We start from the raw sequence: 141699 nt of genomic DNA on the forward strand, positions 1-141699 counted from the left end.
AATTGAAAGAACCTGGCCTGGCCCAGTGGCTCATACCTGTAATCCCAGCACTTGGGATGCTGAGGTAGATGGATCACTGGAACCCAGGAGTTGAAGACCAGCCTGGCCAACATGGTGAAATCCCATCTCTACTAAAAATACAAAAAATATTAGCCCGATGTGGTGGCACATGCCTGTAATCCCAGCTACTCTGGAGGCTGAGGCATGAGAATCACTTGAACTCAGGAGGCAGAGGTTGCAGTGAGCTTAGCTCACACCACTGCCCTCCAGCCTGGAGGACAGAGTGAGACTCTGTCTAAAAAAAAAAAATTGAAAGAACATAAATGATTGCAAATAGACGATTGGTTGAATAACTCAACCCATATCCAATCCAGTGGAAAACTACACAGCCATGAATAATGAACAGTGATAGTGCAAAGCCGTGCTTCTCCCATTGGAGTCCAGGACCTGAGGCAGAATGTGGGAAGTGCTTCAGGGGAGCTAAAGCCAGAAGATCCACTTTGTATATATTTCAGAGGCACCATTTACACTCTAATACTGGGGCAGGCCAATTAACTAACATCGGTGGTAACGAATGCGTTATTTTCCTATTAAAACTAACATGTAGGTGTTTTGCTGTAGGCTGCAAATATTCATACGCGTTTTCAGGGCACAAAAGAAGACTTCAGAGATATTTTATAAAACCAGTAGACATTCAGAGGTAAGCATATTCACCTTACTCTAACAGAACTTGGGTTTAACGTTTGAAAAGCCAAAACCAAAAATGTAATGATGTAATTCTGCTACAATAAAAGAGATTCATATGTGCATGCGTATGCCAGCTATAACATACCCAAACTGAAAAGACACGTAGAAAACAGCTGGTTGTATCTCTGGGTGGTTTTAAAAAATGGTATTCATGGCCGGGCGCGGTGGCTCAAGCCTGTAATCCCAGCACTGTGGGAGGCCGAGACGGGCGGATCACAAGGTCAGGAGATCGAGACCATCCTGGCTAACACGGCGAAACCCCGTCTCTACTAAAAACACAAAAAATTAGCCGGGCGAGGTGGCGGCGCCTGTGGTCCCAGCTACTCGGGAGGCTGAGGCAGGAGAATGGCGGGAACCCGGAAGGCGGAGCTTGCAGTGAGCTGAGATCTGGCCACTGCACTCCAGCCTGGGCGACAGAGCGAGACTCCATCTCAAAAAAAAAAAAAAAAAAGGTATTCATTAAATGACAATAAATAATTTTATATTTATTTTACATACTTCTATAGTTGTACATATAAAATGTATGTATAAATATGTAAATGTTAAATAATAATATTACATAAATATGTAAGTATGTAAATCAAAACATTTTATAACAAATTCAAATTCACTCCTTTTGTAATTTAAAAAGTAGGGTGTGTTATCAAAATGAAAGACGAACACATTCCCAAGTATGGTTAGAAAGACCTCGTCAGTTGGACATTTCTGAGTTGCTCTCTCTCTCTCTCTCTGTGTGTCTTCCCTCTGTATCTCACTCTGCCTGCATCTTTTTTTTTATGTCCCTGTCTGTCTCCCCGTCTGTCAGGTTTCAAGGCGCCCACACCTCATGACTTCTGCACACAACTCCCCTGTCTTGGATCCGTGTCTACAAGGAGCACACATACACCCTTCGCTCCTAACTCACAGCATTTTTCCGAACGGTGAATTTGAGAAACAGCCTGAGCCTCCGACAACGAAGTGTCAACCTAAATAACAGAGACAAGCTCTCTAAAAGAAAATGATATGTATTCGGGAACGGGGCATTGCAATGGGAATCTGGGTGCTATAGTAAAGTACGTGCCTGTTCGAGGAGATAAAAGAACACAAAGGTTTTTCGATGGAAAAATGAGAAGGACCCCATAAATGTTTTGAGATAATTATCCTGGGCTACAAGGATCCTTAACAAGGGTGACGTCAGTCCAAGTTTGGACAGGAGGTTGCTGTCCAAATGCTTGTCACAGAAATATTTTTTTTGTGGAAGGTTGTGATGGCTTTTGTGCAAGACTATGGTTTCTGCAGCGTCTTCTGTGAAAGTTTGTTGTCAGAGAACCCTCGCTTCACAGCCTTCCCCACTGTATTTCTCAGGGCTTTTTTGGCTTGTGAGAACTTTCACAAAGGGACCTGGTGATACGCACACTTGTTCAGGTCTAGAAGAGCATGCCCGGCAGCCATTCACAATGGTCATGGGAGGAATATTTAGTGATGCAGAGAGAGAGCACTTTGGGAGGCCGAGGCAGGTGGATCACGAGGTCAGGAGATCAAGACGATCCTGGCCAGCATGATGAAACCCTGTTTCTACTAAAAATATAGCTGGGCGTGGTAGCACAAGCCTGTAGTCCCAGCTACTCAGGAGGCTGAGGCAGGAGAATCACTTGGACCCGGGAGGCAGAGGTTGTGGTGAGCGAAGATCACGCCATTGTACTCCAGCCTGGCAACAGAGCAAGACTCCATCAACAACAACAACAACAACAACAACGACGACGACACCTAGGTCCTGCACGGGAAAACCAAACCAAATGGAAACAGGACATACAATTGAGGAGTTTGATGTCCTATCTTTGAGGTGCTTGACTGTATTTTCTGGTTTTCCTGGTTTTCCCAACAGTGAGCCTGTGTTTTTCTGTTTTTTCATGACCAGAGAAAAAAATGTAAATTAATATAAAAATAAGTAAATAAATAATGAACTAAAGGCAGCATAGAGCCATAAAGATAAGGTCGGGCTCTCAAGAGCCGTCTTCCCCAGGCCCCACCCCTGCTGGTCAGAGTCCACGCTGGGGAGGAAAGGCTGCCCTGAGGGCTGGGAGATGAGACCGGCAGCCTCTGTGCCAGGAGACACAGGTCTGTGAGGGAGCAGAAGAGGTGGTTCTGTCTCTGGAGGGACCCCTCCTCCTGGAGGACCCTAGGCAGCTCATGGACCTTTCCAGACCCAGACGGAGCCTGTGGAGGAGGCTCTTCCTCATGGGTAAGAGACGCTGGATGCTTGACAAGCTTCCCAGGACTGAGGGAAGGGCAGCTAGGAGCAAAGTGGCGGGAAGGGGGCTGGGGACATCCCCATCCAGGGGCACAGCAAGAAACGCCCAGAGCAGGGGTTGGGGAGAGAGGAAGGGACAGGACCCTCAGCAGGACTTTCATGAGCTCACACACATGGGAACACCTTGCCCCTAGACACACCCCTGCACAGACCCACAGATGTGGTGTTACACACACACACACACACACACACACACACAGAGAGAGAGAGAGAGAGACCCTGTATTTCTATCCATGCCCAGGAACCAAGAGCTTGGACCTTCACCCTCACCTCCCTGCACTCACCTCCCACTGGGCGCCCCAATCTGCCCCATCCCCTCCACCACCTCTCAGGCCAGATTGCTTCCCAGCCCCTCACCTTTGCCTAGGACCCTCTGTGCCCCCAACAAGCATGACTGTCCTGCTGCACCACATGTACGTCGTTGAAAAGGTCCAGTGTCCACACATGAGGCCTGGAGCTGGGGTCTCAGGCATCTCTGCCTCCTCCAAATAGCCCAGGCTTGGGGTTCACAGGGCAGTGGACACCTGCCCATGTCATATGTGGTAACAGGCTCCAACTCCCGCCTCCATTCACGCCCACTCCAGTGAATTTAGATGCAAAATCAAAGACCTGTGCACATCCTCGGGGGAGCATTTCTCACCCAGACAATCATTACTGAGCTCCCCCTGTGTCCAGCCTGTGCTGGGGGGTGTGGGGACTCAGTGGTGACTGAGACAGGGCAGCCCTGCCCTCCTTGAGCCCACAGCCCAAGGCGAGATATAGGTATGTGGCCAGACTCTGAGGATTCCCGGAGCTCAGGGCTAGGATGAGGGGAGCCCAGGAGGAGCTGGGGAAGCCCAGAAGGGACACCTGACCCAGGCTGGGGTGGAGGAGACATCCAAGCTGATACCTGAGTGATGAATAGAAGCGAGTCAGCAAGGAGGATGCAGATGGAGAGGCGGGAGAAGGAGTCCCTGCCAGGAATGGGGAACAGTGTGTGCGAAGCCTGAAGTCAGGGAGAAGGTGTGGTGCACCAAGAGAGCTGTATAGGCCTGGGGCATAGAGCATGGCAGTCATGTCTTCTGATAAATAACTACATGAATAAATGAGTAAAAGGTGCATAGTGGGAACAGAATGGGGTAGGTGTGCTCCACAAGGAGGCTAGATGAGTCACAAACACCAACTCTGGCTGAGAGTGTTTCATATGCCCACCTGAGAGTTTGGACTTTATCCTAAGAGCACTGGGGAGCCATAGAAAGTGTTTGAGCAGAGGAGAACAGGGTCACAACTTAGGCTTATTAACATTTACCTAACTGTCACATGAGGATGGATTGGAGGCTGTGTGGCTAGCCAGGAGGGCCTGGGAGAAGATACGGGTAAAATGGACCAGGGCAGGAGCTGAGGGGAGGCACAGGAAGGGACAGGCTGGGACTCTACCAGGAAAGAGAAACTCTTGCCTGATTCACCAGTGTTTCTGGGAATCATTCCCTGGATGGTGTCGATCTCTCTGTGTCTTTTTTCCTTGTCTTCCTCAGCCAGTCTGCTGGCCTGTGGGATCTGCCAGGCCTCTGGCCAAATCTTCATCACCCAAACCCTGGGGATCAAGGGATATCGGACTCTCCTGGCCCTGGATAACGTCCCTGAGGATGTTCAGGAATACAACTGGTACCGGGGTGCAAACGACAGCGTGGGAAACATGATTATCAGCTACAAACCGCCCAATGCTGAGCAGCCTGGGCCCATGTACACTGGCAGGGAAAGAGTGAACAGAGAAGGCAGCCTGTTGATCAGGCCCACTGCATTAAATGACACAGGAAACTACACTGTTCGGGTGGTTGCAGGCAATGAGACCCAAAGAGCAACTGGCTGGCTGGAGGTTCTAGGTGGGTTAGCAGGTGCTCTGTTTCCCGACCCCCAAGGAGAGCTAGAAGTGACAGCACTGGAAGTGTGAATGCTTAGAGGTCATACTGTCCCCCTCCCTCACCCACCTCTAAATGACAATAGGAGCCTCAGCAGGTGGCTGACCAGCTTCTCCCAAGGTGATGGGACACTCGCTACCTTCAAAGGATTCAAATTTATTGTCAGTGTATTTATAAGCTTTCTACTGTTCCATAACAAACAACCACAATCATAGCAGCTTAAAACAGCACCCATTCATGATTGCACAGTTTCCAGGGGGCCCAAAGCCCAGGTACGGCTGAATCAAAAGTCCAGGTATGACTGAGCTGAGGCTTCTGTTCTGAGTCTTACAAGGCTTTGGCTAGGGCTGTGGTCTCATCTGGAGGCTTGACCGGGGAAGAGTCAGCTTCCAGGCTCGCTCAGGATGCTGGCTTAATTTATTTCCCTGTGGCTGTGGGACTCAGGGCCCGGGGGCTGCCTACTGTTTGCTGGATGGAGGCCCTTGGGCCCTAGAGGCTGCTGAAGTTCCCTGCCATGTGGCTGTGTCCACAGTCTTTTCGCATCATGGCTGTTTGTGTCTTCAAGGCCAGCTGAAGTGTCTGGTAGGACAGAGTCTTATGTAACAGCAGGTAATGATGGGAATGACATTCATTGGCCTTTGTCATATTCCACAGGTTAGAAGCAGCTCCTGGGTCCCACTCACATTCGAGAGAAGGATGGCATACAGAGCATGACACCAGGAGTGGGAATCATGGAGCCGCCCTGGAATCATGTGTACCATGGACAGCTCCTGGGGGACTCTGAGGGCTAGAGGAGGAGAGGGTGGAGTTGGAAGACAAGCAGTCCTGCATTTGACAGTGGCTGCAAATACATACCACATGACCTTGGCCCATTTGTGTTCCCTCTGTGTTCCTCAGTTTCCTTATCTGTAGAGTGGGGAGGAACCCACCATTGTGGCTTGTTGTAGCATTGGAGGGAGTATTCGTAAACTGAATGGGACTCAAATAATGGGGCAGTATTGTGTAGCCAAATGCCACCTCTCACTCAGAACCTCTCATGGCTCCTGGTTTGGGGGTTCAGAAACAATGATTAGGTCACATGTTTATGCCAATAGCTCACCATTATGACAGCAGACAGCATGGCAATGGCTCAGGCAAGGCCCACACCTCAGCAAACTCATTGCCCTGTGCCTACTCCTCTGCCCTTCTCAGCTCCCTTGCCAGGATGCCAGAACTTATTTTAAAGCTCTTGGCTTCTCTCCAACATGCCCAGAAGTCCCCTGGAGAGGAGCAGAGCTTGGGGAAGCAGACCCCACTTGTAATTGTTTTCTCCTTCCTGCTTCACCCAGAGTTGGGAAGCAATCCGGGCATCTCCGTCAATGCCAGTTCCCTGGTGGAGAATATGGATTCCGTGGTCGCCAACTGCCACACCAATGTCACCAACATCACGTGGTATGTGAATGATGTACCGACCTCTAGCAGTGACCGGATGGCAATTTTCCCGGACCGCAAGACCCTCGTCATCCGCAGGGTCAGCCGCTATGACAGAACACTTCAGTGCGTGATAGAGAGTTTCCCAGAGATCTTTCAGAAAAGTGAACGCATCTCTCTGACTGTGGCCTGTGAGTGGTCTGGGCTCCTGGGACTGAAGCCAGGGTTGGGCTCAGGGCTTTCTAGGGATAGGCATAGGTTAGGACAGGCTGAGCTGGAGAGAGGGGTCATCCTGGGCCAGCCTGCAGCCATCTCGATTTGGGTTGGAATCAGCTCAGGCTCTTGAGCCCTGTGACCTTGGGAGCTGCCCCTGCTACTCAGAACCATGGTACACTCGAGTTTGCAATGGAGACTCCAGTCCCCACTTCTCAGATTAGAAATGGTCAGTGTGCCTTTGTTGAGGTCTGCTTTTTGTGTAAAGAGGGAACAACTTAAAACCATTGTTTCTTTTTTTTTTTTTTTCTTCTTTTTTTTTTGAGATGGAGTCTTGCTCAGTCTCCCAGGCTGGAGTGCAGTGGCACGATCTCGGCTCATTGCAAGCTCTGCCTCCCGGGTTCACGCCATTCTCCTGCCTCAGCCTCCCAAGTAGCTGGGACTACAGGCGCCCGCCACTACGCCCGGCTATTTTTTTTTTTTGTATTTTTAGTAGAGACGGGGTTTCACCTTGTTAGCCAGGATGGTCTTGATCTCCTGACCTCATGATCCACCCATCTTGGCCTCCCAAAGTGCTGGGATTATAGGCGTGAGCCACCGCGCCCGGCCAAAACCATTGTTTCTTAAATTGATGTTCAATTATTAAGTTTTCAAGCCCCTTGAGCCTTCAAATTCTGCTCATTAATTTCTTTCTTCTTTTCTGCTAAATTTAGTGTAGTCACTGTCACTCTCTTTCACTGAAATTGAACAGACTATGCTACCTTAAACAGAGAGCTTTATTTAAAGACTCAGTTATGCATTCCATACATTCTTTTTTCTTTATAGCCCTTTAGCTGCCTACCAGGGCAAGTTCACCACCCAGCAAAATCCCTACAAATTCTCAGACAGCTCTTGTAAATCTAATACGCTGAACTGATAAGTACATTAACACTTAAATTCCCCCCCAATATTCCAGGACTGCTCACAGAGTTTAATAAACTCTTCTACATCTTTCAACTGAAAAACATAATCACAAATCTAAAATCACTTTCACATCTCCTGGAACCACTCCGGCGGTCTGTCAGATTTCCTAAAGCACAGGCTATGGCACCCGTCCCGTGGAAGCTGGGGTGGAGGGGTGAACAATTTCTGACCTCCATACAGCTGTTTACAGGTCAGAGGCTTGGAACCAAGACCCAGGATCCAGAGGCTGCAGCTGCTCAGGGCGGTTGCTCCCGGGCCCTGAGACTGGCTGAATCCTTCTGTGTCAGTTGGAGTCATAAAGTCCTAATCCTCTCCTCTGAGCCTCATTGTTTTCCACCTATAAAATGGATCAATAGTGGAACCAGTCACATGGGTTGTTCTGGGAATTCAACAAATGTGGGGACAGGCACAGAGCTTAGAATCGTGCCTGGCACACAGTAAGCCTCATGTGTTGGCTTTTACTCCACCCATTTTATTATGATGTAAACAGCACCATGGGGCTGGCCTCTAGTAGTTCCTTAATCATAGATTAATGGTTATTGCTGTTGACATAGCTGCCTTGCTGGGAGCAGGTCTAGGGGTTAGCCTGAGGTGCACAGTGGGGAACCTCCTGGCTGGGGGAGGACTTCATGAGACGGGACACCCAGGGGTCAGAAACACAGCCCCGGGCCTCCTGCCCTGTATCTACAGATGGACCCGACTATGTGCTGCTGAGGAGCAATCCTTATGATTTCGACGGCATTGTGATGGCTGAGATCGGCTCCCAAGTGGAAATGGAGTGTATCTGCTATTCTTTCCCGGATCTCAAGTACCACTGGATCCACAATGGCTCCCTCCTGAACTTCTCAGACGCAAAGATGAACCTCTCGAGTCTTGCCTGGGAGCAGACAGGCCGTTACCGATGCATCGTGGAGAACCCCATGACACAGCTGACTATGTACAGGGACGTCAGGATCCAGGCCCCCCGTGAGTGCAGCAGCTCCCCGTCCAGGCTCACACTCTGCACATCTCCTGCCTCCATGCCCTGCTAGGCAGTGCCCACCCTCAGGAACGCCACCTCCACCCTGCCATGACATGCTCACAACCTCTGGGTGAAATCTCCCAGTCCTCTGAGGTGTGGGTCCAAAGCTATCTCCTCTGTGAATCCTCTGAAGTCCTCAGATCAGAGTCAGGGTGACTCCCAGGTGGATAAGAGTAGCAGACATTGGCTGAGCACTTACTATGTGCCCGCCTTTGTTCTAACCTGTGTGACCCTCACCATTTCTCTATGCAGTAAGTGAATGTGATTAGCATCACCTCCATTTTACAGGTGAGAAAACTGAGCCCCATGGAGTTTGAGTGCTTATTCAAGGCTCTATTGCTCCATAACCCATGGGAGAGGTGGAATTCAAGCCCAGGCAGGCACAGCCTATGCCCTCAACTGCTCTCCTCAGCTGCTCCAAGATGAGGAATTAGAAAGACGTGGGGATGGGATGGATGGAGGAGGGATGGATGGAGGAGGGATGGAGGAGGGATGGATGGAGGAGGGATGGATGGAGGAGTAGAGATTGGGCATGGCCGTGGCGTCAGAAACTTGGCTTGGGAGTGAATTTGTAAATGGGGAAAGCATCTTCTCAGCAACCATGTGTCCAGTCTTCTGCATCAAGGAGAGAGACTGACGTGCTCAGGGAGAGATCAGAGGAGTGTGGCAGGTAAACTCAGGGGCTCTGCAGCCCAAGGTTCTGGGGTCCAAATCCCCACTCTGCTGCTACCCATCTCCATGAACCCGGGACTCAGTTTCCTCAACTGTAATGAAAGGATAAGAATCCCTGCAGGAAAAGGGTGCTGTGAGAATAAAATGAAACTGTGCAAGAAAGTACAGGAGACATTACAGGATGTGGTCTGCAGACTTTACTTCAGCCACACTACTTCCTAAGCACCTACTATGCACCAGACACGATGTGTGCATGCAGCCCTCTGAGCCATCGATTCATGTTTTTCTCTTGCCCTGGACTACAAACACCAGGAGGGCAGAAGCTTCAAAGACAGAGTCTCACTCTGTCATCCAGGCTGGAGTGCAGTGGTGCAATCTCGGCTCACTGCAACCTCCACCTCCCGGGCTCAGGAGATTCTGCTGTCTCAGCTTCTTGAGTAGCTGGGATTACAGGCACATGCCACTACGCCCAGTTAATTTTGTATTTTTACAAAATAGAGTCGATAGAGTAGAGATGGGGTTTCACCATTTTGCCCAGGCTGGTCTTGAACTCTTGACCTTAGGTGATCTACCCTGGGCGAGCTTCCTGTTTTCCATTTATCCTCAGTGCTTGGCACAGTGTGTAGCACATAGTTGGTGCTCAGTGAACATTTATGCAATGAGTTAATGACCCTGCATCACACACCCCTCTTCCGGTCACTGTCTCTCCCCTTATGGATGAGTTAATGACCCTGTGTCACACACCCACCTTCTGGTCACTGTCTCTACCCTTATGAGGGTTTATTCTTCTCTATTCACTTATGGTTGATTGCAGTGTGAGACATCTCTTTGCCTAATTGTCCACTGTCCACTTCCCAGCTAGAACGTCAGGCCCATGGGTGCAGGAGTTTGTTTTGTTGGCTGCTGAATCCCTCGTACCTGGAACAGTGCTTTGCGGATAATAGATGTTGACAAATCTTTGAAGAACGGATATGTGGGTGGATGAAGAGATGAGTGAATGCATGAATGGATCAGTCGTGGTCCTGACCCCCAGGTGTCCTATCCCTCCAGGGATCTTACCTGTTGTCCACCGAGATTTCTCCATCTCAGGATCCATGGTGGTGTTCCTCATCGTGCTGACGGTGCTGGGTGGCGTCCAACTTTGTGGAGGCCTGATCTATGCTCTGACCAACCACTACTCAATCAGGTGCCCTCACTGCTCTGGGTCAAAGGTGGGATGTTGGCTGGGTGCTGGGACTCAGGAGCCAGCCCTCCCTCCAGAGGGGAAGCAGAACCAGAGGGGAAGCAGAACCAGAGGGGAAGGGATAAGCCAGGAACTGAGTTGTCAGGGATCATGTGGGGCAGAGAGATCAGCCCCCAGGACCTGAAGCTGATGGAAGCAAGAGAGGGTTTAGAGCCAGTCATGCTTCTAAATAGCTGTAGGATTTTGTCCAGCAACTTCCCTTCTCTTTATGTTTAAAAGTGATATTAAGATTTACCTAGAGGGACAGGTAAAAAAATGAGAGGTGTGCATGTCAATTCCTGGTACATAGTCATCCTTTGCTACCAAGTGAAGTTGGGGAAACAGATATCAGTGGTCAACCATGCAGGGAGAAGAGATTGGGTGGTGGGATGGTTAAGGTCTGGGTTCAAACCCCAGCTCTGCTACCTGTAGGCTAGGTTACCTTGGGTAGGTCACTTCTCCTCATAGCTCATCCTCAGCCCAGCTGAAGAATGCAAGGAGCAACTCCTGCCTGAAGGGTGATGTGGGGATTAGAGACACATCTTGGAGGAAAAGGGGACTTGCAGCATTCTCAGCATAGAGTAGACCAGAGTTTCTCAACCTCAGCACTATCAACATTGGGACCATAACTCTCTGATGGGGAAGAGGAGGTAGTAAGGCTGTCCTATGCATTGTGGAACATTTAGCAGCATTCCTGGCCTTTTCCCGTTAGATGTTAGTAGTAACAACCACCACCTCCCCAGTTCAGAAAACAAAAAATGTCTCTAGACACTACAAAGATCACATGGGAGGCAAGTTTGCCCTGGTTGAGAGTCAGTGGAGTAGATATTAGAAAGTGCAGTGAAGCTTGGGAGGATGGTGACGTTAATGATGGAGATGATGGTACCAATGGTGATGGTGGTGATTATGGTGGAAATGGCAATGATGATAGAGATTGACAGTGGAAATGGCATTATTGTGATAGTGATGATGGTGATGATAGTAATGGTGGTGATGGTGGCGATGATGATGATGATGACAAAGATGATGCTAGTGTTGCTAGTGATGGTGGTGACATTGGTAGTGATGGTGATGATGACAATGGTGATGATGATGGCCATAATGGTGGCAATAGTATTATGGTGGTGATGATGGTGATGGTGGTGCTAATGATGGCGGTAACAAACGCAATGCTGATGGTGATGATTATGATGAAGCACAATGCCTACAATTTTCTGTGAGCTCTGGGGTGACAGGCAGGCCTCTGAGCCTTAAAAACAATCTTAGCCCAAGGGTGCAGCTGGGTCAGCAGGTTGCATCATTGTGCCCAGGAGGAAGGTGGCCGTTTCTTATGCCATTTTTCCAGAGTCAGAGACCGCATCTCCTTCCTACTAAGACTAAAGTGGGAGCAGCAGATGGAACTACTTGAGCCCCCTGGTCTAGGAAGGAGAGCCCTCATCTCTTGGGGCCAATTTCCTTCACCTGAGATCAGCTCAGTCCTCAAGGACCCTCACATATGTCTAGGTGTCCTGCAGATTAAAACTTTTGTTTATTGAGTTAATTTGCTTTTTTCTTTCTCTCCCTCTTTTTTTTTTAGACAGAGTCTTGCTCTGTTGCCCAGGCTGGAGTGCAGTGGCACGATCTCAGCTCACTGCAAGCTCTGCCTCCCGGGTTCATGCTATTCTCCTGCCTCAACCTCCGGAGTAGCACGGACTATAGGCACCCGCCAATACACCCGGCTAATTTTTTTGTATTTTTTTTTTTTTTTTAGTAGAGACAGGGTTTCACCGTGTTAGCCAGGATGGTCTCGATCTCCTGACCTTGTGATCCGCCCGTCTCGGCCTCCCAAAGTGCTGGGATTACAGGTGTGAGCTACCGTGCCAGGCCTTATTGAGCTAATTTTCATCTAAAATTTTAAACTAAATGAAAATGTAATTGAAATACAAACTGTGAGATCAAAATTATATTGAAAGTTCATCTAATTGCAAGATTAAACATTAAGTGAGATTTAGTGCCTGTTTCATTTAACATTAAATTGAATTTAAACTGTGAAGAAATGGCCAGGCATGGTGGCTCATGCCTGTAATCCCAACACTTTGGGAGGCTGAGGCAAGCAGATTACCTGAGCCCAGGAGTTTGAGACCAGCCTGGGCAACATGGTGAAACCTCGCTGCTACAAAAAATAGAAAAGTTAGCCTGGAGTGGTGGAGTGCTTCTAGAGTTACAGCTACTCAGGAGGCTGAGGTGGGAGGATCTCTTGAGCCCGAGAGGTAGAGGCTCAGTGAGCTGAGATCGTGCCACTGCACTCCAGCCTGGACAATAGACACCCTGTATGAAAAATAAATAAATAGGCCTGGCACGGTGGCTCACGCCCGTAATCCCAGCACATTGGGATCACCAGGTCAGGAGTTTGAGACCAGCCTGGCCAACATAGTGAAATCCCATCTCTACTAAAAATACAAAAAATTAGCCAAGCGTAGTGGCGGTCACCTGTAATTCCAGTTACTTGGGAGGCTGAGGCAGGAGAATCACTTGAACCTGGAAGGTGGAGGTTGCAGTGAGTTGAGATCACGCCACTGCACTCCAGTCTGGGAGACAGTGCGAGACTCCATCTCAAAAATAAGTAAGTAAATAAACTGTAAAGAAAAGGCCTGTAACATGAATTAACCAATATGGTAGCCACTAGCCATATGTGACTAAGTTTAAAATGAATTAAAATTAAATAAGTAAAAAATCCAACTCCTCAGTCACACCAGCTTGTGGCTATGAGATTGGATGGTGCCAATATAGACCATTTCGTCATTGCCAAAAGTTCTATTGGACAGCACTGCTGTAAACCAATTATGTAGAATGCTCTTAAAGAGTAAAAACCAAACCAAACCAAACCAGAAAAAGTAGAAAGAGACAACAATTAGTTCCTCCTCTGTCCCTCACTCCAACCCCAGGAACTATGCTGCATGGGAATAGAAGAGAGCTCGAGGTGGAAACAGAATTCTTATATTCAGGGAAGAGCACAGAAAAGGGGATTGCAAAAGCTGACGGAGAGAGTGGCCATGACATAGTGGGGAGGGTCTCAGGTCAAGGGCAGAAACGGAAACCATGATGGTATTAATAATAATCTCTGATATTTTTTGACATGCTTACTGTGTACCAACCCTTGTTCCAAGGTATTTACTAGTAAGAGCTTACTTTATCCTAATAGGAGATATCCCTGTGAGGTTGGGACCAGTATTAGTTCCATTTTACACATGGCAAGTAAAACACAGACAGGCTGACTTCCTGCTATCTCACTGTATGGTCAATGTTGTAGGCTCCTTTGCTAAGGGACCATGTAATAATCATAAATAGGCTCAATATCTAAATACTAGACCTCGCCTGGGAGGTCAGCAAGGTCTTGGAAATGCAGGGCTGTTGGCTAGTCTTCAAGAGTGGTCTCAAGACACAGGTCTCAGAGAATTCAGCTGAGAAGGGGTGGGCCCCGGCCTTAGGGTGGGCTCCTCCCTGGGAGCAGGCCCCTCCTGGACCTGGAGCCACATTCTTCAGAAGGGCTGTAGAAGGTGCCAGAGTTTGGAGTGGGGCAGGGAACTCGTGTGAACAGGACTCCAGGCTCCCTCCTCATTCCCCTAAGAGCAGGGCCATTTCTGTTTTACAGAATGGATTCCATCCAGGGATGCATTTTGCTTTTGTGGGCCCTCCTCTAGAAAAATATTAAAAATTGTATTTTACAACTCTGTTAATATAAACATGTATAAAATATGGGGTGGATTGTGTTCAGTTTTTTTTTTTCTTCTGATTTTAGAAGAAGTTGAAACATTTTTGTGAGTCCTAAAAGTATAACAGGCCTTAGTGCCTCTGTCCATAATGATCCTGCTTCCACTCAAATTTCTTCAGATGAAAAGTTTCCAGGGGTTTCTATCCCTGTGTTCAAAGCCACTGATGGAGACTGAATGAGGGACAAATGAATGAGTCACTGAGGTTGACTTAATGGAGACATCCAAAGTGAAACTTTGGATGATGAGGTTGACATTAAGTCAACCTCAGTGACTCATTCATTTGTCCCTCATTCAATTTCTCGGTACCCCCACATTTCACCAAGCGCCTGGCTTTATTCTTGGGCCTCTGATGAACAAAAGATGAACAAACTGCCCTCCCTGTCCCCAGTAATGTTACAGCTACCATGATCCAGCCCCCTCCTTTCAGCTCCCCTTCTCCCTCCCCCAGAGATCACCCTGGAGTTACTCATATTTTAATCATGATTGGATCTGGATACCACCCAAAAGTCATAGGAGTGGCATTTCCTAGAATAAATGGTGAGGCAAGAGGGAGCTGAGGAGACATACAGCCTACGTGTATGGGTTTTCACTACGCTATCTAAAGACTTTAGAAGATGCATCTTAAATTATCTTAGTATTTAGATACTGAGCCTAGTTATGATTATTATATGGTCCCTTCACCAAGGAGCCTACAACGTCGGTCACACAATGAGATAGCAGGCAATCAGCCTGTCTGTGCTTTACTTGCCATATGTAAAATAGGACTAACATTGGTCCAAATCTCACAGGGATATCTCCTATGGGGATAACGTAAGCTCTTACTAGTAAATACCTTGGAACAATAACAAGCTCTTACTAGTAAATACCTTACTGTGTTGGTACACAGTAAGCACTTCATAAAATCTCAGATATTATTATTAAGGCCATCATATTATCAATGTGCAATTCTAAACTGATTGTGATAAACTCAAGAAAGCTCAAGGGTATTTCAAAGAGTGTATCTGAATCACCTCATCTTCCACCCCCTGGCAGAACCACCCCCACGCCACTGTCCCGTTCCTTTCAAAGGCGCCATGGTGTCTATGTTCTGAGGCCTCCTGTCTGAGATGAGAGCAGGGGTCTGGGAATCAGAGAAGCCAGGTTGGGAATACTGGCCTCTGTTATGTTCTGGCTGCGTGACCTGGGGCAAGTAACATCACCTCTCTGGACCCTCATTTTTTCATCTGCAAATGGGTTAAAGTATCTGTCTTGCTTGGCTGTTGGGAGGGTTAAAGATAACCCTGTCATAAGCTATAGTGCCTGGTATATAATCGGTGTGAAGTAAATTACTATTATTGCTTCCATCATTGTTGTGATCCCTCGTAATTAGGCCAGCAGTGCCAACTCCTTCCTCAGCTTCACCCGGCCTCTTTCCCCCACACAATGGCATCTTCCTCCAGTGCCCTCCGAAATCTTTAAAAGTATGGAGATGTTGAGGACTCTTGGTGCAGAGGTGAAGCCCTCAGACCATCTCCTCCACAGGGTCCCATGTGAGGAGGAATTGGGCTTGGACTTGGTGGGAAGTTGGGCACCTTCACCTCTCTCTACCCAGGACTCTCCCATGTTTCTTAGGGACCTGAGATGTGACTTCTTCCTTGATTTCTTCCCACAGGGCAAATCAGGCTCCATGAGTATCCACCTCAGACCTGAGGACAAGACCGGAAGGGCAAGCAGGTGAGGAGAGGAGAGGGTGATGGAGAAGGGCTGGGGGTCCCCATAGGGCCAGTGAGTCTGGAAAGGGCCCAGGGTCTCTTTGGAGGGGACCGGCAAGAGAGGGACCCAGCCCAGTCACACAGAAGCCTGGAGATGGAGGCTCCAGCAGGAGGTCTGCAGACCCCACCCAGGACCTGAAGATGATGTTATGGGTAGCGTGGCCATTGGGCACTTCATCTGCCAATCAGAGCTGGCCAATGGGGTGCAGGCCGGGGCGGGCCATGCGCAAAGCTGGGCTTTAATTCCAAGCGCCCACTCCCGCAGCTCCTGCACTTCCAGCTTCTCAGATTTCTTCACCCATGAAATCAACAGCGATGCTGCAAACTTACGGCCAAGGGGTGCCCAATCAGTGGTTGCTTCACTAAGTGCCTGATGAGAGAAGAGACCTCAGAATCAGGCAGGGATTAAATTCCATCCCTGCCCTGAGTACCTGAGCGACCTGAACGCAGTCCCAGTGAGGCTCCCTCACCCGGATGCACCATGGAACCATCAAGTCAGCATGATTAGCACATGCGTCAGCTCAAATATTTAATTTTTTTTGGTGACAACATTTAAACTCCTCTCTTTTAGCTATTTTGTAATACTCAATACATTATTCTGTTATTTGGAACAACACGGATGAACCTAGAGGACATTATGTTGAGTGAAGTAAGTCAGGCACAGAGAGACAAACACTCTACGATCTCACTGTATTTGGAACCTAAAATAGTCAACCTCAGAGAACTAGAGAAGAGAATGATGGGTACCAGAGACCGGGGCGGGGAATGTGGACTGATTGGATGGAGAAAGGGAGAGTTTGGTCATCAGGCACGCATTTTCAGTTAGACAGGAGGAATAAGCTCTGATGTCCTGTTGCACAGCATGGAGGGCTGTTAATTCTACAGGAATCAGCCTGGGGCATCTTTGCTGGAGGGGTTGTAAACACTCAAACAGGCCCGAGTCTCTGCAGTTTCTCACTTGGGCATCTTGATCTCGGAGTACTCACAGCCGGTGGCCTCCTCTTCCTGTGGGTCCTGAGGCCTCACTTTGTGGAAACTGAGGAATGCATAGTGGATCTCTTCTTCCTCTGGGGATGGGGCAGCCAGGGCGGGGGGAGCATGGTATGGGTGGCTCTCATCTGCCGGGGATTCAATCAGGAGTCCCTGAATGGAGAGAGAGAAGGGAGTCAGAGCAGAGCAGTGGGGCCAGCATGAACCAGAGAGCGTCCAGGAAGGAGGCTCAGGAGTTCCTTCCTTCATCCATCCCATGTGCACTTTGTTGAAATCTCTTTAATACATTTCTCTAATATTTAATACTCAATTATCACCTTATTTGGTGTTTACTAATCTCATTAACTTCCGACAACAACTCTATGATAAGATATTATTATTGTGTCCATTTTATAAATTTGAAAACTGAGGTAGAAATGGTTAAGTACCCTGTGCAAACTCCCTCTTACACCAGGACCCAATCCAGTCAGTTCCTTCTGACCCCCAAAGTCTGAAGTCCTGCTGAGGCCTCCTGTGTGTGAGTTCCTGAGCCGGGTGCTGGATGGACCATGGTGGACGTGGTGGGCGTGGGCTCTGACCTCCTGCATCTCACTCTTTAACTGAAGGAGGTGGCAATAAATGACTACCAAACAAATGAATATCTATATGTGAATTAAGATGGGCTGGAAGAGGGCAAGCGAGAGAGAATTACAGGGCCTTGATTCAGACGTGGCACCTGCCCTTGAGAAGCTCACAGTTTAGTGGTATGGGGAAGACAAGTCAGTAAAATAAATTACATCCTTCTTATAGGAAGATTAATAGCTCCTCCAAAATGTCCATGCCCTAATCCCCTGAAACCTGTGGATCTGCTACCTTACATGGCGAAAGGGGCTTTACAGATGGAATTAGGTTAAGGATATTGAGATGGGGAGATTATCCTGGATTACCTGGGTGGGCCCAATGGAATCACAGGGGTCCTTACAAGTAGTGAAAGGAGGAGGGCATAGATAGATTGGAAGATGCTGGGCTGCTTGCCTTGCAGACAGAGGGAGGGTCTTGAGCCAGGGAATGCAGGTGCCTCTAGAAGCTGGAAAAGTGAGAAAGTGCATCCTCCCTTGGATCCTCTAGAAGGAACTGGCTCTGCCTGCCAATGCCTTGATTTTAGTCCAGCGACACCCATTTTGGCCTTGTGACCTTCAGAACTTTAAGTTAATCCATGTATGCTGTTTGAAGCCAGGAAATGTGTGGCAATTTGTCACAGCAGCCACAGGAAACTAATAACAGACTCACATGGTGGAGAGTGGCAGAGGCTGCCTGGGAGGCTCCTCCTTCATCTCCAAGCTTCCCTGCTACTCCCCTGCACAGCAGATGCTCCATGAAACTATTTGTGATTTCATTCCTTCCCCCATTCTCTCTTGATTACTCAAATTAAAATTCACAGACATAGACCACATCTGAGCACTGCTATTATCAAGGTCACCGTGACCACCACTTGGCTAAGCCTAAATGTCTATCTTGCAGTCTTCTCCTTCCTGGACTTTGCAGCAGCAGAGGACCCAGCTGCTCACCTTCCCTACACAGAAACCCTTCTTGACTTAACTACAGGACATCGTGCTTTCTGGGTCCATCTCACCTTCTTGGCAGCCATTTTGCCAGATGCTCCACATCTCCCTGACCCTAAATATCAGAGCAGCCCTGAGCTCTTCTTTACTTTTGCTTTGAGATCTCATACACTATGTTGTCTTCATGCCGTCGATAAGCTGACGACTTCCAAATTTACACCCAGCTCACTCCCCTCTGCTGACTATAGTCCTTGATCAAATAGTATACTTCAAACCCACACATTCTTGTCCAAAGGCACACAAAATGCAACATGTTCTATCTGAACTCCTTTTCCCCACCCAATCTCTTTTTTTGGCACAATCTTTTTGGCCTCAATGACTGACACCTCCATTCTACCCATGGCTCAGGGCCAAAATCTGGAAGCCTTCTTGCTGCCTCTCGGTCATTCACATTGTACACCCAACCTATTGGCAATTCCCATAAGTCTAACTTCAGAATTTACCCAGAAGACAGCCATGTCCACCACCGCTGCCATCCTGGTTCCAGCCAGCACCACTTCCTGCTTGGATGTTCACCAGCCTCCTCTCTATCTTCTCTGCTCTGTCCTTCCTCTACCACACACGGTCTCTTCTGCACACAGCAGCCAGAGGGATCCCATGAAAATGAAAGGTGATCGTGGTCTTTTGCACAAAACTATCCAAATGCTCACGGTGCCCTGTGCAGCCCGACACGATTCACACACAGGCTCAACTTCTCCGAAGCCATTTCCTGTTCTCCGCCCTGCTTGCCTCCGTCTAATCACACAGACATCCTCGTGGATCCTCTCACTGGTCTCTCCTGTGCCTGGGCCTCACCCTGCTCTTCCCTTTGTCTGGAAGGCTCTTCAGTCTCACAGTCAGTGTCAGATCTGAGCCTCCTTCATTCCTGTGCTCAAACATCACTAACAGAAACACAAGTCACCCTACAGAATGGTAGAAAATATTTTCAAGCCATACATCGGAAAAAGGTTTAATATCCAGAATATATATATTTAAAAAAACTCTTAGAACTCAATAACAGAGAAACAAGAAACGCAATTTTAAAAACAGGCTTAAACTCTGATAGACTTTCTCTAAAGGTGATATACAAATCAAAAGAAGCATATGAAAACATCACTACTTACTAGAAAATATAAATCAAAGCCATAATGAGATATCACCTTGCACCTATTAGGATGGCTACTGTCAAAAACAAACAAAAACCAAAAAGTAACAGGCCTTGGTGAGGATGTGGAGAAATGGGAACCCTTGTGTGACATTTGTGGGAATGTAAAATAGTGTAACCACTGTGGAAAACAGTATGGCAGCTCCTTAAGATATTAAAAGATAGAATAATCATGGAGTCCAGAAACCCTACTTATGGACATACACCCAAAAGAATTAAAAGCAGGATATTAAAAAGATATTTGCACGCCCATGCTCACGGCAGCATTATTCACAATAACCAAGAGGTGGAAGCAACCCAAATGTGCATCAACAGATACATGGATAAACAAAATGCGGTAAATAGACACACAACGCAGTATTAATTACCCTTTAAAAAGAAGGAAATCTTGTCATACCTTACAATGTGGGTGAACCTTGAGGGTGTATGTTAAGTAAATTGTCCAGTCACAAGATGAGAGATACTGCATGATTTCACTTACTTGAGGTATCTAGAGTAGTCAAATTCATAGGAAAAGAAAGTAAAATTGGTGGTTTCCAGCAGCTGCAAGAGGATGAGGAGGATGGGAGGGGGAGGGCAGAGTTGTGGTTCAACGAATGTGGAGTTTCAGTTTTGCAAGATAAAAGAGTTCTAGAGATCTAGCACAACCATAAACTTAATAAAGTTTAAGGTGGTATATTATGTGTTATTTTCCACCACAGATGGTTGGATGGATGGATGGATGGATGGATGGACAGATGGATCGTTGGGTGGATGGATGGATGGATGGATGGATTGATGGATGGATGGATGGATGGACAGATGGATCGTTGGGTGGATGGACGGACGAACAGATGGGTGGGTGGGTGGATGGATGGACGGATGGATGGATGGGTGGACAGATGGATGGATGGATGGATGGATGAATAAACAAAAATAAACCCACAAGCCATCTCCTTGGCACTTCCTATTTCTTCTACCTTGCATTTTCCCTAAAGTATGTATCTATCTTTATATTTTATTCATTTGTTGTTTTATTAGTTTTGATTGGTTGATTGGTTTGGCTATATCCCTCTGTATAGAATTAAACTTCAATGAGCCCAAGACTTTTAAATGTTTTCCACAGATGGGTCACTGGCACCTACAGTACTCTTCTCTTAGGAGGTGCTCTCTAAGTTTTCCTGAATAAATTAAGGAATGAAGGGATGGATGTTACTCTGCTACTCGAAACTTTCCACAGGCTTCCAGTCACATTCGATACAATCAATAAATGATGAGTGTAATATTTATATCAGGGCATGAAGGATGAATAGGAATCAGGGAGTGGGGAGAAAAAAAAGCATCTGAGGAGGAGGAACAGCCCATGAGAAGACGCAGAGGCGCAAATAACCTTGTTGGTGATGACACTGGAGTCCAGCATGGATGGAGCATGGAGCAGAGGCAGGAGTGACTGGAGGCGGGGCTGGGATTGGGGCAAAGCCAGGGAGGCCCTTACCCAGAGCACAAAATTAAAAGGGTGCCCCAAATCTCAGCAATGAAGATGAACACAATTTTAACACAATATTTAAAAAATCAAAATTAATATTAAAAAATCCATGGAAAGGCCGGGTGCAGTGGCTTACACCTGTAGTCCCAGCACTTTGGGAGGCTGAGGTGGGCGGATCATCTGAGGTCGGGAGTTTGAGACCAGCCTGACCAACCTGGAGAAACTCCATCTCTACTAAAAATACAAAATTAGCCAGGCATGGTGGCACATGTCTGTAATCCCAGCTACTCGAGAGGCTGAGGCAGAATTACTTGAACCCGGGAGGCAGAGGTGGTGGTGAGCCGAGATTGAACCATTGCACTTCAGCCTGGACAACAAGATCGAAACTCCGTCTCAAAAAATAAGAATAAAAATAAAAATAAAAAATTCATGGAGAACAAAAATTTAAACAAACCCAGATTAGTGACAGTGCTCTGCTGAGCCAAGTGGAGCTTGAGGCAAAAGTTATTCAACATGCAGAGGAACCAGACAGTGATGGCTGAGGAATGGTCCCTCCAGGCAGGGAAGGGGAGGTGAGAGGCAGGGAGGTGAGGAGATCCCAGACAGAAATCCAGAGGCTTCAGCAGTGAGAGGGGTCAGAATGGGATGGGGAGGGCCATGAAAGCTGTTCTTACGAGGAAAAATGGACAGAACATGATTTTTCAGCTGTAGGGGAAGAAAGGAAGGACAAAGAGGAGGTAATCCCCTTCCATGCCTGGCCTGGGAGAAAGCAGGGGGAGAAGGGCTGTTGTTCAATGCTCACTCACCTGAGAGGCCAAGCCCCTGATGGCGTTTGCATCCTCCATGCCTGTATCCCCCACGCCCGCTGCTGGCCTTGCTGATTTCTTCCTGCAGGACCTCACTCTGAGTGAAGAGACCAGAGAGCCTTTCAGTGTGGTCAGATCGGGGTGCAGTGCGCAGACCAACCCCTGCTCTGTATTTCCTACTGGGGAGTTGGAGGGGTAACTGAGGTGGGAGGGGGTGGTCCCATTCCAGAGACCCCAATGTCGAAAACAGAGTCTCTTTTCTCCTGGGGTCTGAGGTTTGCCACAGACGTGGAGCCCCACAAACAAGGGTGCTGGTGAAATTCTCACCGTACACGCATGACCTCATTCTGGCTCTTGCTTCAAGCTCTTGACCCATCCAGGTCCTTCCAGCTCTGGTTTCAGGGATTCTGTTCCTAGCCTGCCCACCCCCAAGGCTCTTCCTCCCTCCCCAGGGTCAATGCTCACACAACAAAGATGACGAAGAAGGACAGGAAGACCAGGACTGTGACTCCAGCTCCTCCGACCGCCTCCAACGTCACTCCTGATACAGGCCTCATTTTGCCTGAGGATGGATTGGAGTTGTTTTGGTGTTTACCCTCCAAGAACTGGACCTCTTCTCCTCCCACTGCCTGTGGGGCCCCAGACTTGGGTATGCCAGTCCCGCTTCACCGACACGAAGAACAAAGACGGGAGGGGACTTCTCCTGAGGTCACTGAGGCATGACAGTGCTGGGTGCAGTCTGCCTTTATTTAAAATTTTGGCTGGGCGCGGTGGCTCAAGCCTGTAATCCCAGCACTTTGGGAGGCCGAGACGGGCGGATCACGAGGTCAGGAGATCGAGACCATCCTGGCTAACACAGTGAAACCCCCATCTCTACTAAAAAATACAAAAAAACTAGCCGGGCGAGGTGGCGGGCGCCTGTAGTCCCAGCTACTCGGGAGGCTGAGGCAGGAGAATGGCGTAAACCCGGGAGGCGGAGCTTGCAGTGAGCTGAGATCCGGCCACTGCACTCCAGCCTGGGCGACAGAGCAAGACTCCGTCTCAAAAATAAATAAATAAATAAAATAAAATAAAATAAAATTTTGATTAGTGTTCACCATGGAACTGTTTTGTAATAATTTTTAATTTTCAAAAAGATAATCATATAGCAGTATTATTTCTCTCGCTTGCTGAGTTGTTTTATTTTTGGTTCTTAAATTGTGTGCCCTAAATGAGTGCCTCACTTGCCTCACACTAGTCCAGGCACTGGAAAGCAAGGCCCTTGTCTCCCCAGGCACATCTGTCCAGGCCCCAGCTCCTCGCCTCCAAGATCCACTCCTCCCCTCTCCCCACCCTGCACTCATTGCTCGGCAGGAAGAAGACAGTGATGCTGTGGGTGGCAGGGAAATTCCACGTCTCCCAGCTGGACCCTGAGGGTGGGGCAGGTGTGTCCTCCTCCTCCAGCCCCTCCCCTACCCACCTGTGTACTCATTTTGCAGGGAGAGGCTCAGGGAAATGTGCTGGGAGCCCAGAGGGTTCTGAGCTCGGCAGGTGAATTCCCCTTCATCCCTCACATGCACTCGAGGCAGCTCCAGCACTCCAGGATTCAAGGGCTGTGAGGGGCACAGGGTCAGGCTCCCTCGGGTCCAGCTCAGCCTGGCAGGCGGATTGCTGTCGACAGCACAGACGAGGTGCAGACACTGGCCCTCCAGGACTGAAAGGGCTGAGCCATTCCTCAAAGTTGTGGATGCTGTAGAGAAAGAGGCAGAGGGTCAGAGACACAAAGTGATCGAGACAGGGAGGAAGGATACAGAAAGAGACTGGTGAATGGAACAGACACTGATACGGGCTGAACTGTAGGGACATACGCACGTTCACCGCTCACTGTTGGGGATGTAAACTTGTCCGCCTTTAATTAGAACAATTTCACTATATCTTTAAAAATCAGAAAGAGCATATGACTCTGCTATATTTTGCTTTTAGGAATTTATCCCGTACACTTAGATATTCCTTGTGGGAGTAGATACAACATTATTCATTGCAGTGTTCGTGCTGTAGGATAAAATTAGTGCCATGATCTTCCATTAGAAGATGCCACAAAATCAGAGACTATTCAGACAGTGGAATCACACACAGCCCTAGAGGAGGGTGTGAACAGTCTCACTACTGACGTCAGACCACCTCTGAGATCCTCCAGGTGCACAAACCAAGGCTCAGACCAGCCTGGACAGACCCTGGTCAATTCTGGGGACAGACTCTGCTGTGCATTATACATTTTTGTCCATGTGACTATAGTATGTGTCCAAAAGAATGTAGCTCAGAACTATTGGTGAAAATAAAAGGACGAGGTAGGATGCATACTCAGGAACTGGAAGATAAGGGACCTCAAAGCCTTGTGCTGCTGTGTGAATGTCCCTCTGCCCTTGCCACGAGACCAAAATAGGGGTGTGTGGAGTTCAAGGGGAGTGAGGGGGTGACGAGAAGGTACTCAGGTGGCCACGGGGCTGAGGATCGGGGATGGGGCACCGGGGCTCACACACAAGGGCGTCTTAGGTCACCAGGGTGAGTTCAGGATGAGGAGGGACCTGGCTCTCCCCTGAGCTGAAGGCTCTGCTCCTCCAGCCCCAGGGAGGGAGCTCTGTCCCACCTGTGCCATCTCCTTGGAAGACAGTCACGGTCAAGTTCTGAGGAGGGTCTGGAACAGAAAGACACAGAGACCCCATCACTTTGAGGGCTGGGGACACCGGCCGTGTCTCTCCAGGAACCCCATAAATGGGGAAGGTGGAGCCAGCATCCTCCTGACCCCCAATTCCCAGCCCAGATTCCAGGACCCAGATCCTTGTGTCTGGGTCCCACATCCAACTGGCCTCAGGGAATCCCAGTCAGGGACCCGGGCGTCCTGGCCCAGAACTCACAGGATACGTTGAGTTGGACAGTCCTGGTTGTGGTCATGCCGGCCCCAGGCAAGGTCACGTGACAGGTAAGGCTGGTGCCGTGGTCCTCAGGCTTTGGGATGAGACTGAGCATCGAGGAGCGGGTGATAGTGGGGTCCAGGGAGAACACAGAGGCCCCCATCCAGGTGATCGTGGGGGCCGTCCCCAGCTCACAGGCCCAGGGCACAGAGCAGGTCAGGTTCCTGGGCTGGCCAGCTTCCAGGGTCCCCGGGATGGAGAAGGCAGGCATGTGAGTCAGGGCTGGTAATGAAAGGGAGACAGGCAAAATAAGGGTGTTGGGGTCTGAAGTGTGGCACTGAGGAGGCTCAGGCTCTGGTCTTACCTCTCCCCTGAGCCAGACATGCTTCACCCCCAACTCCTTCCCAGGATGGGGATCCCATCTCAGCCCTACTCTGTGGCCCCTAGACCTTCCACTCTGGCTGGTCCTGGAGCCTGAGACTTTCGTGTCACACGGACAAATATATAGTTGTCATATATATAGTTCCATTTCCTGCTTCCTCTCTCCAGCCGGAAGTAGTAGTTCCCTGAATCCCCCTTCCTGTCATCTCTGATGCTCAGGGAGCAGTTGTTGGTCTGTGGGTCCCCAAGGAGGAGGAATCGGCCCTGGGTTTCCTCCTGCACTTTTCCACTTGGGATGTTTGTGGCCACCGGAATATCACATAGTATATGGGCCCCTTTCTTGAACCAGTATCCATAAACAGGGCTAGAGTCAGTCCAGTTGTAATGGGGGTAAAGGACACTGCAGGGCACAGAGACACACAGGCCCTCCTGCACGGTCACCGACTCTGGCACCTCCAGCCTGTATCTTGACAGTAGGGCCTGGGACGCTGTGGAGAAAGGAGGGTCAGCTCAGCCCAGTCCCCACTGTCCCTCTCTTCATTTGCCCATAGCAGCGGCAGCAGCATCTCTGAGGCAGAGGCTTCCTGGGCTCCCTGTATGAGCAGAGAAGGGGGAGGGAGAGGAGGGGCAGGGCTATGAGATCCATCAGGAGCTGGAAAGGAGCAGGAGACCTCAGCCCTGCATGGAAGAGAAACTTCAGACCCACACGCTATAGGACCTGGTTCCTTCTGCACAGAGTGAAGGAAACCCTAAAGCTCAGAGACCCTAGAGACCCACCCAGGGAGGAGCAGAGACTGTGTCCCACCTCCCACCTCTGGGCTTCCCTGGAGCACTAGGGCCTGCACCAGACATGTGGGCCCTGCCCTCCTGGCCTCTGGACCATCGTGGAGGTCCCCCCCTGTCTTTTGAGTGTCTAAATGTGGATCTCCGAGGACCTCAGGGTATGAGAGATGGAGAGGTCATGAGCTGAGTCCCCTTGCCCAGGCTCAGGTGCCTCTGCTGCCCTTGGTTTGCACCAGGAAATTGTCCCTCCCTGGCCTGGCCTGAGAGAGTCACAGGGTTGTGTAGACCTAAGGCTCTCAACTGGGGAGGACTTAATCCCCCAGGAGGTTTGACAATGTGTGGAGATACTTGTTATTGTCCCACTGCATGGGTGGGGCAGGTGCTTCTGGCATCTGGTGGGGAGAGGCCTGGGATGCTGCTAAACCCCTGTCATGCCCAGGACAGGCCCTGAAACTAGGAGTCATATGGCCCCACATGCCACAATGCCAGTGTCAGAGCAGGATGAGGATGTCAGGACTGTGGGTCAGGGATGGTGAGGGGAGGGCTTGCAGGATCAGGAGGGGCATCCGAGGTGCGGTCCTGGAGAAGCTCAGGCTCTGGTCCAGCCCCTCCCCTGAGTTTATCACCCCCGGCTCCCTCCCAGGACATGTGTCCCATCCCAGCCATGCCCGAAAGTCCCCATCACATTTGCCTTTGGCCTCTCATGGAGCCCGTGCCTTACCTGTCACATGCACAGAGAGCGGGACATAATTATAATTCCATTTTGTCTTTCCTGTCTCCACACGAAAGAAGTACTTCCCTGCATCACTGCTTCTGGCATCTCTGATGCTCAGGGTGCAATTCTTGGTCTGTGGGTCCCCAAGGAGGTGGAATCGGTCCCGAGTCTCCTCCCGCACTGACCGAGCTGGGTTGTTTGTGGCCACTGGAGCATCCCGGTCTGTATGGGACCCTGCCCAGAACCAGTAGCCATGAACTGGATCGGAATCATTCCAGCCATTTTGGGGGTAGGAAAAGGAGCAAAGCACAGAGACACACAGGCCCTCCTGCACCGTCACGGACTTCTGCATCTTCAGCTGGTAATCCTCCTGTTTGTTAGCTGCCACTCTCCCACAGAGCAGGGGTGGCAGCAGTAGCAGCAGCAGTAGCATGTGTTGGGTTGGAGGTGCCAGGATCTCCGAGGTAAATCCGTTCCTCAGGGTTCTTCTCTCATGAACTGAGAGCTCAAGATTTAGAGGAGGCCCCACAGGAAGTTGGGAGTGAGGTCAGAACAGTGACCTCAGAGGAGGAACTTCACACACAGACACTATCAGGGCCGGGTCAGCCCTGGGAGATCCACCGTCCACTACCCCGTCCACTTCTGGGGACGCTGAGGCCAGAGAGGGTGAAAGATTCACCCAGATTTCCACCCCATGCAGGACCCACGGCACCCACTGCCTCCCTCTCAATGCACTTCCCTTTAGGTGATATTTTTGACAAGGTGAAAATGAGTACCCTCTGACCAGATCTCTTACTCAGTCTGTGGATGTCTGTGTAGGTCGGAGGTGAGACTATAGGATATGAGAGATGGAGGTGCAGGTGGGATAAGCAGGCAGCCTCTCCTCACTCCCTCAGCAGCCACGAGGTGGAGGGGGGCACCCCGTCTCTGTACAGTGAGTTCAACACAGCAGAGCTAGACGCTGTCCCCAAAGAGTTACTGTGTAGTGGGGAGACACTGACGTTCCTGGTGTCTGAGCCGTCCATGGCAGGAGCTTCAGTGGGGATACCAGGCAGGGTGTGGTCGCACTCTCCTAGGTCAGGGAAACAGTCTCAGGAGGACTGAGCAGAGAGACACGGGGTTGCGGAGGTGAGGATTCCGTGTGTTGATACACGTCAAGGACACAGACAAGAGGCTAGTTTGCAGGAGGCCTGGGAAACTGAGACTGTGACTGTGGTACAGTGGGGTCTGGAAGGGAGGAACGTCGGAAAGGAAGGGTCAGATTTCTAAAGGAGCAGATGTTCCTTTCTCCGTCATGATTCTCTGGGCAACAGATGGATTCCTTCACCACTGCTGTCTCACAAGTCCTCGTTACTCCAGAGCACGAGGGGTCTGCCAGCTCCCGGGGCTTTGTTCCTGCAGGCTCTGCTCCCAAGGGTTCATGTTTACAGGAGACGTGAGGGAGCACACCAGCCCCGGCGCGTCCACTCTTAGTGATGGGCAGGATTTCATGGGAGAAGAAATGGACCTGAATTCAACAGAAGATTACTTGAAACTGTATGGTATGTGCTGGGAGGAAGGTGGAGAAAATCCTGCAAGGTGCTCCCTCCTTAGAACCATGTCAGCTTTTCTGAAACGTTTTTTGGGGGAAATGTAATACAAATAAATAAAAGTACCACCTAAAAAATGACTCAGTGATTTTCACGAAATGAACACTGTTCAAGAAACACAACTTCACAAGGTAATTGTCAAGTCTCTCCCATGAGATGAAGAAAGAAATTGCATTCATTTATTCAGCCCTGTGTTTCCCCTTCCCATGGGCCACACCCACTCCCTCTTGAAGGAGCCCCAGACTCACTTTGATGCTAATGGTCTCCTTGCTTTTCTACGTATTTTATCATCTGAGTGCACTGCCTTGAATACTACGGCTTTGCATAGGTTTTTCTAAAGACTTTTTTTTTTTTTTTTCACAGAAAATCACAATCTGTTTTACTTTACTTAGCTTCATGGATCTTCTCAACCCCATGTTGTCCCCTAATTGCCCATAACCTAGAGTAGATTTAGTCTGCTGTGATAATTGAAAAGGAAATGTGCAGGATTGGGGCATGCATAGCTGCTCCTCTCCCTGACACCACTAATTCCTGCATTCACAGCTGGTATCTCATCCTGCACACCAATCTGCTCCTGGGCCCCCATCCTTGCCCCTGTCACTTTCTTCCTATGAGAGCAGTTGCAGCATCTCAGTGACAGGAAGGGCTGGACCATGACTCATCTCTTTCCCACGGTCCCCAATTGGCAAAGAAAAGCAGAATATGGGAAGGAAGGACATGAGGAAGCCACAGAGAATCTGTGCAAAGGAAGAACATATGAACCACACATGACACAGAGGAGTTGATGGGTCCTCTAGTCCCTTTTCCACAATTTGGAGAGGAAGATATGAAGGTCTAGAGTGACAAGTTCTACGGCTGTATGTGTCTCCTCAAAATTTGTTTGTTGACGCTGGAACCTCCATGTGATGGTATTAGAAGGCATGGTGTTTGGGTAGGTGATTAGGATTCGTCTAATAGGATTAGAGCCTGATATGGTTTGGATCTGTGTCCCAACCAAATCTCATGTGGAATTGTAGCCCTTGATATTGAAGGTGGGGCATGATGGGAGGTGGTTGGATCATGGGGCTGGATTTCTCATGAATGGCTTAGCACCATCTTCTTGTTACAGTTCTTGTGATAGTGGGTGAGTTCTCACAAGATCTGGTTGTTGACCGTGTGCATCATCTCCCCATTTGTTCTATCCTGCCTGTCTGGTCATGTGACAAGCTGGTTCCCCCTTTGTTTATTGCCATGACTGTAAGTTTCTTGAGGACTCCCCAGAAGCCAAGCAGATGCCAATATCATGCTTGCTGTATGGCCTGTAGAACCATGAACCAATTAATCCTCTTTTCTTTATAAGTTACCCAGTTGCAGGTATTTCTTTATAGCAATAGGAGAATGAACTAATACAGAAAATTGGCACAGAGGAGTGGGGCTTTGCTTTAAAGACACCTGAAAATTTGAAAGCAACTTTGGAACTGGGTGACAGGCAAAAGTTGGAAGAGTGTGGAGGGCTCAGAAAAAGACAGGAAGATGAAGGAAAGTTTGAAACTTCCTAGAGACTGGTTGAATGGTTATGAGTGAAATGTTGATAGTGATACAGACAGTGAAGGCCAAGCTGAAGAGGTCTCAGATGGCAATGAGGAACTTATTAGAACCAGAGTAATTGTCCCTTTTGCTATGCCTTAGCAAAGAAAGGCTGCACTGTGCTCCTCCCCTAGGAATCTGTGGAGCTTTGAGCATAAGAGTGATGATTTGGAGTATCTTGTGGAAGAAATGTCTAAGGAGCAAAGCATTGAAGTCATGGCCTGGCTGCTTCTAACAGCATATGCTCATGTGTGAGCAAAGAAAGAAATCACCAAAAGCTGGCCCTTATATTGAAAAGGGAATAGAATGTAACAGTTTGGAAATTTTGCAGCCTGGACATGTGGCATTAAATAAAAGCCCATTTTCAGGGGAGGAATTCAAACAGCCTGCAGAAATTTGCATAAGTAAAAAAGAGCCAAGTGTTAATAGCTAAGACAATGGGGGAAAAGTCCTTGAAGCCATTTCAGAGACCTTCATGGTAATCCTTCCCATCACAGGTCTGGAGGCCTAGGAGGACAGAATGGTTTTGTGGATCAGGTCCATGGCTCTGCTGCCATGTACAGCCCCAGGAAACTGCTTCCTGCATCCAACTGCGGCTCAAAGAAGCCCAGGTACAGCTTGGGCTGCTGCTTCGGAGGGTGCAAGACATAATAAGCCTTGGTGGCTTCTATGTGATGTTAAGCCTGTGGGTGCACAGAATGCAACAATTGAGGCCTGGGAACCTCTACCTAGATTACAGAGGATGTATGGAAAAACCTCGATATCCAGGCAGAAGCCTGCTGCAGTAAGGGACCCCTCATGGAAAACCTCTGCTAGGGCAATGAAGAGGGGAAATGTGGGATTCGAGCTTCCACAGAATTCTCACTGGGATACTGCCTAGTGGAGCTGTGAGGAGAGGGCTACCATCTTCCAGACTTCAGAATGATAAATCCACCATCAGCTTGCACCTGGAACCTGAAAAGCTATGGGCACTCAGTGCCTGCTCTTGAGAGCAGCTGTAGGGGCTGAACACCACAGGGGTGGAGCTGCCCAAGTCCTTGGGATCCCATTCTTTACATCGGTGTGCTCGGGTGTGGGTCATGGAGTCAAAGAAGATTGTTTTGGATCTTTAAGATGTAATGACTGTCCTGCTGGATTTCAGACTTGCATGGAGCCTGTCACCCCTTTCTTTTGTTCAACTTCTCCCTTTCGGAATAGGAGTATTTACCTAATGCCTATACCCCCATTGTAACTTGGAAGTTACTAACTTGTGTTTGATTTTTACAGGCTGATAGGTGGAAGAGATGAACCTTTTCTGGGGTAAAATTTTGGACTTTGGACTTTTGAATTAATGCTGGAATGAGTGAAGACATTGGGAGACTGTTGAGAAGGGATGATTGTATTTTGCAGTGTGAGAAGGACGTGAGATTTAGAAGCTGGGGGAGAGGGAATGATATGGTTTGAATCTGAATACTCGAAAAATATCATGTTATAATGTGTGGTACAAATGTACAAATGTATCATGTAATAAAGGTTAAGATGGTAAATTTTATGTAATGTGTTATTTTCCACCATAGATTGTTGGATGGATAGATGGATAGATGAATAAACAAAAATAAACCCCGAACCATCTTCTCAACATTTCCTCTGTCTTCTACCTTGCATTTTCTCAAAAGTATGTGTCTATCTTTTATATTGTATTCGTTTGTTGTTTTATTAGTTTTTTGATTGGTTGATTTGTGTGGCTATATCCCTTTGTATAGAATTAAACTTCATTGAGCCCAGCACCTTTTTTGTTTGTTTTGTTCTGAGATGAAGTTTTGCTTTTGTTGCCCAGGGTGGAGTGCAATGGCACAATTTTGGCTCACTGTAACCTCTGCTTCCCAGGTTCAAGTGATTCTCCTGCCTCAGCCTCCCAAGTAGCTGGGATTACAGGCACATGCCACCATGCCTGGCTAATTTTGTATTTTTAGTAGAGATGGGGTTTCACCATGTTGGTCAGTTTGACCTTGAACTCCTGACATCAAGTGATCCACCATTCTCAGCCTCTCAAAATGCTGGGATTACAGGCATCAGCCACCACATCTGGACTGAGCCCAAGACTTTTAAATGTTTTCCATAGATGGGTCCCTCATTCTTGGGAGGTATTCCATAACTTTTCCTGAATGAATTAATGAATGAAAAGACTGATGTTACTCTGCTGTTCAAAACCTTCCTCAGGCTGCCAGTCTAATTCAATACAGTCAATAAATGATGAGTGTGATATATCAGGGAATGAAGGATGAACAGGAATGAGGAATTGGGGAGGGAAAAGCATTTGGGGAGGAGGAACAACCCATGCAAAGATTCAGAGGCACAAATAACCTTGTTGGTGATGACAGTGGAGTCCAGCATGGATGAAGCATGGAGCAGAGGCAGAAGTGGCTGAAGGCAGGGTTGGGACTGGGGTGAAGCCAGGGGGGCCTCACCCAGAGCACAAAATTAAAAAGGTGCCAAAAATCTCAGTAATGAAGATGAATAAGATTTTAACACAATATTAAAAAGATCAAAATTCATATAAAAATCCATGGAGAACAAAAATTTAAATAAACCCAGATTAGTGACAGTGCTCTGCTGAGCCAAAGGGAGCTTCAGGAAAAAGCTATTCAACATGAAGAGGAACCAGACAGTGATGGCTGAGGAATGGTCCCTCCAGGCAGGCAAGTGGAGGCAAGAGGCAGGGAGGTGAGGAGATCCCAGACAGAGATCCAGAGGCTTCAGCAGTGAGAGGGGTCAGGATGGGATGGAGAGGGCAATGAACGCTGTTCTTAGGAGGAAAAATGGACAGGACATGATTTTTCGGCTGTAGGGGAAGAAAGGAAGGACAGAGAGGAGGTAATCCCCCTCCAAGCCTGGCCCGTGAGAAAGCAGGGGGAGAAGGGCTGTGATCCAGTGCTCACTCACTTGAGAGGTTGAGCCCCTGACGGAGTTTGCATCTTCCATCCCCCTAACCCCCATACCCGCTGCTGGCCTTGCCAATTTCTTCCTGAAGGATCTCAATGTAAGTGAGGAGACCGGAGAGCCTTTCATTGTGGTCAGATCGGGGTGCAGTGGGCAAACCAACCTCTGCCCTGTATTTCCTATTGGGGGAATGGAGGGGTAACTAAGGTGGGAGGGGGATGGACCAGTCCCAGAGACCCCAACATTGAAAATAGAGGCTCTTTTTTTCCTGGACAGTAGGGCCCGAGGTTTGTCACAGATGTGGGGCCTCACAAAAAAAGGGCACTTGTGAAATTCTCACCACGCACCTGTGCTCATTCTTTTCCTTGCTTCACACTCTTGACCCATCCAGGTCCCTCCAGCGCTGGCTTCAGGGATTCTGCTCCCAGCCCACCCTCCCCCAGGGCTCTCCCTCCCTCTGCAGGGTCAATGCTCACATGATGAAGATGACGCAAAAGGACAGGAAGACCAGGGCTGGGGCTCCAGCTCCCCCGACCGCCTGCAGCATCACTCCTGAAGGGTTCTGAGCTCGGCACGTGAATTCCCCTTCATCTTTCAGTTGCACTCAAGGCAGCTCCAGCAGCCCAGGATTTAAGGGCTGTGAGAGGCTCAGGGTCAGACTTCCTCAGGTCCAGCTCAACCTGGCAAGGGGATCGCTGTCGAAGCACAGACCAGGTGCAGGGACTGGCCCTCCAGGACTGAAAGGACTGAGCCATTCCCCAAGGTCGTAGATGCTGTAGAGAAAGAGACAGAGGGTCAGAGAGACAGTGATTGAGACAAGGAGGAACGATACAGAAAGAGACTGGTGAATGCAACAGATGCTGATACAGGCTGAAGTGCAGGGATATACGCAACTTCTCCACTCACTGTTGGGATTGTAAACTTGCTCAGTTTTAACTGAGAAAAACTTCACTGTATCTATTAACATTAGAAAGAACATATGACACTGCTATATTTTGCTTTTTGGAACCTATCCCATCCTCTTAGATATTCCTTGTGGGAGTAGATTCATGATTATTCATTGCAGTGTTTCTGCCATCGGATAAAATTAGTGCCATGATCTCCCATTGGGAGATGCTACAAAACCAGAGTCCATCCATGGAGTGGAATCACACACAGCCCTAGAGGAGGGTGTGGACAGTTTCACTACTGGCACTGAACCACCTCTGAGATCCTCCAGGTGAGCAAACCAAGGCTCAGGGCAGCCTAGATGGACACTGGGTGATTCTGGGGACAGACTCTGCTGTGCATTTTGAATTTTTGCCTATGTGACCGTAGCATTTATCCAAAAGAATGTAGCTCAACACTATTAGGGAAAAGGAAAGATGAGGTAGGAGGCCCATTCAGGAGATGGAAGATAAGAGGCCTCAAAGCCGTTCTAAATTACTTTAGTCTCAGATATTCCTTCACAGCAATGCAAAGTGGACTAACACAATACTTAAAGTCATCCTGCTTTGTGAATGTCCCCCTGCCTTTGCTGTGGGGCTGAGGTGTATGTGTGTGGAAGAGTCTTAGGGGAGTGGTAGGGAAGTGTAGAGTCATTAGCAGCTTGCAACCTCAACATGGAAAAGCTACAGGCACTCAGCTCCAACCCATGAGAGCAGCCACATGAGCTACATCTGTCAAAGCCACAGGCAGAACTGCCCATGGCCTTGGAAGCTCACCCCTCACACCAATGTGCCCAGGATGTGGGACACAAAGTCAAAGATTATTATTCAGACCTAAGGTTTAATGTCTGCCTGCAGGAATTCGGACTTGCATGGAGCCTGTTGTCACTTTCTTTGGGGCAATTTCTCCTTTTTGGAATGGGAATGTTTTCCCCACTGCCTGAACCACCAATGTATCTTGGAATTAAATAACTTGTTTCCTATTTCACAGGCTCATAGGTGGGAAGAACTTGCCTGGAGTCTCAGATGAGACTTTCATTTGATGCTGGAAGGAGTTAAGATGTTGGGGGATTATTGGGAAGAGATTATTGCTTTTCTATTTTTAAGAGTCTTCATTTACCAACTTGGGGACCCTGGAGCTCAGATGCCATGTAAGATTTACCTCCATCTACCCCCTTTAACTCAGCATCTGGTTGGTACTCGCAGTGCATGGAGGTTGAGGGATCAGCTCCTTGTCTCTCTGTGACCAAAACAGAGTCATTTCAGGAAGTGCCAAGTGAGGGGACAATATCTTGCAGAGTTTACTCCACTCACCCCACATACCCCATGCCCTTCATGTTGCCTGAAACTCCCACCATCAGTGTTACCTTTGAGTACAAGCATTCAGATCTCAAAATGTGTTGCAAGCATTGCCCGGTTGAATGACAGTGGAGGAAGGGAGACTTGGAAGTGGACTAATGCCTAGTAGGGTGGGAGGGTGCTTCTGGGTGACCAAAGGTCAGTGAGCTCACCAGGAAGCATGAAGGGGTTTGGCTGACACCAGCCTAAGGTGGCCAGATTTATCAAAATAAAACCAAAAACAATGCAACGTATGTGGTTGAATTTGAATTTCAGATAAAAACTTTTTTTTTTTTTTTTTTTAGTGTAAGCATACCCCACGCAATATTTGGAACATACTTACACTAAAAATATATATTATTTATTCTCTATCTGAAAGTCCATTTCAACCAGGCATCCTGCATTTTATCTGAGAAGACCAGTCCCTCCAGCAGCTGTCCCTCCCCTGCATCCATCACCACTCTTGCTGGTAGCCCAGATAAGGGGAGCTCCCTGTGGACTTTCACTCTGTTTCCTCAAAGATGTCTAAATTGAGGACCAGAGGGAGAGCCCTCAAACCTCTCTGCATGCATAGCCATGGCCCCAGGACAGACATAGGTCTCCCTATTCTCTTCCCTAGAGGGGGCTCTGAAAGGACCACCTCAACAAACCTAAGGCCAGGCAGCCCCCTGGAGACCCAGAGGACAAGTGGGCAAGGTGGGCTGGGGAGTGAGGAGGAAGGGAAAGCAGTCCTTCCACCTTTGGTGGTGTCCATGTTCCCTGCTTCTTCTGCTACTCCCAAGACGGCTGGACTGACTCTGACCCACTTCACAGCTACTGGTTCGGGGAAGTGGCCCTTCCAGTCTCGGATGCTCTAGTGGCCACAAACAACCCAGATAGAAAAGTGCAGAAGGAGACCCAGGGCCGGTTGCAACTCCCCAGGGACCCACAGACCAATGACTGCTCCCTGAGGGGTCATACTTCTTTCGTGTGGAGAGAGGAAATATGAAATGGAGTTACAAAATTAACCAGCTGTCCGTGCATGTGATGCGTAAGGCATGGGCTCCAGGAGAGGCCATAAGCAAAGGTGCTGGGGGCAGCAGGGCAGGGCTGGGACTGGATCTCCATTCTGGGATGGCATTGGGTTGATGGGCTCAGGGGAGGAACTGGACCAGAGCCTGAGCTTCCCCCGGGGTGGCACCTTGGATCCCTGTCCAAATCCTGCTTGCCCCCCTCTGCTCACCAGCCCTGACCCACAGGCCCAACCCACAGGCCCAATATCGTCATCCCAACAACCCTAGAGTCCATCTGCCCCAGCAATCTAACCTGCTCTGTGCTCTAGGCCTGTGAGCAGGGGCCCCGACGATCAACTGGATGGGGTCCTCCATGTCCCCACTGGGCCCCACCTCGGTGCTCTCTTCAGTGCTCACCCTCATCCCACATCCAGGACCACAGCGTCAGCCTCACCTGTCAGGTGACTTTACCTGGGGCTGGTGTGACCACAAACAGGACCATCCAGCCCAATATGTTCTGTGAATGTTGGGCCAGGATGCCCAGGCCCCCGACTGGGATTCCCTGAGGACAGCAGGATGTGGATCAGGGTTGGACACAGGGATCTGGGTCCTGGAATCTGGGCTGGGAGTTGGGGGTCTGGAGGATGCTGGCTCCACCTTTTCCATTTGTATGGCTCCTGGGGAGAGAGGACCAGTGGCCCTCAGCCCTCACAGTCACACACCACCACGTCCAGCTAATTTTTATATTTTTAGTAGAGATAGAGTTTTACCATTTGGCCAGGCTGGTCTCAAACTCCTGAGCTCAAGGGCTCCTCCAGCCTCAGCCTCCCAAAATGCTGGGATTACAGGCATGAGCCACTGCACCCAGCCTCAACATGAGATATGGGGACAAACATTCAAACTGCATCAAATATAGAAGAAGATGTGTTTATGTTATATTCAAATATTCTTTCATTTTCTATCAGAGACTTGAACATCATGGGTTTTGATATCCAAAGGGGGGTTCGATTTCCCCACTAATACCAAGAGACAAACGTATCTCTTTAAAGATGTGTCTCCAAATGCAGTTACATTCTTAGGTACTGGACATTGGACTTCAACAGATAAATTTGGTTGCAGGGAGGAACACAGTTCAGACCCTAATATTTACCTTCCCCTTTTCTCTGATCTCTGGTTCCCCACGGGCCAATCTGGGCATTCTCAAAAAATGCTCATTTTGGCAAACATCACACCCTCCCCTCCCTCCACAGAGCTCAGAAAAGGGGCCTCTCACAGGAAGGTGTAAACAGAGGAGGGTGTGGGTGTGGCTCCCTCAGACCTCAGAGCTGACCCCTGAGCATTAGCTTTGGGTTTTTCATAAATGCCTTTTATCACGTTGAGGAAGGTCTTTTCTATTCCTTGTGTGCTAATCGTTTTAACACGGAAGGGTGTTGGATTTTGTCAAATATTTTTCCTGCATCAATTGAAAATGATTCTATGTTTTTTTCTTCATTCAATTAACGTACTGTGTTACATCAATAGGTTTTCATATGTACGCCACCCTCGTATTCCTGGGATAAATCCCACTCAGTATGCTGTATAGTCTTTAATACACTGCTGGATTCAGTTTGCTGGCATTTTCTTTAGGACTTTTTGCATCTATATTCTTAAGCGATATTGGGCTGTAGTTGCATTTTCTTGTGATGTCTTTCGTATTACCAGGTAATACTGTGTTCATAGAATGGGTTAGGGCATATTCTCTCCTTTTTTATTTTTAAGAAAAGTTTGAGAAGGGTTAGAGTTAATCATAAAAATGTGTAATCCCAGCACTCTGGGAGGTCAAGGTGGGTGGATCACTTGAGGTCAGGAGTTTGAGACCAGCCTGGCCAACATGATGAAACCTCATGTCTGCTAAAAATACACAAATTAGCCAGGCATGGTGACACACACACCTGTAATCCCAGCTACTCAGGAGGCTGAGGCAGGAGAATCACTTGAACCAAGGAGGCAGAGGTTGCAGTAAGCCAAGATTGCGCCACTGCACTCCAACGTGGGGGACAGACTAAGACTCCACCTCTAATAAAAATAAATTACAAGCAGTCAGAGAAAACCACAAGCTATAAACAAGGCATAATGATAAAAATTACAGCAGAATTCCCATCAGAAATTACACAAGCCAAAACAATTTAAGTTACCGGAGAGAAAAATGTTAACCTGGAATTTCATTAAAATTTCCATGAAAATATTTTTTAAATGAATGTATATGCAATGTTTCCAGACAAACCACAACTAAGGGAATTAATCACCATCTTTACACGTTAAGAAATATAGGAGTTCTTCAGGCAAAAGGAAAATGATACCATAGAGAAAATCGGTCGTATACAAAGTAATGAAGAATAATTGAAGTGGTAAATATGTGGATAAACATAAAATAGTTTATTTTCCTAATAAAAAATCTACAAAAAATTAACTGTTTAAAATAAACATATTATGGGATTTGTAAAACTACGTTACGGGAATGAATTTGGGGCTTATGAAGCCCACATTAAAGTAAGCACACAGAAACAAGGCATTACAGGAAGAATAATTGAAATTGTAGTCAAGCATATCAGTCTATTTCCTCACCTGTCCTGACAACCGCTCCTGTAGGGCCATAAGGAAGAGTCATGAGGAACACAGGTGAGGGGTGGAGAGAAGTTATTCTACATGGGAGGCAGGGCCGGAGCACCCAGAGCTCTTTGCTCCAGCCCTGTGCAGGGTGAGTCTCAGGACACAAGGTCTGAAGGTCCCTCCCCTCTGTCAGGCTCTGGAGCCCAGACCTCAGCCCTGCTGTGAGGAGTGAGCTCCCATCACCCAGAGCAGCACTGCCCCTCGGAAGCCCCTGAACCAGGGGGGTAAACACAGTTCTGAGAGGAGAGACCAGCGCTGTGGAAGGTTCTTCTGGGGAGAAGAAGATGGGTGAGATCAGCCAAAATGTGGGGGCTCAAATTCCAGGACACCTTGAGAACAGCTTCTCCCCTGGTGCAGTAGATCCAGGTGAGGTTACAGGTTAAAAGGAAGCCATCCCCCGCCCCAACTTTGGACCTCCTTTAGCAGGGTGAGGGTCAGAGGTCAGGAGCCTCACTGCTCTTCAGAGATTTGGGGTCAGTATTAGGTGGTACCAGGCATAGGAAAAGCTGGAGAGGGCAAGAGGTGGGAGTTTCCTGAGTCCACACTTCCCCTGCCTGTGGCCCCCTAGAAGCAGGTGTTCAGCTAACACTCGCCCTGCACAGCCAGGCTCCGGGAGATGGGGCGGGAGCCCAGCAAGAGATGAGCCCGGGAGGTGCTGGGACCAGCTCAGCCTGGCAGGGGGGCTGCTGTCAGCATTCACAGACCAGGCTTAGGGACTGCCCTGCTGCATCCACCAGGAGTGGGCATTGCCCAGGACCTGTGGGAGGAGGAAGACCGAGAGAGCCAGAGGGGCAGGGTGGAGAGGCCCTTCTCTCCCTGTGTCCTCCCCCAGACTCAGGAGAGGAAACAGCGTTTCTGTGACAAGCATTGCAAGCAAGGGCAAGTAGGGGCAAAGACCCCCAGCATACAGGGGTGGGGAGGCGCCTTAATGATCCCGGGACAGGGGTATGGAAACATGGGGTGGACTTGGCCCTATCAGGACATGGAGAGAGTGTCCCGGGATGACCAGCCTTGATGTGCATAACTGTGGAGGGCGCTAACCCTCGTGGTTCTGGCCACTTGGAAGAACCAAAACAGGTGACACACTTGGGCTTTCTCCTGGGGCCACAGGAGCCAAGGGAGGAACTGAGTAGGGAAGGGACAGGGAAAGATCTGGTCAGAGAGAGACCCCTCTTTGGGGTCTGAATTGCGGTGGGCTGGAGGGAGCAAGACCAGAGGCTGCTAGGCCAGGAGGGAGGTTGCTGCAGGTCCAGGCATCACCCGAGTCCAGGTGAGCGAGGCCAGAGGTGGGGATGGAGGAAAAGAGTGAGTTGAGACATTTTCCAGAAGTCAAGTTTGCAAAACTCACCAACTACTGGAAAGTACTGGGGAAATACAGGGATGTGCAAAGGGACTTCGGGGACATTGACTCCGGCTGCTCAGACAGGAGGGGCCTCCCAAGGGGGAGTGGGACGTGTTCGGCACCAGCTGACCCAGCAGAGATTTATGGGAGTCTTCAGGGCAGAGGTAGGACTGGGACCACCAGGGTGGAGGGGCTTCCTGGAAGAGTCATGCAGAGAGTGGCTGGAGGCCGGGGCCCCACTGCGGGAACTGCTGGATTTGAGGTTCCTGTGGGAGGCGGGGATGGCACAGCCAGAGAAGTGGCAGGGAACCGGGAGGAGGCTGTCCCGGGAGATCGAGGGGAGAGGGAAGGATGGGGGAGAGGAAGCACTGGCTGTTACGGGCCCCACAACCCTGTATTGGACTGAACAAAGGAGGACAAATGTGGGAATAAAGACAAAAGACAAAAGAATATGTTTGGAAGAAGGGGTCAGGGGGCACCTTGCCTCTAGTAGACAAGGGCCCTGATCTTCCACAGCCCTTTGTATTTTTCGGTAAAGGAGATAGCAAGAAAGTGGGGGTGATTGCCGGTCTGTTGCTTGATCCAGAGTAGGCTTGCAAGACTGCATTCCTCAAACAAAAGGCTCTAGATGTCCCAGTAGATAACGTCAAGGAGCCCGGCACCAGGAAGTGATTTGCCTCAGCAAACCTTCTGGCAGCAGGCGCAGTGTGAGTTTGCCCACATCCTGCATTCATGATAAACAGTTTGCTGTTTGATCATATAGCCTCCAGTGGAATGTTGGGTTGGTCACAATCCCTTTGACCTTTTTGGCTCCCAACAACCGGCAGTGACAGTGGGTTGTCAGCTGGGAAGTCACAGTGACCCTAGAGAGCCCCGGCCTGGAGAGGGGGCAGAAGCGAGACTGGACGGGTTGAGAGTGAGGGGTTGTGTTGGTCACACTCAATGACCTTCCCCTATTGGACCCCTAAGACCTCAATTCTCCCCAGGGCTGGCAGAGACCCACCCCATTCAGAAAGCTGAGGGCCTCTCCCACCTGTGCTGCTGTCCCCAAGACATGGATGCCCAGGTTCTGTGGAGCATCTGGAGTAGAAATCACTAACTGACCACCTGCCGAGTGATGGGCGGTCCTGAGCAAGGGGGTGGGGTCTGAGTGTTCCCTCCACCTTGACCCCAGCCAGGCCCCTAAGAACAGTCCCCCAAGAAGAATTCCCCAGAATCACAGGCCCTGCTCCACTTCCCTGACATCCCCTGCCCTCAGGGACACCAGCATATTGACCCAGCACTGTCAGGGCACGTTGTGTTGGGGGGTTCTCCACAGTCACACCAGCTCTGGGGAAGGGCTCTCCGCGGGTGAGGTTGGTGCTGTGGTCTTGCAGCCCCAGGCTGAGTGTGAGCACCAAGGTGTGGGGAGTCTTGGGGTTCAGAGAGGTGGAGGTCACCCCAGATCCAGGAGAAGGTGGGGGTACTCCCTCTTACAGGCCTATGGGACTATGGGGTTATGCTCCTGGAGTGTCCAGAGATTCTAGGGTTTCCTGAATGTGCATGTAGTGTCTGAGTCAGAGCTGGGGAGGAGACAGAGACCCAGGCTCTGCAGGTAGGGACCCCAAGTGTGTCCCTAAGACCATCCTCTGCCTAAGGCAACTGTCTTCCCCCAGCCAGACCCAGCGCCCAGTCCCCTCAGGTCCCTCCCAGGATGAGATGCAGGGGGCCCAGCCTGGCCATGCTCTGGGGGCCCTCAGGATCCCTCTGTGTGTCATTGTGTGATGCCATTTCTCACCCATCATACGCACAGAGCGCTGATTTCTGTAAATACAGTTCACGTAATACAGTTTCCACCCTAAGGAAGTGTGTGCCCAGCCAGGCACGGTGGCTCACAAGTACTCCCAGCACTTTGGGAGGCCAAGGCGGGCGGATCATGAAGTCAGGAGTTCAAGACCAGCCTGGCCTATGTGGTGAAACCCCATCTCTGCTAAAAATACAAAAATTAGCTGGGCACGGTGGCGCATGCCTGTAGTCCCAGCTACTGGGGAGGCTGAGTTAGGAGAATCACTTGAACCCAGGAGGTGGAGGTTTCAGTGAGCTGAGATCATGCCACTGCACTCCAGCTTGGGCAACAGAGTAAGACTTCACCTCACCACAAACAAACAAACAAACAAACAACGTGTGTGCCCATGTCTCCTCTCTGTGCTTCTCTGATGTTCAGGGAACAGGTGTTGGCCCAGGGGTCTTCCATGAGGTTAAATCAGCTCTGGGTCTCCCTCTGCACGTAATGATCTGGGTTGCTTGTGGACACTGGAGTGCCGTCGTGTATATGGGCCCCACCCTGGAACCAGTAGCCATCGTTGGGGTAGCATCATTGCAGCGATTTTTTGGGTAGAAGATGGAGCAGTGCAAGAAAATGCACAGGTTCTCTGGCACCAAGTTGGGCACTTCCAGCCAGAATCTGGCATCCTGAACCAGGGCCCCCGGGGTAGACACAAGGGTCAGCTTGGTCCAGCCCCACAGCTCCTCTGCCCAGGGCCACTCACCTGCCCACAGCAGGGGCAGCAGCAGCCGAAACATCTCTGAGGCAGAGGCTCCCTGAGCTCCCTGTGTGAGCAGAGAAGGGGAAGGGAGTGGACAGGAAGGGCTGCAGGACCCATGGGGAGCTGGGGAGGAGCTGGGGACCTCAGCCCTGCACAGAAGAGGAACCTCAGACCCACACACAGTCAGAGCTCATCGTTCCACAGAGAGTAACGGCAACACCCAGGCCTGCAGACCGCAGGGACCTTGATTCCTTTTCTCCTGCTCATCTGCCTCTTGTCCATTTATTTCCTAGGCTTAATTACCCAACCCTCAGAGGGTGTGGAGAAAGTCTTCCTCCCTCTACCATGCAGTGTAGATTTCTTAATATCAAGCAGCACAATGGGCATTTAAATATATGAATACGAAGGGTTTTTTAACATCTAGTTTCTGGATATAAGAAATTTCAATAACGTCTTCAAAGTAGTTGCCATGCAGCATGTTACTTACGGAAAGCAAAAGGAGAACACAGACGTTCTATGAGCCGGTGGAGAAGGAGTTTCTCTTCCCTAAATACTGTCATTCAGTACAAGGTGGTCAGGAGAGATGCCCTCAGTTTGTGCCATTCTGATATGGGTGGGGTGGTGTCTCCTTCTGGTTTCATTTTTGGTTCCCCAGTGAGAAGTGAGGCTGGGCATAATTTCATGTGCTAACGACCATTGTTTCTCCTCTTTGTGAAGAATATAATCAATTCTTTAGCTTATTATATTTCAATTGGATTTTGTTGGCTTATTGTTTTCTTGCGAGAGTCCTCTATATAACATTTTCCATATATAAGCCTTTAGTTAAATAGGTGCATTTCAGATATTTTCTCCCAGTCTAACTTTTCTTTTCACTTTCTAAACTTTTATTTATAGAATCTTAAGAACCTTGTTCCCAAAAAGATGAGTTACCCATTAACTGATCCCCTATTGTGGATCAATTGCAGCCAGGGTGCCAGAAGGGGGCTCTCTGGGGGCTGCAGAAAGTCCCCTGGGCAGGGGCTTAGGGAGCCCCTCTGGGAGAGAGCACAGAGATGGACCTGAGAAGAGTCCTCCTGCACCTGCTCTCCGCAGCCCGCTGCTGCTGCACTGACCCAGGAACGGAGGGACAACCGCCCACAGCCCACTGCTGCCGCAGTGACCCAGGAACAGAGGGACAGCCACCCACAGCCTGCTGCTGCCGCAGTGACCCCGGAGCAGAGGGACAGCCGCCCACAGCCTGCTGCTGCCGCAGTGACCCAGGAACAGAGGGACAGCCACCCACAGCCTGCTGCTGCACTGACCCAGGAACGGAGGGACAACCGCCCACAGCCCACTGCTGCCGCAGTGACCCAGGAACAGAGGGACAGCCACCCACAGCCTGCTGCTGCCGCAGTGACCCCGGAGCAGAGGGACAGCCGCCCACAGCCTGCAGCTACCACAGTGACCCCGGAGCAGAGGGAAAGCTGCCCACAGCCCACTGCTGCCACTGCCCACAGCCCACTGCTGCCACAGTGACCCGGGAACAGAGGGATGGCTTCCTGCTCCTAACAGCATCCCATGGCTGGGACTCTTCCCACGTCACCCTGACAGTCCAGATCACGTTCAATTGACTGCCTCGTTTAGGAGCCTCCCAGCCAGCCCAGGAGCACCCAGCCCATCCCTCAGCCTGGGCTCCACCTGGGGCTGGTCTGTCTCAGCCTTGAAGCTGCATTCAGCACCTGTGGGGAGACCCCGGCTCGTGGACAGGACCCTGCTGATGAGCCCTGATGGAGGAGAGGGAAGGATCCCACCAGGTAAGAGCTGCATGAGGGGCCGGGAATAGGATCATTGTCAACTGATCCATTCATTAATTCCATATTTCCTGGGCTCCACTTATTTCTTTATCATTTCTGTAAATATTTATTAATAATAATGCCTAGCTCTGATTGGATGATGTGGTCAGCAGATGTCCACCTGCTAATCCCTGGAAGCTGTGAATATGTTGCTATACAAGACAAAGAGGCTTTGCAGGTGTGATGAAGTTTAAGATCTTGAGACGGGCTATTCAGATGGGCCCAGTGTCGTCCCTCGTAAAAGGCGAAGGGGAAGGATTAGAGTCAGAGAGAGATGTGAAAATGAACAGAGGTCAGAGAGGAGAGAAGATGCCACAAAACTGGCCTTGACATTGAGGAAGGGATGATGAACCAAGAAATGCAGGTGGCTGCTGAACTCTGGAAAAGGTGAGGAAACAGGTTCTCCCCTGGAGCCTCCGGAAGGAACCAGTGTTGATTTTATAGCCCAGGGAGTCCCATTCCATCCTTCTGAACTCCAGAACTGTAGAAGGAAAGTGTTGCTGTTTTAAACCACAGACACTGGGGTGATTTGTTACAGCAGCGGCAGGAAAATAGCACAGGCAAGGACTAATCACATTGCTTCCTCCTAAATTCCTGCGATAAGCTCAGGGCTATCTTTTCCATTCCACATAAAAGGAAATTGAGGCAGAGGGACCACAGATAAGCTGCCTGAGTTGGCGCACGTGGTGGTGATGGATCAAGTATTCAAATGAGGAGTCAAAAAATTACAGGTTCCGAGGGAGGGCCCCTGAGGCCAGGGCAGGGCAGGTGTGGCTGCAGAAGGAGTCCCAGGAAGATGCCCACCTGGCCCTGCTCCAGGTTACTCTCCGGGGCAGGGAGCAGACAATAAACGATGAACATCATTATCCAGCTGTGAGTTATTGCCTGATGGATGGGAGCCGGTGCAGCGAGACAGAGTAACAAGGTCCCAGTGCCATGCAGCCTCTGGGGTCCAGGAGGCCCAGTGTTCTAGGGGTGTGGGGAAATGGGGTCTGGATCCCACGGTAAAGGGTTGTCCATAGGAATAAGAGGGGATGCCGAGGCACCTGAGTTCTCAGGTGCATCTTCCTCATTGGATTCTCCTGGGTCTCTGTCCTGTGAACTTCTCTTCTCTACGTGCAATCACCTCTTCCCCTTTCAAGAAACTTTTAAGTTCAGTAGATATATATATGTGTATATATACACACACACACACACATACACACACATATACACACATATATATGCATATATATATAATGTAAACATCACCATTGTAATTATTTTTAAGTGCACATTTCAGTTCTGTGAAGTATATTCACTGTTGTGCAACCAACTTTCAGAACTCTTTCATATTGCAAAACTGACTCTTTAGCCAGAGGAACTTTCCATTCCCCCTCTCCTCAGCCCCTGGCAAATGCCTTTGCACTCACTGTCTCTGTGAACAGAACTCCTCTGGGAACCTCATGTAGGCGGAACTCTACCGTATTTGACTTTTCGAGGCTGGTGTATTTCTCTTGGGATAATGTCCTCAAGGTCCGTCCATGTGGTAGCAGGTGTCCATTTTATTTTTTCCTTTTTAAGCCTGACATATTCAAATATATGTTTATATCACTTTGTTCATTCGTCTGTCCAGAAATACTGAGGTTGTCTCCACCCCTCAGCTCCAGTGAATGATACGAGTATGAACCTGGGAGTGTAAATATCCATTTAAGTTCCTACTTTCAATTACTTTGGGCGGAGAGCCAGAAGGGAAATCGATTCATACGTGAAGTCGGTTTTTAATTATTGGAGGAGTTGTCATATTCCTGACCTCTTGTCATCATTTTCCACTATAAAGATTTACTCTGGAGTAGTCCCCCTGATCCACAGTGGATATATTCGAAGACCCCCCGTGGATGCCGGAAATCACAGACAGAGGAAACCCTGTATGTGTTATGTTTTTTCTAGAAATACACACTTCTGATAAATTTTAAGAATGAGCACAGTAAAAGATGAACAATAACAAATAATACGATATAACTATTATAACAATCTGCTGTAATAAAAGTTGTGTGAATGTGGTCTCTTTCTGTTGTAATCCCTCAGTGTACTGTCCCACAGGTAACTGCAAAACTGCAAAAAATCCAAATCAGAGACAAAGGGGATGACTGCATAAAGATGACCACCTGTTGGAATCGTTGTGACCTCAACACCTCCAGCCTGGACCACTCTCCTGAGCTCCAGCATTTGCATCCAGCTGTGTCCCTGACTTCCCCTCTTCCATGTCCAGTGACCCCTCATCATCAAAATCACCCCTAAGAGCCTCTGCTCTGCAGTCCTCCATGGACACATCTCCTTCCTTCCCAGTGCTCAGGGGAACATTCTGGCCCCATCCTTGCTCTTCCCTTCCCCTCTCTGACCACATCCATTAGAAAACTCTGTGACCTTGACCTTCCATACACATCTAAACACGTGTCCTCACCCCACCCTGCCTCCCTGGCTCAGCCCCATCCCTCCTCCTGGAGGGCCCAGCAGCACCTTCCCAGTCTCTCTGTGGCTGCTGTGACCCATGCGGGCCTGCTCAGACCAGAGCAGCCAAGGGTCCTGTTAGAGTGAGAATCCAGTTGAGCCTCTGCTCTCCCCAAAGGCTCCAGGTTCCTGCGTGGCCTCAGGGCCCCACACAGGCTGCCCCATCCTCCCTGCTGCTCCCTCCTCCACCCTGCTCTGCTCTCAGACATGGGACTCTGGCTCATAATATTCAAGATATTCAAAACACAATGCAAAACGCTTGTATCTGTCTGTTCTTGTAGCTGTTACATTTGTGACGCTTTTCTTCCTTTCTTTTTTTTTTTTTTTTCTTTTTTCTTTCTTTCTTTTTTTTTTTTTTTTTTTTTTTTTTGAGACTGAGTCTTGCTCTATTGCCCAGGCTGGAGTGCAGTGGTGTGATCTCAGCTTACTGCAACCTCTGCCTCCTGGGTTCAAGTGATTCTCCTGCCTCAGCCTCCCCAGTAGCTGGGATTGCAGGTGGCCACCAGCATCCCCAGCTAATTTTTGTATTTTTAGTAGAGACCAGTTTTCACCATGTTGGCCAGGCTGGTCTCAAACTCCTGACCTCAAATGATCCGCCCACCTCAGCCTTCCAAAGTGCTGGGATTACAGGTGTGAGCCACCGCACCTGGCCTCGTATTGCCTCTCTGAAATCCAAACCATGATATGTGGGTGGTAAGCAATTAACTACTTAGTTGTATCTATTAATATCATCATATCAAGCATTTATATATTTAAGTATGCCAGGTTTTTTTTTTTTTTTAACTTTTAGCAGCTCTCTGAATGGGTGTGAAGTAGCATTTCCTTTGCAGTTAGGTTTTGTGATTGTCAAGTGACTAATGATGCTGAGCACCTTCTCATGTGCTTTTGGCCATTTGCGCACTGTCTGGGGCAGAGTCCAGCAGGGGACAGATCGTGCACGGCCTTCAATCCAGGCTGTTGCATTTGTACCTCATTCTCCAGCAATGGAGAGGAAGCACGGCCGCTCAGACTGTGGAGGGACTGGACTTGGACGCATCTGGAAGCACAGCCTGGAGTCTGTGTCAGGAGAGATGGAGGCAGGAGGTGAGAAGGGTTCAGTTACTAGGGAAAAGGTGAGGTCCTAGGAATAACCAGGGCCAGGATGGAGAAAAGGGCTCCAAGATGAACCCTTCTTAGTGCCAGGCCTCTGAGCCCAAGTTAAGTCATCATATCCCCAGTGACCTGCACGTATACATCCAGATGGCCTGAAGCAATTGAAGATCCACGGAAGTGAAAATAGCCTTAACTGATGACATTCCACCATTGTGATTTATTTCTGCCCCACCCTAACTGATCAATGTACTTTGTAACCTCCCCTACCCTTAAGAAGGTTCCTTGTAATTCTCCCCACCCTTGAGAATGTACTTTGTGAGATCCACCCCCTGCCCCCAAAACATTGCTCCTACCTCCACCGCCTATCCCAAAACCTACAAGAACTAATGATAATCCACCACCCTTTGCTGACTCCTTTTTCGGACTCAGCCTGCTTGCACCCAGGTGAAATAAACAGCCATGTTGCTCACACAAAGTCTGTTTGGTGATCGCTTCACATGGACATGTGAAACACTTAGGAGAAGGAGGAACAAGAGCTAGTAATTTATGGGATCTGGAGAAGGGAAGGAGGTCAAAGTGGAGACCCACATCCTGGTTCTGGTTTTAAGAGATGCAGCCTCTGTGTCATTAGGGGGATCCCAGGAGGAGAAGTGGGTTTGAAGAGGAAGATGGGTGGCTCAGGTTTGGCCATGCTGAGCAGAGCAGCCCTGGAGGCCACTTTTGGGGGTGTGTCCAGTGGGATGTTAGAGGGTGAGACTCCAAGGACACTCACCGGCGAGATGAACTTTGGACGGTGTCTGCAGCCTCCACGCCTGCTGCTGTTGCCGCCTTCCTCCTGTGGGACCTGACACTGAGTCAAGAGACCACGGCCCATCAGTGTGGCTGGATCCCAGTGCAGAGGGCAGCAGACTCACGTCCCTGTGCCCTGCTAAGGGACTGAGATGGAGAGAGCAGGCTTAGCCCACCTCCACAATGATAGCAGGAACCTCTCACCCTGGACTTTTGACCAGCATCAGGCATGGATAACCATTGGCCCCTGTGGAATTTTCACCACAACTCAGCCTCTGCTGACCCCAGGCCCTCTTGACTTATTCAGGTCCCCCCAGCACAGGGATCCAGAATTCAGTGTCGTGGCCCCTGCTCTTCCCACACCTCCCCTTAGTCTCTGGGACAGCTCTCACCTGAGGAGGATGAGGTAGAGGCAGAGAATCAGGATGTTTGCAGCTGCCTCACCGACGGCCACCAGAACCACCACCGCCACGGGCCCTGATTTCCCGGCAGAAAAGTGGGATGAGACGGATTCACCTGCTAAACCAAGCTCCCTTGTCTTCCCATGGCAGAAGGAATTGGACATTGGTTCTCCAGGTCCTTCCTGTATCACTGGATGTGGGGACACATGAGCCCAGGGCTCATCACACCACTTTCTAAGACTGTCCAACCATAAGCAGGGGCTCTTGGCCCCAGGACATTTCTGGCTCACTGCTGAGCTGAGGACACTCCTAATCCTCCCAGTTTGGAGTTGTTCTCTGTTCAAGGAAAGGATCTGCAGCAGGTCCAGGCTGTAGTATAAGAAGCTTTACAACTTGGGGTTTATAACTCAAGATGCAATTGTACTTGAAGTGTGTGGAACAATTAAGAATGTCGGTGCATCCCAGGATGAAGACCCCTATGACTTTTGTTGCAAAGTCATGCTCTGTTTTTCAGAACATGGCGGATCTCTTGAGAAAGAGCTTCCGACTTGTTACCAGGCCTTGGTAGATGCTGATACCCTGACTATGGGATATGAAATGAATACACGATACAAACTGCTCATCATGAAGTAGGTGCTCTGTGACCCACCAAGCTAAAAAGTTGGGCATGTGAAGAAGTAATTCATTAAAAAGTGAATTTGGAAATAAAAGACTTCAAGATGGGCTTCAAGAGGTCGAGAAATCACAACCAAGTGATATAAGCAGGTGGCCCAGATTCCTACAACTCCTCCTGTGTATAATGTCTTATTTTTTCATGAAATCACACCTATGGCCTCATGGGCAGTTCTTTATGTCCCTTGCTTGAGGAGGAAACCATTTCATCTTGGTTTTCAAGTGGTTCTGCTCAATCAGCGGACACAGCAAGGAGTAGACTTCGCATCATGCATGACAAACTCAGCTACAGTGAACCTGAAAGCTGGGCTGAAGGAACTCCCCCTAGTGGCAGAATTTCATAAATACATCTGGCTTTTCATTTATTTGAGACTGAGAGGTCGAAGGACAGATAGCAACTGAACCATGCCTTTTCATCTTGGCGCGGATTGGAGCTATTTACATTTTGCAAATCTGTTCTTCCAGTCAGTTATTTGTCACTAACTTTTATAATGTTTTTCACCATGCAGAACATTTTAAACCCGCCTGGTTGCTGAGTTCCATGTCATTCTTCTGTCTTTCTTCATTCTATGGTTGTAAAAATGTCTAATATGTGCTTTGACAAATTAAAAAAAAAAAAAAGAAACTGAACCATGACTGTAGGATTGGGTAACACATTTTTTCCTAGAAATTTGTCCATTTTATATAAATATTCAAAGCTTTTCATTCAGCTTACTACTTTCTGCTTAATTTGTATTAGATTAACGTTTTCTCCCTTATATTCCTGCATACCAGTTATTTTTGCCTTCTATATTTCTGGATTAATTGCAACTGAGGTTTGCCCATTTTATTATTTGTATCAAAGAACTAGCAGTTCGCTATGTGCTCTTATCATTTGATATTTCCTTCCCTCCAATTCCTTTTGGTTTTGTTGTTCTTTTTCTTTTTTTCTTTTTTTCTTTTTTTTTTTTTTTGAGACGGAGTCTTGCTCTGTCGCCCAGGCTGGAGTGCAGTGGCTGGATCTCAGCTCACTGCAAGCTCTGCCTCCCGGGTTTACGCCATTCTCCTGCCTCAGCCTCCGGAGTAGCTGGGACTACAGGCGCCCGCCACCTCGCCCGGCTAGTTTTTTGTATTTTTTAGTAGAGACGGGGTTTCACCATGTTAGCCAGGATGGTCTTGATCTCCTGACCTCATGATCCGCCCGTCTCGGCCTCCCAAAGTGCTGGGATTACAGGCTTGAGCCACCGCGCCCGGCTTGTTGTTCTTTTTCTAAATTCTTGAAATTAAAGCTTAGTTTATTAAATTTTAGCTTTTCCCATCTCTAGCATATAAGGTTATATATATTTCCTCTAATAAATGCTTTATTTTTACTCTAAAAGTTTCATAGTATTTTCAGTATCCAGTTTTAAATAATTTCTTATTTGTGTTATGATGATAATGATGATGTTTTTTTTTTTTAAGATGGAGTCTCATTCTGTTGCCTAGGCTGGAGTGCAGTGGCTCGCAGATTCAAGCAATTTTCCTGCTTCAGCCTGCTGAAGTACCTGGGATTACAAGCAAGCACCACCACACCGAGGTAACTTTTGTATTTTAGTAGAGATGGGGTTTCACCATGTTGGCCAGACTGGTCTCGAACTCCTGACCTCCAGTGATCCACCCCCCCTCAGCCTCCCAAAGTGCTGGGATTACAGGTGTGAGCCACCGCTAACTGTGGTCTTCTAAGTGTAATCTGTCTTTTTATTTTTCGTGGCTACTCTTAATAATTTTCCTTAATAGTTGGTCTTCATTAGTTTTCTTCAATTTCACTGAAAGAGTGGAGACTGGGATTTGTAAGAGGAAGTTGCTGAAATGGACATGGGGTATTGGTGACTGGTGAGGAATTGAGTTGGGGAAATCTGGATGGGGAAGGTCATGTAGACAGCCTTGAGCAGAAAGATGATGGATGGAAACTTTATTTTGGGGAGTCATGAAGACTTCTGAACAGGGAGTGATACAGACACCTGGTGCTGTGGCCGCTGGGCCTGCTCCTTTTTAGCCTTAGGAGAAATTGCCAGCAGAAACCGTTTATTAAAACCGCTAACCAGGCCAGGCATGGTTGTTCACGCCTGTAATCCCAGCACTTTGGGAGGCCGAGGCGGGCGGATCATGAGGTCAGGAGATGGAGACAATCCTGGCTAACACGGTGAAACCCTGTCTCTACTAAAAATTCAAAAAATTAGCCAGGCGTGGCGGCGGGCGCCTGTAGTCCCAGCTACTTGGGAGGCTGAGGCAGGAGAATGGCGTGAACCCAGGGGGCGAAGCTTTCAGTGAGCTGAGATCGCGCCACTGCACTCCAGCCTGGGTGACACAGCAAGACTCCATCTCAAACAAACAAACAAACAACAACAACAAAAAACAGCTAACCAAAGTCAGATACAAGGCATTTATTTACAATAATATACAGACTTTATGAAAAACTTTGTGTCAGGGCCTTCGTTAGCTGTTTTACGGCTGACAAAGCTGTATGTTAGCTGTATGCTTTCTTTGACCTTTCACAATAATCTGGTTAGATGGAAATTATTTCCCTGCCTTACAGAGCAGGCAGAAAAAGTGACTTGCTCAGTAACTGGCATAGATAGAGTTGAACTCAGTTCTCTTGGACAGAAGTCCTGTGATCTGCCATATATACTAAGGAATTTATATAGTCCATTGACAACAAAAATATTAATTTTTAAAAAAATTGGACACAGTGCTATGGGCTAAGTTGTTCGCTTCTAAAATTCATATGTTGAAAGTCTTAAATCTCAATATCTCAGAAGGTTACTGTATTTGGAGGGTCTTTAAATAGTTAATTTATTTAAATTAGGTCATAGAGAAGCCCTAATCCCATATGACTAGTGTCTTTATAAGAAGAGAAGATTAGGACATAAACACACTCAGAGGTAAGACCATGTGAAGACACAAGAGAGGCCTTAGAAGGAACCAACCCTGATAACACCTTGTTCTCAGACCTCTAACATCTAAAACTGTAAGAAAATAAAGTTCTGTGTTTACATCACTCAGTCTGTGGTACGTTGCTGCGGCAGCCCTAGTAACCAATACACTGAGAGGTACCATGTTGTCTCCAATCAAGGTTATGGCTTTGGACAATTCCTCACTTGCGTATCTTGATTTCTGAGTATTCAGTGTTGGTGACCTCTGGTTCCTGAAGCTGCACCTTGTGGAAGCGTAAGAAAGCATAGTGGAGCTCCTGCTCATCTCCTGAGACGGGGTCAGCCTCAGCAGGGTGGTCTGAAACTATGCGTCTCTGGAACTGGTGCTGATGACCCTGAATGGAAGAAAAGAAAAGATTCAGGGCTGGACAATAGGTTCTCAAAGACAGCAGCCAAGGATCAGAAAAGGAGTAGAACTGATGCAACTTTATTATTTATCCATTCATGTATTATTTTATTTTATTTTATTTTTGAGACGGGGTTTCGCTCTGTTGTCCAGGCTGGAGTGCAGTGGCACGATCACGGCTCAGGCAGCCTCGAACACCTGGGTTCGAATGATCCTCCTGCTTCAGCCTCCCGTGTAGCTGGGACTACAGGCATGCACCACACCTGGCTAATCTTTGTAGAGATGGAGTTTCACCATGTTGCCCAGGCTGGTCTTGAACCCCTGGGCTCAGGGAATTCACCCACCTTGGCTTCCCAAAGTGCTGGGATTACAAGCATGAGTCACCACGTCCACTGCATTCATTTATTTTTAAATATTTAATGATTAAGATTGGCCAGCCCTTAGTGAGTGTTTACATTAATCAGTCATATTCTATTCTCAAAAAAATGCTTTGGAGTGGATTCCATGATGACATTCATCTTACAAACAGGAACACTGAGGCTAAGAGAGGCTCCACATATTGCCTAAAGACACACATCTACACACATGCACCACTGAGCAGGACTCAGAACCAGCTGATTGTGTGGGTCATGTGACATGTGCTATACGTTAAGCCATGAAGAAAGCAGACACGGTCCCAGATAGTAGGCAGTGTGGTTTCCTATGAGATGAAGTTAGTTAAAAACAGAAACAAAATAACATTTTTAATTCATGATAGCAGATATTTTGAAATATAAAACAGGGGCAGGAGTGGCATATCTGGTTCCTAGACAGGTACTGGAGGACAGAGCAGAGACCGGGTCCTGCAGAACAGGCCACCGGACACCCTCTCCTATACCTTCTCTTTCCAACACCTCTGAAAACTTGAAAGTAAAGCATGGTAAAGAAATTATGTAATGATTCCCAACAAGGTGGGGATTTAACACACACTAGCTGTGTTGTCCCTCCAAATAAACCAAGAGGCAATACAAGAAATTATGGAATGAGCAAATAAGAAAAAGTGGGAAATCTCTGGGGAAACAAAATATTTTATACTAGGGTGTGTGTGTGTGTGTGTGTGTGTGTTCAGGGAGGCATTGGTGACAGTGGGTGAATGGTTACAGAAATGAGATTTATATTCTGCTCATGTCTTTCCTCTATCATTGGGATAATATTTTCCTGCCTGCATTCTTGCTACACAAACCAGTGGCAAAGTCCGAAACTAAAGGTGTGAATTTCTGTAGGAGAAATGGCAGATCAGCACAAAAGTCCTACTGAATGAAGAAAAGAATAGGTGGAAATTGCCTCTCCCTGGCCTTCCCCTTGCCACCTTCCCCCATCCACACATCCCAGATTTTTGGAAGACAGTCTAGGTATTACCTCCCCTAGCACCAGTTTTTCCTGAGGATCTGAACAACAGGAATTATGACTTGAATTATTCTTGGTCAGTTCTCATTCAGGCTATGGTAGAGTAACTGGCACCCTCCCAGCATAATTAGAAAACTATACATAGTATGTGACATAAGTGTTTTACAAGGCAAACAGGCAGCCCAGGACTGTAACATCTGAAAGAAAGGAAACCAATGAGGTGAGTCCCATGATCAAATGACAATTTCCAAACTGCAGTATATGGAGGATAAATCCAAGAGGAACCCAAGAATCAGGAAACTGTGGAGGCAGCAACTGCAGTTCAAGTGGGAATGGTGTGGGTGGAATTTGTAGAGCAGAGTACAGAGAGAAACAACTACACAGGGAAAGAACTCCAGAAAGTATGCATAGAGGTCCCCTTGAATCTTTGGCTGAATACTAAGCTGTGTGCACACAGTGAAAGGCTGAAAGCCTGGGTACATGCTGCTGGAGAAGGAACAGCTATGAGAAAGCTGGAGTGAAGGCAAATAGAAAGTCACCCTACCAAAGCTTTTATAAAAATCTTTGACTGGGCCTAGACGATCCACTAATAAATTAACTGCATTTGAGAACAAAGCTCCACAATTTTTAAAGGAAGATTATAATATCCAGATAATCAACAATATAACACAATGTCTAGTATGCCACCAAAATCGCTACCTATGCGAAGAAGCTGTGGAATGTAAGCAATGAAAAGTATATCGGTAAATAGAAACATATCAGCCGGGCACGGTGGCTCAAGCCTGTAATCCCAGCACTTTGGGAGGCTGAGACGGGTGGATCACAAGGTCAGGAGATCAAGACCGTCCTGGCTAACACGGTGAAACCCCGTCTCTACTAAAAAATACAAAAAACTAGCCGGGCGAGGTGGTGGGCGCCTGTAGTCCCAGCTACTCCAGAGGCTGAGGCAGGAGAATGGCGTAAACCCGGGAGGCAGAGCTTGCAGTGAGCTGAGATCCCGCCACTGCACTACAGCCTGGGCGACAGAGCCAGACTCTGTCTCAAAAAAAAAAAAAAAAAAAAAAAAAAAGGTAGTAATATTTTAAAACTACCAAAAAGGCAAAAAAGGGTGATAAATATAAAAGGACAAATATAAATGTAAAGCAAAGAGCAATCTGGTAGAATTAAACTGAGCCAAATAAATAATCACATTAAATATAAATGGTCTAAACACTCCAGTTAAAAGGAAGATATTGGCAGACTTGATAAAATAGGTAGAATAAAATAAATCTGTAAGACAGACACAATACATATGACGGCACAAATGTGTTAAAAGTAAGAGGAGAGAAAACACATAACAAATAAGCACTAATATTAAGAACACTAGAGTGGCAATATTAAATCAGACAGTGTATTTTAGGAAAAGAAATATTACCAGAAATAAAGACATTTCATAATGATAAACAAGCCAATTCATTAAAAGATATAAAAATCCTAAGTGCATATGCAACCAATCACAGAGCATGATTTAACAAATAAATTGTAAAAGTAAGCAGACAGAAAATCACTAAGGATATAGAAAGCTTGAACACTAGTGTAAAATAACTTGACCTAATTGACATTTGTAGACTACTACATCCAGTATCCTCAGAAAACACATTCTTTGCAATTGCACATGTAACATTCACCATGGTAGACTGATATTTCATGTACTTGTACTACCAGTGACTGAGATAAGAGTTTTTTAAAAATTGACTATAGAGTGTGCACCACTCTAATGGAGAGGAGATAGAATAGCAAGTAGACATTAGCTCTCCAACTAGACTGTCCAGAAGGACACGTTGAGATTCATCAAGGAAGCAACATGACCCAGAGTGCAGAGAAGAATGAGACAAGGTAGCTCTGTACCCAAGATTGGCATGGGGTCAAAGGAGGCTCCCCGCCGCGGGGAAACAGTGAATGAGTGACAGCCCGCAAGGACCCACACTTCTGCCATGGACCTTTGTAATCCTGGGCATGAGAGCTCCCCCTGAGGCCTCCAGACTGACATGGAGAGCTGTGTGGAGACTGGGCAGAGCCACTGCTCAGGCCCATGTGGAGTCCCAAGGGCCTTGGACCTATGAGCACCTGGGCACCAGTATCATAGCTCCACCACCAAGAGAGGCCAGGTTCTCTCACATGCCCTCAGGGTAGTGACCACATTTATGGGGCTGAGGAGCAAATGGTTTGCAGACCTCACCTCTGCTACAACTCGCTAGACAAAGTTCACTGGCCTGGGATCCCAGCACAGCCACCCCACTGCTGCCTGAGCACTCGGGCCAGTAGCAGCTCTCCATTTCTCTGGGACAGGGCTCCCAGAGGTAACAGACAAGCCTGCTGTTTTTTTTTTTTTTTTTGCCTCCACAGGTCCCACTCCTACTCCCCTGAGGCTGGAGAAGGAGAAGAGAGCATAAGAGCTATCACTGGCCCTGCTTTATGGAACACACTGGAACTGCTTTATGGAAAAGCAGCCAGACTGTTTCAGCGTGGGTCCCTGCCCTGTTATTCCTCACTGAGAAGGACCTCCTGACCTGGGCCCCTAGCACAGCTGCCCTGCCCCCACCTGAGTTGGTGGCAGTTATGTGTTTCTCTGGGGAGGATATCCCAGGTTCAACCCACAGCCTCTTTGCCATTGCCACTGCAGTGGTACTGCCCTTGATGCCTTCAGGCTGGGAAAATAATAAAGACCTTGATCACTTTGCTGGCACCTCCAACACACTGCAACCGCCATACAGAAAGGAGCCCAGACTCGCTTCCCTGTGGGCCCCCTACTCCCCACTCTTCACCAGGCAGGGCCTCTGGCTGGGGCCTGCAGCACAGTGGCCCCACCCCTAGATGAAAGTTCCTATTGGCCGTGGCTCTGTGTCTTTCTGGGGTGGAGCTCTCAGAGCAGCTGGCAGCCTCTCTGCCATTGCTGCTGCAGCCATACTGCTCTTGCTGCTCTCAGGCTGGGGAAGGAACAAAGAGCCTGATTTATTTGGTGGAACCTCCAGCATGCCACAGCACTACAGAGAGGAGCCCAGTCTCTCTTCCCTGTGAGCCTCCAACCGTTACTCTTCACCGGGTAAGTCCACCTGCTTGGGCTCACAGCACAGTTGCCTCAACCAGGGGTGATTATTCCAATTGGCAGCAGCTCTGCATTCCTCTAGGATGAAGCCCCAAGAAACAAGGAAAAAGCCCTCTATCATTGGCACTTCCAAAGTCTCTGGCCCTGCTGCTCCAAGCTGGGGAGGAAACAAAATGCCTGGGCTCACTAAAGGGCTGTAGTGTGCAGCCCAAGAGTGCCAAGTCAAGATCTGTAGCCAGCACTTGAGTGAGAGAGGAGCCCATACTCTCAGGGCACTGAGAGGGAGCATGGCTGCAAATGTGAGGAAATACAGAGGATTCATGTGGCTGAACAAGAGCCTACCTGCCAGCCATTATGCTTAAGCACCATCTGTTGGATCACATCCAAACTTCAACATCAAAAATACTTTGCTAATATACCCCACTGTGAAACTAAGGACAAGAATTTAGCAACAAATAAAGACCCTGCACAAAGCTTTGGCCTTCTGAAAACATCCAGAAACAAAGCCAACTGACTCAAATTATAGCACAATTAAGGGAACATGAGCCCACATAAATGAGAAAGAACAAGTGCAAGAACTCTGGCAAATCTAAAACCCAGAGTGTCTTCTTACCTCATAATGACCACACTAGTTCCCCAGCAAAAGTTCTTAACCAGGATGAAGTGGCTAAAATAACAGACAAAAAATTCAGAATCTGGATGACAATCAAGATTATTGAGATTCAGGAGAAAGTAGAAACCCATTCCAGGGAATCAAAGGAATCAGTAAAACAACTGAAGAGATAAAAGATGAAATAGCCATCTTAAGAAAGAACCAAACTGAGCTGATAGAGTTGAATAACTCACTATAAAAATTTCATAACACAATCAGAAGTATTAACAGCAGAATAAACCAAGCTGAGGAAAGAATATCAGAGCTCAAAGACTGGTTCTTCAAATTAACTCAGGCAGACAAAAATAAAGAACAAAGAATTTTAAAAATGAACAAAACCTCCAAAAAATGTGGGATTATGTAAAGAGACCAAATCTACAACTCATTGGCATCCCTGAAAGAGGAGAGAGAGCAAGCAACTTGAACAACACATTGGAGGATATTGTCCACAAAAATTTCCCCAGCCTCTCTAGAGAGGTCAGCATGCACATTCAGGAAATTCAGAGAACCTCGTTAAGATAATATATAAGACAATCATCCCCAAGACACACAGTCATCAGGTTCTCCAAGATCAATGCCAAAGAAAAAATATTACAGGCAGCTAGAGAGGAAAGACGAGTCACGTACAAAGATTATCCCATCAGGCTAATAAAGGACCTTTTAGCAGAAAGATTGCAAGCCAGAAGAGATTGGGGGGCCTATATTCAGGATCCTTAAATAAAAGAAATTCCTATCAAGAATTTCATACCCAACCAAACTAAGTTTCATAAGAGAAGGGAAATAAAATCCTTTTCGTCCCAAGCAAATGCGAAGGGAATTAATTACCACCATATGTGCTTTACAAGAGGTCCTTAAGATAGCGCCAAACATGAACACAAAAACATTTACCTACCACCACAAAAACACACTTAAGTACATAGATCATTGACACTATAGAGCAAATACAAAAATCAAGTCTGCATAACAACAAGCTAACAACATGATGTCAGGACCTAATCCTCACATATCAATATTAACCCTGAACATAAGTGAGCTAAATACCCAAATTAAAAGGCATAGAGTGGCAAGTTGGATAAAGAAGCAAGACCCAACTGTATTTTATCTTCAACAGACCCATCTCACATGCAATTACACCTATAGTTTCAAAGCAGAGAGATGGAGACAGATCTATCAAGCAAATGGAAAGCAAGGGTTGCTATTCTTATTTCATACAAAACATATTTTAAAACAACAATGATCAAAAAGGACAAAGAAGGGAATTACATAATGATAGAGGGTTCAATTCAAGAAGAAGACTCAACTCTCATAAGTATATATGTATCAACACTGGAGCACCCAGATTCATAAAGCAAGTTCTTAGAAACTTACAAAGAAATTCAGATAACCACACAATAACAGTGGGAAACTTCAACACACCCCTGATGTATTGAACAGATCATGCAGGCATAATACTAACAAAGATATTCAGGACTTAAACTTGACACTTGAGCAAATGGATCTAACAGACATCTGCACAACCCTCCACTAAACAAAGTCAGAATACACATTCTCCTCATCAGCACATGGCACATACTATAAAATTGACCACATGCTTGACCGTAAAGCAAGTCTCAACAAATTTAAAAAAAAGAAGAAAACAAATCATAGCAACTACACTCTCAGCCCACAGCACAATAAAAATGGAAATCAATACCAAGAAGATCTCTCAAAACCATATGACTAAATGGAAATGAAATAATCTGCCACTGAATGACTTTTGAGTAAACAATGAAATTAAGTCAGAAATGAAGAAATTGTTTGAAATAAATGAAAACAAAGATACAACATATCAGAATCTTTGGAACACAACTAAAGCAGTGTTAAGAGGAAAGTTTTCAGCACTAAATGCCCAAGTGAAATGGTTACATATATCTAACCAATTAGCAACCTAACATCACATCTAGAGGAACTTGAAAAACAAGAGCAAACCAACCCCAAAGCTAGCAGAAGTAAAGAAGTAACCAAAATTAGAGCTGAACTGAACAAAATGGAGGTGAGAAAAAACATACAAAAGACTTTTTCAAAACCAAAAGTTGGTTTTCTGAAAGAATAAATAAGACTGATAGACCACTATCTGGATAATAAAAAAGGAAGAATAACCAAATATACACAATCAGAAATAATGAAGGGGACATTACCACCAATCTCACAAAAATACAAAAGAAGAAAAAACCCTCAGAAACTATTATGAACTCCTCTATGCCCACAAACTAGAAAACCTAGAAGAAATGAACAAATTCCTGGAAACATATTATAAAACCTCCCAAGATTAAACCGGGAAGAAATTGAAACCCCAAACAGTTAAGTAATGAGTACTGAAATTGAATCAGTGGTAGGAAAACCCACCAATCAGAAGAAGTCCTGAACCAGATGGATTCACGGCTGAATACTACCAGATGTATAAAGAAGAGCTGGTACCAGTCCTACTAAAACTATTTCAAAAAATCAGGAAGGAAAGACTCCTCCCTAACTAATTTTATGAGGCCAGCATCATTCTGATACTAAAAATCTGGCAGAGACACAATGAAAAAAGAAAACTTCAGGACAATAGCCCTAATGAACATACATGCAAAAATCCTCAACAAAATACTAGCAAACCAATTCCAGCAGCACATCAAAAAGCTAATCCACCACAATCAAGTATGTTTTATTCCTGGGATTAAAGATTGGTTCAACATTTGCAAATCAATAAATATGATGTATCACATAAACAGAACTAAAATAAAAACCACATGATCATCTCAATAGATGCAGAGAAGGCTCTTGATAGAATTCAATATCCCTCCATGTTAAAAACCTTGAACAAGCTAAGCATCAAAGGTACATACCTCAAAATGATAAGAGCCATCTATGACAAAACCACAGCCAACATCATACTAAATGGGCAAAAGCTGGAAGAACTAGAACAATACAAGATGCCCTCTCTCACCATTCCTCTTGAACACAGTACTGGAAGTCCTAGCCAGAGCAATAATGTGAGAGAAAGAAAAGACATCCAAATGGGAAGAGAGGAAGTCAAACTATCTCTGCAGAAGATGTGATTCTATATCTAGAAAATTCCATAGTCTTTGCTCAAAGGTTCCTAGATCTGATAAACAACTTCAGAAAAGTTTCAGGATACAAAATCAATGTACAAAACCCAGCAGCATTTCTATACACCAGTAACATCAAAGATGAGAACCACATCAAGAATGCAATCCCATCACAATAGCTACAAAAGAATAAAATGCCTGAAATAGAGCTAACCAACCACAGAGGTGAAAGATCTCTAAAAAGAGAATTACAAAACACTGCTGAAAGAAGTCAGAGACAACACAAATGGAAAAACATTCCATGCTCATGGATAGGAAGAATTGATATTATTAAAATGACCATACTGTCCAAAGCAATTTACAGATTCAATGCTATTCCTATTGAACTATCAATGACATTTTTCACAGAACTAATAAAAACCACTCTAAAATTCATTTGGAATAAAAAAAGAACATGAATAGCCAAAGCAACCCCAAACAAAAAAAACAAACCGGGAAGCATCATATTACCTGATTTCAAACAATGCTACAAGGCTATATAGCATCAAACAATGCTACAAGGCTACAATGCTACAAGGCTATAGTATATCAAACAGCAAGATACTTGTACAGAAAGACACATAGAACAATGGAACAGTTTAGAGAACCCAGAAATAATGCCGCAAACTTACAACTATCTGATCTTTGACAAAGCTGACAATAACAAGCAGTGAGGAAAGGACTTCCTATTCAATAAATGGTGCGGGATAATTAGCTGGTCATATGCAGAAGATCAAAACTGTACTTCCAGCTTTCACCATGTAAAAAAAAAAAAAAAACACCCAAGATGAATTAAAACCTTAGATGTAACATGTAAAATATTAAAAACTCTAGAAGAAAATCAAGGAAACACCATTCTGGACATTGGCCCTAGGAAAGATTTCATGGCCAAGACTCCAAAAGCAGTTTCCACAAAAACAAAAATTGACAAATGGGACCTAATTAAACTAAAGATCAGGGTTAAGAGGAAAGCTTCTTCCATACAGCAAAAGAAATTATCAGCAGAGTAAAAAGACAACCTACAGAATGGGAGAAAATATTTACAAACTACAAACATCTAACAAACTTCTAATATCTGGAGTCTATAAGGAGTTTAAACAAATTAACGAGCAAAAAACAAACAACTCCTTTAAAAAGTGGCAAAGGATATGAACAGACACTTCTCAAAAGAAGACTTCTGTATGGCCAACAAGTAAAAAAAGAAATGTTCAATATCACTAATCATTAGGGAAATGCAAATCAAAACCACAGTGAAATACCACCTCACGCAAGTCAGAATGGCTATTACTAAAAAAAGTGAAAAAATAACAGATGTTGGCAAGGTTGTAGAGAAAAAGGAACACTTATACACTGCTAGTGGGAATGTAAGTTAATTGAGCCACTGTGGAAAACAGTCTGGAGATTTCTCAAAGACCTTAAAGTAGAATTACCCTTCAACCCAGCAATCCCATTATTGGGTATATACCCAAAGGAATATAAATTATTCTATCTTAAAAACACATGCATGCATTTGTTCATTGCAGCACTATTCACAATAGCAAAGACATAGAATCAACCTAGATACCCATCGATGGTGGGCTGGATAAAGAAAATGTGGTACATAGACACCATGGAATACTATGCAGCCATAAAAAAGAATGAGATCATGTCCTTTCCAGCAACATGGATGGAGCTGGAGACCATTATCCTAAGCAAATTAACACAGGAACAGAAAACTAAATACTGTATGTTCTCATTTAAATGCGGGAGTTAAACATTGAGCACACATAGATACAAAGAAGGAAACAATAGACACTAGGACCTACTTGAGGGTGGAGAGTGGGAGGAGGGTGAGAATTGAAAAACAACCTATTGGGTGTTATGCTGATTACCTGGGTGACAAAATTATCTGTACAGCAAACTCCCATAACATGCAAATCAACTATAACCGTGGATGTATCTATTTCCCCTTGCAGCTCTGTTGGTTTTTGTTCGTTTATTTTGATAAATAATGCTCTGTTATTGAGTGCATATACATTTAATATATTTATATATTTAATGAAGTGATAGAAGCCAGTTACATAGAGTAAGTATTGTGTGATTCCATTTTCATGAAGTTCCAGAATGGACAAAACTAATAGATAGTGATAGGGGTCATAAAAGTGATTGCTGGAAATGAGACATTGACTGGGAAAGAAAATGAGACAACTTGGAGGGATGATGAAAAGATTCCCTATCTTAAGTGGGGACATGGTTACAGTGTGTGTACATTTGCCCAAACTAATTTAACTGGATGCTTAAAATGTGTGCTTTCTATTATTTGTAAAGTATGCCTCCTCCATAATATCATAAAGTTGACATTAAGTAAACACTGTAGTTGATGTGAAAAATGCAATGTAATGGTGATGAGCAGTAATGACTTTGGGTTGATTTGGACTGTCTACTATAGGGCTTGTATCTACCACATTCCTTGTACTTAATGCACCTGGCACAGACTAAGTTTTGTTCATTTCTTTTTCTCAATAATCAATGCCATAAGAAAAGGCTAATATTCCAGGAAATATGATAATCTGATATATGAGGAGCATAAATACCTCCAACAAATTAACTGGAGTACATATTTCATCAGAACTATTAGATTCAGTTCCACATGTGACTATTTTAAATTATTGACATCAATACTTTTTAAATTATTACTGAATCAAAACTTTAAAATAGTCACATGTGGAACTGCATGGAATGTCAGGTGTTAATGAAGAAATGCCTCAGGGTCCTTACGTAGGGCAGCATTCAAAAGGGATAATGCTGAGTGGAAATTAAGGTCTCTGTCACTCACCCTGGAGCCTGAGACCATGACGGGGTTCGTATCATCCATGTTTTGCACTGGCTGGGCTGCTTTCTTCCTTCTGGTCTTCACTCTGAGGGAACAGCACCAAGCCTTTCAGTCTGGTTATTTGGAGCCTCTTTCCCCAAAAAAGAACCATCTCCCCACTCCCTATGGAGAGTACAGAAGTAATGAAGAGGTCCAGGTGATCCCACAAGCCCAAGAGTTGAACCATGGTTTCAAAGAGACCTCATGCTTGGCTCAGCTGGTCAACGGGGTAATTCACACCACCACTACCCTCCCTTTCCTCAGTCTCGACTTTCCCAAGCACCCCATTTTCCTTCACTTGGGTTTTCTGAGATTCTGCCACCTGTGTGTCCTTCCCACATCACATCTTTCTGTGCCTCCCTGGAGCCCAGTCTCACCTGAAGATGAAGCCAACACAGAGGAAAACCAGGGCTGTGGTGCCAGCTCCCCAGACTGCTCCCAGGACACCACCAACCCCGCCTTCTGGTTTCCCTATAATTGGATTTTTGAGTGAACTCCAGTTCCAATTCCAGTACATCCTCCCAACAGCCATTCCTCTCCACCTTCCACTAATGTGACCACCCCCAATCCAGGACTCAGTCACTCACCATTTCACTGCCCTGTGAACCCGGAACCAGCCTCTTCTCTCTCCATGACTCCCCCTTCCCCCAACTGCAAGACTGAGGACGTTGTGTCCCCAGCCACTCTGGTCTGGGCCTTGGAAACGTCTTCTCCAAGCTTCATTTCTCTGGAGCAGTTAGGGTTAAATTATGTCTCCCCACAATTCCTATTCTAACCCCCAGCACCTGAAAGCGTGACCTGACTTGGAGAAGGGTCATAACTGATGTAATTAGTTATAATGAGGTCATCCTGGATCAGGGTGAGCCCTAATCCAATATGACTACTGTCCTTATAAAAAGGGGAAAATGTGGGTTGGGTGCAGTGATTCACACCTGTAATTCCATCACTTTGGAAGACCAAGGCAGGCAGATCATGAGGTCAGGAGATTGAGACCATCCTGGCCAACATGGTGAAACCTGTCTCTACTCAAAATATAAAAATTAGCTGGGCATGGTGGTGAGCACCTGTAGTCCCAGCTACTCAAGAGGCTGAGGCAGGAGAATCGCTTGAACCTGGGAGGTGGAGGTTGCATATGTCAGATTATCACGTTGCAGTGAGCCAAGATCGCACTATTGCATTCCAGCCTAGCAACAGAGTGAGACTTCCTCTCAAAAAAAAAAAAAAAAAAAAAGGAAAATGTGCACACAGACGCACATGTGGACGCAGACACCACCATGTGAAGATTAAGTCAGAGGTCAAGGCAATGCTCCTTCAAACCAAGGAACGCCAAAGACTCCCAGGAAACCACCAGAAGCCAGGGAAGGAGCATGGAAGAGATTCTCCCTCACAGCCTCAAAAGGAACCAACTCTAACACCGTGCATGATCTTGGACTTCTGACCTTGAGAACCGTGAGACAATACATCCCTATTGTTTAAGTCATGCACTTTGAAGTACTTTATTATGGCAGCCCTAGCAAACTCATACAAGAACCCAGGCTTCTCCTCCCCCAGCTGTCACCTCTTAGCACACTTCTGACCTGGCAGCAGCTGGGACAGAGCTGCTCTGGGATGTTCTGGGCCTCGAAGCTGAGCCTGATACTTGAGCTGAATCCCTGGCAGAGGCTCAGGGAGCTGTTGGCCAAGGGACCGGCTGGCTAGGGATGACTGTGAAAGAGCCATGGCTGCTGTTCCCATTCCTCCAGCATCCCCTCCCCAAGCTTCCAGTGCAGGGAGGAGCTGCTGCAGTGTGGACTCTAAGCCTCCCAGAGGCAGGAGGGTCCCAGCAGTTGTGAGGGGTCTGGGGAGGGAGGAAAGGACTTAGCAGGGGCCTCTTCTCTGAATACTATGGAGTTCTCGCCCAGCTGCCCACACTCTCGCGCACCTCCCCACACTCACATTGCACAAAGAGACTCAGAGAGATTTGCAGGGAGCCCAGAGGGTGCTGAGCGTGGCAGGTAAAACCTCCTTCTTCTGCAGACCCTACTTGCGACAGCTCCAGGACCCCGGTATTGGAGATGGGTGTGGCGTTCAGGGCAGGGAAGCCCTGGAACCAGCTCAGGTGCGCAGGGGGGTTGCCGTCAGCATCACAGAGCAGCCGCAGAGCCTGGCCCTCCAGGACGGGGAGGGACGAGGTGTTTTGCAGGATTTTGAGGGCTTTGGGGAGAGAGGTGCAGAGAGTGAGAGATGGGGTGTAGGGGCAAGGCACTGGTGTCCCTCTCCTCCTGTGGGGTCCCCACTAGCTCTGAGGAGGAGACTAGTAAAGTGGGGGCCTCAGGTCTTCAGAAGAGCCCAGACCATTTCCCTGGAGCAGCCCAGGTTGCCCTGCAGAGAGTGGAGCAGGGGCTGGGGACAGCGTCGTGGCAAACAAGTGCCATTCCTGGACCACGGAGATGCCTGCGGCAGTAGGAAAACAAGCAGCGTCAGAGAGAAGGGGGAGTGCGAGGGGTGCGGCAGCTCCTGTGGATGAGGTGACAAAGGCTGGGGGTGAGCAAAGATTCAGTTCAGGGCTTTGAAGGCTATGGAGGCCTTGGTCCTGGCTTCTCATATTGATCCTTGTTAGTCCCCACTCTGCTTCCATCCAGCCCTGGAGGGAACAGGACAGGCTGGTTCCTACCTGTGCTGTTTCCTTGGAAGATGCTGACGGTCACTTTCTGTGGAGCATCTGGGGTGGAAAGAGGTGGCAGCCTCAACATCCCTGAAGAGGAACGGTAGGCATGGGGCCTTCCCCTCAGGAGCCATGAAAACAGGGAAGGGAGCTGTCCTCTTTGGCGACCAGGTCCCCAACTTTAAGCTCTGGCTCAGCCCTGCCCTGTCCCCCCACACCCTCAGGGACCCGGGGGTCCTGGCCCAGCACTCACAGGAGACATTGAGCTGGATGGTTCTCTCCATGGTCACACCGACTCCAGGGTACATCACCTGACAGGTGAGGTTGGTGCTGTGGTCCTGGGGCCGTGGGGTGATCGTGAGCACCGAGGACTGGGTGGTCCTGGGGCCCAGGGAGGTGGGGGCAGCTGACATCCAGGAGAAGATGGGGGGCGTCCCCTGCTCACAGGCCCAGGGCACAGAGCAGGTCAGGGTCCTGGAACAGCCAGACTCCAGGGTCCCTGGGATGGAGATGCTGGGCCTGTGGGTCAGGGCTGGTGAGGAGATGGGGACACAGGATCAGGATGGGGGTATGAGATTTCACCCAGAGGGAAGCCCAGTCTCTGGTCCAGCTCCTCCCCTGAGCCCAACACACTTAATTCTACCCACCTCCCAGGAAGGGAGTCCAGTCCCAGCCCTGCCCTACAGCCCCCATGATCTTCCCCTGATGGCCAGTACTGGAGCTGGTTCCTTACCCATCACACGCACAGAGAGCTTGGAAGATACATAAGATATATAACCAGATGTCCCTTTCCGCTTCAACTGAAAGAAGTATACAGCATTGTCCCTCCTCCGGGCATCTCTGATGCTCAGGGAGCAGTTCTTACGGCTGAAATCCCAGAGGAGGTGGAATCGGCCCCGGGTCTCCTCTTGCACTTCTTCATGTGGGTCATTTGTGGCCACTGGAACATCAGCCCCTTCCAAGTACCAGTAGCCATAATAATTGTACCAGGATGGATAGGTATTGGGCAATCTGCAGGGTAGAAGGACGCACAGACCCTCCTGCACCGTCAACGACTCTGGTCCCTCCAGCCGGAATCTCTGCTCCCGAGCCAGGGCCCCTGTGGAGACATGATGGTCAGCTCGGCCCAGCCCCACGGCCCCTCTCCCCCGGCCCACTCACCTGCCCACAGCAGGAGCAGCAGCAGCGGTAGCATCTCTGAGGCGAGGCTTCCTGGGCTCCCTGCGTGAGCAGAGAATGGGAAGGGAGTGGAGGGAAAGGACTGCCGGGAGGAACGGGTGGCTGGGGAGGAGCGCGTGATCTTGGCGATTCACAGAAGAGGAAGCCACAGAAGCCACAGGCCGTCGGAGCTCCACTCCCTCTGCACAGAGCAGACAGAAACCTTGCGACCCAGAGACCACAGAGACCTGCTCAAATGAGAGCAGAGGAGCAGAGACTGTGTCCCGCCTCCCACCTCGGGGCTTCCTGCAAGCACCAGAGCCTGGACCAGGGCCTCCGGGGGCATCTGAGGAATGGGGCACCCGTGTCTAAGGCCCTCCTACTCTGAGGTGCTTTTCTGTGCCCCACTGTTTACACCTGGGAGCTGGTCACTGCTGGCCTCAGAGAGTCACAGCCTCATCACAAGCCATGAGAAAGTCAGTCCTGCAGGATATAGGATTCTGTAGGGTCTGTGGGAGTGTTTGGGGCAGTGAAAGGAAGAAGGGTCCCAGGTGCAGTGTGGGTGGTAGCCACTCATTCATTCACTCATTCATTCATTCATTCACAGAGTGAACATCTGTATGTAGACGGGGCTGGAGAAGAGATGCCAGGGACCTGGTCTCTACCCTTGAGATGATCCCCATGCATAGCCTCCCATCCTCAGCACACACACACACACGTCGTCTGGCTTTAGAGCTGTGGACACTGGTGAGTTTGCCGTGTGTCACAGTAGAATGCTGGATATTTTTAAAAACGTGAGTATGGAGGTTTTTCCTTGACAGCTAGTATGCTTACAAAATTTCAATGACATCTCCAAAATAAGAACCATGCAGCACTTCATGTAAACCAAAAGGGAGGACACATATTTTGTGAATTGCAGTGCAGAAGAAACTTCTTTGGAATTAATGTTGCCACTCAGTGCATTGTGGACTGGAGAAGTTGTTTTTTTAGGTCCTCATCATAGAGATTAGCAATTTCTTTCCTGTAAAAAATCTGCTTCTCACAGTTAAAGGTGGCACAAAAGACATATTTCTGGACAACATGAGTGGTATATCCAGAGAAAATTAAAATTTTAGATCTAGTTCACACGGTTTTCCATTTTCCTCTGTGCAGTATGCATCTGGCAAATCTTTAATACCTATGAGGTATTAGAATTTGCCACCATATATTTGTAATGTTTTTTATTTCTACAAACTTAAGGAGTAAATGTAAAATTTTGTTGCATGTATATAATGCATAGTGATTATGTCAGGATATTTAGAGTGTCCGTCACCTGAGTGTAATACATTCTTGTTAACTAAAATCACACTATTCTGCTTCCTAACACTGAATTTATTCCTTCTAACTCTATGTTTGTACCACTTCACTCACTTCTCTTCATCTTCCCTCCTCCCCTTATCTGACCCTTTCCAGTCTCTGTTGTCTGTCTTTCTACTGTCTACCTCCATGTGATAATATTTTTCTAGCTCCCACATGTAAGTGAGAACACGCAATATTTATCTTTTTGTGTCTGGCTTATTTCAATTTAGATAATGAATTCCAGTTCCATCCATGCTGCCGCAAATGACACGATTTCATTCTTTTTTATGGCCATATAGTATATATACCATATTTTCTGTATCCATTCATCTGTTAATTGACACTTAGGTTGATTCCATATCTTTGATATTGTGAATAGTGCAGAAAAAAACATGTGAATGCAGGGGTCTCTTTGATGTATTTATTTCTTTCCCTTCGGGTAGATACCCATTAGTGGGATTGCTTGTGTGATCGAACAGTAATTCTGTTTTTAGTTCCTGAGAAATGTCCGTAGTGTTTTCCAAAGTGGCTGTACTAGTTTAAACTCCCACCAACAGTACAGAAGAGTTTTCTCCTCATCCTTGCCAACATCTGTTATTTATTTATTTATTTTAGTAATAGTCATTCTGACTGGGTAAGATGGTATCTCATTGTGGTTTCGATGTGCACTTCTCTGATAATTAGTGACGCTGACCATTTTTTCGTATTGGCTGTTCTTATGTCTTCTTTGAGAACTGTCTGTTCCTGTCCTTTGCCCACTTTTTACTTGGATTATTTGCTTTTTCCTGTTGAGTTGTTTGAGTTCCTTATATAGTCTGGATATTAGTTGCCTGTCAGAAGAATAGTTTGTGAATATTTTCTGCAATTCAACAGGTTGTTTCTTCACTCTGATATTTTGCTGACAGAAGCTTTTTGTTTATTAAGTCCCATGTGTTTATTTTTGTTTTTGTTGCCTGTGCTTTTCAGAACTTAGTCATAATTTCTGACTCTTCTGGTCAATGTTCAGAAGAGTTTTCCCTTGGTTTTCTTCTAGCTTTTTTAAAATATAGTTTTGGGTCTTATATTTAAGTGTATGGTTCATTTTGAGGTTTTTTTTTATATGATGAGAGAGAAGAATCCAGTTTCATTCTTTTGTGTGGGGGTATATGATTTTCCCAGCACCATTTGTTGAAGAAGGTGTCCTTTCCTCAATATAAGTTCTTGTCAGTTTTGTTGACAATTCATTGGCTGTATACATGTTGCTTTATTTCTGGGTTATATTCCATTGGTCTATGCATGTATTTTTATGCCATATCATGCTGTTTTGGTTATTATAGCCTTGTAATATAGTTTGAAGTCAGGTAATGTGATGCCACTAGTTTTGTTCTTTTTCCTTAGGATAGCTTTGGGTATTCAGGCTCTTTTTGGATCCATATGACTTTTAGAATTGTTTTTTACTATTCTGTGAAGACTGACATTGGTATTTTGACATGGATTGCATTGAATCTTTATATTGCTATAGACCAATGTGGTCTTCTTAATGATCTTAATTCTTCCAGTTCATGAGCATGGGATGTTTTTCCATTTGTTTGTGTCATCTTCAATTTCTTTCATCAGTGTTTTTTAGTTTTTCCTGTACAGATTTTCACCTGGTAGGTCATTAAGAGGATATTGTTTAATTTCCATGCATTTGTCTTGTTTCCAGAGTTCCTCTTGGTGCTGACTTGTTGTTTTGTTCCATTGTGGTCTGAGTATATTTTTAGTATAATATTGATTTTTTTTAATTTATAGAGACTTATTTTGTGGTCGAATATATGGTGTATCCTGGAGAATGTTTCACATACTGATGAAAAGAATATGTATTCTGCAGTTGTTGGGTAGAAGTTCTGTAAAAGTCTGTTAGTTCCATTTGGTCTATAGTGTAGTTTAAATGTGATGTTTGTTTGTAGATTTTCTGTCTAGATGTTCTGTCTAATACTGAGAATAGGGTGGTGAAGCTTCTTACCTTATTGTATTGCATTCTCTCTCTCTCTTTAGATCTAGCAATATTTTCTTTATAGATATGGCTGCTCCAGTGCTGGGTGCATATATATTCAGAATTGTTAGATCCTCTTGCTGGGTTGATCCCTTCATCATTATATAATGACCTTCTTTGTCTTTTTCTACTGCTCTTGACCTGAGGTCTGTTTTATCTAAGTATAGTTACTGCTGCTTACTATTGGTTTCCATTTGTGTGGAGTATCTTCCTCCATCCTTTGACTTTTGGTCTATATGTGTCTTTTCTTAAGGTGTGTTTCTTTAAGCTGCATATGGTTGAGTCATTTTTAAAATCCATTCAGCCCTTCTATATCTCTTAAGAGGATACTTTAATCTATTTACATAGACGGCTATTATTGATTTGTGAGGCTTCCTTTCTGTCAGGTTATTAACCATTTTCTTGTTTTAAATACTCCTTGTTTCTTTCCTTTTATCTTATTGTTTGTCCTTGTGATTTGGTGGATTTCTGTAGTGGTACCATTTGAGTCCTTTCTAGTTCTCATTTGTATGATTGCTTTACCAGTGAATTTTTTACTTTCATGTGTTTTCATGATGATAAAATCATCCTTTTGCTTCCAGGTTTAGGACTCCTTTGAGTATTTTTTGCAGGGCTGGTCTAGTGGTAATAAATTCCATCAGCATTTGTTTATCTTGGGATTACTTTATTTCTCTTTTATTTATGAAGAATAGTTTCTTTGAATATTCTGTGGTGGCAGTTATTTTTTCTTTTAGTACTTAGAATATATCAGTTCCTTCTTTTCTTGCCTGTAAGGTTTCTGCTGAGAGATCTGCTCTTAGTCAAATGGTATTTCCTTTAGAGGTAGCTAGATGCTTTTCTCTTGCTGTTTGTAGAATTTGCTCTTTAACTTTGACTTCACACAATCTGACTATAATGTGCCAAGGAGAAGACATTTTGCACTGGACATCTGCCTGGGGATCATTGGGTCTTCTGTATCTCTATGTTTAAATCTTTTGTTAGACTTGGGATGTTTTCATGTATTATTTTGTTGAGTAGGTTTTCCAATATTTCTTTGTTTTTTTCACCCTTATAGATACCAATAATTTATAAATTCCATTGCTTTATATTGTCCTAAATGTTATGAAGGCTGTGCTCATTCTTTTTTGTACTTTTCCCTTTATTTTTGTCTGACTAGATTATTTCAAAAAACCTGTCTTGAAGTTCTGAGATTCTTCTGCCAGATTTAGTCTATTGTTGAACTTTTCAGATGTGTTTTGTATTTCCTTCAATTAATTATTCAGTTCCAGAATTTATATTTGATTACTTTTAAAAATATACATCTCTTTGATAAATTTCTCATTTATGCCCTGAATTGTTTTTCTGGTTTCCATAGTATTGATTCTCAGAATTCTGTTGTATCTCACTGAACTTCTTTAACATCAATATTTTGAATTCTTTGCCTGGAGTTTCAAAAATTTCTTTTTGATTAAGATCTATTTCTGCAGAATTCTTGTGTTCCTTTCCTTGTTCTTTCATGTTTCCTGTGTCCTTATGTTAAAAACTGTGCATCTGGTATAACGGCGGCTTCCTCCTATTTTTTAATTTACTCTCAAAGAAGACATTTTCTTGAAAATGTATCTATGTTGCTTGTTTGGTGGGGTGCTTTGGCTTTGATTATGGTTACGTGCAGTAGTAGTATACTTTCTGTGTATTTCTTTGACTGTAAATAGTATTAGTGATATGTGTGATTTCTTTGGCCAGTTGGACATGGTTATTAGTGGAGCATATGGTAAAGTTGTGCTAGGGACAGGGATGCTCAGTGGGAGAGTCTTCAGGTCCCCAGCATTGGCATCAGTGGGCTGAGCATCTATCTTTGTGCCCCAGGGTGGTATATACTGGCTTCTCTGTTGGCAGTTACCAGTGGGTTGATTCTTGGGCCTTCAGGTTGCTCAGTTGGACGCCCATAGTAGCATCAATGGATCAAACAATCGTGTGGGTTCTTAGGCCCTGGGCAGCTAGCATGGCATTGGCAATAGCAATAGCATGGGCGAGATGATTCTATGAGTCCCAAGTGATGTGCATTAATGTTGGTGGTGGCTGCAATGGGCTGGACAAGATAGTCTTTGGACCCACAGGTGGCACTTGCAGGTAGGTGCCAGGCAAGGTGGTAGCAGCCAGAAGTTTAGGTCCAACCTCAAACCCTCAGGAGAAGTGCTCAGTTGCCCAAATGAATTGGGTCGAGCCATCCACAGGACCCTGAGCTATATGCTCTGTCTCAGAGCAGGAGAGGTGAGGCGAAGCTGAGCTACATGGGCTTATGCTCAGGTCCTCAATGGTGAGAGCAGGCACTAGCTATTGTGGGCAGGGTCAGGACAATCACTGGGTCCCAGGCAGAGTATTTGGGTGAGGGGCAGTGGCAGCCTCACTGAGGCCCTGCTACTGAAGAGGGTAGGGCCATCTAGAGTGGTCACAGCCTGGGTCAGTTGAAGGTGGCAGAAGAACATACATCCCTTTCACACTCCAGTCCTGGTGGGGCTCAACCCCCACCCTGGTTGCTGGAGCCCCCATCTGGCTTGCAAACAAGTTCCAGTGGCAACTTGTACCCCTCTTGCATCCTTGTCTCAGATCCTGGCAGTGCTCGCTTCACAGCCACTGCTGCCCAAACCTTGCTCACTTTCTAGCCCCAGCTGCAGGAGCACTCCTGGCTTCAATCCCCTGTCCCAGCAGCAACAGCTTAAGTTTCTGTAATGCCCCAGTTTCAGTGTCTCTGGGTCCTGAACAGCATATGGTTTCCAGAGGATAAGCTTGAAAATGCTTAAGTGTCAGAAAGGTGTGGAACCCAGCAGGAGCTCCCTTCCTGGAGTAGTTCTGTCCAATGGTGTCCTGACTCTCTATGTTAAGTTTCAGGTGTTGGGTGTTGGAAGGGTTGAGGGCTTCTCTCTTGACCAGGATTGCTGAATTCTGCCACGGAGATGTGGGTGACTGGAAGTCTCTAACTCAGTCCTTTGTGCATTGGGAAGTCACTCCCTGCTCCAGGCCAATCCCAATCAGGGAGGCTGCCTCTTTTCTTTCTCCTTCCCTGTTTTTGGTGCCCCCGGTCACTTCTCTGGTGGATTCCAGGATTTTCCCTTGGATAATGTAATTCAAGTGTGACTGTGTATACACTACTCTGGTTCTTCTAAGTGGAGGAGGCAGGCATGAAATGCTTCTAGTTAGTTGTCTTGAGCTACTCTTATTTAAACAATTTTTAAACACAATAGTATCTAGATAAATGTTCATTCATCCTTACTAAAATAAGAGAGCTAGTTTTGCCTTTATTTGATATATAAGTAATTGAGCCACCAATAAGTATAATACTTGTTCTAGATTATTTTTTAGGTAAAAATGTGGCACATAATAGAAAATTCAATGAAATTTGTCTTAACAGTAAATAAAGTTATATCATGTTCATAGACTGGAAGGTTAAATATGAAGTTGTGATTTCTCATTATGTTTCTTTAATGAACTTTATTAGGTATAATTTTTATAGTCAAATTTGGAATTTATTTTGCCTAAAACAGTTCCAATGAGAGAAAAATTTTGACATAACAGTGAAAACAAAATCCTCATACCTTACAATTAAAATTTTTGGATATTTGTATCATAAGCATATCTGGCCTATAAGAAGCGTCATTTCTACTAGAGATTTCTCATCAAGAATAAATGAGGTCCTTTTCATGAGGAAAACAAACAAAACTCTTAGTCATAACTTTGATCCGTGTTCAACCTCCTCAACAAAGTTTTGCATGCATTATTTTTATACTAGAGATGTGAATTTTTAAAATTAGCAACACATATTTTTAATATACCTGAAGATATTTCCTTCCTTCCAATAATTATCAATAAAAGGAAAGGCAGGTATATGTACTACTATTATTAGATCTATCAGCCTAATTTTAATTTCTAATTAATATCTTTATTTAAATTGTTCAGTTTAATAAAAATAATTTAATGGGTTAAGACACTGCCTTCAATTAGGTTTTAATTTAGAGCAGAAGACAGATCCTACAAGAAGACAGTCCTACATGAATATTTAATGTTGCATCTGGGCACTTTTCCTGACCTATGCTAGTTTGCCAACCAGTGTTTGTCCAACATACGAAGGTAGGCTGCATATACTCAGAAACCAAATTATTGAGATTTCAACAATATACAAAAGTCATTTCATATGCTCATACTTTCTGTTTATTCTCTTATTTAAGGAAAAATTCACATTGTTAATGGAAAAACAGGTTCTTGTGCCAGCCGGCTAGTAAATCTCATAATTTCATTAAAAACACTGTGGATAACTTTGTACGCTATTAATGGGAATGTACATTAGTACACCCATTATGGAAAGCAGAATGTTGGTCCTCCCAAAATTAAAAATAGAACTACCATATGACCCAGAAATCCCATTTATGAGTATCTATTGAAAGAAAACAAAATTCGTATATTGAAGAGACATCTGTACTCCCATATTTTCCAAAGTACTATCCGCAACAGTCAAGATACGGAATCAACCTAAGTGCCCATCAATGGATGAACAGATAAAGAAAATGTGGTATGTATATGCAAAAGAATATTATTCAGCTTTAAAAAGAAAGAAAATTTTGTCACTTGCAACAACATGGATGAACCCGGAGGAAAATATGCCAAGTGAAATAAGCTAGGCACAGAAAGGCAAATACTTCATGATTCTGCTTATATGAGGAATCTGTATAAGTCAATTTTATAAAAGCAGAGGCTAGAACCCTGGTGATCAGGAGTGGGGGTTGGAGACAATAAAGAGATGTTAGTCAGAGGGTACAAAGTTTCAGGTAGACAAGAGGAATCTGGAAATCTCCTGTACTGCATGGTGACTATAGCTAATAATACTGTATCATATATTTCAATACTGCCAAGACAGTACATTTCCAATGTTCTTATCACAAAACAAAACAAATATTGCTGGATACAAAGCAATCCTTTTGATGAGTATAAGGTGTTACTTTAAAGTGCAAAGGGGTTGATAAGTGTGAGATGTAATGCATATATTAGTTTGCTTATTTCTTCATTATACAAGGCACTCATATTTTAAAACATTAGGTTGCATATCATAAATATACACAATTTTATTTGTCTATTAAAATAGAACAATGAAAATTCAAAGGAAATGTCCACAAAACATCACATTATATGCTGTAAATAAATACAATATTTATCTTTCAATTCCACCTCAATAAGGCTGGAAATATTGTGTTGAAAAATCCACAACTCAGCCTACTGCCTGGCCCTCTTGAGCCTTCAGGTCCCTCCAGCACTGAGACTTGGGATTCAGCGTTGTGTCCCCTGTACTCCCACATCTCTTCTTGGTCCCTGGGGCAGCGCTTACCTGAGGAAGAGGAGGCAGAGGCAGATAGCCAGGATCTTCACAGCTGCTTCCCCAACAGCCACCAGGACCACCTCTACCACAGGTCCTGATTTCGAAAAGTTTTTCCCCAGATGGGAGCAGTGGCCTATAATCCCAGCACTTTGGGAGGCTGAGGTGGGCGTTCTTGAGGTCAGGAGTTCAAGACCAGCTTGGCCAACATAGCAAAACCCTGTCTGTACTAAAAATACAAAAGAAATTACCTGGGTGTGGTGGCACATGCCTGTCATCCCAGCTGGTAGGGAGACTGAGGCATGAGAATTGCTTGAACCTGGGAGGCAAAGGTTGCAGTGAGCCAAGATCACACTACTGTACTCCAGCCTGGGCAACAGAGCGAGACTCTGTCTCAAAAAATTAAAAAAAAAAAAAGTCGGCCGGGCGCGGTGGCTCAAGCCTGTAATCCCAGCACTTTGGGAGGCCGAGGCAGGCGGATCACAAGGTCAGGAGATCGAGACCACAGTGAAACCCCGTCTCTACTAAAAATACAAAAAAAAATTAGCCGGGCGCGGTGGCGGGCGCCTGTAGTCCCAGCTACTCAGGAGGCTGAGGCAGGAAAATGGCGGGAACCCGGGAGGCGGAGCTTGCAGTGAGCCGAGATCGCGCCACTGCACTCCAGCCTGGGCAACAGAGCGAGACTCTGTCTCAAAAAATTTAAAAAAAAAAAGTTTTGCCCCACACTGGGTGGGTGAATACACACACTTTTACCCCTCCCTGTTGGGCATGTAACCTTGTTCACCTTCATGGAGAGCCACTTAGCCATATTTTTCAAAATTAGAAAGAACATATGATCCAACTGTTTTGCATTTAAGAACTGATTTCACGGGCATAGATGTACACTTGTGGCAGCAGATACAAGATTATTTATTGCAGTGTTACTGTTGGCAGGATAAAATTAGTGCCATGATATTCCATGAGGCACAAAATCAGAGTCCACATTTTTGATGCCATAAAAGTGGAGTCCATCCACACAGTGGAATCACACACAGTACTGGAGGAGAGTAATATCACTCTGACGTCACTACTGATGTTAAACCATCACTGAGCTCCTTCGGGCAAGCAAATCAAGGTGCAGTGCAGACAGGACAGACACTGGTGGATTCTGGGGAAGGGCATGGGTGACTGAGGGCAGATTCTACTGTGCATTCTGAATTGTCACGCATGTGACTGTATCGTCTGTCCAGAAGAACTTGGATCAGGACTATTGGGGAGAATAAGAAGATGAGGGAGGAGGAGTATTCAGGAGGTGGGGACTCAAAGCCTGGATCTGCTATGTGAATGGCACCCTGTCCTTGTTACGGGGCCCATGGGAGTTGTATGTGGAAGAGGCCAAGGGTAGTGAGGGGAGGGTGGGGACAGGTGCTCAGGTGGCTTCGGAGACTAAGGATGGGGAAGACCCTGTTTCACTTACAAGGGGGTCTCAGTTTACCAAGGTGAGTCCAGGAAGAAACAGTAGCCCAGCCCTGCCCAGAGCTGCAGGCCCTATTCCCTCAGCCCCAGGGAGGGGGCTCTGTCCTATCTGTGCCATCTCCTAGAGAGACACCGATCCTTGGGTTCCTTAGAGCATCTGGAACAGGAAGAGAGAATTTCCTTTTCGTTGGGGTTGAGATGAGGTAAAAGTAGGCACTCCTTCCCTACCCCAGAAGCCACAGGAATGTCAAAAGGCAGAGCTTCTGTCCTTCTAGTTCCCCTGCTCAGCCAGGCCTCCAGGACATAGTCACAAAATGTCCCCTGCCCTGATCCTCCTCTGCCCCCTACACCCTCAGGAACCCAGGCATCTTGGCCCCAGCACTCACAGGAGACACTGAGCTGGATGGTTCTCTCTGTGGTCACACCAGCTCCGGGGAACTTCACCAGCCAGGTGAGCTTGGTGCCGTGGTCCTGGGGCTGTGGGGTGATCATGAGCACCGAGGAGCCGAAGGTCCTGGAGCCCAGATGCAACAGGGAGACCCCCATTCGGAAGAATGTGGAGGGGGGTCCTCCCATTCACAGGCTCAGAACACGTAGCAGGTAAGGTTCCTGGTGTGACTGGTACCCGAGGATCTCCGGGATGAAAATGTTGGGCTTGTGTGTCAGGGCTGAAGAGGAGAGAGAGGAGCTTGGGGACCATCTGAATGTTGTCAGCCCACCCCAGTGTCCTTTCACGGCTGTCCTCATGCCACCACCTGTAGAAGGAGCAGAACCTTCATTGCATTATTTCTGATGTCTGGGCTCTTAACATACTTGTCATATTCCAAGAGAGCATCCTACAAGATATGAATGTTTCCTGAAGGGTTTCTCCTTTCTGAAGAGTCCCCATGGGCTGGGCGCCATGTCTTACGCCTGCAATCTCAGCACTTTGGGAGGCCGAGGCGGGCAGATCATAAGGTCAAGAGATCGAGACTATCCTGGCCAACATGGTGAAACCCCGTCTGTACTAAAAATACAAAAATTAGCTGGGCATGGTGGCAGGCACCTGTAATTCCAGCTACTCAGGAGGCTGAGGCAGGAGAATCTCTTGAACCCGGGAGACTGAGGTTGCAGTGATCCGAGATTGTGCCACTACACTCCAGCCTGGTGACAAAGCGAGAATCCATCTCAAAAACAAAGGAAGGAAAAAAAAAAAGTCCCCGTGTGCACCTCTGATGCTCAGGGAGAAGTTGTTGGTCTCGAGGTCCCTGGGCAGTAGGAATTGGCCCTGGGTCCTGCCATGAAGCGTTTGTCCTGGTCACTGGAGGATTGTGGTCTACATCCACCCCTTTCTGGAACCAGCATAGGTGAAGGGTTCCATAGCAAGTCCAGGGGTAGGGAAATTTGCACAGCCTGAGAACACACAGGCCCTCCTGCACCATCACGGGTTCCTGGAGCTGCAGCTGGAATCCCAGAACCTAAGCCAGGGGCTCAGGAGAGAGGAAGAGACTAAGCCGTGGGCTCTGGAGCCTCCTAAGTGGGGACTGCTGTCTCTGCAGCCTATGCAGGGTCAGCAGCAGTGGCATCTCTGCCTCATACCCAGGGGCAGACCTCTGAAAGGGAAGGGAAAGCTACAGATGTGGGAAAGCAGAGGAAGTTTGTGGTGAGAACAACAGGTGACCAGCCCAGAAAAGGGAACTTCAGACACACAGAGTCCCTTGCAAGTAACTCTTTAAGAAAACTGAGTTCCATTTTTGCATGTTGCTCAGACAAGGCAAGAGGCTTGTCCTAAGTAAGGCAGCAATGAAGGACCAGGGTCCCCAAGTCCTGCCTCCTGGACTTGTGCACAAGTGACTGGAGAAACAGGTGCCACCTGGCCAGTTCCCCGTGAATCACAGGCGTGGGACCCCCATGGAGGTCAGTCTCCTAGGGATGAGTGCCAGAGGCGTGAAAGGGTCCAGGTGAGGTAAGAGCAGCAACACTTCATTCATTCCACATGTGCATTCATTCTCAAACAGAAGTAAAAGAGACAGAGTTGCATCATTCCTGACCCTCAACTAGCTCAAGTAGTCCTGGAAGACAGACGCAATCATGGGCTTGAGTTTTCTCCAAGGACAATAGGGAGTCATGGAAGGTTCTCGTGCAGGAAAGTGTCAGCGTAATATATACATGTCAGAGAGATCCCTCCAATGCCAGACTGGAGGCTAAGGGCCCAGAGAGAAAGCCGTTGTGATTGTTCGGTAAGGAAGAACCATGCTTTCAAGGAGAGAGTCATGTAGTGAATTCTTAGAATTGCATGTGACCTCAGTGTCCTTTTTAAATACCAGAAGCAGGGCTCAGTCACCCTTAACAATTTCCAGTTCTAAACCACATTCAAACGGCTCAAGACAGTGGCCAGAGATAAGAACTTAGATGGGCACAGTGACTCATGCCTTCAACCAACCCCAGCACTTTGGGAGGCTGAGTGGGGTGGATCTCTTGAGCGGAGTTCAAGACACCCTGGGCAATATAGAGGGAACTCATCTCTACAAAAAAACAATAGATAAACAAAAGAAGCAGCTTCATCTCTCCTGCAAAAGCAGATTGGCCTTCCTGCTTTTTCTGGTGCTACCTTTAAGGGAACCATTCAGATATTTGCCCATTAACTTAAAGTAACCACACCTGATTCCCTGAGAGGTACTGCCCGATGCCATGTGCTTTTCTTTCTCTCTCTGCCTGACTCTTCATTCCTGCCTCGGGTGACCCAGGGATGGACTGGGTCCCCCCACTCATTACTGCCCCCCCCCACTCATTACTGCCCCCCCCCACTCATTACACTCTCATCGCCTGGAGTTTATAAGTAAAAATCCTTAAACATATTTCCCAGCTTGGTGGTGCATTGAACTTGCACCCTCCAGCTGAAGAACTGGGGCTACCCTAGGCTGGGTTTTCCCCCAGGACACCTGGGAGGTTACAAGGGTGGACTTCCAGTGCCAGGGCAATGGTCAGGCAGACATAAAGTGAACATGGGTCAGAAAAGAACCACAAGGGCATCTGTAGCTTACACAAGTTGCCCATGTGAGGCACCCATGGTCATGGGCCAGACAACCAGGCATTAGATCATCTTCCACGTAAGAGAAAGATCCTGTGAAAGGTAAGCTGTAGACACCACATCCAGCTCTCCTTCATTTCCCGTTAGGGCAGGGTCATCAGCCACTCTGGCACTGGAGCCCCAGTTTAGCTGAGGACTCTCAAAACAAGTCACCTTGGTAACTGAAGAAAGAAGCAATTTGAGACATTTTCAGAAAGTGGACTTTGCAGAGTTGGCAGTGGTGCACGACAGAGCAGGAGCACAGCCATCTCAGACAAACACCGCCACTTTAAGTTCCGGCTCCCTTTCTAGCCTCATGCATTTCAAGGAAATCCCTTCTCTTCTAACAGCAAGCAGCCAGAAAGAGCAGAAAGTAAAACACAGATAAGACAGCTCAGGCACAGAGGGATGTCAGGGGGCAAAGTCTCTTGGGTAACCACCAAACTTCACACTCATACAAGGGCCCCAGTAAAACAGTAGGCCTTAACAAACACATTCCTTTCCCTTTAGGTACATTAAGATAGGGAAGTTAAAAGCAGATTCAGGGGGTATGCCTGCAGCTTCAGAAAGATGTGTGAGAACAGACACACAACTCTCCCTCCCAGAAAAGCAAGACAGAGAGACAGAAACATTCTGAGCCTGTGATAAGCTCTCCCACCCTGAACCCTTAAAAACTCTTAGTCTGTAAAAGAGAGTGCCTCTGACCTAACTCAGCCAGAAGCCCCTCTCAGGTTTCATCTCCAAAATAAGCCTGTCTTTAACTGTTAAGCCACTTTTTGTGTTTCTTTCCTTTTTCTTTAATTTTTATAGTGCCTGAGGGAGGGGAGCATCTGCAGTGGCTCCCAGAGCCCAGACTCAAGCAGCAGGGGCCTAGGGGTGTCATGGCAGAGAGCTGGTGCGATGAGCAGTCAGGGCTTGGGGGCAGGTCTGGTCTGGAGAGGGAGGAGTAGGGAGCTTCACAAATCCTATGGGAGTTGGACTCAGGGGAGGTGGACGTGTTCACCAAGGGGGAAACGGAAGGCCCTGGGGGGAGGGGTGGGGAACCCACAGTCTTAAGCTTAACTGTGGGTTGGGGAATGACTGAGATGGCCTGGCCAGGGAGGTAGGAGGAGAAGGAGCTGTGCATTGGTGACATCAGTGGTGAGAATTTTATCAGGGATGTGTGGGAGGGGCAGACTGCAGGGGGCAGCGGGGTGAGGGGGGATGGGACTCATTGGGATGTCTTCAGCCCTCTCCCATCAGAGCTCTGGGCCTCCACTTCTGTCCTGAGCAAGCAGGAAGCCCACCTTCATCACCACCCCAGAGGAGGGGTTTTTTCCTACCTGTACTATTTCTTCCGGTAGGGCCAATAGCCAGGTTCTGTGGAGCATCTGGCATCTGGAATGGAGAAAGGCACCATTTTCTACTACCATGGGGAGGAATATGGCTGCTCTGCCTCTTTGGCTGAATCCACGGAAAGCTGCTGAGGTGAGGACTGGGTGATTTCTTCTCCCTTCCCCAGCAGAGCTCCTGACCAGGTGTCGAATCTCTCAGGTCCTGAACCCTCCCTGTCCATCCTGGCAGCCCTCAGCCACCCAGGTGTCCTGGCCCACATCCAAGGGGGATGCTGAGCCTGGTGGTGCGAGGAGCTCAGCTGGGCTGTGAGAGAGAGCTGAGCTGCAAGGTGGCAAGGTCACCGATTAAAGCAATGATAGACCAAACTGAAAGGATAAATCAAGCATTTAATCACAGATGGCAGTGATAGAGGCAAGAGTCTAAACCAGAGAATGCACCAACTCTTCTTGTTTCATTTCCTGCCTCCTCTCTGAACTGGGTCCCCCCACTCATTACTGCCCCCCCCATTACACTCTCATCGCCTGGAGTTTATAAGTAAAAATCCTTAAACATATTTCCCAGCTTGGTCAGGTGGCTCATGGATCAACACAGACATAGGGGTCAGGGTCCTCTCACTGAGGAGGGAGCCCTGAACAAAAGGCTCAGACAGTTCCACAGACCCTGGGAGGGGTGGGGGCATGAGAAGGGCTAGGAGTGGAAAATAACTGAGTACTGAGTCAGAGTGGGGAAACATGTCTTCAAGGTTCCTCCTGCCCCCAGCAAGGTGGTCTCAGCAGAGACATCTGTGGAAGACCTCTGTCCAAGGCCTCAGACAAAGAGGCCTAGAAATAAATATAACTGGGATAGAAATGCAAATATGCACGGTGGATGACTGGCCAGAGAGGTGCAGTCCTTGACCACAACCCAGTGTGAAGAGGGTGGAGTCCCCCAGTGAGGCCTTCCAGGAAAAGGCTTTGTAACTGCCTGTAGTCAAACCTGAAAAGCCACAGCTATGTTTTTAACCAGGTGCTGGACTCCTCAGAGAGTTCTATCCATGGATCGACCGCTTCCTAGGAAGGTCACCTGGCATGGGGGCCTGATGCCATGTTCTTGGACCCTAGGATACAGAGGTATGCTGAGGACTTGGGGGGGCTTCAGAACCCCAGGAAGAGAGGTGCATCCTCCTTCACAAGCCCCTAGCATGGTGCTGTTTAGACTCCAAGATGGCTAGACTTAAGCTTAAAGGGATATAAATTATGGGTATCTGATACAAGATAGAGAGGAGAAGAAAACTCAGAGAGGAGACCCCAGAGTGTCAACCTAGGAGTGGCCTCCCCTGCCCTCAGCCCTGGGATTCTGCACCTCTCCCTTACCCTCCAGATAAGAAACAGGTATGTTCCTGCCTCTGGGGCTCTCCCCTGAGGACCCTTCTCTGCTGGTCACAGTCAGAGGCAGTGTCATTCATTGGGAGCTATATTTCATGTGATATCTCTGACCTAGAGATGTTTTCCTACTTTCCTGCATCTTGAACATCTGATGCTTAGAGAGCAACCGTGGGCCTTTGGGTCTCTAAGGAGGTTGGCTTTGCCCCAGGTCTTCTGTCTTCTGTTCCAGGTTTTTCTTTTCTTTTCTTTCTTTCTTTCTTTTTTCTTTTTTTTTTTTTTTTTTTTTGAGATGGAGTCTTGCTCTGTTGCCCAGGCTGGAGTGGAGTGGCACAATCTCAGCTCACTGCAACATCTGCCTCCCAGGTTCAAGCTATTCTCCTGCCTCGGCCTCCTGAGTAGCTAGGATTATAGGCACCTGCCACCACACCTGCCTACTTTTGGTATTTTTAGTAGAGATGGAGTTTCACCATGTTGGCGAGGCTGGTCTCGAACTGCTGACCTCAGGTGATCCACCCACCTCAGCCTCCCAAAGTTCTAGGATTACAGGCATGAGCCACTGTGCCTGGCCTTCTTCCAGGTTTTGACAGGGCTTGTTTGTGGCCACAAGGGGATTATGGTGTCTGTGGGCCCCCTCTGAGATCCAAAGGTGGGTGTGAACTGGGTTAAAGTCAGTCCAAAAAACCCACAGATTGCACTGGAGAATGAGGCTGGGCACAGGATGCAAAGGTTCCCCCTTCACCATCACTGACTGAAAGGTGAGAGCGCAGCCGGTTGATTCTCATGGAACTGCTGCCAGGAAGCAAGCTGTGGCTGCAGCCTGACTGAGCAACCTCTTCCTCAGGCTTCTGCTGCCCCCACAGCGGGGGCAATGGCAGCAGCAGAAAAGGATGTTCTACATTCCGCTGACACCATCTGATTTTTTTGGGAGCCGAAAAGGCCAAAGGGATCGTGACCAACTCAGCATTCCACTGGATCAAACAGCAAACTGTTTATCATGAATGAAGGATGTGAGCAAACTCACGACTGTGCCTGCCACCAGAAGGTTTGCTGAGGACCATCACTCCCTGGCCCCGGCTCCTTGAGGTTATCTTCTGGGACATCTAGAGCCTACTGTTCAAGGAGTACAGTCTTGCAAGCCTACTCTGGACCAAGCAGCTGACCTCTTCTTCCTCAACCCCCTCACCCCACCTTCTCGCTATCTCTTTTGCCTAATAAAGATGGAGGGCTGTGTGAAACTCAGGGCCCTTGTCCACTAGAGGCAAGGTGCCCCCGACCCCTTCTTCCAAACATATTCTTTTGTTCTCTTGTCTTTATTCCCGCTTTCGTCCCCCTTTGTTCAGTCCACCAAGGTCCATGCAAGTTACAAGTGGCACCGCGAACAGCGACAGGATCGGGCCCTCCACAAGTGGCGCCCCAAACAGTGAGAGAACCGGACTCTCCACACTGATTAGCCTCTCCTACGTGGAAGTGGGCACAACCATAGAGTGATAGATTCTCTTCCTGGACTGAACGCCATAGTTCCTCTCCCAAATTTCTGCCTTCAGCAGGAACACTACCTTTGCCCTCAGAACACTGCAGGGGAAATGAAAGTTGAGCTCTCCTCTCCCCTGACCACAGCAGGGTGGGACCTTCCTTCCGCCTCTTCCTCACCACCTGAAGACCAACCCCCACTTCCCTCAAGAGAGATGTGAAGTTTGTGGGTCTATTTTCCCCAGGTGCTTTTCTTGGAGCCCCTTGCATAGGGTCGTAGGAGGGCGAGACTGAGACTCTCCTAAAATGGAACCCTCTCTGTCCTCAGTTCCAGCCCTGGCTCCAGCTCCAGCTCCAGACTTAGGTGAGCTCTTTGGGTTCAGGGTGAGGCAGACAGAACTCGCCCTGGGTCTCTGTTCCTCCTCCCACTTCCTGTGGGCCCTGCCTCCACATGTACGTACACAGTCTCTTCCCTTTGACTTTTCCACAGTTTTCCAGCCTCTACAACTCCTCCCCTCTGTGGGGTGACCACCAAATTGGCCTCTCCTGGCCTCTCTCTCTCGAAGTGAATAGCCTGCTAGGTCTCCCGTGGAGAGCTCCCCATCTCTAAGCTCACAGGACTCTTTTTTCAATCTAAGATCCCTTGTGTGCCTAAACACTTTGAATGTCTTCCCTTCCATCACTTCCAAAGACCATGCTTCCATCAGCCTCCTGATATTCTGTTCTTCCATTTAGCCTACAGATCCTGAAGTATATATACATAATATATATTTTATATATGATATGTGACATATATAATATATGTATATATTATATATGATATGTGACATATAATATATGTATATATTATATATGATGTATGACATATATTATATATATTATATATGATGTATGACATATATCATATATGTATATGTGTGTGTGTGTATATATGTAAAATCTTTCAGGATTGGGCACAGAGCTAAAGACTGTAAAGGACCATGAGTCTTGTTCTTTGTCCTTCAGAGCTCCATTTGGGTACCAGTACCAGTCGAAGACGGAGGTGAGAGGAGTAGGGAAGGAGAGGGGGAGGGGAAGAGAAACAGATTGAGACAGAGAGAGAAGGAGGGAGAGAGAAAAAGAGAGAAGAGGAAGAGAGGGAGAGGGGAAGAGAGAGAGAGAGAGAGAAAGTTTTCCTTCAACAGGAACACTCCCTTTGCCCTCAGACAAGGCAAAGGGGGAAAGAAAGGGAATAGAAACAGGTTGAGACATAAAGAGAGGGAGAGGCAGGAAAGAGGGAGAGGGGGAGAGAGAGACAGAAGAAGGGAAAGGGGAAGAAGGTGAAAAGAGACATATACTGAGATAGAGAGGAAGAAGCAGGGAAGAGGGAGAGAAAGGGGCAGGAGAGAGAGAGAGAAAGAAGGATAAGGAGGAGGAAGAGGAGGAGGAGGAAGAAAAGGAGGAGAAGGAAGGAGGGGAGGCGATGGGAGTTTATCACAATTAGACAGGGATTCCTGAAGGCCCTGGGGGTGGAGTCTGTCCTGAGAGACAAGAAACCAAGGATACGCGCAGAGTCCCTTTCTGAGTGATCCAAAGCCCCATCTCCTGGGCATGACCGAGAGCCCGAGAAGGGCAGACCCAGACAGGGAGGTTTTCCTATCCTGCCGCGTCTTCTCCCAAGTCTCCCATCAGGGCCTGCCTAAAGAGGCAGGCGGCTTTCGCTGCACATCCAGACACATTTTGGTCCTGGCGAGCCCCAGGCATCGGAGGTGGCGCTGTCCCTGGTGCTGAAGCAGGGCTGTGTCCCTTGTTTAGGAATGACTGGGCTGTGCAGAGGAGTCTGACTAGATAGGATCCCGATCTGGGATCTCTACTAAAAATACAGAAATTATCCAGGTGTAGTCACGGGTGCCTGTAATTCCAGCTGCTCGGGAGGCTGAGGCAGGAGAATCACTTGAACCTGGGAGGCGGAGGTTGCAGTGAGCCGAGATAGTGCCATTGCACTCCAGCCTGGGTGTCACAGTGAGACTCCATCTCAAAAAAAAAATAAATAAATAAAATTTAAAAAATTTAAAAAAAGGGTGCAGCACAGTGTATCAAGGATGTTTTGTGTGTAAAAAAGCATGCTCACATGAAATTTTTATACTTACTTCTAGATGAAGATACACATGCATAAGGCATCTCTGGATGAATGTATCCAAAACAGTTTACAATGGAGGCCTCAGAGGAAGCAGACTAGGAATCTGGAGGGCAGAGGTGAGACAGGTACATTCTATACATGCCCACTTATGTCTTTTCTTTGTGAGATCATGTGACTATATTGCCTGGGAAAAAATTCTTAAATTAAAATTGTTGAAAAGTAGAGAGGAGAGGCTGAATGAAGAGGCAGGAAGGCAACATCTGATTTTCAGATTTGGTTCTATTAGTGTTGGTGAAAGAGCTGAGAAGTTCCAGAAAGCTGCCAGGCCGGACATAGTGGCTCATGCTTGTAATCCCATCACTTTGGGAGGCTGAGGCCAGCAGATCGCTTTGAGCTCAGGAGTTTGAGACCAACCTGGGCAACATGGTGGTTCCTCATCTCTACAAAAAAATGCAAAAGTTAGCCAGGTGTTGGTGGCTTGCACCAGTAGTGCCAGCTACTTGGGAGGCTTAGGCAGGAGAATTGCTTGAACCCAGGAGGCGAAGGTTGCAGCGAGCCAAGTTTGCACCACTGTACTCCAGCCTGGTGACGGAGCAGGACTCCATCTAAAAAAAAAAAAAAAAAAAAGATTTGACGATAAGAAAGTCCTCGTCATCGTGGTGAGATGAGGGAGTGTTCCCTGGGGCTGAAACAGGGGACAGAGGATTTAGATTTAGGAAGTCTTCTGGCACCTGGCTGGAATTCCTGATCTCAGCCCTCCTGTCGAGCAAGCTCTGAGACTTAGACTCTATCCTGAGGTGTTGGAGGTGCCCTCCCACCCTAATCACAGTCTTAGAAAGGACAGTTTGTCTCCTACCTGTGTTATTTCCATGGAAGACACATGGTGAAGTTCTGTGGAGCATCTGAATTCAAAAGATGACACATCCCTCTTCAGTTTTGAGGTTAGGGGAGCGTCCTTTTGGTCCCTTCCCCTGCTCAGAATCCAGGACCCCACTCCAAGTATCCCATACCCTGACTCTCTTCCCACGGCCACTGCCCAAAATAACTCAGACTCACAGGAGACTTTGAGTTGGATGGTCATCTCTGCAGTCACATTAAACCTTGGGAAAGTCACTTGGCAGGTGATATTGGGGCCGTGGCTCCAGGGATGTGGGATGATGGTGATCTCTGAGAAGTGAGGTGTCCCAGGGCCCAAGGAAATGACGGTTCCCCATGTCCAGGAAAAGGTGAGAGGCTTCCTGCTTTTACAGGCTGCTGACACGTAGCAGGTCAGGTTCACAGGATGGCCAGATTCCAGAGTTGCTGGGACTTGGATGTTAGGTGTCTGGGTGAGGGCTGGGAGGGAGAGAGGCAGAGACCTGGACACAGAGGGGACTTCCAGGGTGCGACCTCAGAAGCGGCCTCTGTCCTGGCTCCAGGGATAGCTCTGAGCCTTAGGCTCCTGGACACAGGCACCCCTACCTGTCACGTTCAAAGACAGTGTCTTTTGCTTGAAGCTGAATTTCACGACAGGACCCCTCTCCAACCAAAAGAAGTACACTCTGCCATCTTTCCTCCTGGTGTCTCTGATGCTCAGGGAACAGTTGTTGGTCTGGGGGTCCCCGAGGAAATGGAAATGGTCCTGGCTTATCTCTTGCAGCTTCTGGCCGGGTTTGTTTGTGGCCACGGGAGGATCCCAGTGTTCATTGTCCCCTTTCTGGAACCAGAAGATGTAGAGTGGGTCTGAGTGACTCCATCTGTCACTGGGGTAGGAGAAGGAGCAGGGCACCAGGACACACAGGCCCTCCTACACCGTCACCAGCTCTGGAATCTGCAGCTCATACCCCATGTGGTCCTCCAGGGAACCTGTGGAGAGCCCAGCATTTAGGCTTGTAACATAGACTCCAGCCAACCCTCCCGACTCTGCCCAGCCTCCTCACCTCCCCACAGCAGTGACAGCAGTAGCAGCAGGGATGGCGTCTCTGAGACTGGAGCGGCTGTTTAGAGCCCCCTTCAGACCACCTGAGGAACCCTTCCCAGCACACACCTGGTATCTATTTTGAGTTTTCGCCTCAAACCCTTCCCTCCAACAGAAACACCCAAACCACGTTTGGGGAAGTGAAGGCTGAGCCTATTCACCGCAGGGCCAAGCACACACTAGCAGGGAACTTTCTTCCTTTTGCTTCCCCATTCAGACCTCAGATTATGTCCCCTGAAGCCAATTCTTCACCTTCCCTCAGGAGAGCTGTGGATTTGGGGACATTCTCCCACCGTGCAGGGAAGGAGATGCTGGAAGCAGGGTTCCACCTGGGACTGATTCCTCCTATTCCATGCTCATCCTCAGATCTGGGCATGCTGGGAGCCTTAGGAAGCCCTGGCTGAGCTCTCGAAGTTCTCTGAGCAGGAAAACCCATGGTGCTAGGGTTGAAGTTTGGGGCCCATGAATGGAGTCCCTGACTTAGGTGGGATATTTGCTGCTTTCTGATGCTTGTTTGGGTTCAGGGAGGAGCCTGGGCTTGCCTCACAGACCTTTCTTGGGTTTCCGTGTGAGCTCTGCCTTTGCTGTGGGGCGTTTTTTCTTCCAGAAAGAACCCAGAAAGCATTGCCATTTACTGCTGTCACTGCCCTGAGCCCCTGCTCTCCTATCCCTTGGATTTCTTCTTTCTCTTTGCAGGCTGTTGCAGCAGCTCCTGACACCCCTCCTTTGTGCTTTACCCAGTCCCCACTCCACTAAGACCGCAACATCTCCCTTCCTCATCCTGCCTCCTCCCAGTAGACATCTGGCCTGTGGGCTGCCTTCCAGAAAACTATCTGGCTTGTGGTTACATGAAGCCAGAGTCCACTTCTGGTTATGAGCACATGATCTTCCTGAGCCAGATAATGTGTGTTTAGCTTGATCCTAAATGAGTTTCAACCTAACACCCTCATCTGCCCTCTCCTACCTGAGTCTGGATGTCAGCTACCCATCCATTTGACACGTATTGAGCACCTATGACCTGTCTCAGAAATGGCATCACATTGACCTGTTTCAGAAATGGCATCAAGGGTAAAGAAAAATGACCACATCAAGACCCCTCCTACCCAAGAAGACATGGGATGACAGAGAACCAATCCTGCTAGTGACAGTGAAGCTATGGTTTCTAGGACGAGAGTAGATGAAGAGGTTTGCTGGCTGCTATAACAGGATCCAGTAAAGGGGCTGGCCCTAATGGGTGAATGTACAAATTCCTCCCTCAACCCCTGAGGAGTCTGACTGGCACTTCTGATATTTGGGGCTCAGGACGTTAAAAACTATAGAAAATATTAATTCCCCACTCATAATGTAATTTGCATGTACTATTCCCATATGTGCAAATTAACTCTTCACTGTGGACATAGGCAACTTGGCATTCCACACTCAACCGGCTTAAGGGCAGACTAGCAGTCCCACGGAGTTGATGTTCCTAAGAGCACCCCTCAGCCTATGCTGGTGGATAACACCTGGTGTGGGGGTGAGTGAGAAAGATCCCAGTAGAATAGCCTTTCTCCTCCCCACTCCTTCTTCCTCCACCCATGAAGGCTACTCTTTATTCAAGAGAGACATGAAATTGGGGCAGAAGTGTGCTAAGAAATATTTAACAACTGGATTTCCAAAAAATACATATTCATGATAAATTTTACTGATATAAAGTATGTGTAGCACACTGTTGAGCACCCAAATCTGTCGCTATTCGGGTTGCCACTACGTAACCCTCATGGACCTAGGGGGACTGAACAAAGTGGGGCCAACGTGGGAATAAAAGACAAGAGACAAAAGAGTATATTTGGAAGAAGGGGTTGGGGGCACCTTGCCTCTAGTGGACAAGGACCCTGAGCTTTACACAACCCTCCGTATTTATTAGGCAAAAGAGATAGCGAGAAGTGGGGTGGAAGAAGAGGTCAGCTGCTTGTTCCAGAGTAGGCTTGCAAGACTGCATTCTCTAGATGTCCCAGTAGATAACTTCAAGGAGCTCGGCGCCAGGAAGCGATTGCCCTCAGCAAACCTTCTGGCAGCAGGAGTAGTCGTGAGTTTGCCCACATCCTGCATTCATGATAAACAGTTTGCTGTTTGATCATATAGCCTCCAGTGGAATGCTGAGTTGGTCACATCCCATGGGCCTTCGTCTCCCTGCAGCACATAACTTTTAAAGAATAATAAAATGTACTATACTTTTTATTGTAAATTCCACATAGTCAACTGATTCTTACAGAATGCTTTCAGTGATTTTTCTGAACTTTTGCAACTTTAGCTAACTTATAATGGCAATTGATGAACAGTACACTGTGTAGTTATGAATGTTGGTTGATATTTTCATTTACTTTAAGGAGTAAGATGAAACAGAAATAATGAGATGTATGGTGGGATTTTATTATTCTGTCAATGACAGGAGTAAACTCTTTGCTGAATCAGATAAGAGGTTTGGAATATCTACATTAGAAGAATATTTCCTGAATTTTTGTGCTATTTACAATGTAACGACTGCAGATATTAACATTCTCTAAGTTGCATTATTAACATTTTATCCATCACTATATCAAGTGTAGACAATCAATAAAATGATAAATGAAGACTTGATGGATGGTATTTGCCAATTTCTGCAGTGTAAACACTTCTATCATGACTGACTTCAAGCTACAAATGTGAGTTGTGTAAAATATAATTTCTGATTATTTCCTTAGAAGATATTTTTAGCAGAAACTGGATCACCTTTTCAAGGGAAAGTAATATGTTTGCAAGACAATGATGAGTATTTACAAACTGCTTTCAAAAATGGCTGTAACAGGCCATGCACAGTGGCTCACACCTGTAATCCTAGCACTTTGGGAGGCCGAGATGGAAGGATTGCTTGAGGCCAGGAGTTTGAGAAAATGGCTGAAACAGTGTCAATTTCCCCAGTCTTGAATGAGAGTAACCATTGCCTCTCTAGCTTCAGGAATTATTAATTTTTCCAGTTTTGTTAATCGGCAGTTTGGATAGTCATTCCAGACACCAGAATAAAGGAGATCACATCCCTGATTAAAACCTGTCAGCGACCTTCATTCCTCCAGGCAAAGCCCTCAACCATTTTCCCACATAAACCCTAAACAGACTAAGAATCTCACTTTCATAGACTTGCCCAAAGTTTGTCTTCAGGCCACATGCAATTTCCAAGGGCTCCTCTTCCTCTGCTTCTGAGGAAGGTGCAATATCAGAATATGAATGAATGAGAATGATATTCTTAGAAACTTAATATTGGATCCATTTGAACAGATCAATAATTGAACTTTGGGAAAACTTCAGCACATTTCCTTAGCATCCAATTTCTTGTGATGCAAATCACAACTGTTAATTTGCAGTTTGTTTTCTAATCCTATATCTCAGAATGATGAAGCCTTTTTTTTTTTACCAGACATCTTAGAATAGGTTTGCTTAAAATGAGATATATGAAAGAAAAGGGTCATTTTAGTCAGTGGGTGAGCATTTATCCTTAGCTATAAATGAAGGTGATAAACAGTTTCATTTCTGTATATAGAATGTTCTGTTCAACACTGTATTTTGGGGGTGAAGTTTCTTTTAATGTTCTTGGTTGTTTACTTTCTTTGATTTCCAGGAAAAAAAAAAACAGGCACAATTGGTATCAGAGATTTTGAGTGCAGGCATCTTGTTGAGATCATTATTTAACAAGGCGTTGAGTCATGCAGGCAGTAGATTGGTTTGAAGTTGGTCAGGATGAGAGTTCTTGGTATAGTCTAAAGTGAAGTATTTGAAATTCTGAAGTCCTCATAAGTTGCAATCAGTTGTCTTTATTTTTTGAAGCACTTTAATTTTGAAGCACTTTAAGTTTCAAGAACCAGAATTGTTTTTCTTTTCCTTTTTTGACTTTCATCTACACAAGATTTTTTGTCTTTATTTTTTGAAGCATTTTAATTTTGAAGCACTTTATTTAAGTTTCAAGAGACAGAATTCTTTCTTTTTCGACTTTTATCTACACAACATATATGAAGATTCATAGAAAGTTTTGTCTGTCTTCTTGAGGAATAGCCAACTCCAATCTTTAAAAACTGTTCTAGAATGTCCTAATCAAATTTTTTAACTTCTAAAGATTAGATGAAATAAAAAAGCAACCATAGACTGGAAGAAAAATGTTTGTGATATGCATATCTCTCAAAGACTTATTTTTAGAATATATAAAAAATTCTCACAACACGATAATTTTAAAACACAATGAAAAATGGGTGGAAGATTTGAGGAGGTGCTTCAGCAAAGAGGACAAATGAGTGGACATTCAGCACTTGAAAAAATGCTTGATCTGAGAAATGCAAATTAAAATTACTGAAAGATACCACTATGAGATACTCACTAAAACATATGAAATTAAAAAGACTAATAATACTAAGTATTGATAAGGCAGTGGAGCAACTAGAATGATCATGCATATGATAAAAGATATATATTAAAACCTATACCAACTTACACCATAAATAAGGAAAATTGAGGAGCATTCTCATTTGAATCAGCAACAAGAAAAGGATGCCCACCGTCACCATTATTACTTGACATTATTAAAGAGGTTATAGCCAACAAGGTAAAACCAGAAAAATAAGCAAGAAATGTAAAAATTAGAAACTGAGAAATATTTCCGGTATTTGTAGATGATGTTCAAGTTCCCATAGATTTTAACATCATAATCTAATAATAGAGATGAGACCCATAACTTTTGCCATATTCTGTTGGTAAGAAGCAAATCTTATGTTCTGTTTGCACTCAAAGGGATGGATTTATACAAGGTGTGACTCAGTAGGGGTCACCTTAGGGTATGCCTGCCCCACTAAGAGTATTAGGAGCAGTTACCCTTCTTCCTACAGACATACAGATGTCCCAGTAGAGGGACTCCTTCACTTGCCCTGAATATATACATGCTGGGCTATTGTATTTAAAGTTTCCTACTTCTATCTCAATTTTCACTCTCTGCATTTTCCTTTTTTAAAAATAAAATGTACCAAAGCCTTAGGGTAAAACCTATGACACAGTAAAGAATAGTCTCAGATTTGTAAGTGGAGAAAATTCAAAAGTTCTAAATCCGGGGAATTTTTTAGTAACTTAAGTATAATGTCACACTTTCTCACACAGTAAAGAGAAGGGTTTTTATTGCTTTTACACTATTTGCTTACAGTAAATATATAATTGATTTTTAAAAATAAAAGCAGGTTTCATGCTTCATGTAACAAAGTCAGGTTCAGATACTAACTGTGAAAACTGAACTATTCCTGGGGAACCATGTTCAAAAACATGCTTCATTGGCTAAACAGTCTTATTTTATTATTCCAATTGACAAAAAATGAGGTATAAAGTAATTAAATGCAATATGGTGGCTTTAAGTGTAGAGAAGGGGTGGCAGAAGCTGTGGACACAGAATGTAAAATCGGTAACTACAAAATGGCAGAAACAGCTAAAGCAATATATTTAAATTATTATCTTTTTAAAAAGAAGGATCATTTCAGATCTTCACCTTCAGATCCTCACTCAGCCCTCCCTCCTATTTCCTACTAATCAGGCTTTTTTTTTTTTTTTTTAATTTTATGATTGCTATCTCCCACCTTCTAGAATATATTTTTGTTTATTTGATTGAACAGCCTCTTCCTGAAAATTCTGCCCAGTTGGACTGGCTGACATTGTTCTCAGTAATTGTGTTTTTTTCCTTTAACTTGATTGCATTTTTTTCATTCTCCTCTCTTTAAATGAAGTGTCCCAAGAGCCCTAAATTCTCTCTTCAGGTGGTCTCTTGGTAGGTAACTTCATCAATAGGTTCATCCAGGTATAGAGAGCAGTGGTGTAAGGATAACAAAGATACAATTTCTCAGAAAGATAACATTTTCAAAAGTGCTATTAAAGACAGTGAGTTGTTTAGCAATTCAGGAAAAAAAAAAATCAGAGGCGAAAATATAGAGTAAAAGTATTTTTCAGAATACAGAATGTCAGTTTCTTCTAGAAATATATATACATAGTATTGAATAGGTCCCCCGCCAATGTGGGACCCAGGGCTTTTACTCTGTGACATTCCATTTGCCCTTCTTGGCTGTACGGAATAAAAGCCCTTTGACGATGGCGGCCTCCAATATATCATAATCCGTATGGGTGCGGCCATGCCGTCCTCCCGACGAAGTTTCTGAAGTTGAATGAACCGCGGAATAAAGGTACGCCGTTTTACGCCATGATGACTGTTGGCAGAGCGTAGCTTCAAAAGTGTTAGTGGGCATGCGCGCGGTTCAGTTCGCCCGCAGAAATCCTAACGGGAATGTAACCCAAACCGGAAGTGGCCTAGAGCGGCCATTTCGCTTCTGTTGTTAAGTGGATCTAAGCCTGTGCGGCTTACGGGATGCTGAAGTGATTGGGAATATTAGCAGTGGGGGTTCTGTAGGGTCAGGGAGGGGAAGCCAGCTTTGGGTGAGTGATGAGGGGCTTGTTGCGAGGGGACGGTGCGTGATAAAGGGATTTCTCGGCTGAAGACCAGGCTGTGAGGTAAGTGACAGGCCTGTTTTGGCTGAGCGATGGGGGGTTTCTGGGGTGGGTGAGGGGTGTTGTGGGGTAAGTGGTTTTTGCTAATTTTAGTTGGATAATTAGCTGGTTAATTTTCCCGCTTTTCTTGCTTATTTTCTGCTTGTAATAAGTATTTTTGTGACTTAAATTACAAGTGTATTTTAATACCGGATTTTATATTGGTCCACGAAACTTGCTAACTTGAGGACAGCGAACGTGCGTCTTAAGAGCGCCTTTGCAGATGGTGCTGGAGGACGTTCAGGGAAGGGATTCACTCTCCGTGGGACTCGAGAAGTCAGTGATTGATTGGCAGCCAAGAGCTTCAGAGGTTGGAGGCCTTTGAGGATCACATTGTAACACTCTCAGGGGACCAGTGATGGGCGACCTATAGTAATCAGTAGAGTGGGGTTGCCAGTAGTAGCCTATGGCAGCCAGTTGACTGGAGGCATAGGGGGTTAATGATGGGGATTTGTGAGGGTGACTGCATTGCTTTCTAGGCAGTGAGTGTTGGGGTCCTTCAGGGATTGGTGGGTGGGGCAGTGTTGGCCTCTTCTTGGGTTCCTTCGATATGGTAAGGATCGGTAATTGACGGTTGAGCAGATCGACGATGGTCTCCTATTGGAGCATTTCATTTGGACCCCTATGTTGGAGATTATTTGTCGTTTTATGGAAACCAGAAAATTGTACTCACTGGGAAACATTTCTTGGCTATCAGGGCAGTAATGATTTCAGAAGCCTGGACCATGTCAGTGACTGGGAGGCATTATGGAACTTTCTGGCAGCCCTGTAGTCCACTCATTGGGGATTTCTGAAAATCAGTGCTGTCAGTGATTGCATTCACGTGCGGTGGGGGCAACTTATTGTGGACAGGCAAGAAATGGTAACTGGAGGCCCTGATGCATGTCTGCAAATGTTCTGCATCAAGGTGGGGATTGGGACAGTGATGTTAAGTTTTAGCTCTAGTCAGAAGAGGCTGGTCTGTGTGGTGTGTTACGGATGGGGACTGAAAAGTCCAGAAGCTCAGAATAGGTACACCAGACAAAGCCACCTCCCAGCCTGAGCTCTATGAAGGCAACAGGAAGAGGAAATGGTGTTTCCGGAAGCTGGCCATGTAAGGGTGCATGAGATAGTGGGGACAGTGTACAGTTTAGAACAAGGCAGATGTGGGCTGATTCCGTTTTTCCATTTACAGACTGAGTAATCTTCAGGCAAATTATGTAACAGCCTCATTATCCTCATCCCCAAAATGGGTGTAATAATGCCCATGATATTTAGCTGACAATTAAATTGACAAATTTCTCTTTTTTATTCATATTTATCACTTGCCAGGCAGGCACTGAGGACTCGACAAGCTTCATCTTGCTTGAGTTTCCCAACACCTGTGATAAATACCTGCATTTTCATTTTGGAAACTATAACTAAAGTAATATTTTCACATTCTCTCAGTGAAAAGTTGGCAAAGCTACAATGAATTCATCATTTAGTCCAGACTCAGTCTTTATTTTTAACCCTGACTAATAACTAGAGTTGGGCTTTCTGAACTTTGCCTAGTCCAGGGTCTGACACAGTGACTTCACCTCAGTGCCCTCAGGAAATATTTGTGGAGTGAATGTTGAATGAGTGACCATGTACTCATTGCTTTTCTGAGGCTTCTGCAGAATCCCCGGGTCAGGCCACCTCATTGAGGCTGCAGGATCTCTCTTCATAGCCCAGCACGCCTCTCCACAGTGTCCCTGGTTGGAGAATCCAAACACCTATCCAGCTTCTGGCTCCTGGGAAAAGTGGAGTTGTCAGCAAGAGAGACCGAGAGTAGAAGTCCAGAGCAGAGATGCCTGCTGACGTGAATTTATCCCAGAAGCCTCAGGTCCTGGGTCCAGAGGAGCAGGATGGATCTTGCGAGGTAAGCAGGGGCAGCCCTGGGGACAGTTCTCCAGAACGTGAGGGCAGACACAGGATGCAGCAGGCTCTGGGCTCCCTGCTCCTGAGTCAGTCTTGAGCCTCCTGTCAAGCGAGGACCACAAAGGCTGATGTTTCCACATTCATAGGCTATCTGTGTTCTAGAGGAAACCATGAATTGGCTAATAAAAGAGGATAGTAGAGGGTTGGCCTTGGGTCAAGAAAGAAGAAACTGTAGTCCCTGGTCTGATCAGAAGCCCCAGTCATAGGATGGAAAAGCTGACGCTTTCCCTCTAAGCACTTGTTCCGCTCCTTCATCCACCATTGGGTCTTTGAAGAATTTCAAGTGGTCCCCACCCAAATTCCTTGCTTGGTCCATGGGGATTGGCCCGTTTTTCCTCTGTTCTCATAAGGTGCAGAAAAATCTTCCTTTGTAGTTTAAATAGTCACAGGGAGGTAGAGCGAGAACAGGCTTTTAAGGACCATGTTGATTTTCCTGTTTAAAAAGGTGAATAAAAAATGCTGGAAAATAGTGTCTCGAGATTGCCCACAGATAGTCAGGATTTAGTAACAAGAAATAGTCAGGATTTAGTAACAAGAAATCAGAATTCTTGGTATAGTCAAGATTTCCTGAAATCCTAAATTATTCTGTGTATCTCTTGATGCTTTATTTACAAGTCTTTAAATAGCATATGACTATAGTAGTAAATAGTGCACCATTGTTCTGTGATAGGTTTATACCCAAATTTACAGAGATGTTGTTTTTTAAAAAAGTATAATAAATATGTGTGTTATTATCCTGAACCAGTGTATCGTGAGAAGATTATATATTTCAGTAACCTGTTAAAATCATCTCAACCTGCTAGAAACATTTGATAATAGAAAGTATTAAAAGAAGGGAACATTAACACAAAACAAATTGCACATATAAATCATTTTCTAAATTGTAAATACCCCAAATATTTAAAAGTCATTCTTAAAAGAAAAATTGAAACATGCAAGTTTAGGTGGGGTACGGTGGCTCACACCTGTAATCCCAGCACTTTGGGAGGCCAAGGCGGGCAGATCACTTGAGCCCAGGAGTTGGAGACCAGCCTGGGCAACACGGTGAGACTCTACAAAAATGCAAAAATTAGCCAGGTGTGGTGGCATGCACCTGTAGTCCCAGCTACTCAGAAAGCTGACGTGGGAGGATCACCTGAGCTTGGGGAGGTCCAGGTTGCAGTGAGCTGCAATCATGACACTACACTCCAGCCCGGACAGCAGAGTGAGACCCTGTCTCAAAACAAAACCAAAAAAACCCGTTTAAAACATGAAATTGTCTAAGTCTTTGTGACAGCAGTACAAATGCACAAACGTTTCTCTCATTTGCATTGATGTTGGTCAACCTGTATGTTCAGAACCTCTTCAAGTTTAGTGTTTTAGGACACATGTTCAATATAAGCTTTTTTCCTTTTTTAACAATGAATTTTTTTTTCCTGCTTGACCTGATTTCTAGTTTGTCATGTAAATCAATACTGCTGTCGCTAATTCAGATTTTCCATCAGTGTCTGAATTCATGTCAGAATATATCCCAGTACCATTCATGTTGTCTTCTCTTTGTGGTGTGTATTTCCCTCTGCTCTGGACAGTACTATTTTTATGTTGTTGTTTTTATCTTTTCTAATTTGATGGAAATGAAGATACTATAGTGTTTTAATTTGCATTACTTTGTTTACAAACAGCATTTTTTTTCATAATTTTATTGGTCAGTTGTCTTTAGTGAGTTACTTTTTCTCACCTTTTGATTTATATTTTGGTTTGGATTTTTGGAGAGTTCTCTTTTTTTTTTTTTTTTTTTTTTTGAGATGGAATCTTGCTCTGAAGCCCAGGCTGGAGTGCAGTGGCACAATCTCTGCTCACTGCAGGTTCCACCTCCTGGGTTCATGCCATTCTCCTGCCTCAGCCTCCCGAGTAGCTGGGACTACAGGTGCCCACCACCACCCCCGGCTAATTTTTTTGTATTTTTAATAGAGACGAGGTTTCCTCGTGTTAGCCAAGATGGTCTTGATCTCCTGACCTTGTGATCTGCCCGCCTCAGCGTCCCAAGAGAGTTCTTACATAGTAATAACCTAGGGTCCTTTTTGCATGTTTGTAAATACTTTTTGTTACTTTTTCCTTTGAAAGTAGGTTTTAGTTTTATTTGAACATAGAAAAGAGGATCAGATGGTTTTGTGAAGCCTGTAATCTTTTAAAAGAGCTGTCACTTGCTGTATTTTTACCCAAGTTCCAGCTCCTCCCAGGCAATCACATTTTACCTTTTTAGCTAATTATTTCGGCATTTACCTCCTAATCTTTTAGTGACATGCCTATATTGCTGCCTCTTGGATTGTTAATTAACATGTTAATTAATTAAGAAACATGTCATTAAAAGGTTTGCTTTTACCCACTTCCTCATACTTTCATCCCCAACACCTGCTTTCCTTGCCCATCCTCCTCTAAGAACTGGTTCAGATTCTGATCAGGTCAATATTCCTTGTTTATTATTATGACTGTGTGAATCTATATTCAGAGCTGCCTGTACAGACTGTGATAACTCGTTGCCTGCATAACTTAAGGTTTTTCCCTGGAGCACACAATTTTATGGATTATTTACTTGCCTATATACATGTTAATGTATTATACAATTTTCTCCAAGTGTGTACACACTCTCTTCATAAATTGAATTTGTTACTAGGTAATGGCAGCAGACACTCGCTATTTCAGGGACAGTTTTGTGTGTGTGTGTGTGTGTGTGTGTATGTTTTTTTTGAGACAGAGTTTCGCTCTTGTCTCCCAGGCTGGAGTGCAATGGCGTGATCTCAGCTCACTGCAACCTCCACCTCCCGGGTTCAAGCGATTCTCCTGCCTCACTCTCCCGAGTAGCTGTTACATCATATTAGGTGCACTTTAGTATCTGGTTATCTCTCTCCTTGTGATAAAATTGATGATTGGGTTCAGATATTGTCAGCCCACTCCTCCATTATAAAGACCCCATCAGTCTTTCATATGGTTTTAGCAGTCATTGGTGATCAGTAAAAGTGATATTTTTGTTTTGTCCTTCAGGCTGCATTTATCATCTGTGATACTTCTGTAATGAAGATCTTTCCATCATCAGTCCTTTCATGAACCTAATATTGGTTCTTATGGGAAAGATCATCTTGTTGAAATATTATATGATCATATATCTTCACTGCACTTAAAATCCTGAAATGGCAATCCATTCATTACAATAAATAATCCGTACCCATTATATATTCAGACAACAGCCCAGCTCCTTGGAGCTTGGATGGTAACCACTTTCCAAACATGACACAGTCGCCTCTTACCTCACACAGAGGTGTCTGCTTCTCCCTGAATTCACAGTATTTTCCTACCTCTCTACTTTTATTCATGCTCTTTTCTGGAAAATGATTTCCTTCGCACATCCTGCATCAAAGTTCTTACTTCCAGTGTAAGCTGCGCCAACTCTAAGTAGCATTACCTTCTACTGCTAGGTAGAATTTGCCTTTCCCTAATTTGCCCCTCCCCAACGGTGTCCTCTCATATATTTCTACCATGTTCCCTTTTTAACCCCATAGTTGAGCTTTTGTATTCACACGTCTTCCAAGTCTCTGAATTACTGCAAGAGTAGAAGCTTATGTAATTCTATGTTGAGCACCAGGACCCAGCTTAAGTACAGCTTCACATGTAGTTGCTTCATCAACATCATGCTGGTTATTCCTGAATTAGCTAGAGGACTTAGAGGGAACCCATTTCTGGCCTCATTTTTGGAAAAAAAAAAAAAAAAAAAGAATCAATGTAGGTGTACAGTGGATGGAGGATATTTCTCTAATTTTTTTAACTCCCTAAAAATGTGAAATAGGTGTTTGGTGGGAAGCCTCTGTGATGGATCATGGTGGAAATCATTAAAAGCATGTTCCTCCTATGTGTGCCATCCCCACTCACCAATGATGACCTAATTCACAGTGAGCTGGGGTACACTGTTACAGGCATCACTGTCGTTTGAGGACGTGACCGTGGACTTCAGCAGGGAGGAGTGGCAGCAACTGGACCCTGCCCAGAGACGCCTGTACCAGGATGTGACGTTGGAGCTCTATAGCCACCTCTTCTCAGTGGGTGAGCACAACTGACCTGGGAATCTTGGCTGGATCCTGTTGAGGAGATTTCCTTCCTCCTCGTTGCAGGACGCAGTGGGATATCAAAGTATGTCATGACTCTTTCCTTGGTTTGCCCTGGATTGTTTGTTTCTTTTGGGCATCTTTTAGTATTACTTTGTGCCCATGTTGACTTTTCTAATGAGCCAGTGTAAAGCTTCACTGAATGGCCTCTAAAACTGAAGAAGCTACACCCAAATCCAGTATCCTTTCTAATTAACAGGGTATCACATTCCCAACCCAGACGTCATCTTCAGAATGCTAAAAGAAAAGGAGCCATGTGTGGAGGAGGCTGAACTCTCACATCAGAGGTGTCAAGGTGAGTAAATTGTACCCAGGCAAATGTAGATATCTTTGCAGGGAACCACTACCAGTCTACCATACTACTCCATTCCCTCCATTCCCCCAGTGATGGCCCGTAGGTTGCCTCCTACTCCCAGTTTCTACATCAAACACTGTAAATATTCTATAAATTCTGAATGTCCTATAGGGGCTGCCTTAAGAATTTCCCAGTGGTGAATACTCAGGAATGGGATTGCCTGGTCCTGGAGATAAGTATACTTGACTAAGTCAACCATATTGCTCTTCTGATGGGCTGATGGGCTGCACCAGTTCACGCTCCCATGTGCAGTGCACAAGGATTTGCATTTGCACATCTTGCTTGCTAACACTTGGCATTAACAAAATTGGTGAATTTATAGCCCTACTGATGGGTGAAAGGGCTGTTTTATTGGTTTTTGGTTTTGGTTTTGGTTTTTTTGAGACAGAGTCTCGCTCTGTCACCTAGGCTGGAGTGCAGTGGCGTGATCTTGGCTCACTGCAACCTCTGCCTCCTGGGTTCAAGCGATTCTCCTGCCTCAGCCTCCTGAGTAGCTGGGACTACAGGCGTCTGCCACCACACTCAGCTAATTTTTTGTATTTTTAGTAGAGACAGGGTTTCACCGTGTTAGCCAGGATGGTCTCGATCTCCTGACCTCATGATCCGCCTCCCAAAGTGCTGGAATTACAGGCGTGAGCCACCACGCCCAGCCTGTTTCATTGTTGAAGTGTTCTTTTTCTAATAACTGAATGAGAGCCTCTCATCTGTTATCTGATTGGCGTTTTCATTTGTTCATTGCATTTTCTTACCATTTATCTATTTGTGTCCATGGAGTTTTCTGCCTTTTTTTTTTTTTTTCTATTTTTTTGCCCCTAATTTTATTGATTTTCCATCAGAAAATCAATACTGGTCTTCTTTTCCTCCCAATTGTGACACCTCTAGCTTGCAGCCCTGTTCTTCCATATGGGCCCCTCCCCTCCCCTCCCCCCTCCCTTCCCCTCCCCCCTCCCCCCTCCCTTTCCCTCCCCTCCCCTCCCCTCCCCTCCCCTCCCCTCGACAGAGTTTCACTCTTGTTGCCCAGGCTGGAGTGCAATGGCACAGTCTTGGCTCACCGCAACCTCCACCTCCTGGGTTTGAGTGATTCTCCTGCCTCAGCTTGCTGAGTAGCTGGGATTACAGGCATGCACCACTATGCCTGACTAATTTTGTATTTCTAGTAGAGACGAGGTTTCTGCTTATTGGTCAGGCTGGTCTCGAACTCCCGACCTCAGGTGTTCCACCTGCCTTGGCCTCCCGAAGTGCTGGGATTCCAGGCGTGAGCCACCGTGCCTGGCTATGGGCATCTTTTCATACAGGAATTGACTTAAAGGACCTATCCATTCTGAACTCTCAGTCCTCATATTTTTATTCTAATGATTTCTATGTCAGTACCTCTAGTCTCTGTGCTTAAACTGTGTTCTGCTACTTATTTAGCTCCATGGAGGACAGTTCCCATGAGAGGACTCACTTTCTTAATTTTGGGAGATCAGAAATTGGAATCATCATCATCCAAGTAAGAAATTCTTACCTGACAAATTTTGTCAGATTTTTCTGTGTTTCTGGGCTCAGAAACACAGTCCTCTAATTTATTTGGAATTCTTACCAGTTTTTTTTTTCTTTTTATTAAGAAGAAGGTGACCCTTTTTCTTAAGCCCAGTGGTATTACAACAAACTAGATCCCCACTTTCTCATATTTAGACAATGTTGTTCCTAATGATTTCAGTTTTTTGAGTTCAGTCAAGATACTGACAGATTTTATTACCCCCAAACATGGCTATTTTCTTTTTTCCTCAGTAGATATGATAAAAACATGCAGTTATTTCCTACTGTGTAGGATTAACAAACTCTTTTCAGTGACATTGTCCTCATGGCCACGTATTTCCAATGTAAAAAATACACCTGAAGAGTTTTCATCACTCATGCTCTGCTCCATTGTTTTTGTATGTTGTTTAATGTTTTCTCCATAGACTGTATCACTTTGCATACAGTCTGCTGATTACTTTGTACTTTGTTTACTTAATCTTCATTATGTCAGTGTTCCGCATGAAGAAACCATTGTATTTGATACAGGATTAGGATTTTTGTATTTAGGATACAGAAATCATTGATTTTCCAAAAATGGTCAGGAAAGAATATTTCACACTATTTTAAAAGGATGCTTTAAATATTTGCTGAGATAAATTCAAAAGAACAGATTGTGTTTGGATGGAGAAGACAATGGCATTAAATGTTAAAAGCATTAGCCTTTGTGCATCAATCATGTCTATTTCATGAAAGGTTACTCAAAAAGTAAGTGTATCAACACGGGAAGCATGGATAGTAAATGCTTGTGAAGTTCAGAAAAAGTGTTGTCAGCCTAGAGGTGGAGTGACATTGGGAATTAATTTTAAGGACACAGTACCTGTAACTGGTCCACAAAGCCATTTTGAATTGAAACAAAGAAGCAGATGAAGCAGGCTAAATGGGAACAGAGGACATGAGAGTGTGCTTGGATTTGAGAATAAATTGGACTTCTTTTTTGCAATCAGCATTGTTAGGCTGCATTGGAGAGTTGTGGAAGAGCTTTTCCGTACAGTTCTGATAGTTTACATTGAACATTTTGGGCAGTAATTTAAGTGTTACCAGGTTCAGCAAGATTTTTATGACCTGAATAAAGTGAGAAGTTAAAAAGGTTTCAAATCTCTGCCTGGGGACACAGAGGAAGACTGCCAGAATAAATGACCACCCATATATGGGTAAAATTGCTATTTAAGAGTAAAAAATGAAATAGAAAACAAATAACCTGTTTTAATAAGTGGGAAAAGGAGGTGAATAGACATTTCTTCAAAGATGATATACAAGTGGCCAATAACAGGAAAAAATGTTCAACCTCACTAATTATGTGGGAAATGCAAATGAAAACCACTGTGTGATATCCCTTTACATCCATTAGAATGGCTACTAGTAAAAAAACAGAATAACAAGTGTTGGCAAGGATATAGAGAAACTGGAATCTTGTGTATTGCTAGTGGGAATGTAACACGGTGTAGTCCTGTGGAAAACAGGATGGTGATTTCTCAAAAATTAAACATAAAATTACTATATGATCCAGCAACTCCACTTCTGGGTAGATACCCAAAAGAATTGAAAGCAAGAACCCAAAGAGCTGTTTGTACACTCTTGTTCATCGCAGCACTATTCACAATATCCAAAAAGTGGAATTGTCCATTGGCCAATGAATTGGTAAACAAAATGTGGTCTATACATACGATGAAATAATATTCAACCTTAAAAAGGAAGAGGAATTATGAAACATGTTGCAGTGTGAATGAATCTTATCATGATGCTGAGTGAAATAAGCCAGACACAAAAAATCCAAATGTATCATTCTACCTATATGAGGTACCTTGAGTTCTCAATTCATAGAGACAGAATAAGATTGTGGCTGCCAGAGCATGAGGGACAGGGGGAAAAGGGAAATTGTTTAATGGGTACAGCATTTCAGTTTTGCAAGATGTAAAAGTTTTGGAGATCCATTGCACAACAGGGTGAATACAGGTAGCACTACTGAACTGTATAATACAAAATGGGTAAGATGGCAAATTTAATATTATGCACTTCTGCTACAATAAGAAAAAGTTAACAATAAAGATTAAGTGTCCTTTTTTTAAAAAAAAAAGAATGAAAGATGATTGAGTTTTTTTGACAGGACAAGAGTCTGGGATAGTTTGAGTGACTGAAAGCGAAAAGAAACTACATGTGATGGTCATACTCAGTATTACAATCTGGTAGAAAAAGTAATAGTCAAATTTAGTAACTATTATTTTTATTGAGAACCTGCTGTGTTTTGTGCACTATACTAGTAAAGTGCACAAGATGATCAGGGACTCTTATTCTTGGCAAAAAACAAAACAAAAAACTAAACTAAAAAAAGGCGTATTTGATAGCATAAAGTCAAAAATTCTAACAGAGAAGAATTAATTTCAATGGAACAAGGGTGAAACAAATTCTGGGGAACAGCTTGCTTACCCAGTCTTTTAGAATATCTTTCTGGGGATATGGGTATATTCCTAAGTTCAAGAAGAAGAAAAAAATGTAGCTTCATGGAGAGTTGGGGCATAGTCATTTTTTCACTGGTTGGCCATGTCAAGATAGGTGAAGCTTTAATAGTTTTCAGAAGGATGTACAGGGACGATGTACTTGGCATTGTTTCTAACAAGTAAGATAAAGCAGGCAGATTGGTGAGGATTCATCTCTGAAAGTTAACGAAGACCTACACACTGAGTCCCCTCCTTCAAGCCTTGGCTGTCCACAGATGTTGCCCTACAACGCTCTTGTCTGTTTTATCCCCTACTTATCCTACTAGATCTGGGTGTCCAGACCACTTGCATAAGTGGCCTCAGGTTGTTGAAATCGAATCCCCACAGATTAGCAAAGTGATCTTAGCCAATTACATAACCATTATGTGCTTCCTTTTCTTTGTAAAACAGGAACATGCATCATGGCTACCTCCCGAGGTTATTATGCAGATTAAATGAGTATGTAGGCCATTGCCTGGCACATGCTAAGTGCTATGTAGATAAGTGCTCATCATATAATAAGGGCTCTGTGTTTCTACTCATTGTCCGCATCATTAGCATCATTATTACATGACTCAGCAATTTCCTTGTGTTCATTGTCAAGCAGCTTCATACAGTTTCTCCTCTTTCCTGTTCATTGTGTCTATTTCATCTTCTCTTTCTCCTTTTAGAAGGGGAGTTTGGGCTTGAAATCCCACAAAAGGAGATTTCTAAGAAAGCTTCATTTCAAAAGGATATGGTAGGTGAGTTCACAAGAGATGGTTCATGGTGTTCCATTTTAGAAGAACTGAGGCTGGATACAGACCGTACAAAGAAAGATAAGCAAAATCAAATTCAGCCCATGAGTCACAGTGCTTTCTTCAACAAGAAAACATTGAACACAGAAAGCAATTGTGAATATAAGGACCCTGGGAAAATGATTCACACGAGGCCCCACCTTGCTTCTTCACAGGAACAACCTCAGAAATGTTGCTTATTTACAAAAAGTTTGAAGCTGAACCTAGAAGTGAGTGGTCAGACTGAAAACAATGACACAAAACAGCTTGATGACGTTGTTGGGTCTGGTCAGCTATTCAACCATAGCTCTTCCCACGCTTGTAGCAAGAATATCCATACAGGAGAGACATTTTGCAAAGGTAATCAGTGTAGAAAAGTCTGTGGCCATAAACAGTCACTCACGCAACATCAAATTCATACTCAGAAGAAACCAGATGGATGTTCTGAATGTGGGAGGGACTTCACCCCAAAATCACACCTCTTTGCCCAACAGAGAATTCATAGTGTAGGAAACCTCCATGAATGTGGCAGATGTGGAAAAGCCTTCACGCCACAACTAAAACTCAGTGTATATCTGACAGATCATACAGGTGATATACCCTATATATGCAAGGAATGTGGGAAGGTCTTTATTCAGAGATCAGAATTGGTTACACACCAGAAAACACACACTAGAAAGAAGCCCTATGAATGCCATGACTGTGGAAAAGCCTTTTTCCAGATGTTATCTCTCTTCAGACATCAGAGAACTCACAGTAGAGAAAAACTCTATGAATGCAGTGAATGTGGCAAAGGCTTCTCCCAAAACTCAACCCTCATTATACATCAGAAAATTCATACTGGTGAGAGACAGTATGCATGCAGCGAATGTGGGAAAGCCTTTACCCAGAAGTCAACACTCAGCTTGCACCAGAGAATCCACTCAGGGCAGAAGTCCTATGTGTGTATCGAATGCGGGCAGGCCTTCATCCAGAAGGCACACCTGATTGTCCATCAAAGAAGCCACACGGGAGAAAAACCTTATCAGTGCCACAACTGTGGGAAATCCTTCATTTCCAAGTCACAGCTTGATATACATCATCGAATTCATACAGGGGAGAAACCTTATGAATGCAGTGACTGTGGAAAAACCTTCACCCAAAAGTCACACCTGAATATACACCAGAAAATTCATACTGGAGAAAGACACCATGTATGCGGTGAATGTGGGAAAGCCTTCAACCAGAAGTCAATACTCAGCATGCATCAGAGAATCCACACCGGAGAGAAGCCTTACAAATGCAGTGAATGTGGGAAAGCCTTCACTTCGAAGTCTCAATTCAAAGAGCATCAGCGAATTCACACGGGTGAGAAACCCTATGTGTGCACTGAATGTGGGAAGGCCTTCAACGGCAGGTCGAATTTCCATAAACATCAGGTAACACACACTAGAGAGAGGCCTTTTGTCTGTTCCAAATGTGGGAAGGCTTTTGTCCAGAAATCAGAGTTGATTACCCATCAAAGAACTCACATGGGAGAGAAACCTTATGAATGCCTCGACTGTGGGAAATCGTTCAGTAAGAAACCACAACTCAAGGTGCATCAGCGAATTCACACGGGAGAAAGACCTTATGTGTGTTCTGAATGTGGAAAGGCCTTCAACAACAGGTCAAACTTCAATAAACACCAAACAACTCATACCAGAGACAAATCTTACAAATGCAGTTATTCTGTGAAAGGCTTTACCAAGCAATGAAATCCTAGTGCATCAGCATATTCATAAATGAAATATACTCCCTGAGTTTCTTGAAGAAGGGAAAATCTCAGAATCAGGTCTAATTGTATGTTATTGAATTCATGCTTCATTAAACTCTAGGGATGCACTGCATGAAGGGGGCCGGCCCCTCCACACCTGTGGGTATTTCTCATCAGATGGGATGAGAGACTGAGAAAAGAAATAAGATACAGAGACAAAGTATAGAGAAAGAAAAATGGGCCCAGGGGACCGGCGCTCAGCATACGGAGGACCCGCGCCGGCACTGGTCTCTGAGTTCCCTCAGTATTTATTGATCACTACCTCTACCATCTCAGAGATGGGGACGTGGCAGAACTATAGGGTAATGGTGGGGAGAGGGTCAGCAGGAAAACATGTGAGCAAAGATCTCTGTGTTATAAATAAATTTAAGGAAAGGTGCTATGCCTTGATGTGCACGTAGGCCAGATTTATATTTGACTTGACACAAACATCTCAGTGCACTGAAGAGCAGTATTGCCGCCAGGATGTCTCACCTCCAGCCATAAGGCAGTTTTCTCCTATCTCAGTAAATAGAACGTATGATCAGGTTTTACACCGAGACATTCCATTCCCAGGGACAGATGCCTTCCTCTTTTACTAATTCTCCTCAGCACAGACCCTTTACGGGTGTCGTGCTGGGGGACGGGCAGGTCCTTCCCTTCCCACGAGGCCATATCTCAGGCTATCACATGGGGAGAAACCTTGGACAATACCTGACTTTCCTGGGCAGAGGTCCCTGCTGCCTTCCACAGTGCATTGTGTCCCTGGGTACTCAAGGTTAGAGAATGGCGATGAGTTTTACCAAGCATACTGCATTCAAACACACTTTTAACAAAGCTCATCCTGCACAGCCCTAAATCCATTAAACCTTGAGTCAACACAGCACATGTCTCTGCAAGCACAGGGTTGGGGCTAGGATTACAGATTAACAGCATCTCCAGGCAGAAGAATTTCTCTTAGTATAGAACAAAATGGAGTTTCTTATGTCTACTTCTTTCTACATAGACACAGTAACAGTCTGATCTCTCTTTTCCCCACATTGCATGTGTGAACACATGGCAAAGTCATGCTTTATTTTATGTGAGGGCAATTACTGAGAAAAGAGTAAGCAGAAATGTCCTTTTCTGAGTACTGGCCTCATTAAGGATTATAAATTTTCACCCTGGGAAGAAACCCTGACTAATGCATTGAGAAAAGCCTTTCTGTAAAGAATGGTACAAGACAGGTTGTTACCCGATTATTTATAGTAAAGTTTGTGGGAAATTATATCCATGATAACCCTGTTTGTTTTGGGATATATTTCTAAAGTGCCAATACAGTAATGATAGGACAATATTATGTGTATGTGTGTGTGCCTTATGAATATAAGCATATATATTATATGCAGGTTGAATATCCCCCAAAGTGCCTGGGATCAGAAGCATTTTGGATTTCAGATACTTAACAGATTTTGGAATATTTGCATTATATTTATTGGTTGAGCATCCCTAATCTGAAAATCCAAGATGAAATGCTCCAATTAGCATTTCCTTTGAGCGTCATGTTAGAGTTCAAAAAGTTTCCGATTTTGGGTTTTCAGACTAGGGATACCCAACCTGTATGTACATATATTTAGGTGTGTATATATATGCATATGCAGACATATGTATATGGTCTGGTAGGCATATGTGTATGTATGCGTATGTAGGTATGTATGCCCTCAGTGCAGTGGGGTTTGCTGCAGAATTCACTGCACAGCAGGAGGTGTAGGTAGATTACAGTTATTTTTTAAGAGAATCTAATGTAATTGTTTTTATAAAAATTATTCCCTGTTGAATATGTCATGAGGTTGTATCAACAATTATTAACTCCTTTATTATACATACACATGAATGTACATTTTTAGTAAATGCATAAATGAGATTCTATAGTGTTTACTGATCTTTATATTATAGCTTTTCTGTTTTTAGGATTAGCTCAGCTTGCCCCTCCCTTTCCATCTCCACCATCTATAGTGAGCCTCTCCATAATCAGTGCCAACCATTAGTCTGGTTCAAGTCTCTGCACAGATAATCAGTGCCATCCATTAGTCTCGTTCATATATTTACACAGGCCCCTAAACATACACACCAGGAGTCAACAAACTGTGGCTATTGGCCAAATATGGCCTCCCAGCTGTTTTTTTAAAATAAAGTTTTATTAGAACACAGCCATGTTCATTTGGACATGTATTGTCTGGGCTTCTTTCATGCTCCACTGGCAGAGTTGAGTAGTTTTGGCAGAGAGCAAATGGCCCCCAAGCTGGAAACTGAAAATATTTACTCTCTGGCTCTTTACAGAAAATGTTTGCCAACACATGACATACACACAAACACACACACATTACTATGCTCATAATCATATACCTGTGTAAGGACCCTTTCGTTGATTTATAAAACTCAGATCTCTTACACGTGTGGATGGTATTTTTTTCATTCTACAATCCATGATGGGTTGCACACACATGTATTCTATGAGGTTGACCTGTCATAATTTATTGAGCCATTCCCACAGTTTTGATTGCTTATTTCCCCCACACACACGTTTTTTGCTAAAAAAGGGAGAGGGGACTGTTATAAATACTTCTGAGACGCAGACCAGCATAATCTTTTAAGTGCACAGGCCCAGGAGCCAGGTTCCTGCATTTGATTCCTGGCTCCACTCTCTACCCTCTGCATCTGCTGAGCAAGTTATTTGGTATCATCTATTCTGGTTTTCTCAACTACAAAAGGGAGATTATGATAGTACCCTATCCCCATGCATTTGGTGTGAGAAGTGGGTATGTGTTAAACCGTTGGAACTGCATGGACAGACCAAGTATCCCTGAGCCTGCCTGGCTCCCTTGTGCTGGGTGTGGGACTGTGGTGGGAGATTTCAGTCAGCTGGAAGTCTTTTCCAGAAGGGTGTTAGAGATGGGCACCCATGGCTTTAGTCTCCATACTCATACATACAGAGCATGGCCTCCCTCTGTCCTTAAGAGTCTCTGACCCCTCCCCTCACAACCTCTCTGAATAGTCAATAATATTTACCTTCTGATCAGGGCTGTAACATGGGTGGCCTCCCTGGAAGTTGTTACAACTGGTCCTTAATAGACACCCTCACCCCTTTGGATAGCACACAATCTAATTCTGGGTATAACCTGTTTGCTACTCCCTCTCTTCCCCCTGAAATGAGCTTAAGTTCCTATTCTTCTTGGTGCATAATGGGTGCACTCCAGGAAGACTTCCTGGAGGCAGTGGCCTTCTTAAGCCAGAACCCGTTTATAACCCATGTATATAGCAGCAGCCTGCGCACAGCTGCCCCTGGTCTATTCAGGCAGGGGTGCTATCTAGGGAACTCCTCAAAGAACTCCTCACGTGTAACCCGCCTCCTCTCCCGGTCCCGGAGAAGCTGACCCTTCCTGCAATGCCCGCCCCGTCATGTACCTCCTGCCACGCGGCACACGCAGCCCTCCTCGGGACGAGCGCTGTGCAGTGCCTCCTTCTGCGCCGCCTTCGAGGCCGAGGTGCTGCACACGGTGCTTGCAGGCCGCCTGCTGCCGCCCGCCGCGGTGGTGGCCGTGGGCGCCTCGTACGGCAAGGACTCCACAGTGGTGGCGCACGTGCTGCGCGCTGGCGCCGCGCCTGGGCATCTCACTGCAGCTCGTGGCCTTCGACGAGGGCATCGGCGGCTACCGGGAAGCGGCGCTGGCGGCCGTGCGGCGCGCTGGGAGCTGTCGCTCACCGTTGTGACCTACGAAGACCTCTTCGGGGCTGGACGGTGGACCCCGTAGTCCGCAGCACAACCAACTCCAGCCGCAGCCGCTCCTGCTGCACCTTCTGTGGGGTGCTGCAGCGCCGGGCGCTGGAGGAAGGGGCGCGCCTTCCTCACACACTCACCGGTGAGAACAAGGGCGGCCGCAGTTCTGCGTGATAGAGGGAGTGGGGAGCATGCGCAGGCAATGGGCGGTTCCTGAAAGGGGACTGGGGCGCATGCTCCAGAAGTGGGCGCGGAGACCCTGGGAGCGGCTTAGCGGGAGGATCCCAGTAAGGCGCTGGGGAAATACACATGTGCCTATTTGGGGCCGGAGCCTGCTGAAGGCTCATGTGGGTAGTACGTGTGCCTCCCTAGGATGGAGTAAGGCAGGTTTTTCAAGCCTCTGGGTCTCTGCCATCATCTTAGTACACACATTGGCAAATAGAGGGGTAGAGGGGCTACCCTGTAGGAGCTAAGGCTGGAGTACTCTGCTATTATTATTATTGTTATTATTTTGAGATAGAGTCTCGCTCTGTTGCCCAGGCTGGAGTGCAGTGGTGCAATCTAGGCTCACTGCAACCTAGCCTCCCCCCGGATTCAAGCGATTCTCCTGCCTCAGTCTCCTAAGTAGCTGGGATTATGGGCGCCTGCCACTACGCCTGGGTAATTTTTGTATTTTTAGTAGAGGGAAATGACTTTCTTTGTATCTCCCTTTACAAAGAGAGAGATGTGAAGAGACGTCTCCCATCATAAGCCATACAGTCTGAAACGCTACGGTGTCTCTTAACTCCTTTTCTTTATAGGTTTCTCTCCGACAACTCTTATTTTTTCCCAATGATTACTTTAATAAGTAATTATCGTCCATTGACTAAATACCAGATACAAGCTGTGTAGCCTAGAGCAGATTACCTAACCTCCATTTCATCTTTTTTAAAATGGGGATGTTAATAATATCTGGGTCCTTGAGTTGGAAAGTACTTGAGTTATATATAAGGCACTTAGACTAGAGGCTGAAAAACAGTAAACATGATGTAAATGTTTGCTGTTATGACAATGCACAAGAGCACAATACAATCTGTACTCCTGCCTGATTTTCACGTATGTAATTATAACCTGACAAGTGCTACTACGGAAAATTACACAGAACATGTGAATTTATATCAGGGGATCCTAGTGACGGGGAAAAGGTGGGGATTAAAGAAACCTTTCCTGAGTGAACTGAGACCCGAAGGCTCAGTGAATAACCAGGTGAAGGATGAGTTGGAGTTTGGGGGAGCGGTGTTCTGAGCTGAGGACACAGAGAGGCAAAGGCCTTGAGGAGGGGAAGTATGACCAACTTGAGAAGCCCTAAGAAGAACAGCAAGCATTTTAATATACAGAGTCAAGTATAACATGACAAGATGCAGAATAAACATGGTTTCCATTTACATTGTATGGCGACTGGTGTGTTTGTATGCACTAACTTTCTGGTCTTTCTAAACCTCGTGATCTGTATTCCCAGAGGCACTTGTGTCTACAGCTCTCTTGAGAATCCCCATTAGATGGTCCTTTTTTCTCCTGTGTTGTCTGAAATACAGTTTTAAGTGAGGCTGAAATGGTTTGCAGCTTAAAGCATTTTTACCCGCTATGTGGAAGGAGAGCTGGCGAAGGGCCTGGTGTACAGTAGGTGGATGGCAAATGAGGGCTCCCCCAAGGAACTTGTTTGTGTTCCCTTCAGGTTTTCTGTCCACCTCCAGTCTCCATCTGGCTGCTCCGTGGTGCCCGGGAGTCTCCATGGTCCAGTTTCCCCATCAGTGTCTCTTCCCCCTCCCCCTGCCCCTCTCTGTCTTGGGTCCTGGCGGCCCCGCTGTACCCTGGGTTTCTATGTTCCGCGCTCCTCTCCCCGTCTCTCTCCGGGTCCTGGCGGCCCCACTGTGCCCTGGGTCTCCGCTCCCCGTCTCTCTCTGGGTCCTGGTTGCCCACAGTGCCCCAGGAGTCTCCATGGCTCTGTCTCCCCCTCCCTGTCTCTGGATCCTGGCTGTTGCACATTGTTCGCGGGTCTCCATGGCTCGCTCTCCCCCTCCCCGTCTCTCTCTGGGTCCTGGTTGCCCACAGTGCCCCAGGGGTCTCCATGGCTCTCTCTCCCACTCCCTGTCTCTGGATCCTAGCTGTCGCACGTTGTTCGGGGGTCTGTCTCCATGGCTTGCTCTCCCTCTCGCCGTCTCTCTTTGGGTCCTGGCGGCCACACTGTGCCCTGGGTCTCCGTGGGTCTCTCCTCCCAGTCTCTCTCTCGGTCCTCGTAGACCCTTGGTTCCCCGGGGGGCTCCCTGGCCAGCAGCGCCCTCCGCGCGCCACCTCACCCGCTCCCGTCTCTCCCCAGCAGGTCACAACGCCGACGACATGGCGGAGACCGTGCTCATGAATTTCCTGAGAGGCGACGCGGGGCGGCTGGCCCGGGGCGGGGGCCTGGGCTCCCCGGACTAGCGGGACGCCCTGCCGCGCTGCCGCCCGCTGCAGTTCGCCTCGCAGAAGGAGGTGGTGCTGTACGCGCACTTTCGCCGCCTCGACTACTTCTCCGAGGAGTGCGTCTACGCGCCCGAGGCCTTCCGCGGCCACTCCCGGGACCCGCTCAAGCGCCTGGAGGCGGCGCGGCGGTCGGCGGTGCTGGACCTCGTGCACTCGGCCGAGCGCCTGGCGCTGGCCCCGGCCGCGCGGACCCCGCGCCCCGGCGCCTGCTCCCGCTGTGGGGCCCTGGCCAGTCGCGCGCTCTGCCAGGCCTGCGCGCTCCCGGCCATCGGCAAGGGCCGCCGGGGGCTGGACGAGGAGGCGACGCCGGGGACACCCGGGGATCCGGCCCGGGCCCCCACCTCCGAGACTGTCCCCACCTTCTAGCGACTCCAGGCCTCCCGCCGGGATCCGACGCCCCCGAGTGGGGGCTGCCTGTAAATGACACTGAATAAACCCCGTTACCTTACCGGGACTTCCATGTGAGGTGGGAGGGGGATGGGGGCCTAGTAACCTGAAACCCTGAAGAAGCTGGGACCCCAGACTTCGGGGTTTCAGGGAGGAAGGGTCTTGAGCTGGGCTTCTGGCTCTGAGGGAGGAGGGGGCTGGGGGGACCATCCTGGGTCTGAGAGAGGAAAGGGCCAGGACTAGGGCTAGAGGAAGTGGCACTGGAGACCCCAGGCATCTGTGGCTGAAGAAGGAGGGCCTGGGGTCGTGGACTCCTGGGTCTCAGGGAGGAGGGGGCTGAACACTTTGTGATTCCTGAGCGAGTGGGGGTTGGTTGGGGACCTCCTGCCCAGTGCCTCTGCTGGTTCTGGGTGCGCTCAGCATGGTCCTGACCCTCCTTGAGCACCAATTCCTGATGTTTCCTGTTTGCCCGCAGTGGGGTAAGCAGAGTGACATTACCTGATGGACACACGCCATTCACAGCCCCCGTCACGATGCCTCCCTTCCAGCGCTTCGTGTGCAGCACGCGCTGCACCCTCTCGTTTGGTCTCCACCACGGCCTTACTGGCTGTAGCTTGAGCCACAGTAACTGATCTGGGGGCTCCCACCAGGTTGACCTGGCTCCAGAGCTCTCAGAGATTTTGGGATTGCCTTTCCCCCATGCTATCCTATCCTCATCCATCACCACCTGAATGTCTCTTGTCATAGGTAAGGAGGGGCTGGTGGGCTTTGCAGACCTCTCAAGTTCTGAAGGCAGAGCTGCGTGAGCCTGAGTCGCGTCTTAACTTTTCTGACCTTCCATTTCCTCCTCTGAAAAGAGAAGCAACCCTCCCTCTTCACTCCCCCCACATCAGGCTACTCTTGGGAGGATTCAGTAACTTGGTCGTTCATATTAAGGTTTGGCCACCAGGGGGCTTTTGCTTTCAGGATTGCTGCTCAACTGGTCCTGGAAGGAGCGAGGCCCAGAAACTTCCTGCCTGACCCGTGGGAGATTTGGTGTTCTCAGTCCCACCTCCGAGCTTTGCTGACTTGCCTCCCTAGTCAGGAATGCCTTCCCTTTCCCATCTGCCTGCTCAAACCCTCCAGGGTCCTTGTAGAAAGAGGACCTTCCTGATTCTCCCCTCCCACCCAGTCCAGGGCATACGGCTCTCCCAAACCCTACCACGTAGGTCCCCCACCCATAGGTCCTATCCTGATTCTGTGGCCTTCCAACCGTTTTGGGTTATGCTCTCCCTAATTAGACTGATCATTAAGGGCAAAGACCAGACCTGTCTGGACAATACAGCATTATTCATCCAAGAAACATTTATTGAGCATATAATGTGTGCAGGGGCTGTTCTAGGCACTGGTGAGAGAAAAAAGACCGAATCTTTCATGGAGCTTACAGCCTTGTGGGAAAGACACTTATATAATGTCAGATAATTAGTGCTGTGGATACGAAATAACATAAAGGGAAAAGGTGTAAAGAGGTGTTATTTTAGTTTGAAAGGCCAGGACCTCTTTGAGAAGGTGACTTTGGGGGCAGAGATCAAATAAAGCAAGCGAGGTTTCTAGCCATGATAGAGTAGCTAACGTCAGAATAACACTTCCACACTGAGACTGAGACCAACTGGAAAAACAGGACACACACACACACACACACACACACACACACAAATAAATCTGAAGACATTGGAGAGCTACCAAGTTGGCCAGGATCCAAGAGAAAAGGGAAGCTCATTCTCCTGGAGGGGCCAAAAGGCTAAGGAAGCAAGCAGAAAGCAGAGGCTTAAGAGGATGGGAACCTGAGTTGAGCTTTCAGTAGTGTTATGGCTGGGGTTGGAGAAAGAAATCATGGTGGCCAGGTACAGTGGTTTATGTCTATAATCCCAGCACTTTAGGGGGGCCAATATGAGAGGATCACTTGAGCCCAGGAATTTGAGGCCAGCCGGGGCAACATACAGAGACCCTGCCTCTACAAAAAAAAATTAATAAAATTAAATAAATACAAATAGATCATGGAGTCTGGTGCTACCAAGGTAGACAGGACTTGAGGGACGAAAACCCTGGAAGGAAGGGAAGATCATTGAGGTGAGCCCAACATACTTAAACTCTCCTCTCAGCAGTCTGATGGAACTGGGTAAACCAAATTTGATGTTCCGGGTCTGATAAGGAGAGGCCCAGTAAACACCCCAAACCTTCTGTTAGGACTCAAGAAGGGTTACAGATTAAAAGTAAGGGTTGGCCAGGCGCGGTGGCTCACACCTGTAATCCCAGCACTTTGGGAGGCCGAGGTGGGCAGATCACAAGGTCAGGAGATTGAGACCATCCTGGCTAACACGGTGAAACCCCGTCTCTACTAAAAATACAAAAAATTATCCGAGCGTGGTAGCAGGCACCTGTAGTCCCAGCTACTCAGGAGGCTAAGGCCAGAGAATGGTGTGAACCCAGGGGGCGGAGCTTGCAGTGAGCCAAGATCGCACCATTGCACTCCAACCTGGGCAATAGAGTGAGACGCCATCTCAAAAAAAAAAAAAAAAAAAGTAAGGGTCAACTGGGAGTAGGCCTGCCCACAAAAAGACCAAAACCCATCTTCAAACTCTCTCAACCTGGGGCTGGCTTAAGGGATCTGTCTCTATTCTACTTGCTAGAAAGCAAAAGTAGGGTAGCCCTAGCCACATGAGCCGATTTACCTTTAAATTAATTAAAATAAAATCAAGGATTAAATCCTCAGTCACTCTAAATACCTGTCAAGTGCTCAGGACCACTATATTGAACAATGCAGACACAATGCTTCCATCGTCACGAAAGTTCCTTTGCACAGTGCTGTTCTAGACTGTCCTAGAATCCAGAGGAGGAAAATTTCAGTCAGAGCTCCAAAAAATCTCTGCAGTTTTTCAAACAAAATACTGGAAATTCAACTAAAAATGAAAAAGTTTACAAGCATACCAGGAGATATGACAAAATAGTTGAATACCAAGAAGCTGGGCATCAAACACAGATGTAATTACAGGTGTTTTAGATATGAGTTTTAGGTATGGACTTTAATTGTCATCATGTGAAAATAGATGCTAAAATGGAGAGTTTCAGCATTGTATTGGATTACATTTTAAAAAGAACCATTAAAACTGTGAATGTGATGAATAATAAAAAGAACCAGGCAGAATGGAGTAACTAGTAGCAGACTTACCCTCCTGCTGTAAACAACTATAAAATAGCATAATGTATTAGGCAATTTTCCCTGCTTTGCTCCACATGCAGGCCGGCTTCCCAATTGCCAGCCCTGGGGATGACCTACACCTGCCTCAAGTATACCACCACCTGCTTGCCTGTGTGCTTACAGAGGCAGTAGCTACATAGGCAACAGTTTTCCGTAGAACTTTCTGAGATCCCCCTTCGGAGTCCCATGGTAACAGTGGACATACTTGGCTTTTCATACATCCCTGCAAGCTCTATCTTGCCCACCCACACCTGTTCTTCAATTGAACTGCTTAGTGATGCTCTCATGATCATCCTGCCTTCTCCAAAGCATCACTTTCCAGCTCTACCACATTTGCGTTAAGTTCTAGGTCTTCTAGCAAGCCCTTTATTCTCATAAAACTCTTGGTGGCTGTTTCCCTGGCCACACTCTTGTCTGGTGCAGTGACAAAAATCTATAGAGATAATTTTAAACTCTGAGTCACATTATCATTCTTCAGGGCATATTTACTCTTGCTTGTGGCAAGCAGACCACTTCGATTTGATCAGATATTGAGGAAATTTGGTCTGGCTTTAATCCTTGTGTGGTATCATCTAGTTCCAGCTCATCCTTACTCTACAAGGTCCCAACCAGAGCACTGCAGTGTTTGCCACAGCCCTTTTTCCTTGGCAAGCCCTCAGCCATAACTTTTATCATTCTATCTCCGTGAGACTCAAACGTTCTACTTCGCTTTCCAGACTGTGTTTGGAATCAGCAACCTACTTCATCTGAAGGGTTTGGTTGTGGAAGGCATGAAGGACCCTGAGCTGAGAGCAGAGGACCCAGCTCAGGGGCTGATGCAGAGGCCACTTGTGATACCATACCCTCCCAGTCTGTGCCCCAGGTCCTCCCTCTCCCCAAAAGTGCTGATGCAGACACCTGACATTCACATTCTAGGTATCCTGGAATCTGGGTGCAAGGGGGCTCTGACTTCACCATGTCAGAGCCTGCTGAGGATATAGGACACCCAAGAACTGTTACTGGCAATGGGTCACCCTGAGACACACCTCGCTCCACCCACTCACCCACCCACACTTATTGTGGTTGTGATGATCAGAAGAGCTTGCACTTTACACTTTCCTCACTCCAGGATCCCCAGATGGTCTCAGATCCAGTTCGTGGCTGTTGGTTCTGGAAAGGGGCCATCCTCACCTGGATGTTCCAGTACCAAACATAACAGAGTCTAAAATGTGAAAGAAGAAGGCAATGGCAAATCTACCTTCTCTAAGGCCTCCAAATTTGCAATTGGCCCCCAAGCATGAGAGGTGCCCAGATGTGGGACACAGGAACACCTAAGCTCTCTGTGAGTAGAGCAATACTCTACCTTTCACATTTAGAGGTTATGTTTTCTATTTGTGACAATATCTCACAAAAGTCTTCTCTTGGCCGGGCACGGTGGCTCACGCCTGTAATCCCAGCACTTTGGGAGGCCGAGACGGGCGGATCATGAGGTCAGGAGACTGAGACCATCCTGGCTAACACGGTGAAACCCTGTCTCTACTAAAAAATACAAAAAACTAGCCGGGCGAGGTGGCGGGCGCCTGTAGTCCCAGCTACTCGGGAGGCTGAGGCAGGAGAATGGCGTAAACCCGGGAGGCGGAGCTTGCAGTGAGCTGAGATCCGGCCACTGCACTCCAGCCTGGGCGACAGAGCAAGACTCCGTCTGAAAAAAAAAAAAAAAAAAGTCTTCTCTTCACGAGGGAAAAATGTCATGCTCCTCTCCTTCTTGCCATCTCTGTTGCTCAGTGAATGTCCCCAAGGAGGTGGAATCAGCCTACGGTTCTTGGTGTCTTCTCTGCAGCTTTTGATCTGTTCTATTTGTGGAAATAGGAGGATCATGGAAATAGAAATGTTGACCTCTTCCACAAACCAAAAGACATAGGCTCTTCTGGAGTGAGCACAAAAATTTCAAGATGAGAGAAGGTCAAAGCATGAGGATACAGAGGTACTTTGTCCTGTACCACATCTTCAAATCTCAGACTTGCAACTTCTATCCTGCATATTTCTCCAAGCTGTACCCCAAAATGAAGACCAAGGACCTTCTCTGAAGTCATATTTCCTGCAGTACTCTTGCCCCTGCACACGCACAGCAGGGGTAACAGCAGCATCTTGGGTTTGGAGCGGGGGGAGTCTGGGACTCCTGACATCACCTGATGAGTTTCTTCTATCTGCAGATCAAGGCAGCTACAGAAAGAGGACAGCTAGAGATTTTTCCTGGATTGGGCTGCTCCAAGTTCCTCTCTCTATTAGGAGTCCTCTTCCCTCAAACAACCACCAGGGAAGTGAAAGTTGACCTCCTTTCACCCCAGGCCTACTGATAACCTGTTCAGTGCCCCCTGCCTTCTCATTCCTCACTCAATGTGGCCTCCTCTAGGCATCCATTCCTACCTCTCCTCAGAAAATTAATGGGGCATGCCCCACCTCTTCTCTGTTCACTTGGAACTCTTGGAGATCTCTCTCAGAGCAGAAGAGTCTAGGAGCCCTGAAACTGAATCTTCTGCCCCTCCACCCAGTCCTAGTCACACAAGAAGTCACAAGAAAGTGGAACTGAAACTCACCTGCAAGGGGGCCCTTCATTGTCAGAGACTATGACTCAGAACTGAGGGCCTGGCTCCAGCTTCACACTTGGCTGTGACATTTGTGGTTTTTCTGGTGTCAATTTGAGTTCAAAAAGTCACTGAATTTTTGTATGTCTCCTTGCTTATTCTCAGGTTTCTGATAAGCCCTTCCCTCACACCTTCAGTGTTGAGTTTTGACTTCTTAACAGTTCCTCCAGCCCTATGGGCCTCCCATCTTCACACACAGTAATTATCAAATCTCTCCCTCTTTAACCAACATCCATTTTACCCTGACATTGCCTTGCCTGTTCTGCCCTTCATGACAACTCTCTGCATCCTGTGGTCCACTGAGGCCCCAGGATCCTTTTCCCAGTATAAATACTTACCATTCATGTAGAATGAAGGAAAACTTAGAATTTGTTTCTGTGACCCCTCAGCTCCAAATATAACTTCACAACCAGCCTTCTGATAGATACTTCATTCCTTCATTTGAGCTGATTTGGGTTTTGGCACAGAGCCAGGTATGGAAAAGGATCACATATCATGTTCTGTTGTTCAGAACACCACGACAGAACAAATAAAGGATTCAAAGCAAGACCAAATTATCGACCCACTGGAAAACGAAGGGAGGAAGAAATGGAGCCTGCCACAGAGAATGTTTCCTGGAAGGAGTGAGGGCAGAGTCAGCTCAGAGAAGCAAGTATCCCAGTGGCCTGTGAGAAATGCACCATCTCTCTAAAGTTGTCTTCTCTTCCCTAAAATGAGGGGGACTTCAGAAGAAGACTGAGGAGGAGTTTGGATGTCCTCTGACCACCTCTGTCCTGCAGCACAGAATGTAACCAACCCTACTTTCCAACCTTCTTACCTCTGCATTGGAGACAGGCCAGAGTTCTGCCCCCAGGGGGCGCTCCATCCGCCATGCCGGATTTGGGGAACTACTACCCAGGGTTGGCGCTGTCCATGGTTCTGCACCATAACTGTGCTCTGAGTTCAGGAAACTCCCAACTCCGCCGTGGACACAAATTCACAAGCTCACGGTTCTGAGCTGTAGGCCAGCGGGGCACCTAAGTCAGAAAGGCTTCGAAAAGGCTGGGTCCCTTTTGGGAAGGAGAGGCCAGGGAAAGGGACTTATCTCTGTGCTTTTCCTCTCGCTCCTCTTGTTGACCTAAGGATCATTCTTTTGAATTGTAGTGCCGGCCTGGCTAACGGGCAGGGAAGAACAAGGTATTTTTCTGACGTTCCAGATTATGCTGATGTTGCTGGCTCTTGGACCACGCTTTAAGTAGCAAGTCCCTGCCTGGATCTCCTCTCGGATAAGGGTTTAGGAAAGAGATGGACATTCACTGAAGCTCCCCAAGTTCCAGACTCAGGGCTGTGCTTTTCTATATATACCTCATTTAATCTTCATAACCAACCTAAGAGATGTATGGTTAATAATTCTCATTTGACAGAGTGGGAAACAGAGACTGGACGTATAAGCGACTTCATGGGGTCTCACATTATTGGTGCATGTATATATGTGTGTGTGTATATATATATATAAATATATATATAGAGAGAGACAAAGTCTCACTCTGTCACCCATGCTGGACTGCAGTGTCATGATCTCAGCTTACTGCAGTCTCAACCTCCAGGGCACAAGTGATCCTCCCATCTCAGCCTCCCGAGTAGCTGGGACCACAGGCACCTGCCACCATGCCCAACTCATTTTTGTTTATTTTTCGTGGAGATGGGATCTTACTATGTTGCCCAGGCTGTTCTTGAACTCCTGGACTCAAGCGATCCTCCCATCTCAGCCTTCCAAGTATCTAGGTCCACAAGCGTGTGCCTCCATGCCCACTAACTTTTTCTTTTCTTTTTATAGAGACAGGGTCTCACTATGTTGCCAGGCTCGTTCCAAACACCTGGGCTCAAGTGATCCTCCCACCTCACTCTCCCAAAGTGATGGGAGTACAGGCATGAGCCACTGAGCCTAGTGATAGTTTCCATTGTGATGTTGTCAAATCTATCAAGATTTTTTATAAGAAGGATGAATTTTCCTTAACTTTTTGTCATAATCTCCATGAGGAAAATTACTGTTTTCTTCAAAAATTTTAAGAAAAGATGACTAGCAGAAGATTAGACATTTCCTAGCTTGCAATATTTTTCCATGTTTGTGTTATCAAAAATATACTTACCATTCACATTGTGTAATCATCTGTTATGCTGAGAAATAGAACATGCGGGCACCCCGGGAATCTTAGAAACCTTCTTTGTTTCCCACCCTCCCTAACCTTCTCTATGAGTTACCACCTTGCTGATATTTGGAATTATCTTTTTCCCTGCCTTTGCCCATAAGCATAATACCTGTGTATACATTCTTAAGCAAGAATAATTGCTTTAAACATTCACACAAATGGAACAATGTGGTAATGTCTATTTTGTATAGCCCAATAGCACTGCACCAGCTTTCCTTGTATTAATGTCGGCATATTATACTTTCCCTTTTAGCCTTTGCTATCCTTGTACTTTACATGTATATGTTGTAAAGATCATATACTTGGAATCCATCAAAGTGGACTCTGTTTTTAACTGAAGCATTTATCCAATCATATTTAACATAAATGTCCCATGTTATATTTTGTTTTCTGTACGTGTCATCAATTCTACATTACTTTATTTCTCCATTTTTTTGTTTGTTTACTAAGTTTTTTGTGTTGTTTGGTTTTTTGTTTTCTTGAGACAGGTCTCACTCTATCACTCGGCTTACTGCAGTCTCCACCTTCCGGGCTCAGGTGATCCTCCTGTCTCAGCCTCCCAAGTAGCTGGGACTACAGGCATATGCTACCATGCCTGGCTAAATTTTTTGTATTTTTTTTGTAGAGATGTGTTTTGCCATGCTGCCCATCTCGAACTCCTGGGCTCAAGTGATTCTCCCCACCTCGGCCTCTCAAAGTGCTGGGATTAACAGGTGTGAGCTACTGCACCTGGCTGGTTTACTAAGTTTTTAATAGTATACCTTTAATCATCACTAGGTTGAAAGTTATATATTATGATTCTGTTCTTTTAGCCATCATGATACAAATTTACAGCATGCGTAATTAACCTATCAAAGTCTTTAGTAAATGAAAACCTCTCTCCTCCTGGATAATATATGGATATTAGGACATGTAAAATATGCTTACCTTGGTCCTTAGCCGTTGTGTTTGTCAGGAATTCTAAATTATCTTTTGTTTTTATTAAAGTTCCCCCATATACTTGCTCTGAAAGATCATTATTGCTCTCATTTTTGAGTTGACTTTACTGAGTATAGATTACAAATTGATGTTAGAAATAGTATTTGCCTTCGTCTACTCTCCAGGTTGCTACTGATAAATCAGCTGTCAATTAAATGGCTTTTCTTTTGAAGGCGATCCTTTTTCTCTGGTAGCTGTTCAGATTTTTTTCCTTGTCTTCAGTTTTCTTTGATTCAGCCTTACCTTGACACAAACCCAATGTGGAGATGGTCTCTTTTGACATTTCCAACCTTTCGCTGGGCCATAGATTTGACCTTCATTTCCAGAGCCACATGCAAGACCACAGAACCAAAGCTCCCTTTTCCAATATGAGCAAATGCCCTTGGGAATTTTGGCTTAGTGATTCTGCTTACTTCTCTGGGCTCAGGCTTTCCCCAGAATTTTGGCCTACTAAGTTCCCATTTTATTTTCAGGCATTCTATACTATTTAAGCGAAGTATTCTTTTTCTACTCTCATTTTTTCCCCAAAATATTTTATTATTTTCAACACAAGGCCTGATCAAAATTATCTAACCTGTCATAACCAAAACAGTAGTCACAATTCAACTTCTTTACAGTGATGAAAACGAGGTTTGGGTGGTAGATATTGAGAATCAGTGTCCTCCCAGTACTCCACTGGAATTATCCATTCATTTCCTCATGGCCACTTGCTAAAGTTTCTAACATCGTCATTTATCTGGGTTTGGAGAAACCTAGATAAGTAACCAGCGAATTTTTAGCTGCTTTTGGTTTAGCATTTAAAAAAAATTAATTAGTTCAATTTTAGAGGAGGGAGAGTATAATTTCTTTCTTCAGTCCACTCTTCCAACCCAAGACCACCCATGAACTCATGTTTGGAGGAAAAGATAGTGTAAGCTAGATGAAAGCAAGGAGGCATGACTTCCAGGAGGAGAAATCTCAAATTGCAAAGAAAGTGTTGTATGAACAAGCATGAAAGGCTTAAGAAAGGGTTGGCCAAGAAGAAAGTATAAATAAATAGATAGCAGGGAGGTCATGAAGGACCTTAAGTGACGGGGGAGACGCTTGTGATGTATTGTCTAAGGCCAGGGGTCCATGAACGGGTTTGGGCAGGAAAGAGTTAGATTCAACTCTTTGGCTGTTGGAAGGATTCCTGTGGCTCTCAAAAATGAAGGACTGGAGCTGATGGAATATGATGCAAGGATTGCAGGTAAAAGTGGGCAAAGATATGACCCTGGCAAGGATGTAAGATCCCACATCATGAACCAAGTGTCAGGCTGAGGGGCTGGTCTCTCCTAGGGAGTCTTTGAAGAGTTCTTGGAAGGGGAGTGACACCAACATATTGCTGCCCTGGTTTTTGTACCCGGTCATCCCCAGCCTTGAGAGAATTTGCCAACAGGGCCTTCCTATTCAAGGAAGAGAGATCAGCAAGCACTGAGCACATGCCCTGTGCCAGGACCTGTGTTGGTTGATTTCCATGTGCTGCTTTCTTTAATGGTCACAACAACCTTTGAGGTAACATGCATGATCTCTGATTTACAGAATGGGAAACTGAGGCACAGAGGGATGCAGTGAATTGCTTGATGACAGTGCCAGGGCCTAGGTTTGAGCCCACTTCTCCAATTCCATCATCTGTCTTCTTTCTGCTCTGCTTGGAGCACTTACACATCAGTTAATGTTAACATTGTCACAAGGGCTCTTTGTGCTTCAGCAAGTGGTCCCTGACTCGTCCTTCCCCCCAGACAGGCTGTGGTTCCTCCAGCCAGGACTGAGCTCTGGGGGAGTCCTCACTTGTTTGTCTTGACCTCTGAGTACTCCGTGGTGCTTGGGGCCTCCTGGTCCTTAGGCTCCCTCGACTTCATCTCAGAAAAGCTGAGGGAGGCATAATGGAGCTCCTGTTGTTCTCCCAAGGGAGGGGTATCCCCAGCAGGAGATGCTTGGTCTCCGGGGCTGTCTGGCCAGGGCTTCTTCCTGGAATCCTGAGTAAAGGGGAAGGAAAGGTGTCACAGTAGGAATAAAGAGGCAGCATAGAATAATGAGTTCTTATATTTATATGTTGCCTTGGGATTTATTTTGAACCTAAGTTGGACCGTCTCATGCCAGAAGCAGGGCTTAGTCACCTGGACACAATTTCCAATTCTCCACCTCCTCCCAGTTCCCCAAGGTGGTTAATCCAGATGTCTGCCTGATACAACCACCTCCTTGTGACCAGCTCCCTATGGGACTTACAGTTACAACCTTCTTGACTTACCTCCTGACTCCTGTATCCCTCATAGGCTGCACAGATATACTGCGGCAGCCACATCTCAGTCACAGTGTGGCTCCACAGAACTCCTGCCTGCTAGCTCTAAACCCCCAGTTAGAACTCCCTGTGGGAAACCTGCTTGGGTTATGCCCTGGACTCTAATTAAGGCTTTGGCTCATGGATCCTTCTCTCTCTCTCTCTCTCTCTCTCTCTCTCTCTCTCTCTTTCTCTGTCTCTCTCTTGCTCCCTACCCACTGGATGAGTACTTGTGTCCTGGTCAGTTCCCTCCTTTCCATTCACCCTTCAAGGCTTGCTATGCCGTCTTCTCTCTGGGACCTGTGAGTAATAAACTGCCTCTGTTATTTCATGTGTTTTGTTGTGCTGTCTCCTCTGTGTCCCACCCACCCGACAGACCTGAACCTGACTTCTTTTCTGGTCAGGGCTCTCCTAGAGAATAGCTGTCTTGGTAGGAATAAACTGGACACAGGTCATATGAGAGCTGCAAGGACATCTGCCAGGATAAACAAGTTTGCTATGAGAGGGACTGCTGGTCACAGGCCGGGCACTTAGGCAGTAGGCGGTGTGCCAGGATAAAGGAGTATTCTGTGAAAGTTACACTGTGAACATATGGCCAAATCCCTGGGGTTCCCATTCAAGGCAGGGCTAGAGTTTATGGCCAATCCCCAGAAAGAGGCCTCAACACCAAAATAAGAGGAAAATACAATAAATGGTTCCCATGGGGAAGTTGGGCTGATGTAACATTTATCAATTCATCCTTTTATAATCCACTCCTCCTAGCAGGCCATAGGCTGGTTAGGTCAGGGTCTATGTCTGATTTCTCACACTGTACGTACCCAGGACCTGGCACAGGGCAGACAGGGCTGGGTTCAAATCCCGGCCCCACCTGTCCATATACATTTCCTGTGAACTAAACTATTCACTCATTCTTTCAAAATTTTGTAATACTATGATTGATTAGACCATATTGAGGACTTACTAATCACACTGAATCGTCACAAAAAAACCCACAACAGTATAAAAGATATCCTAATTATCCCCACCTTACACACAGGGAAACTGAGGTGGAGAGAGGTTAAGTAACTTGCCCAGGGTTATTCATCTAATACATGGTGAGGCCAGGATTCGAACCCAGCCCTGTCTCCTCTCTTTCTGGTTCTGGGCACGTACCGTGTGAGAAATCAGACATAGACCCTGACCTAGGCAGGAGGAGTGGATTATAGATGAAGCAAATGTATACCTTCAGCATATGTTACAAGGTATCTTATGTGCAAAACAGAAAAGAGACGGCAATTCTGATCCTGGACCCAGGTTCCAAGAAACAGAAACAAAATGGAGCTGATCCTAAGTCCCCAGCAAAGATGGTACCCAGACACAAGAAGCAATTTCTTTCCTCTCCCACCTTCACCCATATCCCTACCCATCACACTGTGGAAAAATATGTTGAAAGCAATATGAGTCTTCAAACAGTAGCTCAGAAATTTTCTTTTTGAGACAGAGTTTCACTCTGTCATCCAGGCTGGAGTGCAGTGGTGTGATTTCATGCACCATTTCTCGAGGCGGAGGCACGAGATTCACTTGAACCCAGGAGGCGGAGATTGCAGTGAGCTGAGATTGTGACACTGCACTCCAGCCTGGGCAACAGAGTGAGACTGTCAAAAAAAAAAAAAAAAAAAAAAAAAAAAAAGAACACTTTAACATTTAGATAATAATAGTTTTCAAATAAGAAAGAAAAGAAATAGAAAAGGAAGAAATATTTGAAAAAAACATAGTGGAAATAAAATTTCCAGAGTTGAAGAAAGATGAAACATCTCAGCTGAAAGAGCCCCAGAAGTGCAAGAAAAAAAGATGCAGGGCATCCCATGCCTAGATACAGGATAGTGAATCTTAAGAATATCAGAACCAAAGAGAAAATTATAAAAGTTTCCAAGGAAAATGAGTGGATTACCTACAAATATGTGAGATTAAGAATGATGTAAGATGTCGTTTTTTTTTGTTTTTTTGTTTTTTTGGTTTTTTTTGAGACAGAGTCTAGCTCTGTCGCCCAGGCTGGAGTGCAGTGGCGTGATCTTGGCTCACTACAGCCTCTGCCTCCTGGGTTCAAGTGATTCTCCTGCCTCAGCCTCCTGAGTAGCTGGACTTAAAGGTGCCCACCACCACGCCCGGCTATTTTTTATTTTTAGTAGAGATGGGGTTTCACCATGTTGGCCAGGCTGGTCTGGAACTCCTGACCTCAAGAGATCCACCCACCTTGGCCTCCCAAAGTGCTGGGATTACAGGCGTGAACCACCGGACCTGGCCGGCGTAAGATTTCTTGACAGCAATACTAAATGCAAGAAACAGTGGGGTGAAGTTTAAAGCACAGAAGGAAAATCACTTTAATTTTAGAATGTATATCCTGCCAAATAAAATTCAAATGTAAGGGGATAAAATATATTTCCAGGCATATAAGTCTTCAGAGGCCTTGAGGAACCCAAATTGAAAACCCATTGGGAGGAAGAGTTCAAATACAAAGAGATAAAGAGAAAGAAAAACACAAAATCTGTGATAAGTATGAGATAGAAAGGTAACAAAATACCTCAGCAAAATGTGTAGTTGTGTGTTTTTTTAAAAAATCAAATAATAGGCCAGGCGCGGTGGCTCAAGCCTGTAATCCCAGCACTTTGGGAGGCCGAGACGGGCGGATCACGAGGTCAGGAGATCGAGACCATCCTGGGTAACACAGTGAAACCCCGTCTCTACTAAAAATACAAAAACTTAGCCGGGCGAGGTGGCAGGCGCCTGTAGTCCCAGCTACTCGGGAGGCTGAGGCAGGAGAATGGCGTGAACCCGGGAGGCAGAGCTTGCAGTGAGCTGAGATCCGGCCACTGCACTCCAGCCTGGGTGACAGAGCGAGACTCCGTCTCAAAAAAAAAAAAAAAAAAAAAAAATCAAATAATAGAAAAATGCTAAGTATGTTCATAGTAACACAGAACAAAAACTGCACATCTATAAAAAATACCAACATTGTAAGAAGTTGAAGGAAGAGAGGCCAAGAGATATAAAAGCACACCAAAGTTCTTTTTGTTAGATGTAAGACAGAGATATTAATTTTTTTTTTTTTGAGACGAGAGTCTTGCTATGTTGCTCAGACTAGATTCAAACTCCTGGGCTCAAGCAATCCTCCTACCTCACCCTCCCAAGTAGCTGGAATTACAGATGTGCATCACCGCGCCCGGCAAGATATTAAGCTTCTAAGTAAGAAAGGAGAAAAATTAAATATTGAAAAAGTGGAACTAAGTGAAAGTAAAAGGTAAAATAGTAGAAAGAAATTCACATATGTCAGTAACCACAATAAATGCCAGTAAACTCAACAAGGGATGTCAACTTGGATTTTTTAAAACCTGGTTATATACTGTTTACAAAATTACTGCTAGAGCATACATACATAAAATGTTGGGAGGATGGGAGAAAATGAAAAAGTATCAGGCATCTAACTAATCAATAAGAAACTAGAGTAGCTATATTAAGATCCATATGCCAGTTCATTGCAGCCTGCATGAAAGAGTGAGACCCTGGCTAAAAAAAAAAAAAAAAAAAAAAATCCAGTCCAACAGACTTTAAAGCAAAAAGCATCATTATGAGCCAGGCACGGTGGCTCATGTCTGTAATCCCAGCACTTTGGGAGGATGAGGTGGGTAGATCACTTAAGCCCAGGAGTTCAAGACCAGCCTGGTCAACATAATGAAACCCTGTCTCCACTAAAAATACAAAAATTACCTGGGCGTGGTGGTGGACACCTGTAATCCCCGCTACTCGGGAGGCTGAAGCAGGAGAATTGCTTGAACCCAGGAGGTGGAAGCTGCAGTGAGCCAAGATCATGCCACTGCACTGCAGCCTGGGTAACAGAGTGAGACTCTGTCTAAAAAAAAAAGCAGAAGAAAGAAAAAAAAGAAAACAAAAAGCACCACTATGAAGAGAAAGAAGAGAAAGAATTACTGTTTGATGAAATGTTCAGTTCACTGAGAAGATATAATGCTTTTCTAAAATATATGCTTTTAATTTAAAAGTACATTAAATATAAGAAACACAATTGATAGAACTACAGTAAGAAATTGACAAATACATTATCATAATGTCAGATTTCAACACACCTCTCTCAAGTATTGACAGGTTGGGAAGATCTAGCTACGTCTAAAGATTTGGGTTTGAACATTACAATTAACACACTGGCCTGTTAGTTTAAGAAATAAAAAATATACATTGTCACCCAGGCTGGAGTGCAGTGGCGCGTGCGATCTCGGCTCACTGCAACTTCTGCCTCCTGGGTTCAAGCGATCCTCCTGCCTCAGCCTCCTGAGTAACTGGGACTACAGGTACCTGCCACCAACCACCATGCCCAGGTAATTTTTATATTTTTAGTAGAGACGGGGTTTCACCATATTGGCCAGGCTGGTCTTGAACTCTTGACCTTGTGATCCACCCACCTCAGCCTCCCAAAGTGCTGGGATTACAGGCATGAGCCACTGTGCCCGGCTAAAAATATACATTTATTCTTAAGCACACGGAAAACATTTACAAAAATTCATTGTATACAGGCCACAGATCAAGTCTCAACAAATTTTAAAAATAAATATCATAAAACCATGTATTCTGACCAAAAAGCATCTACTTAGAATTTAATTATGAAAGATGTTTAAAATCTTCATACCTTTGGAATTTTTAATCCCAAATAATTTAAGATTCAAAGAAGAAATCACAATGTTGTTTTAACAATATCCACAACTGAATGATATTCAAATAATATATATCAAAATTTGTGGAAGGGAATAAAAATGAAATTCTGAGAGAAATTTATCCCTAACTATGTTTTATAGAGAATGAAAATATATACACTAAGAAGGTAAGTATCCAGCTTAAAAATTTATCAAAGATCATCAGAATAAACCAAAACAAGTAGAAGGAAGGTGCTGAGAAAATGAGAGTAAAAATCAATAAAATAGAAAACAAAGATACAGTGAGAAAATTCCACAATCCCAAAAGTTGGTTCCGTGAAACTGATAATAAAATAGGGAAAGCAATTAACAAGATTTAGCTGGAAAAAAAAGAAAGAAGTCACAAATAACCAATGTCAGGAATATTTCCAAAAGGGGAAGTAATCTCGACAAAAACAAATAACATAAAGACAAGAGAATGCCACCTATATCCTTTTGTCAAAAACAAAATATGTAAAACTTAGATGAAATGAACATGTCTCTAGAATAAGGCTCGCTGAAGAATACATAAAATGATTAAATTAGTGACACCACCAGGCCCAGGTAGTTTGATAAGTGACATCTATCAATCATCGAGGAAACAAGTCATTTCAGTTTTACACACTCTTCCAGACAATAGAAAAACAGAGACTAGTCCCCAGTTTCTCAATCTTATCTTGATGCCCAAACAAAAGAAACAGGAGGAAAAAGGAAAATGACAAGTGTATTTGACCCATGCATATAGATGCAAAAGTGCTGAGCAAAAGATGATCAAACTGAACCTACTAGAGTATTTTTTAAAATGCTATATACAACATGCTTTTCTCCCAGGAATGCAGGAGTAGTTTCATATTAGAAAAATCTTTGTCATTCCCCATGGTAAGAGATTAAGTAGGAAAAAATCCTATTAGTAGATGCATTCAAAAACTACAACAGATGATAGGAAGGAGCTTCCTTAATCTGATGAAAGTTCACAAAACCAAGTAGCAGGATACTGGGTGCATTTCCTTCAAAATCAGCAGTAGCAAAAGATGCCCATGGTCCCTATGTCTACTCAACTTTGACCGTAATCTCACCCAGCATATTGAAACAAGAAAAGGGAAAGAAGTGCTTAGGACAAAAGGAAGAAATAAGGTGTTATTACTTTGCATATGATATAATCATCTAATTTGAAATCCCAAAAGATTCTAAATAATACCCAAGACCAATGTGTGATTTTTTTCTTTTTCCAGAGATGGAGGTCTCACTATGTTATTCCTCGGCCTTGAACTCCTGGCCTCAAGAGATCCTCCTGCCTCAGCCTCCCAAAGTTCTGGGATTACAGGCATGAGCTACCAAACCTGGCCTAATTTGTGATTTTTTTTAATTGAAAAAAATTTATTTAAAATACTTCAGTTTCTATAACAAGTTATTTGAACTAATAAGGGAGCTTAGCAAGTTGGAAGGAAATGAAATCAATTAAAAATGTAAATGAGTTTTACTTGCTGCATTTACCGAGAGATTTAAGACAATTCTCTAAATCCAGAGAGCTGACACCCCAGAAGCGGTGGGTGTCACTATGAAGAGATGCACAGTTATAGTGAAGCCCCTCGAGGAACCCAGCCGAGAAATTCAACCCCATCAATGCGGGAAAGGAAAAGGAGAAGTTCGGTGTTGCCAAACGGTGAGGAAATGAAAAGTAACTGGCTTCTATTCGAACCATCCATAGTCATGAACTGCCCACAGTCTGAGGTGTTACATGGACTTCCGTTGCCAGAGGAGGTTTGCGTGTCCTCACTTCCTCATCAAAGTGATTATTCAGGGCAGTGGGTCAGTTGTTGAAATCTGACATCCCTTAGAAGAAAAACACATCTGCAGAGTATACATGAGGACAGGCATTTCTTGCTCAGTACCTGAAGCCCAAAAGGATGAGTTGATTCTTGAAGAAAATAGCATTACACTTGCATCAAACCCAGCTGCTTTGATTCAGCAAGCCATGACAGCTAAAAATAGGAATATCACTAATTTTTCAGATGGTATCTATATTTCTGAAAAAGAAGAGATCAGCAGGCTTATAAATAAATCTAAGAATTCTCCAGCTACCAAAGCAAAAAGATTCTAAAGGACACATGCAAGACCAACTTGTGATATTTTTTAATTACAAAAAATATCAACCCCTCTTATATTTTTAAAATACTTTCATTCTGCACTGTGATAAGGAATCAGAAAATGCACTTTTAAAAAGATAGCATTTACAATAACAACAAAAGCTGGTATTTAGGAAGAAAAATAACAAAAGATGTGTAAGACCTGTGTGAAGAAACTCTACATTATCTCTTAAAAACACTTAAAAAGATTTAAAGGAATAGAGAGAGAAAGACCTACTCTCAAGTATAAGAAGGCATGAATTTCTAAACAAGTAAAATTTTTCCAGATTGAGCTATAGATTCAATGCATTTTTTGGAATTTGACAACCTGATTCTTTTTTTTTTTTTTTTTTTTGAGACGGAATCTCACTCTGTCACCCAGGCTGGAGTGCAGCGGCGCAATCTTGGCTCACTGCAAGTTCCACCTCCCGAGTTCATGCCATTCTCCTGCCTCAGCCTTCTGAGTAGCTGGGACTACAGGCGCCGCCACCATGCCCGGCTAATTATTTTTGTATCTTTAGTAGAGACAGGGTTTCACCATGTTAACCAGGATGGTCTTGATCTCCTGACCTCATGATCCACCTGCCCTGGCCTCCCAAAGTGCTGGGATTACAGGTGTGAGCCACCGTGCCCAGCCTTGACAACCTGATTCTAATATTTAAGTGAAAAAAAAAGGATCAAGAATGGTCAAGATACTATTGAAGGAGATTAAGGAAGGGGTTTTGATGTACTCGATATCAGGACTTATTTTTGAATTTATAGACAGTGATGACTCAGGGACAGTAAAATTGACTATTGGAATAGAACAGAGGCCACAGAAAGAGACCCACAAAATACAGAATTTTAATACATGGCAGAATTGGCATGTAGCTCAATGGAGAAGGGAGAAGGACTATTCAGAAATGAAGGAGAAACGTATCTGGATCAACACTATACACCACACACAAAAGTCAACCCCAGATAGGGTGAGCACTTAAATGTCAAAAGAAAAGCATACTCTCTATGTCCATCACTTCAATTTTTTTTTATTCTTAGATCCCACAAATATGTGAGAACATGCAATGTTTGTCTTTGTGTGCCTGGCTTATGTCACTTAACATAATGATCTCCAGTTCCATCCATGTTGTTGCAAATGACTGGATCTCATTCCTTTTTTGGCTGAATAGTACTCCATTGTGTATATGCACCACATTTTCTTTATCTATTCATCTATTGATGGACACTTAGGTGACTTCTGGATTGTTTGCAACTCAGTGGATCAATGCTTGAGGGGATGGGTACCCCATTCTTCATGATGTGTTTATTTCACACTGCATGCCTGTATTCAAACACTTCATGTACCCCATAAATATATACACCTAATATGTATCCACAAAATTAAAAAGAAAAAATTAAAAAGAAAAGCATAAAACTTTTGGTAGAAACTATATTTGAGTATCTTTCTAATCTTAGGATGGGTGAAATTTTTTTTAATGAGATCCAAAAGGTACTCAATAGAAAAGAGAGGATTTGTGAATATGCTTATATTACAACTAGGAACTTATGTTCATTGAAGATCACTTTAAGAAGTGAAGACAAGCTACACATTGGGAGAATATATTTATATTTACGACACATATAATGAGAAAAATAGTGTAAAGATGTATAAAGCAAATTCAATGAGAAAAAGTCAAACACCCAATAGGAAAATGGGATCCAGATGTGGCCAGGCATTTTATAGAGGATGAAAACAGAGAGAGATTTTTCATCTTCATTGATTACCAAGGAAATGCAAATCAATACCATAGTAAGATAGTAAAATAGCCTCCAAAATTGAGAAAACTGAGAAAAGCAAGTGCTGAAGAGATTACAGAACAACAAGACTTCCCTAGGCATAGATGAGAGTATAAATGGATGTAATTGCTTTGGAAAGCCGTTTTTCATGACCTTGTGAAGATGCCCATTCACATGTCCAGCGATGCGGCAACTCAATCTTTAGGTAATGCTAAAGAAAAGCTCTTGCATGTTAATACAATGAGACAGGGATAAGAATGTTCAGAATGGCTCAAATGGAAAAACCCAAGTGTGCATCAATATGAGCTTAGGTGATAGATACAATCATAAAATATAACATTATAAGTGGTCACACCTATAATCCCAGCACTTTGGGAGGTCAAGGCGGGTGGATCAAGAGTAGCCTGGCCAACATGGTGAAACCCCATCGCTACTAAAAATACAAAAATGAGCCTTGTGTGGTGGTACGCGCCTGTAATCCCAGCTACTCAGGAGGCTGAGGCAGGAGAGTTGCTTGAACCCGGGAGGCGGAGGTTGCAATGAGCCGAGATTGCACCACTGCACTCCAGCCTGGGCAATGGAGTCAGACCCTGTCTCAAAAAAATATAGATATTATAAGCAGGAAAAATGAATACAACTGCAACTTCATACAGCGTGGATGAATCATAATACCATGTTGAGTCTACAAAGCAAGTCCGAGAAGTGTGCATGGAACACGATACCCTCTGTAGATTCATAAACAGTTAAAACTAAATAGTGGTATATGTTAAGTCTACATATTGTGACAACAGTAGGAAGACAAGATTCACAACAGTGGTTACTGGGAATGGATCAGGGAGCAACACGGGTGGATATAAGTCATCACCAATGTGTTAGGTCTTAGGTTGGATGGTGGGTTCCCAGTTATTTATCATATTATGAACAAAAGTGAAAAAGTAAAAGTAATTGCTGCTTGTTCCAATGATGATAGCTTGGTCATGAACTAAGCATTTTGGATAATTCCATTCGGGGCAACACTAGATCAATTTTATAAAAGAGGAGAGGAGACATGCTGGACAGAAACAGCATGAGAAAAAACTGCAGGGGCTAAAGAAGCCCCAGCCCCTGTCCTTCAAGAATTCCACAGATATTGGCCAGGCGCGGTAGTTCACACCTGTAATCCCAGCACTTTGGGAGGCTGAAGCAGGCAGATCACCTGAAGTCAGGAGTTCGAGACCAGCCTGGCCAACATGGTGAAACCCCGTCTCTACTAAAAATACAAAAATTAGCCGGGTGTGGTGGCACATGCCTGTAATCCCAGCTACTTGGGAGGCTGAGGCAGGAGAATTGCTTGAGCCTGGGAGGCGGAGGTTGCAGTGAGCCGAGATCGCGCCACTGCACTGCAGCCTGGGTGACAGAGCAAGACTCCGTCTCCAAAAATAAAAATAAAAAAGAATTCCACAGATATGATGAGGGGGTGGAGACAGGTAAAGGCAGTGGTGATGTGTGATGGGGACAGGGATGCGTATAGGGCTGTAAACAGAAGAGAAGGGGTGGATGTCAACGGGAGGGGAAATGACTAGAGTAACAGATACTGAGATTAGAGCTGGAAGGATTGGATGAGGTAGTCTGGTGGAAATGGGGAAGGAAGGGTGGAAGAAACTGTACTTGCAAGGGCTCTAAGTTGTAGGACAGCAGGTCTGTATGGAGACAGAAGGCCAGCGTGGCCAGGCCATGGGGCAGGATCAGAGGTTAGGAAACAGGCTGCAGTGGCCACCTGGTGTGGGGCAAGGAACACGGGCCTGATTCTCTAAGCGACGGGAACAAACAACAACTCCAGGCTGCCTGGGAAGTAATAGTTTTGGGGCGATGGTTCTGGCAGCCTGAAGTTTGGGATGAGAGATGGAGGCAGGGAGGAGGTGAGGCAGGCTCTGTGGTCAGTAGAGGTGGGGAAGGAAGATGAGCAGAGGACAAGTTAGTTTTACTTTTAGAAAGAAGGTTGGTGGCTGGGCGCAGCGGCTCATGCCTGTAATCCCAGCACTTTGGGAGTGCCGAGGCAGGCAGATCACCTGAGGTCAGGAGTTCAAGACCTGCCTGACTAACATGGCACAACCCCGTCTCTACTAAAAATACAAAAATTAGCTGCAGGTCGTGGTGTGCACCTGTAATCCCAGCTACTTGGGAGGCTGAGGCAGGAGAATCGCTTCAACTTGGGAGGAGGAGGTTGCAGTGAGCCAAGACTGCACCATTGCACTCCAGCCTGGGTAACAAGAGTGAAACTCCATCTCAAAAACAAACAAAACAGACAAACAAAGAAGGTTGAATGGGACATAATGATTTCCTGGATCTGGGATATGAAGGGGGAGAACAGGAGAGAAGAGAACTCCCAGGAGACGAGGGAGGAGTGGGTTTGGTGGAAGGCCGAGGAGCTCAGCCTGGACTTTCTGAGTGGACATGCACAAGAGAAGATTCCCAAGCCACTCACCCAGGAGACGGTACCCATAATGGGGTCTTCATCATCCATTTTTTCTGGTCTCCCAGCTGCTTGCTTCCTGCGGACTTTCACTCTAAGGAAAGAAACCAGTACAGTGCAGCTGGGACCACCCAGGTACAGGTTCGCAGGCTGCCCCATCCCGTGTTAAGATGGTGAAAATGACAGTGAAGATATCCAGGCCCTGGAACTGAACTCAGAGACCTTCCTGACATGGGAATGAGGGCTCCATCCTCCTGGATAACCAGGGGTTTGGTCAGGGCGCCATGGACTGAATTTCCATCATATAGACCCCCTCTTACACACAAAACCATGGTAGGAATGGTCATAGCAGTGTTATGCATCATAGCCAAGAAGCAGAGGCAACCCAAATGCCCATCAATGGCTGAACAGACAAATCAAATGTGTTTCATTTATACAATGGAATATTATTTGGAAACAAATGGAATAAAGTATCGATGCGTGCTACAACATGGATGAACCTTGAAAACATTATGCTGAGTGAAAGAAGTCAGCCACAAAGGACCACATATCGCATGATTCCATTCACACAAAGTACAGCTGCAGCTTCAGGGCAGACAAATCCACAGAGACAGAGAATAGGTTAGGGCTGGGGGAAAGAAGCGGGAGTGATAGCTAAGGGGTGCAACGTTTCTTTAGGTCTTGGTTTTTCACTTTAGGCTAATGAAACAGTTCTATAATTGATTTTGGTGACAGATGCACAACTCTGTCAATATACTTAAAGCCATTGACTCGTACACTTTCAGTGGATGAATTGTACAAAGTGTGTATCTCAATAAAGCTATTAGAAGAAAGAAAGAAAGAAAGAAAGAAAGAAAGAAAGAAAGAAAGAAAGAAAGAAAGAAAGAAAGAAAGAAAGAAGAGAGAGAGAAAGGAAGGAAGGAAGAGAGGAAGGAAGGAAGGAAAGAAGGAAGGAAGGAAGAGAGAGAGAAAGAAAGAAAGAAAGAAAGAAAGAAAGAAAGAAAGAAAGAAAGAAAGAAAGAAAGAAAGAAAGAAAGAAAGAAAGAAAGAAAAGAAAGAAAGAAAGAAAGAAGGAAAGAAAGAAAGAAAGAAAGAAAGAAAGAAACACCTCTCTGGATCTACTCAGTTCTGCTTTTGGTTTGGTTTGGTTTTTCTTTTAAGACAGGGTCTTTCGCTCTGTGGCCCAGGATGGAGTGCAGTGGCACAATCCCGGCTCACTGCAGCCTCAACCTCTATGATCAAGCTATCCTCCTGCCTCGGACTCCTGAGCATCTGAAGCTACAAGCACACTTTACCACCTCTGGCCTTAGCTCTGCATTTCTGACATTCAGTCTCTCCTACTCCCTACAAACACCAACCTGTACCTTCCCTGGGACCAAGACTTACATTAAAAAGAAGATGAGGCACAGACAGATACAGAGCAGGGCCATGACACCAGCACCACCAAGGGCTGCAGGAACCACTCCTGTCCTGAGGTTCAGTCTCCCTGCAGAAAAGAGGGGCATGCAATAACTCACTCTCAGCACTCAGACTCTTCTCCTCCCACCTGCTGGGCAACTTGCTCCAGGGCCCTGCTCAGACAGGAGATGTAGAACCCTGTCCTCCCCACCGCCAGTCCAGCCTCTCTCTCCTACCATCCATCACTCTGGGATCCATGCCCCTCCCCTCAGTCCTCTGCCCTCTGCAATACGCCCCCTGACCTTGCAGCAGCACGACAGAGCCGCTCTGGGACCCATAGGTGTTCCAGCCCTTGCAGCTGACTTTGAGGACAGAGGTGAGCCCACCGTGGAGGATCAGGGAGCTGTTGGCCCAGGGCCCGGCTGAGCTGGAGTTGACCTTGAATGAGCCCTGGCTGCTGTTCCCCTCCAGTGGCTTCTCCCCAAGCCACCAGCACAGGGAGGGAGCCGGCCAGGCTCGAAAGGAGCAGCTGCAGTGCAGACTCTCAGCCTCCCAGGAGCAGGAGGGGCCCAGAAGCTGTGGGAGGGCTGTGGGGAGGGAGGACAGGACTCAGCAGGGAGCCTCTTCCCTCTTTAATACCGTACAGTTCCTGCTCCAGCTGCCCCCACACTCACAGTAAACTGAGAGATTCAGAAAAATGTGCAGGGAGCCCAGCGGGTGCTGAGCGCGGCAGGTAAAGACTCCTTCTTTTGTAAACTCTACTCGAGGAAGCTCCAAGATCCCAGTATTGGCGATGGGGGTGGTGTTCGGGGCAGAGGATGCCTGGAACCAGCTCAGGTGTGCAGGGGGGTTGCTGGGAGCTTCACAGAGCAGCCGCAGAGCCTCGCCCTCCAGGACCAGAAGCGTCGAGGTGTTTTGCAGGATCTCTAGGGCTTTGGGGAGAGAGAGATGGGGTCAGGGAGGCTGACAGTCCCTATTCTTCCCTCCTTCCCAGGATCCAGATGACATCTCCCTCTCCTCCCCTGGCCATGCTGGCTTGGTTCCATCCCGGTTCAAACGCTGGGCCTTTGCACACTCAGGAAACTGACCAAAACTGTCTGAGTCTCATGTCTCCAGAGGAGGCTCAATATCTCACTGGTACATGCCTGGACTGTGGTGGAAAGAGGACAGAGAGCCCTCCTGTGGCATTGGGAAATACAGTCCCATAGTGTGGCAGGACATAAGACTGAGAACGCAGGAGTGGAAGGGTGAGAGGAGAAGAACCACAGAGCTAGGCTGACTGAGATAAGAGGGACATGGATTGGTCCTTGGTGACTGTGGGAAGAACCAGACCACAGGAGGCATGGGAGATGGGAGGAGTCTAAAGTCTGTTCACCGCTTTGAGCAGAGTGCATGAGTGTGCACTGTGTGCGTGTGCCTGTGTATGTGCATGTGTGCGAGTGTGGGTGTATGTGCATGTGTGCGTGCGTGGTGTATGTGCATGTGTGCGTGTGCATGTGTATGTGCGTGTGTATGTGCATGTGTGTGTGCATGGTGTATGTGCATGTGTGCATGTGCGTGTGTATGTGCATGTGTGCATGTGCGAGTGTATGTGCATGTGTGCGTCAATGGTGTATGTGCATGTGTGCGTGTGCGTGTGTATGTGCATGTGTGCATGTGCGAGTGTATGTGCATGTGTGCATACGTGGTGTATGTGCATGTGTGCATGTGCATGTGCATGTGAGTGTGTATGTGCATGTGTGCATGCATGGTGTGTGTGCATGTGTGCATGTTCGAGTGTATGTGCATGTGTGCGTGTGCATGTGTATGTGCGTGTGTATGTGCATGTGTGCATGTGTGGGTGTATGTGCATGTGTGCGTGTGTGGTGTATGTGCGTGTGTGTGTGTGTGTGCGCGTGGGTGGTGTGTGTGCATGTGAGCGTGTGCATGTGTATGTGCGTGTGTGCATGTGCGTGTGTGTGTGTGAGTGTGTGCGTGTGCATGTGCGTGTGCGCGTGTGCGTGCGTGTGTGCATGTGCATGTGTGCATCTGTGTGTGTGCATGTGAGTGTGTGTGTGCGTGTGTGCATGTGAGTGTGTGCGTGTGCGTGTGCGTGTGCATGTGCGTGTGTGCATGTGAGTGTGTGCGTGTGCATGTTCGTGTGCATGTGCATGTCTGCATGTGAGTGTGTGCGCGTGTATGTGAGTGTGTGAGTGTGTATGTGC

At 46.1% G+C, this 141699-nt stretch overlaps 5 protein-coding genes, 3 long non-coding RNA genes and 1 pseudogene across 17 annotated transcripts in view; 4 read left to right on the forward strand and 5 right to left on the reverse strand.

Moving 5' to 3' along the window:
* The first annotated feature begins 2812 nt into the window (after positions 1 to 2812).
* Positions 2813 to 16541, forward strand: CEACAM18 (CEA cell adhesion molecule 18). The gene is made up of 6 exons (XM_065534795.1): positions 2813 to 2968; positions 4552 to 4899; positions 6264 to 6536; positions 8212 to 8491; positions 10265 to 10400; positions 15840 to 16541. Exons 1-6 carry the CDS (start codon positions 2917 to 2919, stop codon positions 15903 to 15905), a joined length of 1155 nt encoding a protein of 384 aa, XP_065390867.1. The 5' UTR covers positions 2813 to 2916; the 3' UTR covers positions 15906 to 16541.
* A 79-nt stretch (positions 16542 to 16620) lies between these two features.
* Positions 16621 to 27215, reverse strand: SIGLEC12 (sialic acid binding Ig like lectin 12). Of its 3 annotated transcripts, XM_015441931.4 has the most exons (8): positions 26722 to 27215; positions 24840 to 25118; positions 24572 to 24619; positions 23405 to 23674; positions 22411 to 22507; positions 21946 to 22042; positions 20072 to 20164; positions 16621 to 17082 (listed from the first exon to the last, which is right to left on the reverse strand). In XM_015441931.4, exons 1-8 carry the CDS (start codon positions 27146 to 27148, stop codon positions 16894 to 16896), a joined length of 1500 nt encoding a protein of 499 aa, XP_015297417.3. In that variant the 5' UTR covers positions 27149 to 27215; the 3' UTR covers positions 16621 to 16893. The 3 variants fall into 3 exon arrangements, with proteins under 3 accessions (XP_015297417.3, XP_045235794.2, XP_005590173.3); XM_045379859.3 differs by lacking the exon at positions 24572 to 24619; XM_005590116.5 differs by lacking the exon at positions 20072 to 20164.
* Positions 27216 to 43870: 16655 nt separating this feature from the next.
* On the forward strand, positions 43871 to 48450 carry LOC141409154 (uncharacterized). The gene is made up of 2 exons (XR_012428001.1): positions 43871 to 44354; positions 46476 to 48450. It is a non-coding gene; the product is annotated as an uncharacterized lncRNA (long non-coding RNA).
* A 3774-nt stretch (positions 48451 to 52224) lies between these two features.
* SIGLEC6 (sialic acid binding Ig like lectin 6) lies at positions 52225 to 68137 on the reverse strand. 2 transcript variants are annotated; one of them, XR_012427916.1, is made up of 9 exons: positions 68024 to 68137; positions 67596 to 67961; positions 67116 to 67394; positions 66872 to 66919; positions 66154 to 66411; positions 64806 to 64945; positions 64596 to 64689; positions 64183 to 64264; positions 52225 to 53123 (listed from the first exon to the last, which is right to left on the reverse strand). XR_012427916.1 is itself a non-coding variant. In XM_005590124.5 (8 exons), exons 1-8 carry the CDS (start codon positions 68055 to 68057, stop codon positions 52950 to 52952), a joined length of 1335 nt encoding a protein of 444 aa, XP_005590181.3. In that variant the 5' UTR covers positions 68058 to 68137; the 3' UTR covers positions 52225 to 52949. The 2 variants fall into 2 exon arrangements, 1 of the variants encoding a protein (XP_005590181.3); XM_005590124.5 differs by lacking the exon at positions 64806 to 64945.
* Positions 68138 to 75551: 7414 nt separating this feature from the next.
* On the reverse strand, positions 75552 to 87703 carry LOC141409128 (uncharacterized). The gene is made up of 3 exons (XR_012427917.1): positions 87516 to 87703; positions 82540 to 82594; positions 75552 to 78923 (listed from the first exon to the last, which is right to left on the reverse strand). It is a non-coding gene; the product is annotated as an uncharacterized lncRNA (long non-coding RNA).
* A 34-nt stretch (positions 87704 to 87737) lies between these two features.
* LOC135968389 (uncharacterized) lies at positions 87738 to 89474 on the reverse strand. Its single transcript, XR_010583125.1, has 3 exons — positions 88562 to 89474; positions 88362 to 88407; positions 87738 to 88110 (listed from the first exon to the last, which is right to left on the reverse strand). It is a non-coding gene; the product is annotated as an uncharacterized lncRNA (long non-coding RNA).
* Positions 89475 to 95792: 6318 nt separating this feature from the next.
* ZNF175 (zinc finger protein 175) lies at positions 95793 to 110960 on the forward strand. Of its 6 annotated transcripts, none has more exons than XM_074024411.1 (6): positions 95793 to 96002; positions 97669 to 97920; positions 101927 to 102053; positions 102315 to 102410; positions 107179 to 107250; positions 107460 to 110960. In XM_074024411.1, the coding sequence occupies exons 2-6, from the start codon at positions 97849 to 97851 to the stop codon at positions 107528 to 107530; spliced, it is 438 nt and encodes a 145-aa protein (XP_073880512.1). In that variant the 5' UTR covers positions 95793 to 96002; positions 97669 to 97848; the 3' UTR covers positions 107531 to 110960. The 6 variants fall into 6 exon arrangements, with proteins under 6 accessions (XP_073880512.1, XP_073880513.1, XP_005590183.3 ...); XM_074024412.1 differs by having other exon boundaries at positions 97679 to 97920; XM_005590126.4 differs by having other exon boundaries at positions 107179 to 110960.
* A 1390-nt stretch (positions 110961 to 112350) lies between these two features.
* Positions 112351 to 115765, forward strand: LOC102117234 (cytoplasmic tRNA 2-thiolation protein 1-like; annotated as a pseudogene).
* A 10453-nt stretch (positions 115766 to 126218) lies between these two features.
* Positions 126219 to 141699, reverse strand: part of SIGLEC5 (sialic acid binding Ig like lectin 5) — a 17011-nt gene continuing 1530 nt past the window's right edge. The window contains exons 5-9 of one of the 2 annotated variants that reach the window (XM_005590135.4): positions 140170 to 140427; positions 139798 to 140082; positions 139484 to 139583; positions 138110 to 138191; positions 126219 to 126729 (exon numbers count right to left, since the gene is read on the reverse strand). In XM_005590135.4, coding sequence (XP_005590192.3) covers positions 126538 to 126729; positions 138110 to 138191; positions 139484 to 139583; positions 139798 to 140082; positions 140170 to 140427 — 917 coding nt within the window. In that variant the 3' untranslated portion in view covers positions 126219 to 126537. The remainder of the gene's footprint in view (positions 126730 to 138109; positions 138192 to 139483; positions 139584 to 139797; positions 140083 to 140169; positions 140428 to 141699) is intronic. The other variant, XM_045379223.2, reaches the window with a different exon arrangement.

Source organism: Macaca fascicularis, chromosome 19, assembly GCF_037993035.2.
Source record: "Macaca fascicularis isolate 582-1 chromosome 19, T2T-MFA8v1.1".
Lineage (NCBI taxonomy): Eukaryota > Metazoa > Chordata > Mammalia > Primates > Cercopithecidae > Macaca > Macaca fascicularis.

Excerpts from the sequence above, each read along its gene's own strand:
- SIGLEC6 (XM_005590124.5), bottom strand. The coding sequence starts at position 68,057 with ATGCTACCGCTGCTGCTGCTCCTGCTGTGGGCAG. Across the intron at positions 66,920-67,115 it reads CATCCAGCTCAATGTCTCCT|ATGCTCCACAGAAAGTGACC; the intron begins GTGAGTGCTGGG and ends TTTCCACCCCAG. Across the intron at positions 66,412-66,871 it reads CTTCCAAGGAAACAGCACAG|CCCTCAAAATCCTGCAAAAC; the intron begins GTAGGAACCAGC and ends CTCTCCCCAAAG.
- SIGLEC12 (XM_015441931.4), bottom strand. The coding sequence starts at position 27,148 with ATGCTACTGCTGCTGCTACTGCTGCCACCCCTGCTCTGTGGGAGAGTG. Across the intron at positions 20,165-21,945 it reads TCAGGGGCTTGGCCTCTCAG|ATACCTCAAGTAAGTGAAAT; the intron begins GTGAGTGAGCAT and ends TGACTACTCTAG. Across the intron at positions 17,083-20,071 it reads AGGTTCACCCACATTGTAAG|GGACTCCTGATTGAATCCCC; the intron begins GTATGACAAGAT and ends CTCTCCATTCAG.
- CEACAM18 (XM_065534795.1), top strand. The coding sequence starts at position 2,917 with ATGGACCTTTCCAGACCCAGACGGAGCCTGTGGAGGAGGCTCTTCCTC. Across the intron at positions 6,537-8,211 it reads CATCTCTCTGACTGTGGCCT|ATGGACCCGACTATGTGCTG; the intron begins GTGAGTGGTCTG and ends CTGTATCTACAG. Across the intron at positions 10,401-15,839 it reads ACCAACCACTACTCAATCAG|GGCAAATCAGGCTCCATGAG; the intron begins GTGCCCTCACTG and ends TTCTTCCCACAG.
- ZNF175 (XM_005590126.4), top strand. The coding sequence starts at position 97,849 with ATGCCTGCTGACGTGAATTTATCCCAGAAGCCTCAGGTCCTGGGTCCA. Across the intron at positions 102,054-102,314 it reads TAGCCACCTCTTCTCAGTGG|GGTATCACATTCCCAACCCA; the intron begins GTGAGCACAACT and ends TCTAATTAACAG. Across the intron at positions 102,411-107,178 it reads CTCACATCAGAGGTGTCAAG|AAGGGGAGTTTGGGCTTGAA; the intron begins GTGAGTAAATTG and ends TTCTCCTTTTAG.